Source organism: Vulpes lagopus, chromosome 9 (assembly GCF_018345385.1).
Source record: "Vulpes lagopus strain Blue_001 chromosome 9, ASM1834538v1, whole genome shotgun sequence".
NCBI classification, from domain to species: Eukaryota; Metazoa; Chordata; class Mammalia; order Carnivora; family Canidae; genus Vulpes; species Vulpes lagopus.
Window position 1 is genome coordinate 38,553,810 of NC_054832.1, and position 144,179 is coordinate 38,697,988.

General features: G+C 41.7%; 1 protein-coding gene across 6 annotated transcripts; it reads right to left on the minus strand.

Annotated features, from left to right (window-relative positions):
- Positions 1-12,945: 12,945 nt before the first annotated feature.
- MTDH (metadherin) lies at positions 12,946-69,399 on the minus strand. Of its 6 annotated transcripts, XM_041768631.1 has the most exons (13): positions 68,740-69,398; positions 57,346-57,447; positions 43,104-43,188; positions 42,204-42,380; positions 40,740-40,805; positions 39,122-39,358; positions 36,544-36,633; positions 34,251-34,349; positions 28,614-28,738; positions 22,652-22,759; positions 19,480-19,620; positions 16,685-16,841; positions 12,946-15,996 (listed from the first exon to the last, which is right to left on the minus strand). In XM_041768631.1, the coding sequence occupies exons 1-13, from the start codon at positions 69,136-69,138 to the stop codon at positions 15,926-15,928; spliced, it is 1,857 nt and encodes a 618-aa protein (XP_041624565.1). In that variant the 5' UTR covers positions 69,139-69,398; the 3' UTR covers positions 12,946-15,925. The 6 variants fall into 6 exon arrangements, with proteins under 6 accessions (XP_041624565.1, XP_041624567.1, XP_041624568.1 ...); XM_041768633.1 differs by lacking the exon at positions 40,740-40,805 and having other exon boundaries at positions 68,740-69,399; XM_041768634.1 differs by lacking the exon at positions 36,544-36,633 and having other exon boundaries at positions 68,740-69,396.
- Between the last annotated feature and the right edge of the window lie 74,780 nt (positions 69,400-144,179).

Sequence of the window (144,179 nt, forward strand, 5' to 3'; positions counted from 1 at the left end):
AAAGTCCAAAGGGTCCAGTTTAATACTCACATTATCCACATCATCTGTTTTTTAAAAATATGCAGAGAAAAAACACTAGAGGACAGCATGGACAGGGAAATTAGGCAATACCACTGAAACTCAAGTGGTTCTAGGAATAAAGATGCCACCGAATTAGCAGAAGTCTTAAAAGTCTTTTTTTGAGAAAAGATTGTAAGACTTAGAGACCACTTTTTCAGCCCCCATTACATTAGAGATAAAGAGGCTGTGGCGCATGGATCCCTGAACCTGCAGCACTGGCCCTTAAGTCTCAGGCTATGAAATGTATTCCCAGATTTTGTTGGAAATGGCCCCTGCATCACCCGGGAAGAGAAGGAAGAGGGAGAGGAACTCAGGAAGAAGCGCGGTCTCTGTGGCACCACCATGACGCTCTTACTTGTCAGGGGGTCTCCAGCTATGGCTGTGGAGGGACTGCAAAGGCGCTGCTGGGGGGATGGACAGGAAACGCTTCCCTTCCTCCACCTTCCGCCCGGGCCCTAGACCCCTCCGACTGCAGTTCACAGTTGGCCGGGTGCTCTTCTGACGTCTGCAAACACTTGGGGGTAAGCTGCTCTCAGGATGGGCTCCGTGTTTCTGCCTCCACTCCTCGAATCAACTTCATTAAACTCAAGGAAGGGGTCTGATGTGCAAAGGAAAACACCGAGATGCCTATCACGCCTCCTGGAGAATGTACAGTCGGTCACTAATGTACCGTATTATTGGTGTTTTTTAAGTGCCCTTGATTATTTTCATTCTATGATCAGTTAAAATAAAAGCACTCCTACGTCATCCCCATACCTGAGGGGTGCGAAGCCTACTCTTCAGGAGCCTGAAGCACCTGGACCATCACACACGCAGCAGGCACAAATGGGGGAGCAGCTCCTGGGCACACGCACACAAACACGCACTCACACAGGCCCCCGCTTGGGTGCTCCTGGCTCCACCAGCAGCCACCGAAGAGCGGGGTACACCCTGCCAGGCGGTGTCCCTAACCACCGAGTAGCTGGGGTACACCCTGCCGGGAGTGTCCCTAACCACCGAGCGGGGTACACCCTGCCGGGAGGTGTCCCTAACCACCGAGGAGCTGGGGTACACCCTGCTGCGAGTGTCCCTAACCACCAAGGAGCGGGGTACACCCTGCCAGGAGTGTCCCTAACCACCGAGGAGTGGGGTACACCCTGCCGGGTGGTGTCCCTAACCCGCAGAGCCCGGGAGACCCGCAGACCCCGCAGAACCCGGCCGGCGTCCACAGGCTTCAGAGCGCTTCCCCAGGGACGCAGAGACCCGGAGCAGCCTCCAGGAGCACAGGTTCCTTCCCAGCACCTGGAGGCAGGTTTGTGAGAAATTTCCAAAGCCTCTAGAAGTACCGATCCTAATTCTGTGTAAAGTGCCGCGATCAAGGCCATGTACAAAACGGCAAATGGCCCATGACACCATGTGTGAAATGTCCAGAATAGCTAATCCAGAAAATAGATGGGTAGTTGCAAGGGAGTGGGAGAGGGGAGGCGACTGCTACCCGGTGAAGAGTTTCCCTGGCCTGATGGAAAAGTTCTGGAACCGGATAGCGGTGATGGTTATACAGCATCCAGAGTGTACTTAATGCCACTGAATGGTTAAAATGGTAACATTTATGGTGTGTGTATTTTACCACAAATATATATATCATAAAACTTCCTGGTAGGGGCATAGGTATCCCAGAACCAGCTCATCAGAAGTTATTTTTCCAGGGCACGGAAACCAGTCATCACTGGTTAATTAAAAAAGATGTTTAAAATGGGGCGAGAGGTCCCTAAGAGTGTTACATATACTGAAAATTGTATTTCTTTTTTTTCAAGAGTAAAAAACATCAGCATATACCAATTTGCCCATTTTGTTCTGCTGATTCAAATCCAGGTGTTGGTGGCATCATCCTGCCCTACAAACCTCCTCAGGGCTCTGTTTCAAAGCAGTTTGTGAAGATTTAACAAACGAATCTACCCAAAGTCCTTTGAACTTAGTTACGTCCTCCAGTGCCCTAATTTTTTTAAATGTAAAATGAAATCGTCCACATTTCCACATAATACAGTGATGGGACACACAAACTAACATCGTGTAACACGAGGATGGCACAGGTTCTGCACCATGGCATCTGTGTTGTCATTCATCCCCAGGCAACCTAAGAGGTGGAGACTTCTGTTATCCTCCGGGTTCGGGCCAAGTCACCAAAGCTGGGTGGTGAGGGGGCTGCCCAACAGAGACCCGGCCCCTCTCTGTGGCTTGTTCAAAGGGGCTGGGATCCGGCTGGAGAAGACCGGGGCAGACCTCGTGGGACAGGGTCCCCCGGTTAGCAGGCTCCAAGGAGCCTTATGGGGTGGGGGTGGGGGCTGAGCTATTGAGCCCCTCCTCACCTGCTTGGCTGGCTTGTCCCACTTGGGGCCATTATGAATAAAGTGCTATAAATAGTCCCCTGCAGACACATGTTTTCTTTTTTTTTTAATTAATTTTTATTGGTGTTCAATTTACCAACATACAGAAAAACACCCAGTGCTCATCCCGTCAAGCAGACACATGTTTTCATTTCACTCCAGGGGGTAGACAGGAATGGAATTACTAGGTCATGTTTAACATTTTAAGAAACTGAAAGTTAAAAAAAAAAAAAAAGAAACAAAGTTTTCCACTAATGGCAATTCCAGTTACTCTAAATCCCCTTCAACACTTGGGTGTCAATCTTCTGAATTTTGGCCATTTTAATATATGTGTACAAGTAATTTACTTTAATTTGCATTTTTCTGATGAATTATGATGGTACCTATGATCTTACATGCTTTTTGGTCATTAGCATGTTTTCTTTTTCTTTTAAAGATTTATTTATTTATTTATTTATGATAGACACAGAGAGAGAGAGAGAGAGAGAGAGAGAGAGAGAGGCAGAGACACAGGAGGAGGGAGAAGCAGGCTCCATGCCGAGAGCCCAACGCGGGACTCAATCTCGGGACTCCAGGATCGCGCCCTGGACCAAAGGCAGGCGCTAAACCGCTGAGCCACCCAGGGATCCCCGCATATTTTCTTTTTTTTGTTTTTCTAATTTAATTTTATTTATTTATGATAGGCACACAGTGAGAGTGAGAGAGAGAGAGAGAGAGACATAGGCAGAGGGAGAAGCAGGCTCCATGCACCGGGAGCCTAACGGGGGATTCGATCCCGAGTCTCCAGGATCGTGCCCTGGGCCAAAGGCAGGCGCCAAACCGCTGCGCCACCCAGGGATCCCCCCGCATATTTTCTTTAACGAGGTATCTATTCAAATTATTTGCCCATTTCTAATTGGTTAGTGAAAGTCCTTCATGTATTCTGGATACAATTCCTTTCTCAGCTACATGTACTGCAGGTATTGTTTCCCATTCTGTGGCTTGCCTTTTCAGTTTTTTAATTTTGGTGAAGTCCAGTTCATCAATCTTTTTCTGCTACGGTTAGTGATTTTGGTGTCCCATCTAAGGCATCTTTGCATAATGCAGGGTCAAAGATTTTCTCCTCTCAATGTCTGTAGGATCTAGAACTATCTCCCTTTTTTCCTTGCTGTTGGTAATGTGCATTTTCTTTTTGGCGGGAACAGATTACTCTAGCTGGATGATTAACAATTTCGTTGATATTTTCAGTTTTTGGTTCATTTAGCTCCTCCATTTTCTGTTTTATTGTTCTGCTTTAACTTGATTATTTCCTTTCCTTCTACATGCTTTGGGCTTAGTTTACTCTTGTGTTTCTAGCTTCTTAAGGAGGCAACTTAGATCATTGACTGTAAAACTTCCTCCTTTACATATATAAGATTATAATCTTCCTTCTACACAATCCTTTAACTGTACCCCACAAATTTTGGCATGTTGTCTTTCATAACCACTTAGAAATGTTTTTATTTTCCCTGTGATTTCTTCTTTGGCCCATGAGTTATTTTAAAATGTATTGATTTTCATATATTTGAGGATTTTTCAGATATGTTTTAATTATTGATTCATAAATATCATTGTGGTCTGAGAATATACTCTGTGATAAATGATTAAATGATTTGAATCTATTTAAATGAACTAAGACTTGTTTTATGGTCTCCCGTGGTGAATTTTTGCATGTGCATGAAAAGAATCTATACTCTGCAGTCGTTGGGTACACTGTTTTATAAATGTCAATCATACCAAGTTAGAGGATAGCGCTCATGTCTTGTATGTCCTTGATTTTCTAGCAATCTGTCCTATTAGTTACTGAGAGAATAGCGCAGAAGTCCCCAACTCCAGTTAATGGATTCGCCTGTCTCTCCTGGCAGTTATGTCAGTTCTTGCTTCACATATTTGAAACTCTGTTATTAAATGCATATATGATTGGTATGACCTTTTTAATATTATGAAAATATCTTTCTCTTTGGTGAGTCTTCTTTGTCAGCACCTCCAGATTTCCTATGTCTAATGTGTACATAGTACGTCTTTTTTCAATCTTTTCACTTTAATCTGTGTCTTTACCTTTTAACTGGGTTTCTTCCAGACACCATATATCAGGTCAGTCTGATATCCTCTGTTTACATTTTTGTCACTATCAATAGGGTTAAGTCTGCCATCTTGCTGTTTTCTCTTTGTTCCATCTGTTCTTTATTTTTCCTCTTTTCCTTACTTCCTTTGGATTTCATTCTTCTTTAGTATCTCATGTTTCTCCTCTAATAAGTACAGATTAGCTGTACTTCTGTTTTATTTTTTCAGTGGTTGCCATAAGGCATAAAGTGCACATCTTAACTTATTACTGTCTACTTTCAAATAATATTGTACTACTTCATGGACGACATAAGCACCTCACAACAATGTAATTCCACTTCCCATCCTTTGTGCTATTGTTTTCACAAATTCTACTTCTACATATGTTGCAAACCCCATGATGCAATACTGTTTTTATTTACACAATTACCATTTAAATAAAATCATTAAATTTTTTATTGTCTACAACATTGTTCATTCATTCGTGGAGACCCACATTTCTACCTAGTGCCATTTTTCTTCAGCTTGAAGAAATTTCTTTAATATTTTTGTAGCTCAAATCTTCTGGAGATACAATCTTTGAATTTTTGTCTGAAAATTTCTTTAATTTGCCCTCATTTTGAAGGATCATTTCTATAGATACGAGATTCTGGGTTAACAGCTTCCTTCTTTTGGAACATCAAAGATATCACCCTGTTGTGTTTTGGTTTGCATTTTTTCTGACAAGAAGTCATTCATTCTGTCTTTATTCGTCTGTATGAAATGGGTCTTTTTTCCTTCGGCTCTCCCCATCCCTGGTTTTTAACAATGTAATTATGATGTACATTGGTCTGGGGTGTGCATGGGTGTGTGCATGCAGAGAAAGAAAGAGAGTATACATGTAGATGTATGTTAATGTGTGTGTGTGTTTGTGTGTGTGTGTAGACTCAATTCTTAAACTATAATTTCTTAAATGGAGCTTCAGCCTTTTTGGTGTTAATTGTGGTACGGAGATTTACTCATTTAAAATTTATGTATGGATGTTGGGGCCCCTGGGTGGCTCAGCAGTTGGGCACTTGCCTTCGGCCCAGGGCGTGACCCCGGGGTCCTGGGATCGAGTCCCACGTTGGGCTCCCTGCAGGGAGCCTGCTTCTCCCTCTCCCTGTGTCTCTGCCTTTGTGTCTCTCATGAATAAGTAAATAAAATCTTTTTAAAAAATGGTTGCAAACATGTCAGGCTACCAGAAAGTTGGGAGGGGATGGCCAGTCCCGGGCCCCTAGTGCCTTGAGGGCCACCAGGTCTTGCATGTGCACAGTATGAGTAGGGCCCGCCGGCCAGGAGGGCAGTGAGGACAGAACCCGAACCCGAAGGACAAGGGTCCCTGCCTCCAAGCACCAGGACCTGGGGCCAGATGGCATCCGGCATGGCCTGGGGGCCCTGCAGGTGACTCGGGTGAAGGTACAGAGGGAGGTAGAGAATGATTGCTGCTCTCTCCCCGCCAAGTCCTGAGCCACAGCCTCCAGAGGGAGCCAAATGAAACCCTTCAAAGCAGCACCGGGACCGTCGGAATCCAGAGCTGAGCAAACTGACCACCTTGCTGCCCTTCCCCGAGGACGTGCAGCCCGGCTTGACAAGCTCTGCATCCTCAGGCTGGTCGTGGGCTACCTGAAGGTGAAGAGCTGCTTTGCAGGTAAGCGGCCGTGTGGCTCCAGATCAAGTTACGAGAGGAGCTTGCCCACAAGCTCTAAGCGTTGACCTTCTGTAAGGCAGAAGCGGCACCGCAGTGTTTGGGTCCCGGACACAGGAAGAAGGCCCCACGCTCAGCTCAGGTACAATAGGTGACCCAGACTGCAGGTGTGTCTCTCTGCCCAGCCTGTCATATGGACCCTGGGCTCTGCTCTCTGTGGATGGAGACAGGCACAGGCTTCCCACCAGGCTCACAGAATGGCAGGTGCAGAGGAGAGATCCTAGAAGATGGTCTAACTTCTTTCCTTCCTTTGCTTTACCATTTCTTGTGATAAATTAAATGTTCCTTCACCTTCCAGAGCTTTGGCTCAGAACAAAGGGCTCATTTTTCTGAAGCTATAAACTGGGCTATTTCTTATCATCTCCCAGAGCACTTGTTCTCCTAAACTTCCTTACCATGTAACAGGCACAGTCTACTCTTCCGTGTCCTACCTGCTAATCCACTGTGTCATTGCTGAGAGCTAGTCCTAACCCATTCCTGTGCTTGGGACTTGTACGCAGTAAACTGGGTGATGCAGCTGAGCACATCCCCTCCATAGCTAGTAAGCAGCCGCACAGGAAGACGGCCCAAGGAAGACTCTGGGCCTGAACAACACGGGACAGACGGTTACAGCTGCTGGAAAAGAAACTCAAAGATGAAATGGATCTAGTCAACCTTGAAAATACACTGAGAACTATGAAATTACCCAGCTGCAGAGGTAACTGCAAAGCAGCAGCATCTGTGGAGTCTCGTACAGCAGTCCGGTGGACTGTCCATGCAGGGGTCCACTGTGACCCCAGGGGCTGGGGTCAGGGCATCGGGGAGGGCCGCTAAATGGGCACCAGCTTTCCTTTTGGGGGTGTGGACAGTATCTAGGATGGAGAGAGAGGTGGTGGTTTCTCAGTTTAAAATGGTTAATTTTAGGCTACATGAATCCCACAGGGACTGGGATCCTTTGCGGGGAGGGAGGCAGGGGTCCTTTGCAGGCCTGTCAGCCCTCGAAGACCCTGAATGGGTCCTCTGCTTGCTTGCCTCTCCCATTGTGTCCAGGCAGCCTGCCCACAAGTCGCTACTTCGGGCCTGTCCCCACCCACTGGGCTGTGCTGCAGGCCACTGACAGTGGTGGAGACCTCAGACCCTTGCCCTCGCTCTGACCCCCTGCCTAGGATGGCCAGGGAAGGGGCACACATGGGCCCTGGGCTGCCCTGGAGAGCAGCCGTCTACCAGTCATGTGTTGTGAACTGCTTTCGTGGGGAACACCTTGATCCTCAGCTGGTCCCGGCCCGGGTCTGGGCAGAGCTGGGGGCCTGAGTCCTCTCGCAGTACATTAAGAAGATAATTCACCATGACCAAGTGGGATTTATCCCCAGGATGCAACGTTGGCTCAACACTCGTAAAACAATCAACGTGATAGATCATATCAACAAGAGAAAAAACAAGAGCCATGTGATCCTCTCAATAGATGCAGAGAAAGCATTTGACAAAATATAGCATCCATTCCTGATCGAAACTCTTCAGAGTGTAGGAATAGAGGGAACATTCCTAAGCATCTTAAAAGACATCTATGGGGAACCCTGGGTGGCGCAGCGGTTTAGCGCCTGCATTTCGCCCAGGGCATGATCCTGGAGACCCAGGATCAAATCCCACGTCGGGCTCCCGGTGCATGGAGCCTGCTTCTCCCTCTGCCTATGTCTCTGCCTCTCTCTCTCTCTCTGATGACTATCATAAATAAATAAAAATTTTTTTAAAAAAGCCATCTATGAAAAGCCCACAGCAAATATCATTCTCAATGGGGAAACACTGGGAGCCTTTCCCCTAAGATCAGGAACATGACACGGATGTCCACTCTCACCACTGCTATTCGACATAGTACTAGAAGTCCTAGCCTCAGCAATCAGGCAACAAAAAGAAATAAAAGGCATTCAAATTGGCAAAGAAGTCATCAAACTCTCCCTCTTTGCAGATGACATGATACTGTACATAGAAAACCCAAAAGACTCCACCCCAAGATTGCTAGAACTCATACAGCAATTTGGCAGTGTGGCAGGATACAAAATAAATGCCCGGAAATCAGTGGCATTTCTATACACTAACAATGAGACGAAGAAACAGAAATTAAGGAGTCAACCCCATTTACAATTGCACCCAAAAGCGTAAGATACCTAGGAATAAACCTAACCAAAGAGGGAAAGGATCTATACCCTAAAAACTACAGAACACTTAAAGAAATTGAGGAAGACACAAAGATATGGAAAAATATTCCATGTTCATGGATTGGAAAAATTAATATGGTGAAAATGTCTATGCTATCCAGGGCAATTTTCACATTCAATGCAATCCCTATCAAAATGCCACGGACTTTCTTCAAAGAATTAGAACAAGTAATCTTAAGATTTGTGTGGAATCAGAAAAGACCCCGAAGAGCCAGGGGAATATTGGAAAAGAAAACCAGAGTCGGGTGCATCACAATGCCATATTTCAAGTTGTAGTACAAAGCTGTGGTCATCAAGACAGTGTGGTACTGGCACAAAAACAGACACACAGATCAATGGAACAGAATAGAGAACTCAGAAATGGGCCCTCAACTCTATGGTCAACTAATATTCGAAAAAACAGGAAAGACCATCCACTGGAAGAAGGACAGTCTCTTCAATAAATGGTGCTGGGAAAACTGGACATCCACACACAGAATAATGAAACTAGACAATTCTCTTACGCCAGACACAAAGATAAACTCAAAATGGATGAAAGATCTAAATGTGAGACACGATTCCATCAAAATCCTAGAGGAGAACACAGGCAACACACTTTTTGAACTTGGCCACAGCAACTTCTTGCAAGATACATCTATGAAGGCAAAGGAAACAAAAGCAAAAATGAATTATTGGAACTTAATCAATGTAAAAAGCTTCTGCACAGCAAAAGAAACAGTCAACAAAACCAAAAGACAATCTACAGAATGGGAGAAGATATTTGCAAATGACATAATCAGACAAAGGGCTCATATCCAAGATCTATAAAGAACTTACTAAACTCAACACCCAAGAAACAAACAATCCAATCATGAAATGGGCAGGAGACATGAACAGAAATTTCACCAAAGACACACACATGGCCAACAAGCACATGAGAAAATGCTCCGCATCACTTGCCATCAGGGAAATACAAATCAAAACCACAATGAGATCCCACCTCACACCCGTGAGAATGGGGAAAATTAACAAGGCAGGAAACAACAAATGTTGGAGAGGATGTGGAGAAAGGGGAACCCTCTTGCACTGTTGGTGGGAATGTGAACTGGTACAGCCACTCTGGAGAACTGTGTGGCGGTTCCTCAAAGAGTTAAAAATAGACCTGCCCTACGACCCAGCAATTGCACTGCTGGGGATTTACCCCAAAGATACAGATGCAGTGAAACGCCGGGACACCTGCACCCCGATGTTTATAGCAGCAATGTCCACAACAGCCAAATTGTGGAAGGAGCCTCGGTGTCCGTCGACAGATGAATGGATAAAGGAGATGTGGTCTGTGTATACAATGGGATATTCCTCAGCCATTAGAAGGATGAATACCCACCATCTGCTTCAACGTGGACGGAACTGGAGGGTATTATGCTGAGTGAAGTAAGTCAATCGGAGGATAATCATCATATGGTTCCACTCATACGGGGAATATAAAAAATAGTGAAAGGGATTATAGGGGAAAGGGGAGAAAATGAGTGGGAAATATCAGATAGGGTGATGGAACATGAGAGACTCCTAACTCTGGGAAGCGGACAGGGGTAGTGGAAGGGGAGGTGGGCGGGGGGACGGGGTGACTGAGTGATGGGCGCTGAGGAGGGGCACTTGATGGGATGAGCACTGGATGTTATATGTTAGCAAATCAAACTCCAATAAAAAAATAGACCAAAAAAAGAGCTAAGCCAAACAGGAACATTAAACATTTGCTTTCAATGACATTTTCTCTTCCTCAGCCACCCTAAAGGACAGCATTGCAGGCTGCCCAGCTGACCGACCCATGAATCCAGGAGGAAGTGAGCATGCCTCTCCACAGGTCAATCTAGAACTGTTTTCTGAAGGAGACTTGCTTCTTTGGGTACCGTATGACATTTTCCAAATCTATCTCCTGTCAGTGGTTACGATAATAGCAGAATCGGGGCCTCAGAGGTTTTCAAAAAACATTTCATTTCAAATCTTGTTGAATTTATCTTTAATTGTCAAGTCAATTTTCTGGTTGGATAAAGTATTCTATATCTATTCCTTCCATTTTTCAGACAATTCTATAACCAAAGTGCCATGTGGGTGAGAGTCACACAGGGCAGAGTCAGAAACCCTTGATGTCCATCCCTAACAGCCACCTGCTAGTCAAAGAGCAGCCACCTCTCCCCACAAGGGTGATGCTGCATGTGTCCTGTTTCAGGAGGTGTGAGACTCGGGGGGGTGGGGGGTGTATGTGTAAATCATACCGTAAGCCATCAAACACAAGAAAGGAAACAAACGTACAAAAGAAAAATATCTTTTGTGTATATGGAAATGTTAGCAATATTAGCATACCATATTTCATTTTTACTACCTTTGGGCACTTGAACATTTTCTTTCTCTGAAATTTTCTATCTAAATATGATATATTGGGCAGCCTGGGTGGCTCAGCGGTTGAGCGCCGCCTTCAGCCCAGGGCGTGATCCTGGAGACCCGGGATCGAGTCCCACGTCAGGCTCCCTGCATGGAGCCTGCTTCTCCCTCTGCCTGTGTCTCTGCCTCTCTCTTTCTCATGAATAAATAAATTAAATATTTAAATAAGTAAGTAAGTAAGATATATTGCTGGTACCTTAGCAAGGAATCCAGGTTCTGGGTGGCTCAAATGTGACAGATCTTCACCTCCCAAACCAGAAGTACAAAACTTCCAGACAGTTCAGGAGGAACATGCATCACCATATCTTTATTTGTATGGTAAGGGCTTATTTATCTATTGAGACAAATCATCACTTTTCTCAGAGTAACTTAAAAGTCAATCTGTGATCTCTCCCCACTCTCAAGCTGAAATAACTACATTTTTAATGATTCAGATCTTAAAAAAAAAAAAAAAAAAAAAAGGAAGGAAGGAAGAAAGGAAAGAAAGGAAAGAAAGAAAGAAAGAAAGAAAGAAAGAAAGAAAGAAAGAAAGAAAGAAAGAAAAGAAAGAAAAGAAAAGAAAAGAAAACAACTCCCGGGACTCCCTTCCGAGACTGGCTAAGTTACCTGGGACCTGCAGCTAGTTTGGGGCAGGGAAAACGACCCGTGCAAGCCTGGGACGCCTGAGAGCAGCGGTCTTCATCCACGCCTTTCCCCCTTGATCCTGTTAGTGAACAACAGCGGAAGTCAGGCTCACCCCCAACATCCCCTCGGCTGATAATGTTCTATTTCTTAAGCAGAATGGTGGTTTCAGAGGCATTCATTTTATTATGCTTTATAGTTTATGTACATGTTACATATATTCATTCTGAATGCTTCGATACAATAAATAAATAAAGGAAAGCACACATATACAAATAAGAATATCATTCTCATGGGGAAGATTTTGAATCTGCTGAAATTTTTCTCCCATTAGCCTTGTCACCAATCTCAGTAATGTAACTATTATGAGTTAGCATGTCACAATGCACCCCATCTTGATGCTAGAGTTAGAAATCATTCTTCCGTTAAAGCATTTAGAAAAAACAGTGATGTATTTTATTTTTAATTACTTTATACACCAGGGTAATTTTTCTATTGACACTTGTTATAGTTGCAACATAGGCATGATAGCAGGCTGCTCAGTCTCTCTCAGCCTGTCTCTGCAATTTAAAGCAGTCGAGTGGCAGGAATTTCTTACAGAAAGCTATTACATAGAAGTTTGAATACTTCTATTACATAGAAGTTTGAACATTACTAGCTGCTACTCTTGAGTGGTACCCAAGAGATTTCAAAATTTTAGTTGGAAAAACTAAAACCCAACCTTAAGTGATGCTTGGGTGCAGGACAAACGCAGTGCATGTCCAGCCCCATGACGGCGACTGCTAGCTGTGCTTCCTCAGTCATGAATCCTGAAATGTTAATTGGCCTGTGACAGCCGGAATAAAGACGATTATTTCCTGTTCTCTTTGTAGCTAGTAGGATCAAGTTTGAGTTGATGAGCCTATGTGGTGCTAACTTGTAAGAAGTGTTCCTAAAGGAAGAGGACAGAAATGCTGACAGGTTTCTAGCTGTGCAGCTGCCTGCAACTTTGATGTGGAAGCTACATACTGAGTAGCAGGGGGGACCAATGTCGAGGGAACCTGGGTTCCTGACCCCGCAGCGCTACAGCAGCCGTGGACTGCCTTCCGGACTTTTACACGCACAAGAAACAAAGTTCTATCTTGTTTAAGTCACTATTGTTTGGGGACATAGCCAAAAGTAATAAATAGTGCCAAATTTGAGTCTCAGTTCCTTAACTTAAAAACCCGATGCAAATCATATACTGAACCTGGTGGCAGTTACAGCTACTGCTAAGACAACGTCAGATGGAAGCAGTTTCCCACAGAGAACATCATGTGTCCCAACAGCTATTTTACAGGGTGCTTAACTCCAAACATTTGACTTCCCACTAGTAAAGCCTCAAAGTGCACCCAGGCTTTTCGAAAGAAGCATCAAGAACATCAAAAAGTAACTGCCCTTAGGCTAGCTGCTTTGGATGCAAAATGACTGAAATCCCTTCCCATAAGAGAACTGTAACGAGCAATTACACAAAAAAACGGTTTATTTACAAAACTCAATGCATTTTACAAATAACATATTTGCATTCCCTAAACCTTTTGGAAAGTAATTCCAGTTTGTGCAATGAGTTCACAGAAGAAAGTCGTAAGACATCTCTTAGACATCTTAAACCTAATTAATTCTCAATTTTGAAAAATATTTCACACTCTGTTAATAGAGGACTGTTTTTAAATTCTGTAGTTAAATGTTGCCCTTCCATTATCTTTAACCCAAATACAAACTGGATTAGCCTGTGAAATAATTCCATTAGATCTGGATAAATTATTTCCACTGCCCCCCCCATCCCATGCATGCACAAAGTAAACATGGTAAATTACATTAACGACATTTTATTTCAACATCTTTTTTTTTTTTTTTTTTTTTTTTTTAACTCTCTCAACTATTGTTTTACTCAATCTGGGGTACGGATAGGTAGGATTCCAGTCTGGGGAAATCCCAAGCCCCTCTACAGAATAGGGAAGGATGGGTCAGGGTCAGGGGGATCTCTACATAGGAGGCCTCGTTTGCTAATCAGAACAAGGTTTCCCTTCAGGTCTCAGGACACCTAAAGGGATCAGCTACCACCCTCCTAACAGTCTGGGAAGCATCTAATCCAAGCCTCCAAAGGACAACAGGCTCCTCTCTTTCTCCTCCCTGAATCACTACCTTCATTTTAGTTCCTTCTGAGGTTGATGATGGAGAACAGTTCCTGTGTTCACATTCCAGAAACTGGCAGTGCCATACAAAAATCTTCTGGAACAGGTAAAGAGCAACAAACAATGATACTTTAATTGTGCAAGAGTTTTCATCTCATGCGTATGAAAGAAAATACTTTTATCACTCGTAGCTGCCATCTCTCAAAAACATAAAATCCACGTCCTGGCTCTTGAGCTAGAGAGGAGAGACAGAGGCATCTCCACTCCAGGTCCACCCATTTAGCAATGCACTTCTTCATCTCCACACTAGATCTCTCCTCGAAAGACAGTGTCTCTCACGCCCGCTGTCGGTGGCTGTATGGGAGACGCTAAGCTGGAGAAATAAAGTCCAACACCTGACACGGCCAACAAAATCCTAAGCTAAAGAAATGGTGAGGTAGAGTTGAGAGAGTTCAATTTTCTGAGCATAGATCTTTTGGCACATTCTAAAGACTTACACAGACTCCTCAAATCCTCCTCTGGGACACCTTTACAAAGTGCTGGCAACTTAGGAACCCTCGGATCTATTTAAGAAACATCTATGCAAAGCTAACAGAAGAAAGTCATCTGAAGAAATGAATTCCTGGCAGTTGAGCTTATTTTACCCCAATATTGAAGCAAATAAAAACAATGCTATCCATTTGCTGAATTTATTTAAAGAAATCAATTTAGAAATATCATAGAATGAAACGAGACTTCTGACATGCCGTATTCCTGAAACAGATGTTAACACCTGATAAAAGCTAATAATCCTCGGCTGGAAAGCTGTCCGTTAGTAAGGCTGGTCTTCAGCAGTCACTAAAACCATTTTGCTTCTTCAGCTTTCCTGGTGTGACAATGCAATACTATCAAACCACAATCAGATATAATAAAGGACAAGATTGGATGGACAGGTCAGTACCATTGGTTACAGCTGTTAAACAGTTTCATTCTTGGCGCCACGTAAAAACAAGCCAATCACATCAAATAAATCATGGCTTTTTTTTTTTTTATCACAATTCACTAAGTGATGTTAATTATGGTCCTTGTCAAACACGTTTGGTAAAGGCTATTTACAGTGTACATGGCTGAGCATGCACTATTTATAGTTACAAAGATACCTGCCAGTTTATTACAATAGAATTACACAGTGCCTGAAAATGGTGAAACATCTCACACGTCATTTAAATCAATAGTCTCAAGCAGAAAATGTTCCTTATTTGACCACGATTGCAATAATTACATGAAAATTTTTATAAAAACACGAATCCCCCTCAAGAAATTGATGCATATTCTACGCACTATAGGTTAAGGCAGTAAAAAAATGTATTCCTGATAACTGGAGGTCTTGACAATGTCAATTAAAGCTGTCTGACTCTAGTTTTTCATTCTCCATCACATACTCAAAGTTCTGTCTGTATAACTAATTTGTGAGATTTCATTTTTAAAGTTGAAGTATTAGCAATGCAGAAGAGTTGATGCTGGAAAAAAGAAACTGCTAGGGAAAAGGAAAAATGTTAACGTGGATTTTGCCCGAAAGTTTTCAAATTCTAAACAAGAGCATTATTTGTGAGTCTGAACCTTACAAGTATAAAACAAACACATATAGTTTACCTTTCTTAATTTAAAATATACTGAACTTTGAACAATTCAAGTAATGTAAGACTATCAAAAATAACTTCGTAAGCCATACAAGCCATCAACTGCATGTTCAATGTTTTAATTAAGAACTTTTTAAAAACTGTAATCTAAACCAGGAGTTTAGTTAACAAATGATAAGTGACCTTTATTTGCACTTGTGATTCCTTTAATACAAACGGCTGCCAACATAGATGTAGGAGACAGCAGATTATGCATTTGATCAAAGCACTTGGATTTAAGCATAAACAGCCTCAGATGGTCTAAGCTCCGTGCAGAAGACCGCCCACTTGCAGACAGCCCCCTCTCCTCAGAACCCTGGATTCCTCAGCTGCAGAGGCGACAGGGACAAGCTGTTGTAAACAGGGCACTGCTGTAAAACCAGGATATATTCTTAAATTAAGATCATTCTTGTTCAGTTGAAAAGACTCTCCCCACGTGTCTTCCAGCACTGGAGTATATTCTGCTGACCTCTTAATTTCATAAATTAACTTTCCTTTGATTCCATTTTTACGGTAGTTGTGTTCACAGTTTTGGTTTAAAAATTGGTTTAAATTTATATAAAACTCTGTACATGTTCACAAATTATTGCATAAACAGCATAATCTTCCAGACAGTGTTTGCAAACACATGTCCAATTCAGGAAAAATATATTCACGTTTCCCGTCTGGCTTTTTTCTTCTTTTTTATTTGTTTGGGAGATTCCCAGTTAGTTTCAGACTTGGCTAAAGGGGGGGAAAAAAAGAAAAAGAAAAAGAAAAAGAAAAAGAAAAAGAAAAAAACAGGAGTAAATACTCCAAAGTCTCAAAAATACTAAAGTAGCATTAATGAAAACATGTTTTGAAATCCACTAATAATGCTTCAACCTTTAAGTTTTCAAGTTTCAGTGACAAGTGTTTAGATTCTTCTATGGCTGCCTTCCTCTTTTCCTTTGAATCCCAATGTATTACTTAGTTTAATCACATGGAAGATATTTCACTGATTCTGATCTAGAAAACCCATCATTTGATATGGCTCAATCTAAGTAATAAAAGTGATAATGGGCAAAACTGACCCTGAAGGTAGCTGAAGGGACAAAAGGAGGGAAAAGGGGGCAAAGAACAATTCATAGTCCCAAGAACATGTGCACGGAAAACAAGCGGGACCAGATAGATGGAGAGACAAGCATCGAGTCCTCCGCTGTCTGTCACCGGCCACCCCTCTTGCTTGGAGTGGTGTCAGTCAGCCCACTGGCCCTCAGAGCTGAGGTCCACAAGGTTCCAAGGAGTCTAGCCTTTGCAAAGGAAGGGAGGGTTGCCCTACTAATCCATCAGACTTCTAAGATCAGAAGTCTACTATTTCAGACTTCTAAGATATTAACACTTATAAAGTGTATGAGAATATAGAAAAAAATAAAAAATGAGGATTACTTACTCTGTGAAGGAGGCACACTATTTTGCTTAGTATTGGACTTGGATTTATCTGTCTCTTGTAATATCGGTGGCACTTGGGAAGAGCTCTTGTCAGAATCACTTTTTGATAAAATAACGGATGGCTCGGTAGAAATAGCAGGTGGAAGAGTCTTGATAGGCTATTTTGGAATAAAATTATTTTAGGTTCTTTTATAAAAAGTTTCAGATAAAATTAAGTATCACGGTAATACCAAGAGGCTGTTTAGGAATAAGTAAATACACCAAGACAGTTTCCAAATAATTACTGGCAGAAACACCACAACTCATGCCTGCCCTCTAGCAGCATAACCAAGTAAATCTTTACCTACAATATCCATCAATAAAGGTCAAGAAAAAAAATGGATGAAAAGTATTAAAATTACAAGATGTTTACTGAATCTCAAATAAGAGTGAAGAATTCCATTTCCATGAGCTTTTATGTTCTTCTTTTGCATTACAAATATATTTTATATGTTCTAGTGATTCAATGTTCTGTCCACTTTTCACCATCTCTCAATTCCTCAAAACTTTTTCATATGAAAGACAAGAAGAAAATGGCTAATTTCTGAACTTCCAGTGGGTGACATTCCCTCCTCTGTTTCTTGAGAGGTAACTCAAACAGGGCAGCAATCACTTCCGTTTCCTACCCATGGAAAAAGATGGCATCAGATAAAAGCAGACTGAAGCTACTAGTCCTTTCCATTAAAGGAAGCAATAATCCAAATTTTCCAGTTCTATCCAGTCTGGTAGTGAAATCGTAAGGATGAGGGCCTAGACTCAGTCCTTGCCTCTCCTCTCCAACCTGGGAGCAGAAAGGGGGCAAGTCAACTGATTTGCCTAAGTGAGGCCTAACTGTGAGTGGGTGGTTAGGAGAGGTAAGGATGGAAGCTCCAGTATTTGGAGTGCCTTGAGGCTGTAACAGAGGAGGAGATCCATTCATCCTTTGGTGTTACTTATCAACATGATGTGAATACGGGAACAGGGCAGGTGACATTTCTCCTGCCCCTAGTTCTTCCAGGCTCTGTGGATGTTAAGAAAGCTCAACTGAGGGGCGCCTGGGAGGGGCACCTGGGCTACGGAGTTGGTTAAGCATCCGACTCTTGGCTTCAGCTCAGGTCATGGATTTGTGATTGTGGAATTGAGCCCCACATCAGGCTCTGTGCTCAGTGCACAGTCTGCTTCAGAGTCTCTTTCCCTCTCACTCACTCACTCACTCAAATAATTAATTAATTAAAATTTTAAAAAAGCTCAAAGGAAAAGGAAACTGGAGGAAGCTCTGTACATGCAGGTAATTACTTGGATTCCCTCCTATTTCACATATGCATTTGTCTTGCTCAGTTCAGCTTTCTTAATGTTCTCTATATTTACTTCATACTCAAAAGTTTTAGCATTTATTTCCAGTATTCTCCTATTGTCTCACTTAATCTGTTAAATCCCAGAAGAACTGAAATAGTTTACCAGATGGCTTCTGAAAATGACTTCCTAATAAGTAAAACATCAAAATGTCAAATGACCCTTTGCAGCCCTACTATTAAATCTATGCTTGTACTGAGATCACATCCTTTCATCTCAAAAGGGAATTTTTCTCTTAGGGAATGAAAAGCATCAAATCCCAATAGGAAGTATGGTTAAGATTTTATTTTAGCACAAGACCATTACCAATTACTTCTTTTAGTGGTAACTCAGATTCTTTTCTTTTTCTTTTTTTTTATTTTTATTTTAAAATACTTTATTTTTAAGTGAGCTCTAACTCCAGTACGGGACTTGAAGTCACAACCCCCAAGATCAAGAGCATATGCTTCACTGATTGGGCCAGCCAGGTGCCCCAGTAACTCAGGCTCCTATCTGAAGCTGTTTCATTCAATATGTATGCTCCACAAAGGCAGAGATGTTTTTTATCTGCTTTGCTCTTGGATATATTCTTAGAACCTCAAATAGTGGGTGGCGTGTAGTAGGTTCTCAATACATTTTTTTGAATGAGCACATAAACGAGCCATGCAACTCTAGTAGGATTTCATATATTTCTATATAATTTGCCTTTCTAGAAATCAGATTTTTAAAAACTATGTGTCACTGGCCTAGACTTTTAATATGGTCCCTTCTGACATGTTAAAATTTTCTACTGAATGGCACATATTTCAAGAACCTGTCACAAGGGGGCCTGGGTGGCTCGGCTCAATGGCTGGGAGTCTTGCCTCTGGCTTGGGTCATGATCCTGGGTGCTGGGATCAAGCTCCACACATTGGGCTCCCTGCTCAGTGAGGAGCCTGCTTTTTCCTTTGCCTGCTGTTCCCCATGCTTGTGCTCTTTCTCAAATAAATAAATTGTTAAAAAGAAAAAAAAAAAACAACAAAAAAAAAAACGAACCGGTCACCAAATTTTAAACAAATGTTGTTACATTTTGAGAAGTTGGACCGGAGTCCTATTATGTACTATGTGCCTGCTTTTAGCAAGATGCAACCAGTTACATTTCCTCTAAGCAATCTATCCTCTGTATGTTTAGATATTTAATAGGAGAAAATACATTCTTGTGATCCTGGTTTCACCAGAGATAGTTATGCAGCTTGGGACAAGGTATTCAACTTCCCCAACTTCATTTATATAATAGATCTTACGTCTCTTATGGGGCTGTGATGAGGGCTAAATTATTTAGTGTATTTAAAGTGCTTAGCATTTTAGTGATTAGCGATGCTCAGCACTTAGTGCTTCAATAAAATAAGAGTTATGGCACAATTCTTAAGTCATCAAAATTTTATTCCTTAAATATCAAAAAGTTACCTGGCTATTTTTGATGAGTGCTTCAGCTGGATCACTAGTGCTTATGGTCTTCAAAGAAAAAGCTTTTTCCTGCTTTGGACGGACTTTAGAGGTATTCACTGGATGCTCTTCTCTAATCTCTTTTTCTAATTCTTCTGTGTCCTACAGAGAAAAGTAGTCTATTAGATGATACAAATCACTCTTTTTTTACTAATTAAAAATCTATTTAGCTTGTAATATTAATATCCAAAAGATAGTCCAAGAAAGTAATTTAACTTCAATAATTGTCCAAATAGCTTAGCAGAGCATACAAAAACAAGCATTCAGATTGAAAATACACAGGTTCATCTGGAACAACAGTGATCACTCCTGCTATCCCCAGGGACTTCAATAAATTGGGAATTAAAAACCAATACACTCCCATCCCCAAATGCAAACCATTCTAATTTACTAAACCAACTCAAACAAAATAAACTGTTTTTTTTTTTCTTTTAAACAAAGTACACAGTGAATTAGGTGATACTCAAACCAAGACTTTAGAAATAACATTTCACTTAATGAATTCTTCAAGGAACAAAATATTTGTACATATGCACATTCTGTAGATAATTGAGGCTGACATAGCAGAAAGGACATTGCGGTTTTGGCCTCCTGCAGTCTAGCTGCATATGGTCAAGGACAAATCATTTCATTCCCTGAACCTCAGTTTTCTTAACTATAAAATATAATGTGCCTAGATAATTTCTAAGGTCCTATCCAAGCTGTAACATTTCCATTCTTAGGCCTGCAGACTTTAAAAAGGAGTTCCAACAAAGTAATTCTAAAGCACATTACATGCTTGGGTGTGTGAAATAAATATGAACGAGAATATATCGAACAGGACTATCACTGTTAATTGTATTGTTTTTTAGCGAACACATACATACAAACAACTGGCTAGGATTATCTTGAAAATTTTCTGCCAATACTGGTAATTTATAAAACTTGTTCAGGATGGTAGTGGGTTTAGACAGCAAAACAAATTTTGTTGTGATTTTAAGTTAAATGAATAGGTTTGGAAGTATGTATGTAAGATTTGCAATCTGTACAAAATTAATGTGAACACATCAGTTAGTTCTATCCTAAGCTATACTCTTTTCTTTTTAAAAAAAGATTTTATTTTGACAGAGAGAGAGAGAACTTGCAGGGAAAGCAGCAGGCAGAAGGACAGGGAGTAGCAGGCTCCCCACAGGGCAAGGAGCCCAACATGGGGCTCAATCCCAGGACCCTGGGATCGTGACCTGAGCTGAAGGCAGACATTTAACCAACTGGGCCACGCAGGTGCCCCTCTAAGCTGTACTCTAACAGTAAAGACGCCCACCAACCACGTACACACAAGTAAAATGAACAAATTCCCAAATGTATTATGGGTAGATTACTATGTTCTATATACTTGGCACAGAATTTCATGATGTCTCATTTAATTTTCAAAGCAACCTATACAGTTAAGTCACTTTTGCAAAGTAAAACAAAAACTACTAGTTTACTAAATGGCAAAACTGAAATTTGAATACAGATCTGACTCTAAATCCTGTATACTTACTCCTTGTTATTTATTTAAAAGATTTATTGACTTTGGGGGGGGGGGAGGGAGGGGAAGAGGGAGACAGTCTCAAGCAGACTCAGCGCTCAGTGCGGAACCCCATGTGGGGCTCCATCTCACGACCCTGAGGTCATGACTCAAGCTGAAACCATGAATCAGACACCTAACCGACTATGACACCTAGGTGTCCCATACTCACTATTATTTTTAAAAACAGATCAAAGGAGTATCAGAATACCAAAAGAACTTTCACAAGTTAATGACCTTTGCCAGTAAGTTGAACTTTACAGATTACATCTATTGCACAAAATTTCTTCTAAAAGGATCTCATCTAATTCACAAACCAGAAAATCACAAAAGTCCAGGAAAGTCTGGCTTAAAAGAGTTCAGACAGTATTATCAAGCTGTCAATAACATTTTTCATTAGCTCACTCAGCTAACCTCTATTCCATAGTTTTAGTTTTTCATATCCATTGATCTCAGTTGTGTTAACCTTAATACCCAACCACTACTTGTGAGAAAAAACTAATACTGAAAATGGATTGGTATCATTTATGATGGGCTGTGCTTCCCTTAACAAAAATGAATGCAATGCATATTTCCTTTAAAAAAGCCTTATGCAGCAACTTTTCCCAAAGAAAACAATAAACAGGAAAATTATGTGGGCTATCCTCTATAGAAACTCTGACTATGTCCTACATTTATTGACTAACTTATTTTTTAAAAGATTTTATTTATTTGACAGAGAGGGGAGAGCACAAGCAGGGAGGGGGCGGGGGGAGCAGCAGGTACAGGGAGAGGGAGATGCAGGCTCCCTGCTGAGCAAGGAGCCGCACATGGGCCAATTGCAGAACCATGAAATCATGACCTGAGCTGAAGGCAGACACTCAAAGGATTGAGACACCAAGGTGCCCCTATCTCCTAACATTTAGAGGAATAAAAAGAACTAGCTGCATGTTGTAAGTAAGGAGTAAGATTTCCATAATTTGTAATGTAATGGTGATAGTGTTTCAAAGAGAAACCCATGCATACTTCTAGTGATCTAGTATATTTCAAATTAAAATAGCTTTGCTTTCACCCATATTATAATATAAAAATTTTCCTAATAGGTGAGACCATGAAAAAAGAAGGAAAATGTAGGAGTGACATAAATAAAGCTCCTGTCAGAAGCCAAACAAGCAGAAGATACTAAGCGAAACAGAGCAAACTCAGAGTGGATGACACTTCACTCGTGATGCACACGATTGTTCTAATTGAACTAAACTTCTAACTTGCTAATAAATTCCAGTTATTCAAAAAGACATTCTGTGAGAAACACTGTTATCTCCTTTTCCATTTCGCCTTAATATAAACCAAAATGTATCTTATTTTATTTTTAGTAACTTTTGGTTTTACATCTTTGGTTATGATTCTTTTAAAGCAACAGTTTTTATTACAGTAGGATACAGAAGATCTTTAAAACATTCTCTGACTTTTCCAATGCTTTGCAAGTAAACCTGCTATCTCCTATTATGTCTTTTATTTCTACATATTCTTAGTATCTGCATATTAGCCTTTCACATTTCAGCAGTAGGTGCTTAATGAATGACGTCTGTTGTTCTGATACCCTACCTGTGCAGGAAAGTTATCTTCACTTTGCTTCTTCTTTTTCTTTTTTTTCTTTTTAGATTTTCCAGTTGGAAGAGCTCCCTCTCCCTTTTCTTTATCATCATCTGAAACCTGATGTTAAAAGCAAAATATTAAAGTGAACCAATTGGTTAATTTTTCATTATTCAGGAATTATGGAATAATTTCATTCATTAGGTTCGGTCTTTATCTCCTAAATGCTAAGAATTAGTAATGAGTAATGAAATGTATCTAAAATTACACATTAAAAAAGAACAAGTACATGGAACTTCCTTCTCCTATGTCTATGACAGACCACTTCTTCTTCTTCTTTTTTTTTTTTAAAGATTTTATTTATTTACTCATGAGAGACATAGAGAGAGAGGCAGAGGCAGAGGCAGAGGCAGAAGCAGGCTACACGCAGGGAGCCCAACGCCGTCAATCCTGGGACTCTGGGATCACGCCCCGAGCCCAAGGCAGACGCCTAACCACTGAGCTACCCAGGCGTCTCTCTCTTTTTTTTTTATATCTTTTATTGCCTCCACGATAAATTACTAGAGCTGTGCAAACCTTGGTTTTTAAAAACTCACTGGTTAGGTCATTCTGTTTTATTTCATAGTTTAAATGCAGAACTATTTGCAGTAAAACGGAATCCTACCCTGTTAAGAGAATGACAAGCTACTGAGTGGGAGAAAATATTTGCAAACCATATATTCAACAAAGGACTTATATATCTAAGACTATATAAAGAACACTCAAAATTCAATAGTAAACAATCCAATTAGAAAATGTGCAAAAGATATGAACAGACATTTCACGAAAGAGGACAGACAGATGGCAAAGCACATGCAGAGATAGATGTTCAGTATCATTCATCATTAGAGAAATGCAAATTAAAATCACAATGAGTTCACTAGACACTTATCCGCAGCTAAAATAAAAAATAGTGACAAGCAAGAGCTGGCCAGGATTCAGAGAAATACGATCATTCATTTATTGTAAGTGGGAATGGAAGTGATACAGCCACTCTGAAAAATAGTTTGACAGTTTCTTAATATGCTAAATATGTAACTATTTACAACCCAAGGATTATACTCCTAGGCATTTGGGATCCCTGGGTGGCGCAGCGGTTCGGCGCGTGCCTTTGGCCCAGGGCGCGATCCTGGAGACCCGGGATCGAATCCCACATCGGGCTCCCGGTGCATGGAGCCTGCTTCTCCCTCTGCCTGTGTCTCTGCCTCTCTCTCTCTCTCTCTCTCTCTGTGACTATCATAAATAAATAATAATAATAATAAATTAAAAAAAATTATACTCCTAGGCATTTATCCCACAAAAATACTTATGTTTGCACAAAAACTTGTACATAAATGTATATGGCAGCTTTTTTCATGGCAGCCCCAAGCTAAAAACAATCCTGATGTCCTTCACCAGGAGAATGGTTTAACAATCTGAAGCAGATCCACACTGTGACTACTCAAAAGTAAAAAAGAGCCAACTAATGAATGCATACAACGACCTGGATGAATCTCTAGAGAATTATGCTGAGTGAAAAACAAAACAAAACAAAACAGTATGAAAAGGTTACATGCTGTATTATTCGATTCATAGAAAATTCTTGAAATGACAGAATTATAGAGACGGAAACAGACTACTGGTTGCCAGGCATTACCATGGGGGTGGTAACAGGAGGAAGAGTGGCCGTAACAAAGGGCAACATGAGGGATTCTTGCAGGACGGGAATGTCGTCTATATCTTGATGCAGTAATGGCAACTCCCTAGTTGTGATACTGTACTGCAGTTTTTCAAGATGTTACCACTGGGGGACCACTGGGTGAAGAGTCCAGGGATCTCTCTGTATCATTTCTCACAAATGCTTTTCACTCTACAGTTATCTCAAGATAAAAGGCTTAATTTAAAAAACAGAGTGAGATGGAATGTCACTGAAAATAACATCCCATATGACAAAAATAGGGACTTAGGACTTAAATTAATATTCATAGTATCCCTTCACACAAAGCATATAGTTGACTTTTCTATGAAAAAGTGCTTTTTGTTTCTCCATGACAGGCAAGATTCCTACTCTACCCTTATAGGAAGAGATGATGGGGTAACTACTACTTCTCTGCTCAGCAGAACAGTCATTAGGATGATTTTGGAGGTCTCACGAACCACCAACTAGTTCACAGAAATTACCAGTAGATGGAAAAAACAAAATCCTACACAAACTTAGCTAAGAGATGTCTGGTACAAATTGGATGCCAGTTGTGGAGAAACTTCAACAGAAGTTTTTTTTTAAATATTTAAAGATTTTTAAAGATTTCATTTCTTTATTCATGAGAGACACGGAGAGACATAGGCAGAGAGAGAAGCAGGCTCCATACAGGGAACCCGATGTGGGACTCGATCCCAGGACCCCGGGGTCATAAGCTGAGCTGAAGGCAGATGCTCAACCACTGAGCCAAACAGGTGCCCCTCCACCGAAGTTTTCACCATGAGCTCATAATGACTGAAATACGTGAAAAAAAAAAAAAAAAAAAATGCATCCTATGGGGGATATTCAGGTCACAAGGACTCTGGTCATTCTGCTTCTCAGCCAATTATAATCCAATCATAAGAGAAATTTCCTCATGGCAAAACACTATTTTTTGTTCATGGGGAAAAGGCTGAAATCAACTCCATATCATCTTTTAACTCATATGAAACTGACATTTTGCCAAATTTATTTTAGATCATTAAATGTAAAAGACATTACTCATAAAATTCCTTTACACCCCCCCTTCCCAGTCCACACCACCTTCCCTAGGGGTAAACCACTAATTACCAAGAACTTTTTTGTCTATCCAACTAAGTTTTTTAAATAAATTCTGGTGTGTCCACACATATAAAATTTACATAAAAGGTATCATACTGTATCTTTCTGCAAACCTGTCCATCATTCAGCATGTTTCTGAGTCTATCATGTTGATATCAATGTAACTTATTTCATAAATTTCTAACTTCTAACATGTGATTGTACAAACCCATCACATTTTATTTCTCCATTCCTCCAAGGTGTCCCATTTTTGCTAAGAAAAGTGAAAGACAATCTTGGAGTATACTCAGAACACGAACTGCTGTACGTGACAGTCTTTACTCCATTCAGTGGTTCTACTGTCTAATTCTGATCATCAAGCACCAAGAAATTTCAGGTAGAGAAACAGATTTTTGGTTGCACATTCATTAAACATTCAACAAATACCAGAATGATTACTGTGTGTTACGGGACTGTACCAGGAAGCTTTTCTATCCTAACAGGCTTTATTTTTAGAGCAATTTTAGGTTCACCGCAAAGCTGAGCAGGAGGCAGAGATGTCCATGTGCTCCCCACCCCCCCCTCCATGCTCCCTCCCCAGAGTGGTACAGGTGTTACAACTGATGAGCCTACACGGACACAAGATTATCACCCAAAGCCCCTAGAGTTTACCTTAGGGTCGTACATTCCACAGCTTTAGAACAAAATGCATAATGACATCCATTCACCATGCTACGGTGTCTATATAGTTTTACTGCTCTTTAAAATGCCCTACGGTCTGCCCATTTATCCCTCTCTCTTCCTAACCCCTCAACTTTCGTATCACCTATTAACTGTCCCCCTCTACATTTATTTACACCGTTAGTATAAGTCCCATGGCCACCTCTTCCTTTCTCTAGTCTCTATAGATCGGAGGTAATACCATCCTAACTGGATCAAAGGCCAGCCGACAATCCACTCACGCCTAAGGCTCCCCCACCTCTACTGTCAGGATCTTACTCTATGAGCCAAATCTCTCATTTATGTCTAACTTTTACTTGATTCTAGATCCCTTTTCTCTGTGTCTACAGATACATTAAATCACGGGTTGACGAACTCCAAACCTGCCCTGATGCCAGTTTTTGTAAAGAAGGTTCACTTCCTTACTGCTGATGGTTGCTTTTGCACTACTTATGGAACTTTAAAGTTTACCCCGGACTAAAGTCTCTATAGCAAAACTCAAACAACCCTCAACAAAACCCTTCCTGATACTACCACCTCACCTTCATTTCCATCCAAACTTAATTAAAAGAAAAAAAACAAAACTTCTCAACCTACAGCAACATGGTTTTGAGTCCAGGATCTCTAACAAAGCTGCTCTTAATCAGCAGAGCGCAAGCGGCTCACTTCTGTCACCCAGCGCTCTCTTCCTTCAGGCTTTCGTTTCCTCCTTAAAAGCTGGTAGTTTCCCAGATTCCATGTTCATTCCACTGCTCTTTTCAACTCTAGATTTTTCCTGCATATTTCACCTACTCTCAAGGTGCTGAACCACTGTATACTAGGAACTTCCAAAAACATCTTTCTCCCTAAGCTTTAACCTGGCACAAAACCAACTTCTCTCAGGCATTTAACATATTCCAGATGGAGCCAATCATCCTTCCCCCAATTAACTAGCCTTTGGTCCTAGATTTTCTCTGTTGGGAGCACCACTTCCAACTTCCCCAGTAACCCAAGCAAAAATCCTGGAAGTCATTTTGATGACTCTTCCATTCAACTCTAACCACATGCTCTGTTGATTTTATTTCAACGTATTTTTCAAGTCTATTCAGTATTCCACCTACCATTCTTAGTAGTGACTGTCCTGGACTACTAAGCAACCTCTAAACTGGTCTTCCCGCCCCTATTCACATGTGCCTCTGCTCCTTTTCCTACCTGCTGGGCTGCCAGTGTAGCCCACGTAGAAAAAAACACTTTAGCTTAAAATCCTTCCATTACTTATTGGATAAAATCCAGGTTTTAAATACGCCATTCAAGAACCGCTAGCATCTGATCTTTGCCTCCTTCTCTAGTTTAATTTCTAACTGCTCTTTGCTCTACGTGCCACCTCTATCTCTAGGATGCCTTTGCTAAAACTCCTAAGTGCTTCCCTAATACCTAATACATACTGTAACCTTACTTTTATCTGCGGACATGCTGGTCCCCTTCCTCTCCTAACCAGACTGTAAGCTCCTTGAAGGCAGTAACTGTGTCTTATTTATCTTCTCCACTAATACCTGATTCATGGCAGATGTTCAATTAGTATTTGTCAAATACCAACGGCTCTATTACCTTCAGAGCCTCTTTGGCTTTTCACCCTTATTCCTACAACTAGTCAAGTTTTGATCAGTAGCTTTAGGTCTCTGGTAAACACCACTTCCATTTATTTTTCGAAGCTATCAATTTAGTTCATTATCTCCTACCTGATTCATGTAATTGCCTCTTTACCACTTATCCCAAAATAGCTTCCGAAGCTTCTTGTTTTTCCACTGTATCCAGCCCAAATGTTCCTAATCCTATGAGGATTAGGTTATCCTTTGTTTAAAAGCTGTCATCAGGTTATCACTTACAGAATTTCATGAAAATGTGGCAAGGTACGAATCATTCCTTTATTTACTGCATGCCAAGCATGCTGTTAGAGCTACAGACATAAACTCTTCACAGTCCCTTTCTTTAAGGAATACAGCCTAATAGGGTGAGATCCTATCATCAACGGACTCCACACATGTGTACTATTTACCTCTCCACTAAACATTACCTATTTTCCTGCACTGATGTCTTTTTCATGATGTTCTCAGTCTTGTCTGTGCTATGAAGCCTTGCTTAATCTATCATTGGCAACTGATCTATTCTTTGCTAAACACACTAAGAGTTGATATATCACAACTATTATAATAATTCTCTTAAGAGGAAAGGAACTGTATTTTCTGATCAGTGCCTAATAATGCTTTCGACATATCTGAAACCTCAATAACTTTTGGAAAGAATAAACAGTGATATAGAGAAGGCATGCAGGCATAAGGACTGAAGCAAACAGGGTCAGAGTGGCTCAGAAGCAATTCTACCACGGGATGCATTTATAATAGAGAACGTAACCCCTAATAATTCTAATGTAGTTGGGTGCACAGAGAAACAGACATACCCGCCAATGCCTTTACTCACTTTTTGATCATCAGGAATTGGTTCCTGGGACTTTAGCAGTGAAGCTCTTTCTTCATCTACCCAATTTCCCCACTCTTCTGCTGGTGCATTCCAATCAGAGCTGGGATCAGCAGAAGACAGACCATCTAAAATTTAACAGTGTGAATTAGGTATCTATCATTTCTGCCAAAAGCTAAGATGCAAAAACTACAATTCCTTCTGTTGAACTAAGCTACAATTTTAAACTATTGCTCTTCCTTCTTTTTCCCAAGCACATTTTAAGAGCTAGAAGAAAACCCAAAAACGTGATGGTAAAAAAACCAGCTGCTCCACTTCTGCTAGGCACCTCATATGGCTGAGTAAATGGAATTTCTAAAAAAACTCCCGGAAACTTAAGAATTACCCATTTAATTCCACTCTCCCTAATTCCTTGGTGACCAACCTCCTGACTCAGCTCTTTGTACTGTTTATATGTCTAACTTGGTCCGGGACCTGCTCCTTTTATTCCCTTGGCTGTAATATTATATGTATATTAGATACATATAAACTTGGTCCGGGACCTGCTCCTTTTTTTCCCTTGGTCATTCCATTTTTGTACTTGACTTTAGTTCCTAGAATTAGTCGAGCTTATTATACTCCCCCCGCCTGTCCCTTTACCCTCCTTAGGAGCTCCTCAAGGTTAGGGTCTTCCAATCCAAGTCATGACAGAGTATTTAATGTTTTCTTTCCTATTTTTTTTTAATAATTACTTTAAGACATTTAATGGCTGTAACTTCCTCTTTAATACTTAACCTGTACTTTCTTACATTCTCCAGATTATTCAATGCTACTTTTATAATTCCAAAATAGTCAAGTCACTTTCAGGGTTTCTATCTTCTATTCTTGAGAATCTAAGATTCCTTTCTTTCACTCTAGAAGGCCCTGAACTTTACCTCCTTCGCTCATTCTAAAAAGGAAGAAACAATCTTTGGCTTTATCCTGGTTAAGTAGCTCTCAAAGTCAATTCTCTCCTTTCCCTGGATTTCATAAATGCTTCCACATCTACTTCTGCAGCAACTACTTACAGCCAGGTTTCATTTCCAGTGGTTTAAGATGAGAAGGGTTAAGCTCTATTTCTAAATAGTTAACAAGTCATTCTACACTGCTTTGTTGAAAAATGCAACCTTTTCCCATTAATGTCAAATGCTACTTTTATTAACTCGTAAGTTCTTTCACATACACTTCAGCCTATTTCTAGAATCTCTATCCTATTTCACAGATACATTCCTGGGATGGTGCCATATATAACTATAACTCATTTTAGTAACTAGAATGATGAATCTGCCTGCATTCTTATTTTCTTTGCTGTTCTTTTCTTGTGAACTCTATTTTTGTTTAAAGGGGGGGGTATTATTATATACTTCATGAAGGCTCTAAAACCCATGTTTTGGAAGAAAATAATAATCTGGGAAAAGGCTCACAGAAAAAAAAAGAGACAAAATTGTCTGTAAAACATGATCCCAAATTTATATAAGGAAGAGGTTGGAGAAAATAATACAGTAACAAGATATATCTTAAGAGTGGAATTACAGGAATTTCACCTTATTAAGCACTTACTATATACCAGAACTGGAGTGGGGTAGGTGCTAGACATACAAAACTGAGTATAATGTACTCCCCCCGCCAACGTGGAGCTCCTGGTCTTATCTATTCAGAGATGAAGACAGGTAAGTACAAGAGACAAGTACAGAGTGAGACAATCTGTCACAGGGGTATGTAAAGGGAGAAGAGGGGCTAAAACAGTAGAGGATGGCGAGACTGAAAACATAAGAATTTATGGTCTAGTGGGAGAAAAACATGGAACAAGTGATCACAAGTGTGAAGTCTGTTACAATAAGGGAAGTCCACTCCTAAATTTACTACCACGAGCAAGCATCCAGAGGCAGTATTAACACAGGGGTTAAGAGCATGGACCTTAGAGTCAAAACAGATCTACATCTGAATACTGATCACCTCATAACTACATGATATGGGTCAAATTTCATAATCTTAATGGGTTATACACTAACTTCACAGGACTGCTGAGAAGATATTAGATACATATAAAGCAGTGCACAGCAATGCAGTAAGTATTCAATGAGTGGCAGGGATTGTGTTTATGTATCACTGATGATATTAACAATAGAAAGCCCGTTTCTAAGCTATCAGGCATATACATAGCTAAGAATTTGTTTCTTACAAACCTGATAAATCTCTCAATAAGATACACTGAGAACCAACTGCTCATCTTATATTAAGCTTTCATTAACAACACTGTTGGAAGATCTGAATGCAGATTTGGAAAACTCTCCATATGCCAGGTCTGTAAGGTCTTTTCTTATTAGAATAAAAAAGGTTAGACAAGTGGGTGGGCAATATACTGACATATAAACTATTTTCTTAATAAATATGGTGGTGTGGAGGAATAATGGGTAAAAATCTAGTATTTTAGTAACATTACTTTTTTAAAGGCTTAGATAACCAGAAAGTCTGAGGTATGACCACAGCCTATGGTTTAACTTCTGTAAGAACATTAACAGAAGCACAAATCTCTACTGGCTCTATAAAGCTTTATGGTGATTTTTCCAGGTTTATTGATTGGAGGTTTGTTTTGTGTTAACTGAGATCAAACAGAACCACTTTATAAAACAGCAGATCACCTAAACATAAAAGTTGTCACTAGGAGACTTCTCAACAATAATTCTTAAGATTCGTGGGCCTAATATGCTAACAAAACACTTTCCTTTAAGAAACTATGCAGTATAATGTAATTCATTATATCATTTTCTCCATTTATAAACGGAGTAACTTCTCATTTCTCACAATTCTCCCATTACTTTGCCAATATCTTTTCAAAGAGCCCTATTAGTGTCTTTTCAAAATGGTAAGGAATTTATTTAATTTGCTTAAATAATATTTTAGGTTTAAGCATCTCACAGCTAATCTCTTGTTTTACATCAGTAAAAAATTTGCTCAAATGTTTCTGGTCAGAACTTACTTTAATATTAACTTTAATACAACAAAACAATTATGTCAGAAAGAATCTCCAGTGTTCAAACAGACAATACTAAAGAACTCCACTGAGAAGGTGAATGTCGCCCCAGAAGATTATCAACAGCTCCACTGCATGTACTGGGTATTTACTGAATATATTCTTAGTGTTCTATATGGACTTTATCATTGAATTCTCAACAACTGTGGAAGAAGAACTATTATTTTTACAGATGATGAAACTGAAGCAAACCTGTCCAAGGGCTAAGGCTAAGTAAGATTCAAACCCAAGTAGTCTGTCCTCAAAGCTCATGCTCTCAACCCCTTTAACTATGCTGCAGCAAATTCACTCACTCTGGTGTGCCAACAAGAACAGAGTTCTATTCAAAATCTGACTTTTACAGGGGTTATGATGATGTTCTTTTATGATCAAGACAATCAATAAGAGTAACATCTGTCTTAAAAAACGTTACCTTCTGTACTTTAGCATCTTAACTTTACATTCAAGTGTTTGGCTAAATCCAAGGACTTTTTGTCAGATAATGATGTTTATGCCTCAAACCAGAGGGTCAATATATTAATCATATCACACTATTAAATGTAAAGCTAGTGTGTATGTATGTATCTACGTATACATACATACACACATATGTACATACTCTGTGGATTAGTAGTTTCAAATACTAAATTATTCATTTTGTAAATGTAGAAGGAATGATTAAGTTCATGGAGTACTAAAATAAGCCACATTAAAGATGGTAACACAAAAAATAAAAAATCACAGAAAAAAGAGGTTAAAGAGAAACTGGATTTAACAAGACTATCAACAGCCTAACCAATGAATGATGGTGTTTCTGATACTTTAGCTTTCAGTAGAGTCCTGTGGATACATCCTTTTCCTTTAGTCTTTTATTTTAGCAGCCAATCATGTTTTCCACGTTATAAGAATTCTAAAATAGACAAAAGTGGAGTTATTCTATGCAAGCAGGGAAGCCTAGAGCCCTGATGGCTCAGGTGTCTTCCACTTCAGCCCACCGCTGCCTCACTGCTCTTCTCTTACTGTCATTCCTACAACCACCCTTCAATTCTATTCTGCGCAGAGCTGATCATTCTTCCCAAAGTACCAAGACTATATTTTCCAGCACTGTTATTTTCACATCTTGTAATACCTTGGATTTACAGGATGCTTTATAATTTGCAAAAAGCTTTCATGTTCATTTATTATCGCATTAATATCTCACAACAATCTAGAGAAGTAGATATGAGAGATTATTTGCTCCATCTTATAGCTCAATTAATCTAGATTCCAAGATAAGTGAAGTACAAGCCATACGAGGTACGTTTTAAAGTGATGGCTAGAAGTAGGAAATACCTTTTCAAGTAGTACACCAACCCCACCACCCTAATCTTTAGCCAGCAATTCAAGACTTCTTATAGCCTAATCTACCTTTTCATCTCACTTCCCTTAATCTTTAAGAACTGTGCTTCAGCTAATCTACAGAGACTAAGTAGTCGACAGACTAATGTTTGTATTGCACTGCAAGTTTACCTTCATGATTACAATCGTCACTAGGGTAGGACCACGTGGTGGATAAGAGCATGAACTCTGGAGCCAGACTACCATAGTTTGATACCACCACCTCCATTTAACTAGCTGTGTGATCTGAGTGAGATAACTTTCTTTGCCTCAGTTTCTTCATCTGGGAAGTGTGGGGAAAAAAAATCACCTACCTTTTAGAATTGTTATAGGCATTAAAATAAGTTAATAAAATGCACAAGACTTAGACTAGTGCCTGGCACATAGCCAACTGTTCGCTTTTCTTATCACTATTCCTATTGAACACCTGTATATAGTAGTGTAGTGTATAAAGCACTACACTAGGTACCCAGGATGTAAGTTACTGAGAGTTCCTATTTTTAGAGGGTTTAATTTCAACTCTACTTGAAGAAACAAAAGAAGTTTATTTTCTTTTTTGCACTGGCCAAATGGTAGAGAAGTCCACAAGGTAACATATAATTGCTAAATAAATATTAGAAAAGGATTTCCTATAAAAATTCTGAGAAAGTAGTATAGAGGTTTGATGTTGTGGTGGGGGAAAAAAAAAAAACCCTCAGGTTTTTGGATTTTTTTTTTTTCCAAGTGAAGTATAAGTTTTCTGAACATAAAAACTGAATTCTTTTTCCCTTCCTCTTTTTTTTGCCTCCTTAAATAACTCTTGTCTTTAATTTTCCCAAGCAGATTCTACTGGGAATCAGGCTAAGAAAATGGTTTTATAATACAAAACTGGCATACCTCATAAACTGAAAGCCATTTCTATTATATTCATTCTATTATACTAAAACTAAGAAGAAAAACAGAACATTCATGTAAAACAAAAAAATTTAAAAATAAAAAACTATAGAGCAACTGTAAGAAAACATCATGTTTAAATACTGCCTGAATCATGAAAAGTGTAAATTTAGTTAAATTCTACAGTTATTTAATAATCAGTTTACAAGTACTACACATTTGGTATTAAATTATATTATGGCCTAAGAGGTGAAAATTAGGGTTAAAATTAAAACATAAATCATGAATTTAGGGTGTTAGAAAGAAAATTCTGAAACAAAACAAAACAAAACAAAAGCATAATTTTTAAAAGGACATACTTAACCCAGACCATTCATCATCGATATAGGGTTGATTACGGCTAACATCCCACTGATAATCAGAAGTGGTAGAATGAGAAACTGGCTCAGCAGTAGACCCTTAAATGAAAACGAATGCAATAAAATTAAAAATGGAATTTTCTAATGATGTTTCATAACAATAGTTCTATACTTTGCACACGGAGTCTAAATTATTTTTTATTTCCCCTAAAAGGAAAAATGCAGACATTAGAAGAGTTAAGGAAAAGTAGAGTTGAGGGTAATTTCAGATTAAGCGTGATAATCACTTGACTGAATTCACTGATCAGAACTATATATTGTCCTTAGTACCAATCCATTAGTGTTTGTCATTTATAATACAGATTTGAAACTGATTATCTACAAATTTCAAGAAGTTGGAAAAAAGTCGTTTTATTTTTGTTCTTAATGAAATATAGTAAAGCACAAAAGAAATCCTGAAGGTTTCAGGATATGCCTATAACCTGAGAACCTTGAAAGAGAGCTAGAAAATGTCTGAGTTTTCTGGAACCTTCTGCCTAAGAAAAAGTTAAGAAAACATGATTATCTAGAGAGGTGAGACAGAGGGAAGCTCGTGGTTTAGAGGACAAGTTAAGCTCAGGTGCACTTAGAGAGAAGAGACTATTATCTTCTAAGTTTCTTCTGTTTTCATTTTTGGGGAGGAGGCGGGGGGTGAGAATGGGGTCACACAGTCTTTAGAATCTGATGAAAACTGTGATGGACTATATCATCTAGAACTTACATAAAATTTTGCATATAATTTTGGTGGCACAGAAATTCATGGGTGCCAGGTCTAAAACCTCTGTTCTTTAGCTATTAATTCATTTTAGAATGTGAACATAAAGCAGGGATTCTCCATGAGGGATACATACACCCCAGACCTTCTGAATCAGAATTTCCACATGTACTGGAATCCTTGGGAGACTCTGATACTCACTCTGGACTCAGGGCCACTGATATAAAGAAATGGTTAAAAAAATCTGTTAGTAAAACACTTACATGCAATCGAGTTCTCTTATAAAAGTCCTTCCTAGCTTACACATTTTCACCTGGTTGTAGATGATCTTAACAGCCATCCACTAATATAATGGCTTGATACATACTCAAAATAGTTATGTATTTTTAATATAAATTTTAACAAGCAGAATAACCCTATAAATTCACATATAATCAGCATATTAGCTGCTTATAAGCACCACAACAACACTACTGCTATTTCTTTAGCAGCCCATGTTGCTTTCTCTTTCTCTGAATATAAGAAGAGAACAGCATCTGTGTTGTACCAAGTCACCAAATAAAAGAGGCAATTAATTTCTATCTCTGGAACTGAAATGTAGTCTATGAGAGCAGGGGTTGGCAACCTATGACCCATAGGCCAAATGCAAACACTCTTTTTTGTATGACCTATGAGTCAAGATCACTTTTTATATTTACAAATGATTAAAAAAAATCCAAAGAATAGGATTTCAAAACCAGATACAGTTATCTATGTATCCTCTCTGGCTGCCTTCTGGCTACAATGTCAGAATTACATAGTTCCACAGAGACAGTATGACCCACAAAGCCTAAAATATTTATTACTGTGCCCTTTACAGAAAAAGTCTGCTGACCTATAATTCTAGGGACTCCAGACACTGTGGAACTACATAATTAGTACAGTGGGTCCATGAATTCTAACGTGAAAAAAATGTTGCCAACACCTCCCACGTTTATGTAATATTTGTTAAGTAGATATGACTTCTACGTGATTAATAAAAGGCATATCCATTTTTAATGCTGAATTCATAATAGTTTATTAGTAATACTGTATTTTCTAAATCAACAGATACTCTTAAGTTATTATGTGACGGTCTACATAACCGAAAAGTATTAGTTGTAAACTCATGATAATGGGGGCAAATAGAAAGGAAAGAGCAAACTGCAAGTAGAAGTATGGTAGAAATATGTGAGTAACAGAAAAGTATCATGAGCCTGAAGGGAAGGCCTTCTATTTGCATTTGTCTGCCTGCCAAGGAACTTTCAGTTATGTTAGGCCACAGAATCTTCTATCTTCACTACAGAAAGGAACCAAGCTACTGACAGATAAGAATTTAGGTCTTCCTTTCTTCCCTTTTATTAATGCTAATATATAAAGTAATGCTACTTTATGCATCTATTATTTATGTCGATAGCACGATAGCAGTACTTGACTCAATTATTTTTCAAATAGCGAGAGCTAAAAAGAATTGAAACAGAAATTCTTTTGTTAACTAAATGAAAGACTGTTTTCACATACCAGAAACAGCAGAGTTAAGTGTGAGAGATGCAAAAGAAGCAGAATTCTGTTCAGAGGTATTCATTCCCCTATCCACACTAGACCAAGCAGCTGTTAAAATAAAGAACGTCACTTGGAACCTTCAATTTGCAAAAGAAAAGTTGAAAGATATGTACAGGCTTAAACTATGATAATAATATTTAAAGATAACCTTAGAAATTAGGACAATACAGCAATAGCTACTATTTATTGAATGTCTATTATAGGCCAAACTTTTCATACCAGTGCCTCTAATCCGTAGGGTAACCCTGCTAAGGCTCAATTTCAGAGTACTTAAGTGACTTGCTGACAGCCAGAAAACAGCTGGGCCTTGACTGGAACTTAAGTTTATCTTCAAAGCCTTTCTCCACTTTAACAAGCTACCTTATTATTTACCATCATTATGCTACTACTTTGGGACAAGCACTGAACTTGGTTCTTGACCTTCATTACAGCCAATCCTCATAACTACTGAAACTAGGAAATTCACACAGGTTAAAGAACTAGCCTGATTTCCACAGAAGTTAGTATGTGGGAAAATAGGGACTCATGCCAAATAGGTCTGTTTCAACTAGTCCACACTCATTCTACTATACTTACTATTTCCTCAACATTTTCAAGATATTTCTTACTTGCAAATGAGTATTTTAAAGAACATATACCTCCATGAGACCAGTCACACCAGTCTCTTCTTAGTGATTTACTACAAATCCAGTTTAATATAGTTCTTTCAATTTCAACAAAGGTCCTAATCCACCTAGACAGGAACTCTAACCTGCTGCTTAATTTTATCTGCAGCAAATATTAAGCAAGTACCATCTAATTTATGACCTAACTATAAAAATGCTACATAGCTTTTATGAGTAAACTGCAAATATCTGAAAAGGCCATAGTTTCTAACATTACTCCATAAAATGTGACTATCTTTTGTTAAATATGAAAAGATGCTTTACAGCATTTATGTTTTCTTCATTATTGAAAATGAGGCTGGGCATTTAGGGACTGTCTTCTTCTTCAAGCCAATTTTGATATTTCTACACAATTTCTGGACATTGTATGGAAGAATGAGCTTAAAAATAATTATCAGTAAATGCTACTAACTGCATTCTTGGGGACAATAGTCAACAAGAGTTTCTAGGCTTAAAAATGATGGGAAAAGCAAATAACATTGGAAGAAAGTTTTTTCTACTTAAACACTAAACACTCTGTAGTGTCTATTGCTCTTTCAAATAAAAGAAATAAAACAAAAGTATCTGCAACAAGCACAACAGAAAAAAGTGTATGTTTAATGTACGGAGTTACAACTTGATTTAAAAAAAAAAAACAACAAACAATAAGAGGCCATTAGACAAATGGGCAAAGAACATAGACAATTCATAACATAGCAATGATCAAGAAAGTCGTGAAAAATACTCAACCTCATTAGTGATTTAAAAAGTTAACCAGAACACTTTATGTATTTTTTTGTTTATCAAGTTAGAAAAGATGTATAAATACCAATCTTGGGTCAGCACATGATAATTGGCCCTCATACTGATGCTGATTGTATAAATTAGAACTACTCTCTTAGAAAATATCTTGACAATGTTGTCACAGAGCACTGTATGTTTATACTCCCTTTAACCCAATAACCTCACTCCAAATAAGCCAAAAACAAATACATTCAATGCAATGTTATTTACAATGTTTTTTTAAAAAAATTATCTTTATAATATAGGAATAGTTGAATAATTTATATGCTATGTTTATACAATATATCATAGGGTCTTCAAATAAAAATACTTACAAAGAGGAAAATGTTTATGTTACAAGTGGGGACATAAAAATGCATATCCAAATTGTATTATGTAAAAAAAAAAAAAAAAAACCAAAAACAAAAAACAACTGTACACAGGAAAAAAATAAAAGGTCATTAAAGATTTATAAAAAACAGTGGAAAAAAAAAAAACAGTGGTTGTCATTGGGTGATGTGATAACAGTGGCTTTTTCTTTCTCTTTTTGTAGTTTTCCATATTAAACATGGATTTCTTTTCCATCACACACACACACACACACACACACACCCCGGAATTAAGTTGCTTTTAATTTGATTGCTTTCAACAAGAATAAGCTTTCTCAACTACTGGTCTGTATTTTTAAAATTGAGGGGGAAAATTAATTATAAATAGTCATTTTGCGGACTGAAAAACAGCATCAAAGTGGATGCTGTAAACTGCTTTCATTATTTTTAATTAAACTCAACAGAACTGTTGAAATTAATCAAAAAATCTACTCACATGTTACATTTATAACATCACTAAAAATACACAATTATACCCCTTAACTACACTGATAATCAGAAGTGATAAATGTGAGAGCACTAAGAGGAAGTATTACATGCTATTATTGACTTTTTTAGTTTCCCCTTTGCTCTACGTGAAGGTTGAAGATGAATTAATTATTACTATTATTTCTGTATAGCTTCACTCATTTTTCTTTTTTTTTTGCATTCCTTGAAAATTCAAAAGGTACCAGAAATAAACAACTGTAAGTGAACTTAAAATTTTCTAACACTTCTTACCAATGCCAGAAAATATTGAACGGTCACTCCAACTCCTTCCCCAGTCTTTTCCATTTGCATTAGCATCTCCAGTGTCTTGACCCCAGGCAGATGGCTCACTTTTCCTCTTGCCTGCGGAAGCAGGGGACACGGAGTTCCACTTCTCCTCACCTGCACTGATCTGTGAGGAGAGTTTGACAGACTTTTCATTCCAGCCTCCTCCGTTTACAGTGAGGTTTTCGTTCAATCCTGAAGAAACTTAAAGAAAAGAAAAGAAGATTAAAAACTGATACATGACTCCTTATTCTAAAACTGGGATATTTTCAAATTTCTATGACTGCTTGGTTTATACTTATCACTCATTTTCCCCCCTACTGTCCTGTCCTCTAAACAGCCTGAGCTTTAAAGATAAAAATGAAAACTCTTCAAAGTGACATGACCATCATGGATGACTTTTAATTTAAAAACTAAGGGTAGGCTTGAACTTTATATGTTAATGATGTTTTCAACAGCAGAATGATTTGCTCAAAGAAAGTACAACAGAGCAAACAGGAAAACAACACATATTCTGCTATACTCAGAATACTCACCCACTAAAAATATGAACACTTCTCTTTAGTTATATGTTCTTTTTTACACACACACACGCACACACACAATGTATAATAAGGCAGTGATTCTAAAACCTGGCTGCACATTAAAATCAACTGAAAAATTTCTTGAAAATAGACACTGGAGCCTCAGCCCAGACTAATTAGAATCAGAATCTCTAAGAATGCCTCACTGGCTTGTCAGTAGATCATGTGACTCTTAAATCTTGGGGTTGTGAGTTCAAGACCCACATTGGGCATAGCGATTACTTAAGAAAACAAAAATCAAATCAGATCAGAATATTTGTATGCAGGTATATGTACATATGTGTGTATGTTGTTTTTCTAAGCTTCCTAGACAACTGTAAAGTGTAGCCAGGATTAAGAACCATGGGAATGAAGGAAGCTGACAAGGTGAAAACAAGCCTGAAACAAGAAAGTGCTTTTTCATTTCTCGATTTATATTTTTCAAAAACACTTTTAGTTTCTAGGTAAGGTATACCACTCTACTTAATTCAATCTTTACCATAAATGAGTAAATAAAGTATATTTTTCTAATTGTGAAGCACAGTACACCTTTAGATTGCAGTCCATTTATTGTAAAATATTTGATTTTGCTAAGGAATCAATTTAAATGATCATAGGTATTAGGGCTTTTTCCTCTAATAAACAGGGGTAAAGTCTTTTATCCCATATATGCCTATATTAAAACCAAGTCCTCCCCAACCCCAAATCTTTCTTTTCTGTATTGGCTTACACAATGCAAGCTGGAATAAAAATTGCATATAAACTATTACTAAAAAAATGTTTTTACGTATGGGGAGAGGGAGAAACAACTAGAACATACCAAAGACTGTTAGAAGTGGGAATGATTTTTCTTTTTATCCATTTTCCAAAATCTCTGGATTGTGATTATGTTACTTTAGTAATTAAAACTCATTTCTAAGTCTTTTTTTTTCCTTCTGTATCATTCATGTGAGGAAAGAGACATGTATATAAGTTTCTATTTTGATGGGCCTTCAATTTAAGTTACATGTAATTTCTCTCACCCTGAAGTGTAGAATCTCCTTTTCCAGACTTAAAGTTGCTAACTTGAACATTTAGATGAGAATCACCTGGTTGAAATAGAAATAAAATTTATTTAATACTAAATAGGCCACACTATGCACATTAAATTAGGAGTTAACAAATTAATTTTTACTTGTTAATTTTAATAACTTGCTTCTTCAAGTACTAAATTCTTATACTGGAAAAGAGTCAGTTTTACAACATATCTAACATGTCCTTAAGGAATTGAATTCTATAGTTAGCCTATTCTTAGTCAACTAAAATGGCAACATAGGACCTGGAAAATTGTTCAAGTATACGTAGAGTCTGCTGTTCTGTAAGGCTTATCAAGATTCTTTTAAGTAGGAACTGGAGAACTGGGGCTCTGTAATTGGATTCAACTTTGCCACCTCTCAATAATACCAGCTGCCTTTTCAATAATCCTGGAAGCAAACACATCCAACTTAAGAACACTGCCAGTATTTGGGACCAGGACTTAGGAAATACAGCAAGAGGTACGATGTTACAACAAAGATACCATTTCTCTGACACTAAAAAGCATAATGATTACAATGTATCAAAAAACCAGCATGACAAAGGATTGTGCTAGCAAGGAAGGCATGCACCAAGACAGTGAAAAAGGGCCACCAACGGAAAGAAGCACTAAAGCATGGCTAATATGTAACGGTGAAAATGCATAAATAGAAGCCACTGCTATACCAAAGCAATAAATTCTGGCAAGTCATCAAGCAAAAAAAGTAAAAGATAACAAGGCTAAGAAAGTGGTCTGGAGACAAATGCAGGGTAGGCAATTAATAAAAAGGAGGAAGAAAAGTCAATGTGCAAGTTGAAGAGTACCCTGACTGATGTCTCCAGGGTAAAAGTGACGGCAATGTAGAGCTACTAAGAAGCCATCAGTATTGGATAGTGTGAGCACTTTAAATACATGGGAAGAACATTAGCTCAACAACCTCTGAAGTTCCAGTCTAGTTTATCAAACACCTATGGCATTCTCAAAAAGTCAGGGTGATAAGAAGTCCAGACAGAGCCTGCACTATCCAGAACATGCTTGTTTCATCTTGGAATGAAAGCACTCAACATGCAGAATGGTGACAAATAATTTTATTTAGTAAATGTCCCATCCACTATAAGAAATGGAGATGTAAGAGAGTTGGGGCAAAGCAATGCACACAAGAAAAAAAGGCAACATCATTTTCTCATGTGACTCAAGGCAGAAAGGCAATTTTAACTTAGCAGGCCATTCATTAGGCAGTAGTAAGTAACAAGTAACACTGCTGGTTTTCAGTTAAACCAATACATGGTCCACAGTGCTCTCACGAAGAAGGGTATATCAGCACAATCATGTAAGCAGTTCAAAATAGCCAAATTTTGACGTAATGATATTTTGTACATCTGATTAAAAGGAGCTGGATTTGATGTATGACTCTTATGTTCCACTAATATACCTTTATTCTTCTTGGAACCAACAGGAAATGATGCAGTTGTAAGTTGCTCGGTGGTAACTGTGATGGTATTTTCTATCCCAGGGATAGTTGAATCCAATGAACCAGAATCAGTCTGCACCTTATCACGTTTACGCTGCTGTCGTTTCTCTCTGTGACTAATTTTAGTTTCCCAGGCTCCTGACATAGCCCCAGAAAAAAAAGTGTTATTCAGTAAAGGGGAAGACAAAAAAAGCTGTAGTTTTGAGGAGGGAAATGGGGCGGGGCACATAAAATATCATGATAAATTTAGAGAGTAAACTAAAAGCCAAGACTACTGATTATATTAACGTATCCTAAGAATTTATTCTAATCCCAGTATGTTGTTTTAGGCAGCTAACTGCTATTTTTATTTATTCTGGTCATTTTTATCAACTCTGTCATCTATGAATTAGGAGAAATAATAGGTAGGTCATCTTGTATATCTTTTTATCCTGCTGGAGAGAATTGAAAGTGTTATAAATAGTTACTAATAAATGGGTTTACTTGGTGATTGACAATAAGGGGCTTCCTCAAGAATTTTGTACACAGCCTTCTAGGGATAGTATATTTATAAACAAGAGGGATAAAGTCCAAACCATATTTCTGAGAAACAAAGACAAAAAACAATTGCTCAAGATACTGAGCTAGACCTTAAATTTCAAGGTGGTTCCCTTCAGGAAAAACACTATTAGATCCTCAAATAATTTAGATTTTTTAAAAAAGTGTTTTCTAACAAGGTCACAGATCTACACAGTAAAATCTGTAATTATTAAAATAAAAGCTAGATACAAGATCAAGCGACACAAATGCAGCTTTTATATAATGCACCATGGTAAAAAAGGATTTAAAATTTCTCTATAGTCCTTTCACTTGCTCAAGTACCTTCATCAACTTCCTTTCCATCATGGCGTGAACTGTTTTGCACTGCTTTAGCATCTGATTTTGATTTCTTCTTATTTTTCTTTGACTGAAAGTAAAATAGAATGTTACTTAATATTTCATTATGTTTTTGAAAAGGTAGGAGTCAGTAAAATACATAATGAAATGTATGATGCTGACAACCGAAAAATTTAATGTTTGATTAAAAACCTTAACATTAAATGGCAATAATAATAATAGGTCACCATGTATTGAGTGGGTTACTCTGTGCTAAGTACTTTACACTCATTTTCTTCTTTATTCCCTAAAAAAAACCAAAAAAACAAAACAAAAAAAACCCCTCACTAGAGAAGGTATTATTTCCATTTTAGAGATGAGGAAACGGAGACTTAGAGCTGTTAAATATTAAACAGGCTGTCTGGGATCACATTAAGAGTTAGTAAATGGTAGAGTCAAATTAGGAAATAGGTCTATCTGGCTCCAAAGTCTGTGCCCTTAGAAACATGCTACCCTAACATATCATAAACAAGGTACTATAATATAATGGGTTCAGAACAATAAAATAAAAATCTACTGCTAATGTTCAAAAATAAAATGATGCACTGATTATTGGTGTTTGGATTTTATAAAACACTTGTTGGAATCCCTATGGTATAACAAATTAGCGAGTCAACTATACAAAGCAGGTAATATTTTGTCAGTTTCAGAGCAATGTGAAAATACCTCGGATTTGCATATGGTAGATGTTTAGTAATTCATTAAAGAAAAAAATACCTACACGCACGCAAGATATGGATATTCTGAAATAGCCTTCCAATTCCCTTCTGCCAAAATTTTCTCCTTTCAAAAGTTCATTAAAACTTTATAAAGCCATGATTTCTATACTTAGATTAGTGCTTCCTGAAGAGTATTAACATTCAAGAAATAGTGATTTTATTTATTTATGTATTCATTCAACTATTTATTGAGATTGGCTACATATGTATTCTTGTACACTATCTCTAAGTTTACCACCAAAAAAAAATTTTATCTTGATAATTAAGTCTTTTTTATGAGTAAAGCAGTAAATGCTAGTTTGAATAAGCAATAAACGACAACTCTGAAGAGTGATTAAAAATTCTTTGACAACAGGAGTATGTAAGAAACAATTCAAAAACAATTTTTTTTTATATTCCCCACAGTTGACTTGTACTTGTTTCTTTGCATGTTCTCATCAACACATACCATGTTTCATGTACTGCTTTATTACATCTACCAAGCCAGGCTCACATTCACTTTACAAAAATTGAGATATCATCTACATACCATAGTATTTACCCTCTTTAAATTCAGTGGTTTTTGTATTCACGGTTATTCAATAGTTGTACAACTATCACCGTTATCTAATTCCAGATTGCTTTCATCATCACCAAAGAGAAATGTGGTTCCTATTATCAGTCATTCCTCACCACCTTTCTCCCAGTGGCGTCCACCACCAATCTACTTTCTGTATGTCTGTCTCTCATATCCACTCTCAAGTAAAGATAATACACTGAGCACTTTTCAATTACAGCCTAGCGTAGGAGTCAGCAAACTTTTTCAATAAAGGACCAAATAGTAAATATTTTAGGCTATGCAAAGCATATATAGTTCTACACGTAGCAATTAATTGTACAACTCTGCTGCTATAGCATAGAAGTAGCTATGTGCAATATATAATTAAATGGGTATGACTTGTGTACCCACAAAATTTTATTTACAAAAACAGGCACCTGGCTGGATTTCCGGAGCCAGAGTTTGCCAACCCCTGGTCTAGAGCAGCACTGTCCAAAACAGAAATATAATACAAGCCATGTTTGTAACTCAAAACTTCCTAGCACACAGGTTAGAAAGTTAAAAGAAATAAGTAACATTAATTTTAATAATATATGTAAAACCAACAAGTCCAAAATACTATCTCAAAATGTAATTAATATAAAAAACTATTAAGAAGATAGTATGAGAAAGAGTGCTAAGTAGCCATGCAAGCAGCTGCTACATTGGATAGTACAGACCTATAGAAACTAACTAAAGTACACCCTTTTTACAGATAAGAGAATTGAGACCATAAAAAGATTATATAAATTGCCTGATTAAGGTTATTAAGTGGTAAAACTGGAACTAAAATTCAGTTCTGACTCTAGATCCTGCCTTCACAAATACTCTGCTATGCTGTCTCTCTATATTGAACTCTAAATACAAACTTAATCATGTATTAGCTATGTGAGATTTTGGGCCAAGTAGTTCTAAACCCTCTTTCCCAACTGCCTTATGCGACAAAAATTCCTAACCTCACATAAGGTTCTTTTAAGGATTACATAAGATATGAAAGCAGGGATCCCTGGGTGGCGCAGCGGTTTGGCGCCTGCCTTTGGCCCAGGGCGCGATCCTGGGGACCTGGGATCGAATCCCACATCGGGCTCCCGGTGCATGGAGCCTGCTTCTCCCTCTGCCTGTGTCTCTGCCTGTTTCTCTCTCTCTGTATGACTATCATAAATAAGTAAAAATTAAAAAAAAAAAAAAAAGATATGAAAGCAGACTGCTAACTATGAAGCAGTATACATAAATAAGACTTTTTCAAGGAGAGAGCGACTATGATAAAAGGATAGAAATTATATTCACATTGAAATACTGTCATTTGTCACTAAAGTGAAATCTGGAGAAAAATAAAGACAACTATCTTGGTTTTAGGCTAGGTATTGTTTGATTTTTAGTTACCTTTAAAAGTCACTAATCAAAAAATCACGCTTACTCAGATGAGACTTAAGAACGTATTATAAAAAGCGTTAAAATAAATATGCATACATGCTACTATTTGCCCAAGCCATCCTACTGAGATAAAACACCTTACTACAGTTAACACTTTTGAAGGAAACTGCAAATACAAAGTTCTGGCTCCCTTGTTAACCACAGTTCTTTCCCCCCATTTTTTGTCAGACTACCATGGAGCTGGCCTTAGCCTTTCTTGATTGGGCAGCATGCAAGAAAAATTTATTAAATACCTACAATATGCAAAGACATACACTCCAAAATGTTTATTTGTATATTTTGGAAGGCTATTACACATATCCTACTACAATAATGTATATATGTATAAAACCTATTTTTTTTAAGATTTTATTTATTTACTCATGAGAGACAAAGGCAGAGGGAGAAGCAGGCTTCACACCAAGGGTCCAATGCAGGACTTGATCTCCAACTCCAGGATCATGCCCTGAGCTGAAGGCAGATGCACAACCACTTAGCTACCCAAGTGCCCAAAACCTATTTTTAGTGGAAGCAGTATAATTGAATATGCTTCATTACTTTTTAATAATCTTCTAAATTCATGCATTTTAATACTTTAATATTTTTAATATTAAAAACTATCATACCTGACAAAGGTACTGAGATCCATTTAAATTAAGGCCATGTTTACTAAAACATGACAGTAATTTTTCCACCTTACCTTCTAATTCTAAGTATGCAAAGGTTTTTGTGGATATGCAGTCAACATACAGTTGTTGTGTATGGAGTACATACATCAGTGGATATGTACTCGACACCAATATTTCCTGCAATTGAATCTGATGGTTTTACTTTATTTTGGCATTTTTAACAAATGGATTCACTAAAAAGACTTAAAAAAATTTTTTTTAAAACTGGTTGTATTGGGGCGCCTGAGTGGCTCAGTCTGGTTAAGCAAGTGCCATTGGCTCAGGTCACGATCCTAGAGTCCTGGGATTGAGACTGGCTTCCTACTCAGTGAGGAGTCTGCTTCTCCCTCTGCCACTCACCCTGCTTGTGCGCGCTCTCTCTCTCTCTCTCTCTCTCGCTCTCTCAAATAAATAAAATCTTAAAAATCTCCTCCATTAAAAAAATAAAAAACTGGTTGTATTGCTATCACTTATATGGATCTTTCTAATTAACCCAGTCAAATCTCAAAATTTAACTCTATGAGGCAGATGCTATTATTTCCACCTTACAGATGAGAAAAGGGAGGCACTGAGTGATCAACTAACCAACCCCAAGATCACATAATTATTACATGCCAGAGCTGGGATTTGATAAGCATGCTCCAGAACCTTTCTGTTAGAAAACTACTCCCAAGCTATTAAATTATGCAGATATGAGAATTTTCACAAATAAATAATTTTTAATAACAAAACACACAATGATGTAAACTTCTCAGAATATACTTTTTTTTTTCTCAGAATATACTCTTGATTGCATGAGTTTCTTAAAAGAAAAAAAAAATCAGCCACCTTGTGACACATCTGTTAAAGTTTCCTTAACACCGAAGGGACAGATTAGTAAGCACAAATTTTTCCCAAAAAGATCTGCTAAGTAGACAATCACTTGTTATTATAAAAAAGATCAACACATTTAAAATGCTTGAATTTTAGTAAAAGAAATATGTGTGGTTCATTTTTTAAGTTGGTCAGCTTTACAAAAGTGTTTTGAGAAATATAGTCAACGAATCTCTTCTTTGTACAATAAAAGATGATGACTTCCACTTTGCCCTTACTATAACTTAAAGGCCTTGTTTTCCAGTTTGTAGTCTGGCTTTATACCTTTTTTTGCCACCATTGATTTATAGAAATAATGTAGTGAATGAATTTCATGCATGGTACTATCTCTATAATTGTATTTCCCTACTCCCCAAATTTTATTTTTTTTTAATTTCATTCCAGTTCACACAGGCCTTTCATCAGTGGTTTTAATTTACTTTTTCCACACTAAAAAAATTTAAATTAAGTGATCTATTCTTGAGAATCTACCTTTGTAGGTATTTTTTTAATCTTTAGTAGTTCACAAAAATAGTTCTTTATGCGTTTCATTACTGAAATAGAATATACCAAGTTCTCCAATGTCAGAATCATCTGTACATTTTTCCAATTTGAAATTTGCTCTGCTACTGATTTACTCAATTCATCAGCAATGTTTTTATGCTGTACCCAACAGTAAATACTGATAAAGAATGTGTTCTGGTTGATTGTCATATTGTTTTTTGCAAATTTTATTCATGGCAGAAAAGAAAAAGTGTTTTTCCCCCACATACGTTTTTCCTCCTGTAAGTAACAAACCTAAAGAATGCCTTCTAAGCATTCATAATTATATTTATTTAAATTCTGTCTTATTGGGTACTGCATAAATAATCACCTTTAAAAATGCAGAGGCCAATCTTCACATTCTGAAGGCTTAGATATCCTGCTTATTTAGACAGTTTCAGAATATTATTAGCTAAAATCTCAAGGCACAGTATAAATGGGCAAGGTTTCCTACCAGAAGTAGAAATATATTTCTATTTCAAAAATCTTCCTTGATGAATTTTTTGTGACCAACTTCTCACCAGGTATGATTAAATGATCTTAACCTTATGATATGGTTGACAAAGGTCTCGGTAGGCATAGCAATCCCCACTCAATTTTTCTAATTGTTTATTTGCATTCTTATCATCCACAATTTGCAGCTTCTTAGCAGCCTGTTCTCTAAAGGTTAGTCTAGTTTAAACTGGGTAACACAATCAAGTAACCCACGGAGTTGAGCACACATCAAATGCAATCTGTCAAAATATGTTAAGAGAAAAGAACAAATGAGAGTAGCCTTTTCATTACCACTTCCCATTCTTCTCAGGATCTGGCCCATGTAGTGTCTTACTACCCTCTAATATTCCAAATGAGGATGCCAATGACTAGCCATACACTAATATGGATAAAGCTTAATTTGTTTTAATAAAAAATGAAGTATAAATACAAAGCCTAATATTTTCCTCCTTCACATCCCAATGGATCTTCTTGTGTACTCCAGTGTGAAGACAACAGTCTTAAAAAAGTACATGCTGAAGTAGTTCTAGGGCTACAAGTAATATGCATTCAAATTCACAGAACTTAAAATATCATAAAATTATAAACTGGTTATTTAAAAAAGACACAAAAATGACTTCCACAGATTAGCTCATCTTTTACCTTTGACTTTTTTTTTTTTTTAAGATTTTATTTATTTATTCATGAGAGACACACAGAGAGAGAGTCAGAGACACAGGCAGAGGGAGAAGTAGGCTCCATGCAGGGAGCCCGACGTGGGACTCGATCCCGGGTCTCCAGGATCACGCCCTGGGCCGAAGGCGGCGCTAAACCGCTGAGCCACCCACCTTTGACTTCTTAACATGAATGAATATTTCTAATATTAGACAACACCCAGAAATAAGTGATATCACTTATTAGAGCAACAAAGGTATATAGTAGCAGCAAAAGTAGATCTACTGAAATGGCTAACTGCTTTTTTGGGCAGATTTTGCTATTTTAAGGAATTGCAAAGTATATATATATATATATATATATATATATATATATATACATAAAGCAGAGCATAGCTAAATTCATGCTGAAAAGATCAACTTAGGGAGTATAACTTAATATTTGTATACAGTCATAAACTAACATTAAGAGAGACACTGTACAAATTTTAAGGGAAAGAATACTTTATTTTGCAATTAGTTATGTATACCAGGGTAAGCAGTCAGATTCTAAATGTAATCCTTACTCAATTTCTTAATTCTCTATTCTGGGAAATACTGGTCCTTAAAATTTTGGCAAACTGACATATCTAATATTTAAAGCCCTATAATTATCTAAAGCCGCTGTTGGTAATGTCAGGATTGGTAAAGGAAATAAAGCCTGGAAAAGAGGAATGCTGAGTATTTCCTAAAGGTTAGAAGCAGATACTGTGATGCTTTTGTGTGCAGACAAGTGGCTAGTATGTAAGATTTTCCACTAACTCATGGCAAAAACTCTTGTTTTCTGAGATTTTTGTTCTTTCTCTTTCCATTATGTCAAAATTCCTTTTTTTCTTTTTGGTAATGATGACAGTGGTGGTTTTAAAAATGTATGTACCTAACAAAATTAAAAGCAGTTAGTCAAATTTGTTTTGAAAACTTGAAACAACCGTGACTTGAAAAATCTAAAACTACTGCATTAGGATCAATTTCATCCACTTTGTGCCTAAACAAATACGGCTAGTCCCTATACTGCTGCACATTTAGTACTATTTATTTTTCTCACCTGTCTCAAACATGTAAACAAGCTCGGCGTGGTTAAATGGCAAAGGATAGATGGTCCAAAGAGCATATTACTTAAATTTATGTATACCATCAGTTCCTAATCTTAGTAACTTGGTGACACAGTGTAAGGATGAGATTTAATTATAAAAAATGTCACAAATCTGTTTAAAAGGAAAGTTACAATTGATGTTCCCCCTTTTCTGGGGCGGGTGGTGGTGGTGGTGATGGCTAGTGTTCATGTAATTTAAACTAGAGCCAAGACTAGTCAATTCACTACCATTCTGATGCATTTTCCTGAATGCAAGGAAGGAGCAGGATTGCAGGTGCAGGAAAGTGCCCACGACTTGCACTTGACCTCTTTCTCCTTACCCTGTTGAGGTATATTTTTGTTTACAGCTCTTAGCACAACCTGATATGAGAGAATATATTTGCTTGTTTTTAGTTGTCCACCCGCCCCCGTTTTATCTACTATATTCCTAGTGCCTAGAATAGTGCACCCTGCAGACAGAAGATATTCAATTAATAGTTGGTTAATCAATGAAAGAGCCTAAAAGTAGACTACATTACATATGGCTTTGTCTGTCCAACTCTCACTGTCCCCAAAATAAAACCCCTGGGCTATTATATTTGTATACTCAATCCATCATCCAAACCATCCATATTTAAAGTATTTAAATATGTTTAGCGTGAGCACATGAATTATGGTACACCATGTAAGTAGCATGGCTATCAACCCAGAATCTTAAAAATTTACAAGAAACCTTTCTTAAGAACTTCTAAATCTAGTCCTGAACTCTTTTCCCAGATATGGTTCTCGTATTTCCAATAGCCTAATAAATTAATTCCACTTGGAGACCCCATTTTTACCTCAATCTTAGTGTTTTAAAAACCAAATTCATTATTTCACTGTATTTCCATCCCCTCTTGCCTCATACAACTACAGCATCATGGAAAAATGATGGGCTAATGTAGAAGTTTTGGTTCTGGTCTCACTCCTGCTGTTTGTCAGGAGTTTAGACAGAAAATTCTAGGCGCAGAAATGAGGTTTCTCTGGTAAGATACTCCCTCCTTTATAGAAAATACTGTATTTACCTTAAAGAAATTGAAAACTAATTCCTTAGATAGGAACCCAAGATAACGAAGCTACAGATTTTGGGGCATAAGGAGCCCAAAAGGTCAAGAGTCCAAGACCTACACAATTAGACTCAAAGCATTCCAGATAATGAAACGCTTGAAGGAATCCAAAAACACTACATTAGGAGTTTAAAACAGAGTTTCAGCAAAAAATAAGTCAGGCAGTAAATATTTTAAGCCTCTGTTGCAACCATTCAACTTTGCTGTTTTGGTACAAAAGCAGCCAAAGACAGTAAGTATGTAAGTAAGTGTGGCTGCATTACAATACATTTTCAAAAATAGGCAGAGAGCTAGACATGGTAAAAAGGGTCATGGTTTGCCAATCCCTGGTTTTAAATTAGTTTCTAAGATGTATTTTAGAAGGTAAACCATAAATGTATGTAAGCTCACTGGGCGTGCAGGTATTCTCTGTTTTCCTAAGAGCTGCTATACCTTACACTTGCTTAAAACCTATGCGGTCTTGGAATAAGTTTGTGTTTGGTCTTCTAAAAGACAGCTCAGTTTGCATACCTGCTTTTGTATTTAATTTTATTGCGTGATACATTATTTGAAGCATATGAAGGAAATCTGGCTACATACACATACATACGTAACAGGAAAAAGGAGGATTGTCTTAATAATTTTCCAGATAACTGCATCATTCTTTAATATTACACCAAAGATTAGTGATTAACAGGGACTGGGGCTAGGGGGAAAGAGGGGAATATGGAGCATGACTGGTAATGGGCACAAGATTTCTTTTTGGAAAGAGGAAACGTTCAAACACACTGTGGTAAGAGCCGTACAACTCTGCAGGTACACTAAAATCATACACTTCAACAAAGTAAAATTTTATAGTAGATCTTAAAATAAAGCTGTTTAACAAAACAAAAGACAGAAAACCAATGTGTGTGTCCTCAGGGAGGGTAGGGGTAGGAAAAGAGACCTGAATCACAGGCAGGGCCTTTAGGTTATGGTTAAGATTGTGGAAGAAGAGGGGCACCTGAGTGGCTCTGGTAGTTAAGTGTCTGCCTTCAGCTCAGGTCATCATCCCAGAGTCCTGGGATCAAGGGTCTTGGGATCCAGGCTCGTGTTAGGTTCCCTGCTCAGCAGCGAGTATGCTTCTCTCTCTGCTCCTCCCTCCTACTTGTGCTCCCTTTCTCAAATAAATAAATAAATAAAATCCTAAAACACACACATACACACACATACACACACACACACACACACACACACACAGATTGTGGAGTAAGAGCAATGAGAAGTCTTGAAGGGTTTTAAGAGAAGAAGGAAAAAAATATTACACCAAAATTTGTCAAGTGGGAGTTTCTTAAAAACTGTTGCAATGTGGAATCTGTATTGGTGAAGTTTCCCATACTCTATTGGTCTATCTTGCACCTTGAATGAATCTTTTACCCTTGCCTGATTTTGTAACATGCAAGCATTGCTCATTTGGAAAGTACTGGTTCAGTGAGTTACACACATCTTCTACAATGTTAAAATATTCCACTGTATAAAGTATTTTTAAAAATCATGTTTCGTTGGCGCTCCTCCCTTCGGCCCAGGGCGTGACCCTGGAGACCCGGGATCGAGTCCCAGGTCGGGCTCCCTGCATGGAGCCTGCTTCTCCCTCTGCCTGTGTCTCTGCCTCTCTCTCTCTCTCTGTGTCTCTCATGAATAAATAAATAAAATCTTTTTAAAAAATAAAAATGTTTTTAATATCCTAACTGATCTCATCAGAAATTCTTTAAGCACTGGGATGCTGTCAAACTCATGGTGGCAGATACAAATTTTCCAAATTTCTAATGTTCACTTGGAAATATATCATTGTATCATTTGCAACAAATACTGTTATTCTCCTTGAAGTGACAGGATCATCTTGTTTTTGAGAAAACAAATACCCAAAGTCTAAATAACCACAGCCTATCAGCTCTTCTTTCAAGTTAAGATGGAGCAACATGAAATAAATGGCTAGTCCAGACTGTAACTCAATTGTACAGGTGTTTTTCCTCAAGACAACCACTCTTCTTCAGTACACAGCATGCTGTATGCATACTTCCCATTTCATCATACGAAATTATTAAAAAGCATGTGTTTAAAGGTCATGATTTAATTAAACCAATAATGATCATTTTTGCAACCTTATTAAGGACACTCTTAAGTGAAATTGGCTTTTTTAACTGTGAGTGGATTGCAATAAAGATTACAGCTAATAGTAATTTGTAGTAGTTACTATAGTAAACTGTCATGATTTGTGCTAGAAGTCAGCAGTTTTACCTGCTATTGCTCTTGTACCATTCACGCATATATCAACACAGTGAAAAAGGCAAATAATGTCTCAATTATTATGAAAACAGTTTTGTCTTCCAGGACTCAACAAAAGGTCCCCTGGACTCCTTCTCAGGGGTCCACAAACCACACTTTAAGAGAAATGCTGCCCCAGCAAAATTGAGGGATCATTATTTACTAGCTATGTGATCTTGGGCAATCCACTAAACTCTTTTTAATGAGATTGGTTTAAAAAAATGATAATATTCCCCTCCTTCCCCAACCAAGAGTTATTATCAGTGCTAAGAGATGTGAAAATATTTGTATTATATAGCATCAAAAAAACGTAGGAGCGTATTAGTACTTACAATGAGTGATATTAGCATTTCAGCGGGACACCACTGCATCCTGAAAACCTGATGGTGGCCAAATTTCATATATTTTTGTTTCTGTTGTTTCTCTTACTTACAACCTTTGCACTTCATCTTAATTCAGACTCTCATAAATCACTGATACAAGCCTGATTTGTTTTCATAAGTGTTGTTGCTAGCTGTATCTATTTTTATCATCCCCCCACCCAACCCTGACCGGTCAAACTCGTTTAGGGCTGGCTTTCCATTGATTATGTCTGAATACGTTTTTTTGTTTTAGCTGAATAATGTCTGATTGTGTTCATTTGTTTCTTTCACCTGCCAGAACTGGCCTCCTCACTACTAGTTACTGAAATACCATCCTCATCCTTACAAGTCCAATTAGGTCAATCTTTTGTGGCCACCCAAAGAGGACAATCTTACTTCTCTGAATAATTGGCACTCAATTGTTACCAGTTATCTTCTCTTGTGCTTGCATTTCCTTAACTAGACTGCAACCTCTCTGAGGGTTAGGTACATCTTCTATTCTCCTCTGCATCTACTAGCACAATGCATTAAGCCTAGCTAATGGTCCTATGTATACTCCACCAGAGACCAGTACCAATGAAGCACTGACCTTCAGAGCCAAATAAAGACCTAGAAACTATGGTAAGTTTAACTTGCTTTACAGGCCCAAGATCTATAATTCCTGTCATATATGGTTCTTAGACAATGTTTGTCTTCATAAGGTTTATTCAAGTGAGAGCAAGGATTCAACATTACAGCTTAGAGTGTAATTATTCCATAGGCAAAGTGTACTTCTCAAAGTGCCCAAGATATAGCTCTGAGAGGAAAAAAAATGTACAATAATGTATATGAAAGTTCTGAAGAAGATCTATGGTAAGCATCTTTACAAAAAAAGCACTAAAAAGTCTTTAAAAACACTATTTAAAACACACAAAAACACACACAGTTGCAAGAGCATAAAAAATTAACTGAAATGAGGTCTCTTGGATGGAACCAAGTTAAAAAAGCATAAATCCAAGATGCAGATGGCAAAAAGAAACACTAGCTGTGAGTTGCAGCATTTACTATTTTGCCAAAAGTCGAATCAAATAGGCAGCAAACCAAAGGCAGAAGCTCCGTCCTGAAAAAGCAACAGCAACTGAAAGGAGGAGGTACCATCAAGTTAACAAGTACATGGGCTTTGGCATCAGAATGAGCTGGATTCAAATCCTACTTCAGAAACTATGAAATGAATGAAATCACAAAATCCCTCTATGTCTCAGAGCCCTTATCTGTACAATGGGGTTCTTACTGTCTGTCTGTCTGGTAGAGTTTATAAAAGGATCAGAGATCATTCAGAGTAGTAAAAAGCACAGACCTTGAAGTCAGATGGGTCTGGGTTACAAGTGACTACTTTCAATAGGTTTGATTAACTTTTGCCTCAGATTTCTTTTTTTTTTTTTTTTAAGACTTTTTATTTCTATTTATTAAAGACACAGAGAGAGAGAGAAAGAGAGAGAGAGAGAGAGAGAGAGAGAGGCAGAGACACAGGCAGAGGGAGAAGCAGGCGACGTGGGACTCCATCCCAGGCCTCCAGGATCACGCCCTGGGCTGAAGGCGGTGCCTAACCGCTGAGCCACCATGGCTGCCCCAGATTTCTTATTTGTAAGATAGGTATAATACCACCTCCTCAGTGCTCTGGTAGAGCATACATAGAGTAATGTATAGATATTCTGTGAAGTCTTAAAAGTACATCCAGTAAGTACCTAATAACTTGTCTCTACTAGACATACATAAATATATTCATACATATACACATACCTCACCTTGCAAAGTGCCTGCCATGTTACAGATACTTAACAAATTGTCAATTATTATCATTATTTCCTATCAAAAATTTCAGAATGATTATAAACTCAACTGGTTTTATAGCCTAATATACCCAATCTACATATGATTCATCAATCAGAGATGAATGGTAGTTCATCGGTTATTCCAGCTATGAATTCTTCAAGACAATTCAGCAAGTGGAAGCAAGAATAAACATAAAATGCTCACTACTACACAGAAAGCCCAGAAACAAGGAAACTTTAGATGGAAGAAGTATAAATCCATATTAGACATATAAGATATGTAATCTGTAAATTCGCAATCCTGAAATCGTATGCTTATTTGCTGATACAAATCATTTATTATTTTATTTTTCTGCTAAAGGCAAAACAAAGGCATAAATTTAACTCTTTTCTATAATGACCCTTCATTTTAAGCCACCCTACCTGGAGCTGTCTTGGCCCTAGACCAATTTTACTGGGCTACAGAGGGAGAATTATCTTGCCAATTCTTCAAAGACATTTTGAAATCATAAGCTTGGGACGCCTGGGTGGCTCAGTGGTTTAGTGTCTGCCTTTGACCCAGGGCATGATCCTGGAGTCCCAGGATCGGGTCCCATATCAGGTTCCCCACAAGGAGCATGCTTCTCCCTCTGCCTGTGTCTCTCTCTGTGTCTCTCATAAATAAATAAATACAATCTTTAAAAAAAAAATGAAATTGTAAGCATTAAGAAACTGCAGCAACCATTTCTTACTAGTATTCTGTAGGACTGCAACTGTTGTATTCCAGTTACTGGAAAACACTTACCTATCTCTGGTTATCTTTTGTTTTGTCTGTCTTTCTTGAAAAGGAGTTATGCATGCGTAGGGTTTTAAAAAGGGGGGGGGCACAAGTATTTAATGTACCAAAAAGACTTAAATGAAAAGCCTTTCTCCTATAGCAGGACAACCCACTGTTAACAGTTTTTTACATTTTCCCTACTTACAAACTAAATTAAGAAAAAAAAAAAAAAAGGTCAATTCTAACACTGAAAACTGAATAAAATCCCAGGAATGTATCATTTATGAGGTATGATAGACTGTCTTATTTGAAAACTTAAAGAGTGCACATCCAAACATTTTAATAATGACCTGAGTACAGAATATTCCCTTTTGTTAAATAAAGTCAAACTGTCTACAGTAAATAGACAATTATGTCTCCATGAGAACAGCAATCTGTTTCAACACTGAATATTACAGAACAATTGTGGTAAGCTTTTTATGTCAGAAGTGCACTATTAACAAAGATAACACAATTCTGTTTTCAAGTAAGAGGCATGTCACATACCTGGAACCTTACTCATACAAAAGATGTTCAAGTCATGAATAAACTTTTGGCAAAATGAATAGTAATGTCACATGATATTTAAAATACTTAGTGACAGCCTTCCTTTTAAAAGTTAAAAGACAAAACAACTTACTTAAACCTTCACCACCTATATGCTATGAAAAATCCAGATTTTCAGTTATCCTTAAATGGGCTCTATAGGTACACTTTTGTGAAACAGAAAAGCATCATTTTTATATGTTACTCTCTTATTAAGAGCCTTGCATATAATTTCATATGTTCCCAAACTTACCTTTTCATTTTTCTTATCTGTCTCTAAGGGCTGCTTTGCTGTAATACTTCGAGGAGTTCGGACAAGTTCCTCATCAGCCACTTCAACAGTCCGTCCATTTGGCTGCATGAGCAATATACAAGAATCTTGTTATCAAACTGCTTGATAGATCAAACAAAAGATTTATACTCAGGAAACAGAATATACTACAACCAAATTCCACCGCCCAACCCAAATTAAAAAGGTTTCTGTATAGCCATGTTATCTAACACCTGGACTACTGTTCATGGTTAACTGTGTTTCATAATATAATTAATAATGAACCTATAAATAAAATACTGTACCACAAATATATTTTCCGATCTTACCCATATATCAGTTCCTCCTGAACAAAAGCAGGAAAAAAGGGAACCAAACTGTATTTGCGCTCTAACCACCAATTAGTTGTATAATCTCAGAATGTTTCACTCATTATCTTTGAATCTTATTTCCATATAGATAAAATGATAGGTCTGATCTACTCAAAAGCTGGCATACTTTGTCAGTAAAGGGACAGGAAATATTTACACTCTGTAGGCCACATCATCTCTGTTGCACTACAAAACTCTGCTATTATAGTACAATGGCAGCCATAGATCTAAATTAATGAGTGTGGCTGTGTTCCAATAAAGCTTTATTTATAAAACAGTGGTAGGGGGCCAGATCTGGTCCATGTACTTGCCAGTTGGTTATATTATCTTTAATGTCTCTTGTAATTCTATTGCCTAAATCTCTACTGTTGTGGGATTAAGAAATTTACCAATCTGCTGCTACAACTTAAAAAGTCCACCTCAGCTTTAATACTTCTAAAATAAAATTATAGCTCTTAGAGGTGCTCATGAATAAATTAAGTCTGTGAATTCTTCTAAATCTGACTTTTAATCAGAATCACTAGGTTTTGGGGGTTAACCTCCCCCCTCCCCAGTAACATTTCTGAGCCCTATCACCAGAGATGTATTGTGAATTAGGAGTTTGAAGAATGAGGTCCAGGTATCTGTATTCTCACCTCTTCTTTCTGGATCCTACTACTACTACTTTTTTTTTTTTTTTTAAGATTTTTATTTATTTGAGAGAACGAGTGCATGTGTGTGCACACATGCGTATACACACACACACACACACACACACACACACGGGTGAGGGCAGAGGGAGAGAGAGAAACAGACCCCCAACTGAGCAGGGAGCCAGACACAGGCTGGATCCCAGGACCCTGGGATCATGACCAGAGCTGAAAGCAGCCACTTAACTGACTGAGCCACCCAGGCGTCCCTGGATCCTACTTCTGCTCACTTGCCTATCCTCATATTCCAACAGTGAGTCAGTAAATCAATATACGAGTTTCAGTTGCCTTATCTTCCAGTTCTTGCAGGATAGACTTCCACCAGATTACTCGTTATAGTAGAGCCATACTCAAGAGAACAATATGAATGTTCAAGTTTCTATAATGTAACTTTTGTTTGTTCAAAATTATCAGGTATATACAATTAGAGAGACTATTAATATTCTAAATCCCAATTGGTAGGCTTCCTCAGATTAATGGCAGAAAAACCAAAACAAAAGCAGTCTTCTAGCTGATGGATTTCGTACTTAATCCCAATGCAATCTGCTGGCTCTTAACCAACTTGTGGAAGTCAGATGCCAAACGCAGGTCTCCTTACTCTTCATCTGGTTTTCTCTCTCCCGTGCTGTTCTGTCACTTTCATGCTGCTTCCTCTAGCTGACCTTCCTGTACAGGTATATGCCTGTGTGGCAGGGGTTACTACACAGAAAAAGGTAAGAAAACCCTTAGCGGAATCTGGACTTAGAGCCATAACCACAGCAGGAATATAAAACTGCTTAATACTACTTTCTAACATCACCATCTTACCTGTCAATTCTCATATGCTAGTTCTTAGTTCATACTGTCCTCTTTAGCCAAACTTGTCCCGATTTCCTATGGTTGGCTTTACCTTTCTATACAAGCCTTATGCCACCCGAGTAATCCTGCAGCTCTAATTCCAGTTTCCCATCCCGAACTGGCAGCTCACAGGCTTACCTTTCTAAAATTTAACTTAAACCCTTCAGGAAACTTTCCATCATAGTCACTTATACAGCACTTCCATTCTATTCATGTAAATGACTACATTGAGCCATTTTAATTTATTTATTAAGTGCTAAAAGGTGAGAAATTAAGTGGTTAAAAGTGCATAAAAAGTTCAATGCAATTCCTTTGAGACCAACTGCAAACACTGTTGATATAGCCTCCCAGATGAAAGATGAAATAATCTTTCCTCTTGAACAAACAGGAAATCTGGAGTCCTCTAATCAGTGACCCCGTTTCCATTTCATAGACTCTGAAATGACCACCAAGCCAGAGGTGGTCCCACACCAACCTGTGACCATTTTACTTCCTTCTTTGCAACAAAAACAAGCAATTGCCGTAACTGCAGCTGTTCCTTTGGTCCGTGCAGATTTCCCACTGTTCCGCTAACTCTTGGGCTTTTTATAGCTCTTACTACTACTGGGAGTCCGTAAGTCAGCAACAACTCCCCCAAAATGCCTGATAACATGAAACAATAAGCATCCTATCCCAATAATAAAGTCAACAGAGCTCTTGGCAGCAGGAGAAAAGGACACATTTTGGTGGCTGTGCCCTATTCTACCCAGCAACACCAATCTGTCCTCTTACTCTGCCACTAGCTGGTCAAGAAGGCCTGGTCCCGGAAAATTGTTAACCATGCTTAAATCAGCAAATCCAGAAATGGAAGCATATTATGTAGATCTGCTCACATGAAAACTAACTGCAAACCAACACTTTAAATACAACCTGACTGCCAATCTGGGTTTTACACAAAGGTATTATCTTCTCTCATCATGAAGCCTTAATATATATGGTGTGTTTCTACAGATTAACCATTACATGGGCCTCTAACTGTATCCTAGTATAAAATTTTCTAGAAAACTCCAAGGGTCCCTTCCAGGACTAACCAAAGTTAATTTCATATACGGCATACAATCTAATCTGTATTTTAAATTAGACAAGAACATCCTCCAACTCTGATGAAAATCAACCAGTAACAGAAAAGTAATATAATCATTTCTTATATGGATAAACTCCTTGTAGGCAATTCTCTATCTGCCTTATTATTATACATTTCCCAACTCTGACGCCACGTTCTTTTAAAATCTCATTCATGAAAGAACACTGTGTGTGTTTGGAGGGGTGGTGATATATCAGAATGAAACAATCAAGAAAATAAAATGCAGGAGGGGGACACATAGCAGTGGAGTAGGGCCTCTTATTTAATAATGCTTGATTTAAAGATACTAAAATTCTTCATGTTAGTCAACCTTCAAATTATTAATTCTATACAATTCCATAAACATTTATTAAGTACTCCAATACCAGGCACTGGGCTAAGGACCTCAGTAACAAGGATAAATGAAAAGACTTTACCCTCCAGGAGTTTTTTTTTTTTAAGATTTTATTTATTTATTCACAAGAGACACAGAGAGAGGCAGAGACAAAGGCAGAGGGAGAAGCAGGGTCCCTGCGGGGAGCCCAATGTGGGACTCGATCCCAGGACCCGAGGATCACGACCCCAGCCAAAGGCAGACGCTCAACCACTGAGCCACCCAGATGCCCCCTCTTCCAGCAGAAGTTTTGAGGTTCAGAATAAGATGATGTGCTTAATAACAAACATCTACTCCATTTGAGCAGCCTATACATATTTGTTAAACTGATTATAAACTGCAAAAAAATCTACATCTAAGATAAGCATATATAAAGTTTAACATTTGACTTCTAAAATGAAACCAATTAGAACACTATTTTCATTTACCTATGTAAATTTTATTTCTATATATAAAATATATAAAAACCCTAACATCAAATTACTTGGAAACATCTTAAGTTTAGAAACTAGAGGGGCAGTCTACCAACTACCAAAAAAAAAAAGGAGTATGAAAAGACCATGGGCTTTGGAATTGCACAAAGCTGGCATTAATACTTAACTTCTAATATAAATAAATAAGACTTGACTTCTAGGGGTGTCTGGGTGGCTCAGTGGTTGAGTGTCTGCCTTTGGCTCAGGTCATAATCCCAGGGTCCTGGGATCGAGTCCCACATCAGGCTCCCCTGCACGGAGCCTGCTTCCCCCTATACCGGTGTCTCTGCTTCTCTGTGTGCCTCTCATGAATAAATAAAATCTTAAAAAAAAACTTCTATACTGTGATTATAATAAGCATTTTCCTTGACTTAACCTTTGATTTCATTATCTATAATATAAATGAAATAGGTTGTCTTTTTTTAAAAAAAAAAAACCTGCTTATAGTTGAAAATTACATCATATTCACTTATGTTCATTCACTCGACATACAGTAAGTGAACATAATAGAGTAATATGTAGAACCCTTAAAATCTTGAAACAAAGACAAGTGAGGCATAATCTTTGCCTTCAAAAAGCCTAGAACCTAGCAAAAGGAGGAGGCAACATTAAAATACAAGACAAAGGTATACTCTTACCTCTTCTCCCTACCCCTCCAACCTTAACCCTTAAAGGAAAACAGTATGGGATATGAAGGCAAGCTGAAATCAGGGCTGAATTCCCAAATGTGTGCCACCCTGGACAAGTTACTACTTCACTGGAGTTTCAACCTTCCTAGCTCAAAGTTGTACTGAACACATAGGAGGCATATATATATATATATATATAACTCCATACACAAGATTAAAAAAGGCAAGATGTTACAGAAATTCAAGGAATATCACTGATAGCTGATAGATCAGTCTATAACAATTTCCAAGTATCTGCCAAGTGCCAAGTACCTTGCCAGATGATTTACATGATCAACACTTAATCTAATGAACTGAGAACTTGTCTCAGTTTATTTTAGGTTTGAAGAGTTCTGATACAAATTCACGATAGAACAATTCCTTGTTATTTATTAGAAAGCATAAAACTGTGTCTTTTTCCGTCAAATGTCAATATATCAATTATGTAAACTAAACATACAATAAATTACAGTTTCAGTGACAGTAGTTTACCAAATTATTTTTAAATTCAACTCCAATTTTAAACTCTGAATAACTGAGAACAATCTTACAAATATGGCCTATAATTCAAATTTGCGAAATCCTGGTTGTATACCCTAAGATATTTCCTTTAGTGGTAAAGATCTCTCTTGCCTAGCCAAAGACTCAACTCTTCAGGGATTCCAAACTACCTACTTGTTGACTGCATCACTGACGTTCAGAGCTACTCTCACAGGATAGACCTGACACTCCACATCTGTCACCTGGCCAAATTATGCTAAGAGGATTTCTGAAGAACTCAATACAGTATTGATTTTACCATCAAGATTTTACCTCTGATGGGTACTGAGATAAGGGCTACACATGATACAGCGGATACACAGCCATGTACTTTCTTGGATCCTGTTGGATGATCTCTGGTATAATAGCAAGCAAACTTTAAAAGTGGTCAAATAACCCCAATTCCTCACTTAGAGCTCTTGATTTTGCCTGAATAATAATATTAATTTAAAAATATTTTCAAAGCTTTCATGACCTTGAGAAGTAGTACATGAACCAGGAATGCGCAAGTGTAAAAGAAACCCAGAGGTTCAGAGGGCTTACTGCTTGATGCTCTCGGTATCTAAGATAAGCAGAACTATTAAAGGTCTTCTCTACTAGGCCCCTGGCTGGATAAAATGACAAGATGAAAAAGTCCTGTCATATAACCAAACAAGCCAAAATGCTGGAGCTTTGGTAAAAGTCTTCACAATTTTCAGCACAAATTTCTGATTCTAAAAGTAAATTTTAAAAGAAATACAGAGAGCTTTAAATCACTGGGAAAACTGGACTTGTTCTATGAATGAAACATCCTTGAACATGCTATGGAAACCAGAGTGGAAATAACAGCCGAGTCAGTAGACTAAAAAATAGGATGCTGTTTATTTTGCCTTTGAAACTTTTTTGCTCTGTAACTTTGAGTAAGTTATTTAATCTTTATGAATCTCAGGATTCCTTTTCTGTAAAATCGGGAATATTTGTTTTAACTATGACTTACGATTTTTTAACCTAATGATTATTCTTTTATTACTTAAAACTAAGAGGGCTAAGTCCAAACTCCAAACATTAGGAACTGTCAAATTCCTAATCATAAAGATATGAAACTACAATAAACCTTGTACTTAAATTTAAAAAAATAATTGTCAAATTTTCCCTTGAATAATCCTGCAAGTCACCATAAAAAAGAATGTTGATCACTTTAAAGTGTATTATGACTTATTTCAGGAAGTTCAACACACTCAAAACAGCCAGCTTGTCCTGACATTGGAGTAAGTGGCTGTTTTTCAGCTGGGAAACATAGGGGATACTTGGCTTATTTTCAGAAGCCATGCTACATGAAAAATATATTTCCACTCAAAAAAAAAAAAAAAAAAAACAACTGAGAGGGCTAGTGATTTAAAGGTAAAAAGAAAATCCTGTATGTAGGTGGCAAGTGATATAATTTACACCTTTATAATACCTGAAATAATACAGCAAAACTACTACCTAAGAAAAAAAGATATAATTCTTTAGGAATATCTTAAAAGATAAATTTATTTAATGAAATAAATTATCCAATTAAGCTGTGAGATATCATTATAGTACTTCATTCAGAATTTAGTCCAACAGAAAGTTATCAAAGGCTCTTACATGCCAGGCACTGTTTTGCAACTGCATAGCAAGGTGAGCAAGGCTTTTTCCCTAGTGGAAGCAAAAGACCTCAAAAAAATTAATGGGCAAGTATACAGTTTACAAACTGTGATAATTACCAAAAAACAAAAAAACCAAAAAACAAAAAACCCACATATAAAAGGTTGAGACAAAATAAAAGAGGATGCCTATTTCAAATAGGGTGATCAGAAAATGATTTCCTAGGATGGTGAGAGTTTTAAGGTGCGATCTATAGGCTGATGAGAACAACGGTGGGGGGGGGGGGAATTATTCCAGAAGTGTTAATAATAGTTCATGTAAAGGCACTGGGTTGTGAAAGAGTCTGCAGAACTGAAAAAAAGATCACCATTGCTGGAGGTTATAATGAGAGGAAATTAACTTAAAATCAGCTTAGAAAGAAAACCAGGTGCTGAGCCACTTAGGAAAGAAGTTTAGATTTTAAATGCAAAAGCTACTGAAGTGTTGATTTTAGATCAGTGTTGGCTTTAGGACTGGAGGCAGCCTTGCAGAAGCTACTGCTATATAAGTGAGCTAAGGTGCCAGACAAAAGAATGAGAGTTGTCAGACTGAATATACACATCTTGGAAATAAAATGGATGGTATTTGCTCATAGATTAGACATGAGGTAGGGAAGATATAAAGAGGTGAGGAAAAGGGAAGAATCAAGAATGATTCTTAGATTCCTGGCTTGAATAACTGAATGGGCGGCAGTCTTTTACCATTTACAGAAATGAGGAAGACAAGGAGAGAAAGCAGGGAATCGTATCGTGAATTGTTTTGCAGATATTAAAATTTGAGGCAAATGTCAGATTTCCAAGTGGAGAAGTTAAGTATACACACCTACCATACGAGGAGATGAGAGAAATGGTCCAATTATAGATAAATACAAAGTTGATGCCCATTATTCAGAGATTCCCCATTGGCAAGTTCACCTACTAAGATTAATTTCTAATCTCAAAATCAATACTCGAGGTGCTTTCTTGATCACTCAGGGGCATGCACAGAGCTAGGAAAAAAAAAAAGTGGAATTGTCCTACAGGTACATTCCTAGACAATGCTGTCTTCTTGTTTTAGATATCATAAAAGAACATAAAATAAACATACAAAACACAGAGACTAACTCTAGCTAGGGAAGGCTTTATGGTAGAGATAGTTAGGCCTTGAAGGATAAGTAGAACTTGTAGAAAAATACAGAAAGACACTTTCTAATGGAACAAAATAGTGTGAATAAAGAGATACTGTAGTCTAGCTAATGAGAATGCATTTGGGATAATGGTTAGGAGATAAATCTAAGATGGGGTTCCATCGTGGCCATGTCATAGACTGGATTTTACTCAACATATGATGGGGAAACTACTGACAAGATATGAACATGAAAGTCATGATCAGAACTGGGCTTTAAAAGATTTAACTGGCAGGAGCCGGTAGAAAGGAATGGCAACAAAGAGCCTAGAAGCAGGAAAACCAGTCAGGATGCTGTTAGTATAGTCTAAACAAAAGACAAAAAAGTCCAAAAGTAGGGTAGTAGCAATGAAACTGGAATAGAAGTAATAACTACAAAAGACACCACCCACTATCAGAATGATTTATTGGCTGTAGAATGACGGGACTTCACAGGATTTTAGCCAGAAGAGGCAAAGATAGCCACCGTCCACCGTAAAAATAAAACGGTGGCTCATATGGCTACTTACCAGGCATGAAGAATGGGAACGGTAGGACATGTGACTACTTTACACATTCAGTAATTATTTACTGAATGCCAGTTACGACGCAAGGTTACACAGAACAAACGGAGACAAAACACTATTCAGCAAGCTTATAGCTATCGACAACTGCACTACGGCTAATTCTGATGAGAAGTCTTACGCTAATATAAAAATAACTTTTTCACTAAGATGAATTTTCGTCAAAGTTGATCCTGAGTTAAAGGCTTCCAGCTAAAATTCAGAGCAGTTGTTCAAGACCAGTTACCTGAGATTTTACATATACCTAAATTAAGATTAAGTCAAGTTAAAAATACTTACTGAGTGCCCATTTAATATTCACATTGTACTAGGTGTCACTGGAAATAATTATCAGTAATTTCCAAAAATGCCAAGAAATAAGCCCAGCAAAAAGTGCCACCTCTGTCACTTTCAATAGGGAAACAACCTGCAAAAAGACCTAAAAGACCTATGTCAGGATACTCTTAGGGGATAAAAACCAAAATGATAAAAAAAAAAAAAAAAAAAAAAAGTGCTTATGGGTAGATTTTAAAGAACTAAGTACCAGCCACTCTACAGATAAAAATAAGTCACTAGAAACAAATTTTAAAAACTTGAGTTGCAAAATTTGGAATGACTTGAGAGAACTAAAAATAATGGGATAAAAAGATGAAAATAAAATATTTAAGTAAATATGTAACATCCTTTCACAAAACTAGTAGTTTAGCTGGCTCAGAGTAAGGTAGATCCTAAGATGTGTATCAGAATGATGTGGTAATGAGGAGATGGAGTCTAAGATTAAACATGACTCAACTTAGAAAGCTCTCCTATACTAAGGATATTATGGTCCGACACCAGTGAGTGATTTTTAAACTAATAGCAAGGATTTACCAAGGGAGTTCATTCAAAATGCAGGTTCCCTGGACTCAGTCCCAGAGCTTCTGAATTTTAAAGATCTATTCTGGTGCTCAGGAATCTGTAAGTTTTAATAAACATTCAAAGTAACTCTATCCCAAGTAGTTGGAGGTAACATTTTGAGGAATTCTGCAGTATTTTAACGCAATTAAGATCCCCAATTTATAAAGCTAACCACCAGAGCAAGATTAAATGCCTTACTTAACTCTGGTTCTCTATTCCTGCCAGGCTGACAGAATTAAGTCTTCCTCTACTTCCTTTTCTGCTACTTGAGCCTCTTTCAGGACCTTGCTCCCACCCACTTTCAAAGCCAGATTGTGTGATAAGGTCATACACAGCCCCCTGGGCCCACACTGGGTTTGCACTGTCAACTTTTTGTTTTTTAGTGTTATCTTTTTCCACAACTGGAATAAAAAGCTCCCTGGGGAGCAAATGAGCTTTTACTTTTGTAGCCCCTTCACAATGAGACATACAAATACTGTATTCCTTTTTACTGCCTTTAGTTCTCAAGCAGTGTGCTTTTCTCCAAGTAAATCCTTAGCACTCGCAGTACAAAGCATCTGAGCAGGACACAAACGGGTGCTTTTGCTTCTCAGTCCCATAGGCAGGACTGTTCTGTGGGTCACGCCTCGCTAATCCGACGGGTCACAAATATGATTAAAGAAAAACAGAATGGTCTGATATGTGGGGTGGAGGGCAGGTACTGTAGTGTAAAATGTGTTTCTTACTTCAAGTTGCCGTCAAAAAAGTCTGAAAGCTAGAATTTTGTTAATGTCGGCAAACTTCAACACCTCTGCAGCTTGGGAGAGGCAGAGTATTTTCTCACTCAGCACGCAACCATTTGCTTAGTGGTCTCACTCTCCATTCCCTGAAGCTCAATGTTAGATTTATTTATTCATTCACTGCCCCACTCCTTAACTAAAGTGAAAAAGAGAAGGAGCGAGTCCTAGGTCTGATGAGTATTCTTCACAGTGCAAGTTTTCACAGGCGTCTGTTCCTTCTGCAGAGGGTCGTCTGAGTGTTACGAGGCGCTCCGGCTGGGCTCCTGGAGCACCTGTCTCTCCGCTCAAGTCTATCTGAAATTCTAGACCTCCCAAACAGGGCTTGGAAATTTTCACAACCTGCTTCATCCACGCAGCGTCTGGCCTTACTAATGCACGTAGTTTTTCCAAGATCACCTTCTTTGCTTACTTGGAGCCAAGTTCTCTTCGTCGACCATAGCGTTACTTTCCGGTAACCTCAACGAATTTAATCATACCATGTTCCACATCGTTCTATTTCCTCTCCTAACCAAGGTAGAATTCATGTTGATAAAGCTGTACTGTCTTCTAGCTTTTGTAAGCATCTTACATCCTCGTAATCAGCAGGCAGAGCGTCACCACTTATGTGGGCCTCACGGCGCACTGCCCGTGACCTGTCCCTTCCTCAGCACCGACTTCAGTCTTGGTCGTAGCATCGACAACATACTCACTGCTTTCGCGTGAACTCAAATCGCACTTTTCCCAGCGCCTTTCCTCAACCCCTTCAACGCAATCAGTCCGCCCGGGTCCAGGCCTCATCGCCACCCGTCGCGGTCCGGTCCGTGCACTGTGCACTGCGAGCGGAGCGCTGAGCGTCGTTCCCGGGGTCTCCAGGGCTGGCTCCACCTCCCACGCGCGTGCCTCTCGCCGCGGACACACACCAGCGCGTCCCACGCAGCACGGCCGGGGTCACACTTACTTTACCGGGCTGCGGGGTACAGAGCTTACCGCGGTGCGTGTAAAACTAGGCCAGGGGCGGCTCGTCGCTGTGCGCGGCCTCCGAGCTCCGCTCAGCGGTAAGGGCGTCCGGCACGCACCGCCACGGGCGACACCGCGGGAAGGCGGCGGGCGCGGCAGGGCGGCGCGGCCCGGCCCGGCTGCGCCCGACCCCAGGCAGCACCGTTCTGCTCCGTCATCCCCGCCGCACCCGCCTCCCGCTGCGGGCCGGGCGGCGATCGCGAGGGCGGGCCCCCGGGGGCGGGGGCGGGAGCCGCGGGCGCTCCGGGCAGCCCCCCGCCGCCCCACCGCGGCTCACCTTGGGCTTGTCGGGCGCTTTCTTGCGGCTCCGCTTCCTCGGCTCGTCGCCCCGCAGGCTACTCGGCAGGCCCGCGTCGTCGGGGCCCGGGCCCGGGCCGGGGGCCGGGGCCGGGGCCGGGGCCGCCTCCTCCCGCCGGCGGGGCGGGCTCCTCCGCTTCCTGCGGGCGCCAGCGCACGCCGCGGCCCAGCCGTAGCAGAGCAGCAGCGGCAGCAGCAGCCCGAGCGCGGCGGTGCCCACCAGGATCACCCAGCCCGGGTACCGCCGCGGCTCCAGCCCCAGGTCGAGGCCCAGCTCGCTGCGCAGGAAGCCCAGGCCGAGCGACAGCACCTCGCGCAGCCGGGCCGAGCCCTCCTCGGCGCGCCGCGCCAGCTCGTCCTGCCAGCCCTGCGCAGCCATGTTCCCCTGCTCGCGGGCGCGCGGACGCCGGGCCGGGGCCTCAGGCCCAGCGCATCGCGGCCGCCCCTCGCGCCGGGGCCCGGCAGCCGCCGCCGGGACAGGGGCTCGCAGCCGCGCCGCGTCCGCCTCGCTCGGCCGCCGGGGGCACGGGGCGGCGGGACGGCGTGTCTCCAGCGGCGGCCGCTAAGCGGCGTCTCGGCGCCAGGGCCGGGCCCCGCTGCCGGCGCTCGCGGAACAATGGCGGCTCGGGCCGCGATCCACGCCGCGCGCGGGGACGGCCGCGGGTCACGTGGGCGGCCTGGGCGGGGCGCGCGGGTCACGTGGGCCCCGGGCGGGTCACGTGGGCGGGGCTCCTGCGGGGGGCGGAGTCCGAGCGCGGGGAGCTCGGAGCGGGGCGGGGCCTGGCAGCGGGAGACGTGGCGCTCTGCGGGGGCGGGGGAGGGGCTTAGGCGGGGGCGGAGTCCGGGGCGCGGGGGTCGCAGAGAGGGGCGGGTCCTGGGAGGGGCTTCGCGCCGGAAGTCTCCGCGGGCCGCTGGGGCCGGGGCGCTCGGAGACGTGGCGCTCGGCGGGGGCGGGGCCTCGGCCGCGGGGACGGGGCTGCGCCCTCCGCTCTCCCTGGGGAGCGGTGCCGGGCGGGCTCCGCCGCCGCCCTGGGTCCCGGGGTGCCGGGGTCCCGGGGTCGCAGCACCGGTGCGTCGCTGGCCGGCCTCTGCCGGGACCCGGAGGCTGGGAAGCCCGGGGCGGCGCCGTCCTGCGGCTGCGGAGCCTCGGGGGACCCGGGGCGGCGGCTGCTCCCGGGTCGGGCCGCTGCGTCCCCGCCGGTCGGGTTAAGCTTTCGTGCAGCTCTGCACGAGGAGTTTGCAAAAGCCTGTTGTTATGACCGGTGTTGACCATCTCTGGGTGCTTAGGAAGAAGTGAAGCGCCTCTTTTTTTCATTGTTTTTTTAGCGGCATGTGAGTCCATTTATTTATGTTGGAGGCCAGTTGGCCCCAGCCTGCACAGCCCCAGCGCTCTCCCCAGTGCCCCCTGCGACGGGGTACAGAGGCGGCCTTGGCCGCGGCTGGCCGGGCTTGGTCAACAAGCACGTGTAAGCTCGGGCCGAGAGTGGCCTGAGCACTGATGACCCTCCAACAACTCAAGGGCCGGGCACCGCCGCCTGGACAGCGGGTGGAGTAGCCTGCTGATGCCTGGAGGCCTTCCCAGGAACAGGGGCCGTCACCTGACGCACGCTGCGTGTTACATGCTGCAGGAAAAATACGATTGAGGAGACCATTAGGAAGACGCGCCTGCAGCACTGTACTTACTGACAGCGATCCCTGTGTAAGTGGGCCCAGGCATCCCAGGCATTTCAAACTTATGTTCTTCAAGCGTCAAGTGTACAGGCCCTCTCAACAGAAAAGGGGGGTAGGATATAGTAAGCACCCAAGGCCAAAAAATGTATTGAAGAGTATTTTGACCTACTTTGCAACAGTGCTGTAATGCATGTTGTGATCAATAGGTGGAAGGGAGTTTTGTAAGTGATGAATAATAAAAGTGAACCACTACTCTTGCTGAGCTTTATAGAGACTTATAATTAAAGACAGTGTAAATTACAAGGCCAAAAACTTAGCAGATGACATTGGGATCTACTTTAACTCTAAAAGGTTCCCGATTCCATTCCATTTGTATGTATGAAAATAAACAGTTTGTCTCCAGAGACAGGAAAGATGATGACTGTCCTAAGAAGTTCAGCTGCCCATTCCAGGTTTACACCTGTGGATCTGTGAACTAAGCTGTTATACAAATGGTAGTAGCAGGGCTTGCCTGTTCCTTTGACAGCCTAGCAAGTATCTGTTAATGTAAAATAATGTCACCTTTCCTTTTTTGCTGTGACTGTCCCTAAAAATACCTTTTTAAAAAAGGTAAAAATATATTTAAAAATATATTTAGTAATACAAATATGTATTTGTTAAATACAGTTAAATTATATTTAACTGTATTTGTTAAATACAGTTAAATTTATTTGTTAAATTTATTTGTTAAATAAAGTTAAATACTTTATTGTTGGATACTAAATACAAATTTAGAAAGACATTTTTCATATATGATTTTGTAGTCATTCCTCCAAGTATTTATATTTTATTTTATTATCATTATTTTTTTTAGATTATATTTATTTATTCATGAGAGACACAGAGAGAGAGAGAGGCAGAGACACAGGCAGAGGGAGAAGCAGGCTCCACGCAGGGAGCCCGACGTGGGACTCCATCCCGGGTCTCCAGGATCAGGCCCTGGGCTGAAGGTGGCACTAAACCGCTGAGCCACCCGGGCTGCCCGTATATTTATATTTTAAAAACAGAAATAAGGTCATACACTATTTACTGTTTTGCACTTACTGTAGTCATGAACATTCATGTCACTTGATAAAGCCCATCTATTCAGAATCCTACTTCCTCAGAAAATGAAGATAAATGTGGAATTTTTCTGAAACCTTTTACCTGAAACGTGGGTTGGAATTAAAGACTGCTTTTTCTAAGTGTCAAAGTGACTCATACAATGGAATGTCACTCAGAAATAAAAAGGAACGACTTATAAATACATGCAACAACACAGATGAATCTCAATGTAATTATACCAGGCAAAAAAAAAAAAAGTATATATAATATGATTCCATTTATATAAAACCAGAAAATGCAAACTGCAGTGACAGCAAATCAAGGGTTACTCAGGGGAAGGGGTGAGAGCGAGAAGTGGGAGGGAAGGATGACAAAGGGGGTACCAGGAAACCTCAGGGAGTCGGTGATGGTTTGACGGTTATATATGTATGTGAAAACTTATAAAATTGTATACTTTAAATATTATAGTTTATGTTGCTGTACCTCAATAAAGCAGTTCAAAGAACTTTATAAAAAGTGACCTGCATGGCTCAGATCCTTATAACAGTGGGATGTTCTATTTTTATTGAGAAGACTTCTAACTAAATTTTTGCCAATCTATGATTTTATATTATTTTAAAGATCTTATTTATTTATTTGGGATAGCAAGAGAGCACCAGTGTGGACCCTGAGCGAGGAGCGCGAGGGGGAGCAGAGGGAGAAGCAGGCTCCCTGCTCAGCAGGGAGCATTATGTGCTACTCAATCTAAGGACCCTGGGATCATGACCTGAGCTGAAGGCAGACACTTAACCGACTGAGCCACCCAGGCACCCTCAATATATAATTCTGAAAAACAAGTTTTCTCAATACTATATCCTTGATACTTCTTTGTTAACTAGGCTCCACACTGAGCATGGAGCCCAATACAGGCCTTGAACTCAAGACCCTGAGATGAAGACCTGCGCTGAGATTAAGAGCCACCCAGGCACCCCTATCCTTGATGTTTATAAACAAAAGCACAATAAGTATTCACTTATTCTATCATCTGGCTCTACTGTAATTTAACATACTTTATTGTTGGATAGTTAGATTACAGGGTCTAGTGTATGTTTTTGTTTTATGCTATTGATGGCAACTCTGGTATGAACATACTTATAACTAAATCTTTGTGACTATCCATAATTACTTCTTAAGCATAGCATCCTGGCAGTGTAATTGCCTGAGTCATAGCCCACAATATGTAATCTAACCCTTTTAATTAGGAAGTTTCAAGGGACTTGAAGAGGTTCTACTTAGAGTCTCTCATTTCATAGAAAAAGAAAAAGAAGGCTTTAAAAGGTTGTCATACCTTAGAGTTGCAGTGGCCAAGCTCAGATTTGAGCCCAGTCTTCCCATTGCCTTTGACCCTTTGGCTTCTCCTCTTTTTCAGTATACTGTGTGATGGGTTCTTGGGATTAGAATGTGTATTTGTCTGCTCAGGCTGCTATAATAAAAGTCCATAAACTAGGGATGTAAAACAAAAGATTTATCTTCTTACGGTTCTGGAGGCTGGAAATCCAGGATCAAGATTCCGTCGTGGTCTGTTTCTGGTAAGGACTCTCTTCCTGGCTTGCGGATGGTCACTTTCCTGCTATGTCCCAAGAGGTGAATAAAAGGCCGGTGAACTCTCTTGTGTCTCACAAAGATACTAATCCTATCAGATCAGAGCCCTACCCTATAACTTCATTTAACCTTAATTATTTCTTAAAAGGCCTTATCTCCAATTACAGTCACATTGGGGGTTAGGGCTTCAACATATGAATTTGAAGCAGGGACACAAACATTCAGTCTATAACAGGGCATGAAGCTTCCATTCAAGTAACTTACCTTTGAGGGCTGATGAAAGGATGATGTAGACTTGGGTCTTCAAAATGTAGATGGTTGCCATTATAAACTCCTGGCCCACAGGATTATATACCTAGGAGGGTGATTTTATGGTAAATCAGGAAACTACAGTTGAGTGTGCCAAGACTGTGGAACTATAGTTAGGAAAGGGTTATCCTTTCAGGATAAATTGGTCATAATTAGTAAATAGTGAAATTATCTGCAGAAGGGTCTTAAACTGAGGGGCTGCCTGGATGGCTCAGTCAGTTGGGCATCTGCCTTCGACTCTGCTTGTGATCCCTGGGTCCTGGAATCGAGCCCCATATCAGGCCCCCTGCTCAGCAAGGAGTCTGCTTCTTCCTCTCCTGTCACTCCCCCTGATTGTGCTCTTTCTCTCTGTCAAATGAATAAATAAAATCTTAAGGGAAAAAATTGTCCTAAGCTGAAAGATGATTTATAAATGCATTGTTCAAAGGGCCAGGATACATCAAAGTCTCTTTAAAAGATCAGAAGATATGCTAAGAACCTGTATGAAAGTAAAAACTGATTGAGGCATGGATGTAGTGGCCAGGGGAAGCAGAGAAGACTGAACAAGATAACAAATGCCAAAGGTTCACCCAGTGAGATGCCATACCACCATAAACGTAGCAAAGGAAATTTACATTCTGATAACATGTATCATGTAAAGTTTAAAAAACAGGTTTATAGATAAAAATGTAAAACCATGCATGGGAATAATGAACAACAAATTCAGGATAGTGGTTATTTCTAGGAAGAGTGAGAGAGACATGGGACTGGATTGAGGTATACAGGGTGTGGGGGGGCACTCCAAATGTATCTATAATGTTTTATCTCAAACTAGGTTATGGGTACAAGAGTCTCCTTATATTATCCCTACTTTTTATTTGCCAGAAATACTTTATAATTAAATATAAGTGACAAAAATTAAATGACTAAAGCAATAATTTGCACAGAAGCTTGACAAAATAATGGGGGCTCCCTTGACTACTCAACTGTTGGGTCACTATCATCTTACAGTGAGGGAACAGGGTATCAGACCATCTTAGCTCCACAAGTAACTGCTAAGGTCACGTAACTTCCTTTGCACTGATTTCATGCCTGCACAGCACACCCGTGTGGCCTCTCATATAGACTCTGCTACATAACAGAGAATGGATTGAAGAGCTGATGTGCATACTCTCTGATCCTCTTAAGTTACATTTATTGGTATAAATCGTGCATTCTTAAAGGACCAATGTTGCTCCCATGGGGGTGAAAATGACTGGTTCTTAGGGCAAAAAAATACTTTTAAAAATGTATAACACAGAGATAAAATATACTAGATGCATAGATATGCAATGTATCTATAGCATTAAAATTTCATAGGTGGTAATTAGGGAAAAATATCTAAAAAGGCATTTGGAGGAATGATAATTAAGAAGTTTAAAAATCCTGGTGTATAGGAAGAAATTGGCATTTGGTTTCATCAATCAGGCTCACATGTTTTTGGTCATTTCTTTAATCGTATCTTCACTGTACTTTCATGAAATCACAACTTTGATTTAAATGTGTATTGTCCTCAGAAATCTCAGAACCTAGTGAGTATGATGGTCCCTTTATTAAATAGTCTTAATGCAAGAGAATATTGGGGCACCTGGGTGGCTCCATTGGTTAAGTCTATGCCTTCAGCTCAGATCGTGATCCTGGAGTCCTGGACCCCCTGCTCAAAGGGGAGTCTGTTTCCCCCTCTCCCTCTGCCATTCTCCCCACTTGTGTTCTCTGGCTCTATTTATCTCAAATTGATTTGAAATAAATTTAAACATAAATAAAATCTTTAAAAAAATACAAGAGAGTATTGCTGTAGTCAGTCGATTTGAGCATTGGGATTATACTGGATGTTGTGATGCCCTCCCAGATGCCCCTTCAATAATGAGGGAGCCTCAACTCTGGGAGCATTAACAGAAGACATCTGTTAGGTGTCAGACTTTTGGGAAGATTACTAAGGAAAACCTGCTGCGGGATGCCTGGGTGGCTCAGTGGTTGAGCATCTACCTTTGGCCCAGGTTGTGGTCCTGAGGTCCTGGGGCTGAGTCCCATATTAGGCTCCCCACGGGGAGCCTGCTTCTACCTCTGCCTGTGTCTCTGCCTCTTTCTGTGTCCCTCATGAATAGAAAAATAAAATCAGAAAGAAAGAAAGAAAGAAAGAAAGAAAGAAAGAAAGAAAGAAAGAAAGAAAGAAAGAAAGAAAGAAAGATCCTCAGCCAAGGTCATGTCTCCTTCCAGGGATGGCCCATATCCAGTCACTCAGCAGCCTAGGGGGTATCAAGTCCTGGCCTTCTTGCTCTGACTTGGAACAATTTTAAAGATTATCCCAGCCCCAGAGCACTCCATGGCTCGACTGAGAATTGTTAGCACTGCATCGCAGCTCAGTTTTTCCTCTGCCCAGTCCTACTTCCTTCTCTCCCTTCCACAGGCATTGTTCCCAAGAGCACCTCCTTATATGCTGATCTATCTCAGAGTCTGCTTCCCAGAGATCCTAACCTGTAACAGGGGTGATGAGGTACACAAAGTGTTTGGTATCACCAAGGAGAGGGAGATTATTTCTGCACAGAAGTGGTGGAAGGTGGAACGTCCACGGCAGTTATGTTTAGGGCAAGTCTTGGAGGATGAGTAGGATGTTGCTAAGAAGAGAAGGGAGGGGGTGGAGATGAATTTCTAAGCATGGACACCAGCAAAAGTAAAGGCTTGGGACATAAGAGAATATGGTATATCTGGATTGTGGTGAGCGCTGCTGTGATTAGTGATAAAGTCCTTCAGATTTTGGTGAGGGGCTGAGGAAGATGGAATGGTCAGGAGTGACTCCTAGGTTCCCCACTTCCCGCAGGACATGTGGTGATGTCATTCACTGAACTAGAGAATATTGGGAAAGAGCTAAGTTTGGCAAGCCAAAATCAGTAGCATGGTTTTATATGCATTGATTTTGAGGAGTGCAAAATATCCAGATAAAGATATCAAATAATCAGGTGAATATATAGGTGTAAATTCCAAAGGACAGATGAGAATTTGGAGGTGACTCTTGGTTTCTTTGCTCTAATCACACTTTTCGTTGCTTAATCACTTGATGCTTTCCGCTCTTATAAGCCCCTTTTATCTGCTCTTCATTGGGCTTTCCCTGGTTAATTCCTGCTCATTCTTCGTATCTCGAAACGTCCTCCTACAGGCTGTGCCCAACCACCAGATCGAGTCACTTCCTCATGTTACATATTTTCATAGCACCACAAATTCTCATAGCATTTGTCAAAATTGTAATTTCACATTTATTCATAGAATTATTTTCTCTCTTCCTCTGACTATGATTTTCGTGAGAACAGGAAACTTTGCTCATTATTGAACTTCACCTTATAACTAGTATAATGCCTAGCACATGGTAAATGTCAGGACTTATTTATTTATTTATTTATTTATTTATTTAGAAATATTTATTTTTTTATTTGGGGGGGAGAGAGAGAGAGAGTGAGCACAAATGAAGAGAGGGGCAGAGGGAGAGAACCTTCAGGCCAGCTCCCTGCTGAGAGCAGAGCCTACACAGAGTTTGATCTCAGGACCCATGGGATCATGACCTGAGCTGAAATCAGGAGTCAGATGTTTAACCAACTAAATCACACAGGTGCCCTCAGGACATGTTTAAAAGAATAGTTGATAGTTTTGTTTGTTTGCTTGTTTCTGTGGGATTTGTTTATTTATTTATTTATTTATTTATTTATTTATTTATTTATTTATTTTGAGAGGGAGAGAATGTGTGTGTGCATGTGCGCAGGCAGGAGGTGGGGTGGGGAGAGGGGAAGAGACAAAGAGAGACAGACTCTTAAGCAGGTTCCATGCACAGCATGGAGCCTGGTGAGGACTGGATCTCATGGCCCTGAGGTCAGATCAAGAGTCAGATGCTTAACCAACTGAGCCATCCAGGTGCCCCAATACTCAGGTTAAGGTGAATAAAAACACAATAGACATTTATTCAGGATGCAAATGTTTCCCTAATTGAAGGCATAAGTATTTGGTGGATGAAAGACTCTAAGATGCCCCCCACTTATCCTGACTCCTGGTATGCATATCCTTGTGTAAGTGTAATCCCCTGCCCTTGAGCTTGGGAGAAACCCGTGACCTACTTTTAACAAATGGAATATGGTAAAGGATGATCGTATTACACAAGCTATAGCTGCCATCTTGCTAGAAGATACTCTTTTCTCTTTGCTTGCTGGTTTGGTAAAGTGAATTTCCCTGAGAAAGCTCTTCCTATGGGGCAAAAAACTGAGGGTGGCCTTCTACCAGCAGTCAGCAAGAAAACAAGACCCTCAGTTTTAAGAACCAGAAAGAACTAAGTCTTGCCAAGAACCACATGAATTTGGAAACAGAGGGATCCCTGGGTGGCTCAGTGGTTGAGCACCTGTCTTCGGCTCAGGGCGTGACCCCCCGGGTCCTGGGATCGAGTCCCACATCGGGCTCCCTGCAGGGAGCCTGCTTCTCCCTCTGCCTATGTCTCTGCCTCTCTCTGTGTCTCTCATGAATAAATAAATAAAATCTTAAACAAAACAACAACAACAACAGACCCTCAGAAAGATCAAGGGATCAGACAATTCAGTCACATAAAGGAGATTTGGGAGAGATTAAAGGTAAGCTTCAAGAAACCTCTCAACCCGTAGGTCCTCTAGGAAGTTTATGGGCATTTTTTCTTCAGCAACATCAACAGGGGCCCAAAGTAGAGAAGGTCTTACCCTGAAGAGATTTTGGATTGACTTTTGTCCAGTGGAATCAACTCCACAGAAATTCACAGCTGACCCACACAGCTTTTGAGAAAATTACATCACCCAAAACACTGCCATTTTGGACCGAATGGGACAGAGAGAAGATGGACAAGATGAAGAGAAGGTGTTAGGGTTCCGAAACTCTACTGGCAGGAGGCAGGCTGGCAAAATTATGTACATGGCAAACTTGTACTACCTTTCATGAAAAGGAACAGAGAAATTCAGAATATGGAACCAAGAGTCTAGAGGGTGGAGCCGAGAACCACAGAGAATTATACCTAGACCTTGAAGCCTAATCAGAGAACATCTAGCATTCGCAGAGATGTATTTCTGAATTGCTCTGCACCACTGTGGCCCTCATACCTACATTTCCCCCACATTGATTGGGAATGCCAAGAGCTGTTTTCCTTTGCCTGTCACACCATTGTATGATAGGTGTTGAGGAGGAAGAAAAATCATCTCTTTCAGAGTTTCCCCAAATTAAAAAGAGTCATGCTCCAGGAGGTATAATTAACAAAACTACGCCTTCATCTGTAGCTGTACCTAATTTAGATAAAAAGATTCTGGACTTTGAGCAGATGCTGTAATGGGATGAAGCTCGTGAGGACCTTAGGAGAGGATGATGTGTTTTGCACGTGGAAGTGATGTGAATCATTGGGGAGCAGAGGGTGGACCATGGTAGACATTTTCCAAGATGGCCCCTAATGATCTCTGCCTTCTGGTGTTTATGGCTTTGTATAATTCCATCCTCTTAAATAACTTGGTTCTAAGAACAAACAGACGATCTCAACATTGAGGTAATGTTCTTTCTTTTTTTTCTTTCTCTTTCTTTCTTTCTTTCTTTCTTTCTTTCTTTCTTTCTTTCTTTCTTTCTTTCTTTCTTTCTTTCTTTCCTTCCTCTTTCTCTCTCTTTTTTGAGCCAGAGAGGAGGGAGAGAGGGGCAGAATGAGAGGGAGAGAGGAATCTCAAGCAGTCTCCCCTCCCAGCATGTAGCCTCACTCAGGGCTTGATCTCACAATCCTGAGATCATCACCTGAGCCAAAAATCAAGGGTCAGAAGCTTAAGCCACTGAGCCACCCAGGTGCCCCAAGGGAATGTCATTTCTATGATCATACTACAAAAGATTCTGAATTCCACCTGTCTAGTTGACTTACTCCCTTGATGGTTTTGATGAAGTGAGTTGCCATGTAGGAGTGGCACATGGGGCAAGGAACTGAGGACAGCCTCTGGCCGATAGCTGCAAACTGCAGCTCTCAATCCAACAACCCAAAAGGATTTGAATCTTGCCAACAACCATGTAAGTGAGCTTAAAAACAAACCTTTCCTTACTTAAACCTTCAGACGAGACCCCAGCCCTGGCTCATGCCTTGATTGCAGTGAAAATTGTGAGGGAACTTAGGGGGCCCAGTGAAACTGTGCCTGAACCCCCAATTCACAGACCCCAGACTTAAAATGTATGTGTTTTAAGTTGCTATGTTTATGGTAATTTGTTAGACAGAAATAGAACTAATAGACTTATTACACTGCCAGAGTTGGAAAAGATGGACAAAACTTAGTGTTTGCAAGGCCGTGGGGGAACACACATTCTCACAAAGTGTTGGTGAGAGTGCAAACTTTTTTTTTTTTGAGAGTGCATACTTCTTGAAGGCAATTTGGCAATATGGATTTAAGAAAAATCAAAAGCTTGAAGGGTGGATATGTTTGATCCAGCAAAGTTTATTGCTAGGAAATTGTCCAAAGGAAATAATTGGACAGATACACAAAAGTGAAATCACATAGTCATTACCTTGTAGTTTATTCTCTCAAAAAATTAGAAGCAACCCAAAGAAGGATTATTTGAATACATTGTGACATATACGAGGGTAGGAATGCTATGCAGCCATTAAAGAAAATAACATATCTATGCATATCAATTATCCACTGACACGGAAAGTCACACTGCTAAGTGAAAAAAACCAGGTTACAAACTAATATGCTTAATATTAGCTCATCAATATTTTAGAATGTGTATATGTGTATACATGAATAGAAAGACATCTGGAAAGATAGTCCCCAAAAGCTTTTCAAGAATTTACAACAGTCACATTTAGGAACTAGAGTTTTTAGATGGTTCCTACATTTTTCTATATAATCTTCAGAATTGTTTGAATATTTTATATGAACATATATTACCCTTTCAATCATAATAAAATAAGTTCTTTTTTTCTTTGTTGAAGCTTAACCTACAGAATGATTGTGCACCACATCAGATATATAATCTCAAAAATCATAGAAACAGAATAGCATAGCTGTGTCAATATGCTCAGAGAAGCCATTGAGTTTTGGTGACATTTAAAATCTGAACAGTGACTAAGAATGGAAACAAACTCTGAATCACACAAAATCATTCATTGTCTCTCTACCCAATAGGGCTGAAGCAGTGGGAACTCTTTTATATGGCACATGTTTGGGCTTCACACATGAGCAGGATCACAGGAGGAATCTGTCCAGAGAGGCCAACCTCTGAAATATTCTTTTCTTCTTTCTTCCTAAAAGAAGTTTTCATTTACCTTTTAAAAATTGGAAAGAAGTTTATCATTAACCCCTAGAAAATTTTCCCCAAGAGGATAATCTTTTCTGGGTAATATATATTAGTTAGTATAGTTGACATTTAAAAAGCCTTCTTAGGAAATGCTTCATAAAAGCTAGAATATTTATTCAAGTATTATGTTTCATTGAGGCCCACTTTGCTGAATAATGCCAGTACTAAATTTGAAGATATGCCAGCCCATGTCATTTGTTAATATAACCAGTGGCTACTAAAGTTCCAGTTAAATTTTAAGATTTATTTCTGAACCTGTGAAATGTTTCTTACTTAAAGGAAAACTTTAGAAGGTGATAAGTAGCCTCTGCCGGAAGAGAGGAAAAAGATATAATACCTCAAACCTCATTTGAGACCTCATGTCCATAAAAATGAGTAGCTATTCTGGTGGCTGAGCAGAAAGGAAAGACACAGGTGTGCTTGCTAGGAAAGGCCAAAGTGTTTATGTAAATTAGGAACCTCAAATACTCAAAAGCTCACAAAGGAACCGATACTGTAATCTAAAAAAACAATACAAAACTTTGTCAGTTAGTAAGTTTACTACTCCAATGTGGCCTTACTAACATCTAATAAGTCCTAAAGTTGATGACTTATTTGAAGTCAGTGTGCGTGTGTGTGGGAGTGTGTGAGCACGCATGTGCTTTGTTAAAGATTAGAATATGGGGATCCCTGGGGGGCTCAGCGGTGGAGCATCTGCCTTCAGCTCAGATGGTGATCCCTGGGGTCCCAGGATTGAGTCCCACATCGGGCTCCCCGCAGGGAGCCTACTTCCCCCTCTGCCTGTGTCTCTGCCTCTCTCTCTCTCTCTCTCTGTCTCTCATGAATAAATAAATAAAATCTTAAAAAAAAAGATTAGAATATAGTGCAAGTGAATTGCAAATGTGAAGTATGGTTGCTATTTGGAGAAATTCCTTTTGTCCATGTTGTGACCCTTAATCCTCATCACCCTGATGCATCACATTGTGAATATATGACAGTGTCAACCACTTCAGTACAAATCTATGGTCTTCACCAAAGAAGAATACTTTTTGATAAATAACATATCTTTTTCAGATAAATTTTTTATGGCATTCTTTTCCTGGAAAATAAAAACAACAAGTTGTAAAATGGAATACCTAATCACTTTAAAATACTATTTCATAGTTGTATCTAGTTTGGCCAAAATAATGATCAGCTTCTTGCTCTTGTGTTGGCATCGAATGAACCTATATTTGTGAAAGGGATGGACATCTGCCAATTTACCAAGCAGGCAATCACCTTCGGATTCCTGCCCTTAAGAGGTTCTCCAGTTGCCTTTGTGCGCTCTGTCTGCCTCGAGAGTGGGAAAACCCCCACTAGTGCTTTAGTTACAGCTTCCTCTTCTGAAGACACTTCAGTCACTGGCCGGAAGCGCTAAGGGAGAGATTAACGAACTTTGCCCACAACTGCGCCTTAAGAAATGATGAAATTCTTTATTAAAACAGTCGAGTAGAGTGATGAGGAGGACTTACATGAACAAAGGCTTAATATAGAGAAATGGGGTGTCTTTGGAGGCTTTTCCTTAACTGGAGCGGAGACCTGGCGTTTAAGAACAATGCCTGTGCAGTGGGGAAAAGAGTAACAGGATGTCTTTAGTCAGCTTGGGCCGCCATAAAAAATTACCACAGATGAGTGGCTTAAACAACAGAAATTAATTTCCTTATAGTTCTGGCGACTGGAAGTCTATGACCAAGGTGGCGGCAGGATTGGTCTGTCTTGGCGCCTGGCTCCTTGGCTCCTAGATGGCTGCCTTCTCCTGATGTCTTCACATGACCTTTCTGTCTGTGTGTACGTGGAGGGAGAGACAGCTCTGGCGCCTCTTCCTCCTTTTATTAATACTCTGTTCTATTTACTTATTTATACTTTCATTTATTCATTTAATGTAAGCACTATGTCCAATGTGGGTCTTGAACTCACACCCTGAGATCAAGAGGTGCATGCTTTACCACTGAGCCAGCTAGGACCCCCCTTCTTTATAAGGCCATCAGTTCTACAGGATCGTGGCCACCCTTATGACCTCATTTAACCTCAGTTACCCCTTAAAGGCCCAATCTCCAAATGTACGGATTCAACATATGAATTTAGAGTGGTGCAGGGGTGTGTGTGGGTGTCTGTGGTGAATTCAGTTCAAAACACAAAAGATGGCGTAAGAGTAGGGTCCCCAAGGCACCTGTCCCCACCAAATTACCTAGATCACCTTCAAATCATCCTGAAAATCTACGAATTTGGCCTGAGATTTAAAGAGACCAGCTGGAACGCTACAGTGAGAAGAGTTCGCGCTTCTATCAAGGTAGGAAGACGGGGAAAAAAGAAAAAAAGACACAAAAGGCCTCCAAGGGGGAGGGGCCCCGCGAGGAGCCGGGCTGAGGCCGGGGCGAGTGTCCCCAGGACAGGAGAGCCCCGTCCCGGAGGAGCAGGAGCTGCACCGACCTTCACCGCGGAAAGGCCTCCCGGGGAATTGGAGCAGGATCCCCAGAAAGGCGGGGATGCCCTCGGGCTCCCTGGGACAGTAACAGAGGAACTGCGCCCCGGAGATGCGCCGAGCTCCCTAAGGGCTGCAGCGCTCGGCGGGACCCAGAGCAGCTCAGAGGGGCTCGGGCTGCGGCTCCGCGGAGGGGGCTGCGGGGCGGGAGCGCGAATCCAACAGCGCAGGCCCCGCAGCACAGGGCGCCGGACACAGCCCAGGATCCGGCCTCCCCCGGGACAGGCAGAGGCCAGGAGGGCCCAGGACAGCGAGGACGCTCCTGCCCCGAGCTGAGCAGATCAGCGGCCCCGCCCCGGAGCCTCTAGGGCCTGCAGACGGAGAGCCCCGGAATTACTGCGGGAGCTGACTCCAGGGTCCCAGAGCTGCCCCCGCCACTGTGGCTTCCTCCCGGGGCCTCACGGGGTGAACAACCCCCACTGAGCCCTGCACCAGGCAGGGGCAGAGCAGCTCCCCCAAGTGCTCACACCTGAGAATCAGCACAGCAGGCCCCTCCCCCAGAAGACCAGCTAGAGGGACCAGTTCCAAGGGAAGTCAAGGGACTTAAAGTATACAGAATCAGAAGATACTCCCCTGTGTTATTTGTTTTTTTGTTTTGTGTTTTTTCTTTCTTTCTTTCTTTCTTTCTTTCTTTCTTTCTTTCTTTCTTTCTTTCTTTCTTTCTTTCTTTTTGATTTCTGATTGCTTCTCCTACCCCCCCTTTTTTTCTCCTTTCTTTCTTTTTCTTCTCTTTTTTCCCTTTTTTTTCTTCTTTCTCTTTTTTCTTTTTCTCTTTCCTTTCCTTCTCTCTCTTTTTCTCCTTTTCCCAATACAACTTGTTTTTGGCCACTCTGCACTGAGCAAAATGACTAGAAGGAAAACCTCACCTCAAAAAAAAGAATCAGAAACAGCCCTCTCTCCCACAGAGTTACAAAATATGGATTACAATTCAATGTCAGAAAGCCAATTCAGAAGCACTATTATACAGCTACTGGTGGCTCTAGAAAGAACCATAAAGGACTCAAGAGACTTCATGACTGCAGAATTCAGATCCAATCAGGCAGAAATTAAAAATCAATTAAATGAGATGCAATCCAAGCTAGAAGTCCTAACGACGAGGCTTAACGAGGTGGAAGAACGAGTGAGTGACATAGAAGACAAGTTGATGGCAAAGAAGGAAACTGAGGAAAAAAGAGACAGACAATTAAAGACCATGAGGATAGATTAAGGGAAATAAATGACAGCCTGAGGAAGAAAACCCTACCTCTAATTGGGGTTCCCGAGGGCGCCAAAAGGGCCAGAGGGCCAGAATATGTATTTGAACAAATCCTAGCTGAAAACTTTCCTAATCTGGGAAGGGAAACAGGCATTCAGATCCAGGGAATAGAGAGATCCCCCCCTAAAATCAATAAAAACCGTTCAACACCTCGACATTTAATAGTGAAGCTTGCAAATTCCAAAGATAAGGAGAAGATCCTTAAAGCAGCAAGAGAAAAAAAGTCCCTGACTTTTATGAGGAGGAATATTAGGGTAACAGCAGACCTCTCCACAGAGACCTGGCAGGCCAGAAAGGGCTGGCAGGATATATTCAGGGTCCTAAATGAGAAGAACATGCAACCAAGAATACTTTATCCAGCAAGGCTCTCATTCAAAATGGAAGGAGAGATAAAGAGCTTCCAAGACAGGCAGGAACTGAAAGAATATGTGACCTCCAAACCAGCTCTGCAAGAAATTTTAAGGGGAACTCTTAAAATTCCCCTTTAAGAAGAAGTTCAGTGGAACAATCCACAAAAACAAGGACTGAATAGAGATCATGATGACACTAAACTCATATCTGTCAATAGTAACTCTGAACGTGAACGGGCTTAATGACCCCATCAAAAGGCGCAGGGTTTCAGACTGGATAAAAAAGCAGGACCCATCTATTTGCTGTCTACAAGAGACTCATTTTAGACAGAAGGACACCTACAACCTGAAAATAAAAGGTTGGAGAACCATTTACCATTCAAATGGTCCTCAAAAGAAAGCAGGGGTAGCCATCCTCATATCAGATAAATTAAAATTTACCCCGAAGACTATAGTGAGAGATGAAGAGGGACACTATCGCATACTCAAAGGATCTATCCAACAAGAGGACTTAACAATCCTCAATATATAGGCTCCGAATGTGGGAGCTGCCAAATATTTAAACCAATTAATAACCAAACTGAAGAAATACTTTGAAAATAATACCCTTATACTTGGTGACTTCAATCTAGCTCTCTCTATACTAGATAGGTCTTCTAAGCACAACATATCCAAAGAAACGAGAGCTTTAAATGATACACTGGACCAGATGGATTTCACAGATATCTACAGAACTTTACATCCAAACTCAACTGAATACACATTCTTCTCAAGTGCACATGGAACTTTCTCCAGAATAGACCACATACTGGGTCACAAATTGGGTCTGAACCGATACCAAAAGATCAGGATAGTGCCCTGTATATTCTCAGACCATAATGCCTTGAAATTAGAACTTAATCACAACAAGAAGTTTGGAAGGACCACAAACACGTGGAGGTTAAAGACCATCCTGCTAAAAATGAAAGGGTCAACCAGGAAATTAAGGAAGAATTAAAAAGATTCATGGAAACTAATGAGAATGAAGATACAACCGTTTAAAATCTTTGGGATGCAGCAAAAGCAGTCCTCAGGGGGAGATACATTGCAATACAAGCATCCATTCAAAAACTGGAAAGAACTCAAATACAAAAGCTCACCTTACACATAAAGGAACTAGAGAAAAAGCAGCAAATGGACCCCACGCCCAGCAGAAGAAGACAGTTAATTAAAATTCGAGCAGAGCTAAATGAAATCGAGACCAAAAGAACTGTGGAACAGATCAACAGAACCAGGAGTTGGTTCTTTGAAAGAATTAATAAGATAGATAAACCATTAGCCAACCTTATTAAAAAGAAGAGAGAGAAGACTCAAATTAATAAAATCATGAATGAGAAAGGAGAGATCACTACCAACACCAAGGAAATACAAACGATTTTAAAAACATATTATGAACAGCTGTACGCCAATAAATTAGGCAATCTAGAAAAAATGGACGCATTCCTGGAAAGCCACAAACTACCAAAACTGGAGCAGGAAGAAATAGAAAACCTGAACAGGCCAATAACCAGAGAGGAAATTGAAGCAGTCATCAAAACCTCCCAAGACACAAGAGTCCAGGGCCACATGGCTTCCCAGGGGAATTCTATCAAACGTTTAAAGAAGAAATCATACCTATTCTACTAAAGCTGTTTGGAAAGATAGAAAGAGATGGAGTACTTGCAAATTCGTTCTATGAGGCCAGCAGCATCTTAATTCCGAAACCAGACAAAGACCCCACCAAAAAGGAGAATTACAGACCAATATCCCTGATGAACATGGATGCAAAAATTCTCAACAAGATACTAGCCAATACTAGCCAATAGGATCCAATAGGATCCAACACATTAAGAAAATTATTCACCATGACCAAGTAGGATTTATCCCTGGGACACAAGGCGGGTTCAACACTCATAAAACAATCAATGTGATTCGTCATATCAGCAAGAGAAAAACCAAGAACCATATGATCCTCTCATTAGATGCAGAGAAAGCATTTGACAAAATACAGCCTCCATTCCTGATCAAAACACTTCAGAGTGTTGGAATAGAGGGAACTTTCCTTGACATCTTAAAAGCCATCTACGAAAAGCCCACAGCAAATATCATTCTCAATGGGGAAGCCCTGGGAGCCTTTCCCTAAGATCAGGAACAAGACAGGGATGTCCACTCTCACCACTGCTATTCAACATAGTACTGGAAGTCCTCGCCTCAGCAATCAGACAACAAAAAGACATTAAAGGCATTCAAATTGGCAAAGAAGAAGTCAAACTCTCCCTCTTCGCCGATGACATGATACTCTACATAGAAAACCCAAAAGCCTCCACCCCAAGATTGCTAGAACTCATACAGCAATTTGGTAGCATGGCAGGATACAAAATCAATGCCCAGAAATCAGTGGCATTTCTATACACTAACAATGAGACTGAAGAAAGAGAAATTAAGGAGTCAATCCCATTTACAATTGCACGCCAAATCATAAGATACCTAGGAATAAACCTAACCAAAGAGGTAAAGGATCTATACCCTAAAAACTATAGAACACTTCTGAAAGAAATTGAGGAAGACACAAAGAGATGGAAAAATATTCCATGCTCATGGATTGGCAGAATTAATATTGTAAAAATGTCAATGTTACCCAGGGCAATTTACACGTTTAATGCAATCTCTATCAAAATACCATGGACTTTCTTCAGAGAGTTACAACCAATTATTTTCAGATTTGTGTGGAATCAGAAAAGACCCCGAATAGCCAGGGGAATTTTAAAAAAGAAAACCATAGCGGGGGGCATCACAATACCAGATTTCAGGTTGTACTACAAAGCTGTGGTCATCAAGACAGTGTGGTACTGGCACAAAAATAGACACATAGATCAATGGAACAGAATAGAGAACCCAGAAGTGGACCCTGAACTGTATGGTCAACTAATATTCGATAAAGGAGGAAAGACTATCCATTGGAAGAAAGACAGTCTCTTCAATAAATGGTGTTGGGAAAATTGGACATCCACATGCAAAAGAATGAAACTGGACCACTCTCTTTCACCATACACAAAGATAAACTCAAAATGGATGAGAGATCTAAATGTGAGACAAGAGTCCATCAAAATCTTAGAGAAGAACACAGGCAACACCCTTTTTGAACTTGGCCACAGTAACTTCTTGCAAGACACATCCACAAAGGCAAAAGAAACAAAATGAACTATTGGGACTTCATCAAGATAAGAAGCTTTTGCACAGCAAAGGATACAGTCAACAAAACTAAAAGACAACCTACAGAATGGGAGAAGATATTTGCAAATGACATATCAGATAAAGGGCTAGTTTCCAAAATCTATAAAGAACTTATTAAACTCAACACCAAAGAAACAAACAATCCAATCATGAAATGGGCCAAAGACATGAAGAGAAATCTCACAGAGGAAGACATGGACATGGCCAACATGCACATGAGAAAATGCTCTGCATCACTTGCCATCAGGGAAATACAAATCAAAACCACAATGAGATACCACCTCACACCAGTGAGAATGGGGAAAATTAACAAGGCAGGAAACCACAAATGTTGGAGAGGATGCAGAGAAAAGGGAACCCTCTTACACTGTTGGTGGGAATGTGAACTGGTGCAGCCACTCTGGAAAACTGTGTGGAGGTTCCTCAAAGAGTTAAAAATAGACCTGCCCTACGACCCAGCAATTGCACTGTTGGGGATTTACCCCAAAGATTCAGATGCAATGAAACGTCGGGACACCTGCACCCCGATGTTTCTATCAGCAATGTCCACAATAGCCAAACTGTGGAAGGAGCCTCAGTGTCCATCGAAAGATGAATGGATAAAGAAGATATGGTTTATGTATACACTGGAATATTCCTCAGCCATTAGAAACGACAAATACCCACCATTTGCTTCAACGTGGATGGAACTGGAGGGTATTATGCTGAGTGAAGTAAGTCAATCGGAGAAGGACAAACAGTGAATGTTCTCATTCATTTGGGGAATATAAATAATAGTGAAAGGGAATATAAAGGAAGGGAAAAGTAATGTGTGGGAAATATCAGAAAGGGAGACAGAACATGAAGACTCCTAACTCTGGGAAACGAACTAGGGGTGGTGGAGGGGGAGGAGGGCAGGGGGTGGGGGGGAATGGGTGACGGGCACTGAGGGGGACACTCGACGGGATGAGCACTGGGTGTTTTTCTGTATGTTGGCAAATTGAACATCAATAAAAATTAATTTATAAAAAAAAAGCAAAAAAAAAAAAAAAACCCCACAAAAGATCTGGGATTGTTCTGTAGAGTCTTGGAGGACAAGATACCATAAGTTGATCTACTCTCTCCCCTTGCTGGAACATAAGCCCGATGGGGTCAGAACGAATGTCTGACTTGTGTCCTGTGATACCCGAGCACGTACTGCAGTGCCTATTAGTATAAATACTTGTTCCATTAATGAATTAATGACCATAGTGATTGGAGAAAAGAGTGGAAGGGACGCTGTTTCAATGGTCTGTTACATGAAGTACCAAATGCCTGATCTTAGTGGTGGTAGAAATAAAGGGAAAGGGCAACAATGAGTGTGACAATAAGAAGATGGGATAAAGGGTAGGCAGGAATCATAGAGGACTGTGATCCAGTGATTAAGTGACATGGAGATCACTATCCCATTGGCGAAAATAGAGAAATTGAGAGACTTTATTACTATGAATCCTCATTTTGAAATGAGATGCCTCTTAGGATTTGCTCACAGTTTGTGAAACTGAAAGCTATTGTAGCTTCTCCCAGGTGTCCCCTAAGGTTTCCCTGGAGGCCATGTGATTCCTTTCTCTTCCAGCAACATTCATGGCTTTTATTTTCTGACTTAGCACTCTCACCCCATTTTTGGTAGCCCAAAGTGAATTGGAAAGACTGGAGACACACATTTCTTCTCCTTTTTAAATAATCCTACTTCTCCCTTTACTGCTTTTATTTGTGGTAGCTACAATAGAAAATAGAAATTATAGTCATAGTGGGCATCACAGTGAATAAAATTTCTAGTCCTGAGTGCTCTTTGCTTTAAGATGATTCCTCTTTTCCTGACTGCTTTCTTATCTTCATAATTCTAATAGAAATGACTCATAATGTCCTTTCACACCTAGTTCTCTCTCTAGCTGAGTTATTGGGAGTGGAAATTTGCATCAAAAAGCAATCTACCTTCTGAAATTGCTGGTAGTTACAGTAGCTCAGTTTAGGTCTGAGACTTTTTGAACATATTCATTACCTCTTCTGAACCAACTGCTCTTAGCCAACTTCACAACTGAAACTCAACAGGTTGTTAAATATAGAATTGTTTACATCTACTAAGAGGATTTAGCAAAAGGAAATTATCTCAGATAATGGAAACACAGTCTTTTAGCTTTTACCCTAATTCCACCAAAAGTAAAATGTTTCAGTGCATTCCCCCCCCATAACCTATGTTCATTTTCTTCATGAATAAACAGCATTGTGCATAACTTTTAGCATAGGATTTGTTCACTGGATGTGGACTTTTATAATCAGCCAAAAAATATCCTTTTGAATTATTAGATGATATCAATGTCCATCAATTTTAGCAGTTATCACCTTTCTTCATACAGAAATTTGTATAATTCTTTGAATGTTTTGTTGCTCCTTAACTTAAATACTCTCAACAACTAGTGAACATGAAATAGCAATGAGTCACCAAAAGCAAAAATTCTAAATGTAATCTAATTGAAATTGAAATTGTAGGGTGTTTCAATTAAAGATACACATTGATCTGTTTTAAAAGGTTTAAACAATATAGAATTTTATTTTCATTTAATAGTCTGATTAAATAAATCATGTAATATTGATGTGTTGGCTCCTTCCATCCTGTGGTACCACAAGTATCCGTCAAGTATTAGCCCCATCTGCTTGTTCTAGACGGCTTGCCGCCATGTCCAGGCACCAGGATGACAGAAGAGGAGACAGAACGAAAAGACATATTTTCCATTTAAGGAGAACAACTCAGAAGTTGTCGCTTCCGCTCACATTCCATTGGTCAGAAATTAGTCATGTGGCCACACTTAGCTACAAAAGAGGGTGGGAATACCGAGCTAAAACTTGGGATTCCATCGCCTGAGGGAATATGGGAAGACAGATATGACATGCCAAAGGTTGTGACTCTTCAGTCTCAGATGAACCCTCATTGGATTAAGCTGGTTGGTTGTGGATTCAATGGTGAGGGGAAAAAAAAAGAAACAGAGGCAGAAGTAAGCATCCTTAGCAAAATGTTGAAAATACGTTGTCAAATACCAAGTCTCTAAGATGTACTATAAATATTTTATAAAATTTATGGGTCTCGGTAATGGAAGCTCTGCTTATAACTCGCAAGTTTATTGTTTGACTTTCAAAGATTGGCTTTTGGCTTTATTTAGAGTAACACCCTTTGAGAACAATGAGCAACATATCTGAGTGAAAATTTCTGGCTTATCCTTTGTTTGTAAATTTATGGTTGAATTAGTGTTACTGTAAAAACTAGAAGCTTTGAGTATCCAAGTTTTCAGTAAAGAGTGTAATGTGGTGTCAAGACTTTCTAGATGAAGCTTCTCTATTGAACCTTAGAAAGTGCTTTTGAATTTGTGTACAAGGAAGACTTGGTCATCGGGCATCATCAGCATCCATCTTAGCCACAGCTGCTCTAAAGGGAAGCAGTGTTCTCTAGTATCCTGGCAGGTGCTTTGGTGTGGGACGGTTCACCTGTCTGGGAAAGGGGAGAAGAGCACAGCATGAGGACAAGTGAAGTGTCAGGAAGTGTGGAGGGCCCATGCACCAGCCTGGGTTCTGGTGGCCTGAAGAGAAAGACTATGGGAAAGGTCAAGAAGAGATTGTGCCAACTTAGTAGGGAGAAGAATCACATGATGCTCTTCTGCTCTGATCCATTTGAGAGCCTCAGAACCTCTCAGCCTGTGGTAAGGAATCAGTGGCCACTGGGATGGCCATCTTGTTCGACTCCAGAGCCACTATGGCTTCAGGGGTTCAATATACCAGACCAGGTTTAAATAGCTATCTGCTTGGGGTCCTTTGAGGGGTCTTCCACGTGTCCCCCAGCCATTTCATATTTCATTTGGTAGTCTGCTACAGTCCTTAGGGATGCTAACAAATGTGAGATACCAAAGCTTCCTTCTGGCTCTAGGGACATGAATTCTCTACTACTGAAAGCAATCCTTCATGTTGAGCAAAAGAAGTGAAGACGCTGTCTCCAGAAGCCACAGTCTGTTATATTTTCTGGGAGGACAAAGGAGTGGGATGTTGTAGCTCTTGTTTTCTTTAGTTCATAGTCATGTATAACTGACCTGTTTATCCAGTTAACCGCTTGCCACACTGGAAGTAAGAGAAGTGTAAACAAGTCTGTCTGCAACTATCCAGTCTGACCGGCCAGGAGCTGTTTGGCGGGGGGTAAGCTAAGGAGGGCAGGGCCTGGGAATTGCCTTGTACAGAGTGGTACCTTGTGGCTGTGGACCAGAAAAGTAGGAGTGACACACAAGTGTCATCCAGGGAGACATCCTTCAAGGCTGTTCCTGCTCAGACTTCTTCTAGGCTTAGAATGTCTGGATTGGGAGCAGCATACATTATTATGGTTGTCCAATTCACTGTGGTTTATAAAGCGGGATATTTTTTCCTCTAAGGATTTATAATTTTTTAGCTAGTCATACCGCTGCATTTTAATACTGTGATCTTTAAATAGATATATTATGGTGAATCACGAATTTGGATTAAAGCTTTTTACTATAGTCTTCAATGAGCTTAATGTATCTCTATGTGATCTGTATCTTATGAATAGTACAGATCTTTTTTTTTCTTAAAAGATTTTATTTATTTATTCATGACAGACACACAGAGAGGGAGAGAGAGAGGCAGAGACACAGGCAGAGGGAGAAGCAGGCCCCATGCAGGGAGCCCGATGTGGGACTCAACCCTGGGTCTCCAGGATCACGCCCTGGGCTGAAGGCGGCGCTAAACCGTTGAGCCTCCCGGGGCTGCCCAATAGTACAGATCTTTAATGATATTATGTCTCTTTATCTAAGTTAAACAAGTTTTAAAAAACTACATTTCTTTAAGTATAAATATTCTTATAAGCCTTTATGGGACTGAAGATAGTTCCTTTAATAATGGAAGAGAGACTGTCAACAGGGAAAGAGCCCCGCACCTGCACCCAGAGGTCCTAGGTTGTTGTCACAGGTCCTGCTGAAATGACCTGTTGTATTTTTAATCAACTGGATACCTAGTTATTAACTTACAATGAGAGATACACCTTCCCCATGATCAGAACAATCATATCAGGGTCTATGACCAATGACCGAGGGTCTAAGTATTAAGGGCATTGGGAAATTGGTATAATATTTCTGATGTAATTGGTCTTGATCTTAATTTATCTTTTGTAGTGTTAGAGGTTTGGATAAGACAACTTTTTAAGTTCCTTTTAATTTTGAAAATTCCTATTGCGTGGTCTGCATCGGGGCGAAGGGAAGCCTTTGGAAGGTAGATGAGTTCAGTGGCAGGCACAGTGATAAACACTTACTGTGCATTATTTCATTTACTCCTCGCAATCCATGAGGTAGGTATTGTTATCATCCCCTTTTTACAAGATGAAGAAACTGAGACCTATAGGCGTTAGGGAACTTGCTCAATGTCCTACAACTGGTGAGTGGTGGAGTTGAGATTCTGAACACGGCACGTGAGGCTCCAGGGTTTGGAGGCTGAAGACTGCTTCTTAACTGTCACGCAGTAGTGGTTTTGAGGAATGAACCCAAGAGCAATAAACAGTCCAATCAACAATGTTTCCTTTTTTTTTTTTTTAAGATTTTATTTACTTATTCATGAGAGACACACAGAGAGAGGCAGAGACACAGGCAGAGGGAGAAGCAGGCTCCATGCAGGAAGCCTGATGTGGGACTCGATCCCGGGATCCAGGATCACACCCTGGGCCCAAGGCAGACGCTCAACCCCTGAGCCGCCCAGGCGCCCCCAACAATGTTTACTTTTTAACAAATTGTGTAGTGGCAATATTTCTCCAGATATTTTCTGTATGCCTATTATTATAAGTTTATAAGGTTTGAAAACAGAAGGGCACAGTGACCTCTGAATACAAATGGCAAAACAAAGCCAGATTAAATGATCTTAAAAAAAGGCGACAATGCATGAATGAACAAAGGACAACTTTAGGGCCTAAACTTCTAAGGTGATGGCTAAGGACGGTGCGAGGGGTTGTGCTGTAGCCCCTTTCTTCGCACTCGCTCAGCAGGAGCGGCACTGAGCACTCTGAGGATGGGGACTGGTGTCACTAGTCGGGTAGCAGCAGGCGGAGGGGGCGTGTGGGCAGCCCTGGAAAAGTACAGGAGACCCTCGGGTGTCGCTGGCTCTGCTCCCTGCGGGGTCTGGCCCCAGGCAGGCAGGGCTTCCAGGGCCCTGGCCTTCCGGGTCCCTGGGCAGGGGCGGGTGGGGTGACCGGAGGGATGTCCCCACGGCTGGCGGGCGGGCACAGGTGCAAGGTGTTCACGGGACTTCAAGGGAGAAGTCAGAGGCCCCCTCAGTAGGACGGCCGGCCCTCCCTCACGCGCCTCCCACGTGCCCTCGGTGGGCAAGTTGATCTTACCCACTAAAGTCAGTGGCTCGAAAGCAACTCCAACACGTTGGAGCTCCAAAAGGGGTAGACAGACTGGCCCTAAACAAGGTGGAAACATTATATGAGATCAGATTGGAAGTCTGGAAGGAGCTATCTGATGAAACATCTAAAGGAATGGCATGGCAGTATGCAAACCCCTTGGAACCAGGAGAAGAAAGGGGAGAAGGAAAAGAAAAATGAGAAGAAAATGATAGAAAGAACACGGTACAAAAAGGCAGATGTTTTAAGGGGGGAGAATGGGTTTTAAAATAATAAAAACATAGCTTCTCCAAACAAACAGGACTCCCTGAGGGAGCTTTAAGGTACAGAATCGTTTTATGATACTATTATTCTATAAAACCCAGGCCTTAAAATGAGATAATAAAACAACTGAATAAAACGAACGAGGCCATGGCAGAGCTAAGAAAACTCGTTGAAACTCCAAAGGGCGCCATCATAGAGCTAGTAAATTATTTAGGAAGAGCAGGGAACAAGAGGGGCAGTGGTTGAAAATAAAATTAGTGGAATGGAGGAAATGCTTGAACTAATCAGCTAATGCAGAGAAAAGGGACAAAGAAATTAAAGTATGTAGAAGGCAGTCAGGACGGAGGACAGAGTCCAGCCAACATAGACAACAAATGGAATAGGCAAAGTAGTTAGATATGTTAAAAGAAACTTCCCTGAAATTAAGAAACTAAGTCTTTAGCCACAAGGGCACTCAGTACCCTAGAAAAATTGATACAGCACAATACACATGCAGATATACTTTGGTTGAAGTATTGAAATTAAAGAAGAACAATCCTTAGCTGTACAGGAAGAAAAAGCAAGTTACCCGTAAGGAGGAAAATTAGGGTTGCCTTAGATTTCTCAGCAATATTCAAAGCCAGAACATGATAGCACAATGTTTACAAACTTCTGGGGATGAGAAAGTGTCATTTTGACCCAGTCAGAAATTATTTAGTCATAAAGTCAGCAGGCAGGGTTTTTCAAACCTGAAAAAAAAAAACACAGGAAAAGTCATATTTAGAATCTGGTGTATAAGTGATACAAAACCTGAGAGTCTTTCTGAAAAACAAGAACAAACCCCAAAAAACAAAAATACATTTAACAGTGAAATTCTGCCAAAGAAACGAATGAAGATCAAGAATTTAGGAGTGGTGAGGGAAAAATGAGCACTGAATCCATTTTTAAAAAGAACAAAGATTAAATAACTCTGAGAATCCCAATTACGGAACACAGCGTGATGCTTTATAACCTGGCAAAGTGAAAATATGAGCAATGAAAAATGGAACCGGGCAAAGCGTAGGTGGGAGGAATAACAAAATTGTGTCCCTTCATCTTGGGAGCAGAGAGTCAGTTCATGCTACCTAAAATTAAGCTATGTAGTTAGGGAAAAACAAAAACAAAAACAAAAACAAAAAACAAACAAACCAGCAGCAGGATTTCCAAGGCTTTGATGATCTTTATAATCTCTGCTTAACTGAAGAGCGGGCGGGGAGGGCAGCGTGCGTGCCAGATTGGCCTGCAGCTGTGTTTGGGTTTTGTAGGGCCAGTTCAGGGTTTTATGATCTTTTACAATATGAATGCTTTGAGGTGGGGGTGAACTTGGCAGTCACCCCCTCCCGCGCGTGGCCCGGCCTTCGGAGGGCTCCTTGGGGTCTAAGGTCTGTTGTGTGAAGGGTCCCGTGTCCCAAGCTCCGGATCCCTAGCATCAGATGAAGTAATAATCCATCACTGGGGACATCCCTCTCCCTGTTTTATAAAGCGACGCGTTTTTCTCCGGCCTAACGAATGGCATTTTCCTGCGTGCTGTAATGCCAGGGGCGCGGCCTGGGCGGGGGGAGGCCCCGCTGCCCACCGTTGGCTTAACTCTGCTGCCACCTGCCACGGGGCCCGGAGTCTGGTGCAGCCCAAGTGGTGACAGAGGGACTTTCCTGAAAGATCCTTCCCTCCGCATGGGAACACTCCCCGGCGGCTCCTTGGGCGGTCGGTGTCTTATTCTATTTAAAGCCTCAAGGGCTTAGCTGCTGTCACCTGCTATTTCTCTGGGTCAGCTTTAACCTTCAGCCCCTTAACTAGAGTACAGGTGGGGACCCAAACGGAGCCCAAAGAATGCCCTGTGGGCGGTTCCGACACAGGCCTTGAGGCTGAGCTGGTCATGCTAAGAAAGACTGCATGGGCCACCCCGGGGCCTACCCTGCTGCCTTCAGGAGGGGCACCCGGGGCACCGGCAGGAGCCCAGTGGCGGGGCACTGCAACCAGAACTGCAGGACTCTTAAATTAGCACTTCTGCATACCCCACTGCATTCATCCTTCAACGATTTATGATGACAAAGGACCTACCTTGGGCCAAACCAGCCTTTTGTTTCAATTAAATCCCGCAATAATCGAGAGAGAGATGCCTCTCGCACTTAGGGTTTGAATTTGTAAGTATTTCCCCAGTTAAAAGACGTGCCATAGAGAGAGCGAAGGCTGGACTGTGTGGTGGTGGCAGTGAGAGTAGAGGGTGGCCGGCGGGAGGGCCCGCTCCCACCCTCCCCGTCCCACGTCATTGCCAGCATCCTGCAGACAGACCGCAGGAAAGCAAGAGCAGTGTTTGATCCTGATTGGATATGGGAACAGGGAAGGGGTTAGTTAGGCTCTAGAACTTGAATGGCAGGTAACATGAACGACGGACAAGTGGAGGCCTTTACACACTTTACACAAGGCACTGTCACTCGCACACTTACTGCTTTGGTAGATACTATCATTACAGTCAGAGCTTCGCCTCTAGTGAGATGACGTCCCTCCGTCTTAGCGGTGCTCACAGTGACAACGCTCTTGGGGTAACCTCTGAAAGCACCACGACTTAGTGCACATGGACTCCCTGCACAGAATATTTTTGTTATGGAGAAAAGTTCCTGAGTTTGTGTAAAGCTGATCACATTAACCTATTGGTTGACTTCAAACATTTTTTTTCAAGGATTTTATTTATTCATTTGAGAGAGAGAGAGTGAGAGAAAGAGAACGAGTGAGGGGAGGAGGAGGGAGAAGCAGACTCCCCACCAAGCAGGGAGCCTGACGTGGGGCTTGATCCCAGGACCCTGGGATCATGACCTGAGCCGAAGGCAGATGCCCAACCGACTGAGCCACCCAGGTGCCCCCCCGTTGATTGACTTCAAAGTCCAGCACTGAGAAAGGTAATTGGTCGCTACTAAGATATTTCAGGTATATACAGCCAACGATATATATATATTTTAACCCTTTGGATGGAGATTGTTATTCTCATTCTGCATGCCTTTTCTGATGTCCTTTGAGTTTGGTTGCATTTTATTGAGTGTGATTGTCCCGGGCGGTGGTTGTATTAGAAAAAAAACAAAAAACAAAAAACAAAAAACAACCAGTTCCTTTTCCTCTGTGTTCCATTTACTACTTACACAGAACTCTTGGCTTCCGACACTTCTGGTCACCAACGTGTGGAGGCTTTCTCCCACCAAGCAATTCTCTGTGACATCAGCTAGGTGTCCCACAAATGAATTTAATTCTGGCACTATCTTCCTGGAAATAGCATCAGCTCCCACAGGTTAGGGGCCTCAGATGCCAATCAGAGGTAGAAGGTCCCCAGGTCACGCATAACTTCTATCAGATATGGCTACAAGTTGGAGGTTTCCATGAAGTCCTCCTCCTTGGGTTTGGCTATTTGCTAGAGCGGCTTTCAGAGTTCAGGGAAACACTTCACTTACCATTTACCAGTTTATTAACAAATGTGATCAAGGATAGAGAAGAACAGCCAGATGCAGAGATACGCCAGGTGAAGTCTGGGAGGATCCTGAGGACAGGAGCTTCTGTCCTCATGGAATTAGTGTCACCCTCATGGAATAGTGTACATGGATTTGTCCACCAATCTAGAAGCTCACTGAATCTCATATTTTGGGGGATTTATAGAGACTTCATCACTTAAGCATGGTCAATCATTAATCCCATTTCCAGCCCTTCTCCCCTCTAGACAAGTGTGTGTAGGGGAGTAGAATTAAACATTTCAAGCTTCTTTTTTTTTTAAGATTTATTTATTTATTCATGATACACACACACACACACACACACACAGAGGCAGAGACACAGGCAGAGGGAAAAGCAGGCTCCATGCTGGGAGCCCGATGCGGGACTTGATCTTGGGACCCCAGGATCACGCCCTGGGCCAAAGGCAGGCGCCAAACTGCTGAGCCACCCAGGGATCCCCGAACATTTCAAGCTTCTAATCATGGCTTGGTCTGTCTGGTGACCAGCCCCTATCAGGAGCCCCAGAGTCACCTCATTAGAACAAAAGATGCTCCTAGTGCTCTTACGGCTTAGGAATTTACAAGGCTTTCAGGAGCCCTTTGCCAGGAACTGGGGCAGAGGCCACTATATGTATTTTTTATTATCTAACGTGGTATTGTGCATGGGAAGGACTGCCCAGATTTGTTGCATCGAATTAATGTCTAATTTATTAGGATTATAAACTGGATGGGGCACCTGGATGGCTCAGTGGGTTAAGTGTCCACCTTCGGCTCAAGTCACGATCTCAGATCCTGGGATGGAGCTTGGAGCCAGGCTCTCTGCTCAGCAAGGAGTCTGCTTCTCCTTCTCTGCTGCCCCTTCTTCCTGCTCATGGTCTTTCTCTCTGTGTCTCAAATAAATAAATAAATAAATAAATAAATAAATAAATAAGCAAATAAATGAATAAATATCTTTAAAAAACTGGAAGTATTTTTTTTTATTTTTTATTTTTAATTAATTTTTATTGGTGTTCAATTTACCAACATACAGAAAAACACCCAGTGCTCATCCCGTCAAGTGTCCACCTCAGTGTCCGTCACCCATTCCCCTCCAACACCCGCCCTCCTCCCCTTCCACCACCCCTAGTTCGTTTCCCAGAGTTAGGAGTCTTTATGTTCTGTCTCCCTTCCTGATATTTCCCAACATTTCTTTTCCCTTCCTTTATATTCCCTTTCACTATTATTCATATTCCCCAAATGAATGAGAACATACACTGTTTGTCCTTCTCCGATTGACTTATTTCACTCAGCATAATACCCTCCAGTTCCATCCACGTTGAAGCAAATGGTGGGTATTTGTCGTTTCTAATTGCTGAGTAATATTCCATTGTATACATAAACCACATCTTCTTTATCCATTCATCTTTCGATGGACACCGAGGCTCCTTCCACAGTTTGGCTATTGTGGTCATTGCTGATAGAAACATCGGGGTGCAGGTGTCCCGACGTTTCATTGCATCTGAATCTTTGGGATAAATCCCCAACAGTGCAATTGCTGGGTCGTAGGGCAGGTCTATTTTTAACTCTTTGAGGAACCTCCACACAGTTTTCCAGAGTGGCTGCACCAGTTCACATTCCCACCAACAGTGTAAGAGGGTTCCCTTTTCTCTGCATCCTCTCCAACATTTGTGGTTTCCTGCCTTGTTAATTTTCCCCATTCTCACTGGTGTGAGGTGGTTTCTCATTGTGGTTTTGATTTGTATTTCCCTGATGGCAAGTGATGCAGAGCATTTTCTCATGTGCATGTTGGCCATGTCCATGTCTTCCTCTGTGAGATTTCTCTTCATGTCTTTGGCCCATTTCATGATTGGATTGTTTGTTTCTTTGGTGTTGAGTTTAATAAGTTCTTTATAGATTTTGGAAACTAGCCCTTTATCTGATATGTCATTTGCAAATATCTTCTCCCATTCTGTAGGTTGTCTTTTAGTTTTGTTGACTGTATCCTTTGCTGTGCAAAAGCTTCTTATCTTGATGAAGTCCCAATAGTTCATTTTTGCTTTTGTTTCTTTTGCCTTTGTGGATGTGTCTTGCAAGAAGTTACTGTGGCTGAGTTCAAAGAGGGTGTTGCCTGTGTTCTCTTCTATGATTTTGATGGACTCTTGCCTCACATTTAGATCTCTCATCCATTTTGAGTTTATCTTTGTGTATGGTGAAAGAGAGTGGTCCAGTTTCATTCTTCTGCATGTGGATGTCCAATTTTCCCAGCACCATTTATTGAAGAGACTGTCTTTCTTCCAATGGATAGTATCGAATATTAGATGACCATACATTTCAGGGTCCACTTCTGGGTTCTCTATTCTGTTCCATTGATCTATGTGTCTGTTTTTGTGCCAGTACCACACTGTCTTGATGACCACAGCTTTGTAGTACAACCTGAAATCTGGCATTGTGATGCCCCCAGCTATGGTTTTCTTTTTTAAAATTCCCCTGGCTAGGGGATCCCTGGGTGGTGCAGCGGTTTAGCGCCTGCCTTTGGCCCAGGGGACGATCCTGGAGACCCGGGATCGAATCCCACATCGGGCTCCCGGTGCATGGAGCCTGCTTCTCCCTCTGCCTGTGTCTCTGCCTCTCTCTCTCTGTGTGTGTTACTATCATAAATGAATAAAAATTTAAAAAAAAAATCTTAAAATTCCCCTGGCTATTCGGGGTCTTTTTTGATTCCACACAAATCTTAAAATAATTTGTTCTAACTCTCTGAAGAAAGTCCATGGTATTTTGATAGGGATTGCATTAAACGTGTAAATTGCCCTGGGTAACATTGACATTTTTACAATATTAATTCTGCCAATCCATGAGCATGGAATATTTTTCCATCTCTTTGTGTCTTCCTCAATTTCTTTCAGAAGTGTTCTATAGTTTTTAGGGTATAGATCTTTTACCTCTTTGGTTAGGTTTATTCCTAGGTATCTTATGCTTTTGGGTGCAATTGTAAATGGGATTGACTCCTTAATTTCTCTTTCTTCAGTCTCATTGTTAGTGTATAGAAATGCCACTGATTTCTGGGCATTGATTTTGTATCCTGCCATGCTACCAAATTGCTGTATGAGTTCTAGCAATCTTGGGGTGGAGGCTTTTGGGTTTTCTATGTAGAGTATCATGTCATCAGCGAAGGGGGAGAGTTTGACTTCTTCTTTGCCAATTTGAATGCCTTTAATGTCTTTTTGTTGTCTGATTGCTGAGGCGAGGACTTCCAGAACTATGTTGAACGGCAGTGGTGAGAGTGGACATCCCTGTCTTGTTCCTGATTAGGGGAAAGGCTCCCAGTGCTTCCCCATTGAGAATGATATTTGCTGTGGGCTTTTCGTAGATGGCTTTTAAGATGTCAAGGAAAGTTCCCTCTATCCCAACACTCTGAAGGGTTTTGATCAGGAATGGAAGCTGTATTTTGTCAAATGCTTTCTCTGCATCTAATGAGAGGATCATATGGTTCTTGGTTTTTCTCTTGCTGATATGACGAATCACATTGATTGTTTTACGAGTGTTGAACCTGCCTTGTGTCCCGGGGATAAATCCTACTTGGTCATGGTGAATAATTTTCTTAATGTGTTGTTGGATCCTATTGGCTAGTATCTTGTTGAGAATTTTTGCATCCATGTTCATCAGGGATATTGGTCTGTAATTCTCCTTTTTGGTGGGGTCTTTGTCTGGTTTCGGAATTAAGGTGATGCTGGCCTCATAGAACGAATTTGGAAGTACTCCATCTCTTTCTATCTTTCCAAATAGCTTTAGTAGAATAGGTATGATTTCTTCTTTAAACGTTTGATAGAATTCCCCTGGGAAGCCATCTGGCCCTGGAGTTTGTGTCTTGGGAGGTTTTTGATGACTGCTTCAATTTCCTCCCTGGTTATTGGCCTGTTCAGGTTTTCTATTTCTTCCTGCTCCAGTTTTGGTAGTTTGTGGCTTTCCAGGAATGCGTCCATTTTTTCTAGATTGCCTAATTTATTGGCGTACAGCTGTTCATAATATGTTTTTAAAATCGTTTGTATTTCCTTGGTGTTGGTAGTGATCTCTCCTTTCTCATTCATGATTTTATTAATTTGAGTCTTCTCTCTCTTCTTTTTAATAAGGTTGGCTAATGGTTTATCTATCTTATTAATTCTTTCAAAGAACCAACTCCTGGTTCTGTTGATCTGTTCCACAGTTCTTTTGGTCTCGATTTCATTTAGCTCTGCTCGAATTTTAATTAACTGTCTTCTTCTGCTGGGCGTGGGGTCCATTTGCTGCTTTTTCTCTAGTTCCTTTATGTGTAAGGTGAGCTTTTGAATTTGAGATCTTTCCAGTTTTTGAATGGATGCTTGTATTGCGATGTATTTCCCCCTCAGGACTGCTTTTGCTGCATCCCAAAGATTTTGAATGGTTGTATCTTCATTCTCATTAGTTTCCATGAATCTTTTTAATTCTTCCTTAATTTCCTGGTTGACCTTTTCATCTTTTAGCAGGATGGTCCTTAACCTCCACGTGTTTGTGGTCCTTCCAAACTTCTTGTTGTGATTAAGTTCTAATTTCAAGGCATTATGGTCTGAGAATATACAGGGGACTATCCTGATCTTTTGGTATCGGTTCAGACCCGATTTGTGACCCAGTATGTGGTCTATTCTGGAGAAAGTTCCATGTGCACTTGAGAAGAATGTGTATTCAGTTGAGTTTGGATGTAAAGTTCTGTAGATATCTGTGAAATCCATCTGGTCCAGTGTATCATTTAAAGCTCTCGTTTCTTTGGAGATGTTGTGCTTAGAAGACCTATCTAGTATAGAGAGAGCTAGATTGAAGTCACCAAGTATAAGTGTATTATTATCAAAGTATTTCTTCAGTTTGGTTATTAATTGGTTTAAATATTTGGCAGCTCCCACATTCGGGGCATATATATTGAGGATTGTTAAGTCCTCTTGTTGGATAGATCCTTTGAGTATGAGATAGTGTCCCTCTTCATCTCTCACTATAGTCTTCGGGGTAAATTTTAATTTATCTGATATAAGGATGGCAACCCCTGCTTTCTTTTGAAGACGATTTGAATGGTAAATGGTTCTCCAACCTTTTATTTTCAGGTTGTAGGTGTCCTTCTGTCTAAAATGAGTCTCTTGTAGACAGCAAATAGATGGGTCCTGCTTTTTTATCCAGTCTGAAACCCTGCGCCTTTTGATGGGGTCATTAAGCCTGATCACGTTCAGAGTTACTATTGATAGATATGAGTTTAGTGACATCATATCTATTCAGTCCTTGTTTTTGTGGATTGTTCCACTGAACTTCTTCTTAAAGGGGAATTTTAAGAGTCCCCCTTAAAATTTCTTGCAGAGCTGGTTTGGAGGTTACATATTCTTTCAGTTCCTGCCTGTCTTGGAAGCTCTTTATCTCTCCTTCCATTTTGAATGAGAGCCTTGCTGGATAAAGTATTCTTGGTTGCATGTTCTTTTCATTTAGGACCCTGAATATATCCTGCCAGCCCTTTCTGGCCTGCCAGGTCTCTGTGGAGAGGTCTGCTGTTACCCTAATATTCCTCCCCATAAAAGTCAGGGACTTTTTTTCTCTTGCTGCTTTAAGGATCTTCTCCTTATCTTTGGAATTTGCAAGCTTCACTATTAAATGTCCAGGTGTTGAACGGTTTTTGTTGATTTTAGGGGGGATCTCTCTATTTCCTGGATCTGAATGTCTGTTTCCCTTCCCAGATTAGGAAAGTTTTCAGCTAGGATTTGTTCAAATACATATTCTGGCCCTCTGTCCCTTTCCGCGCCCTCAGGAACCCCAATTAAACGTAGGTTTTTCTTCCTCAGGCTGTCATTTATTTCCCTTAATCTATCCTCATGATCTTTTAATTGCTTGTCTCCTTTTTCCTCAGTTTCCCTCTTTGCCATCAACTTGTCTTCTATGTCACTCACTCGTTCTTCCACCTCGTTAAGCCTCGTCGTTAGGACTTCTAGCTTGGATTGCATCTCATTTAATTGATTTCTAATTTCTGCCTGATTGGATCTAAATTCTGCAGTCATGAAGTCTCTTGAGTCCTTTATGGTTCTTTCTAGAGCCACCAGTTGCTGTAAAATAGTGCTTCTGAATTGGCTTTCTGACATTGAATTGTAATCCATATTTTGTAACTCTGTGGGAGAGAGGGCTGTTTCTGATTCATTTTTTTGAGGTGAGGTTTTCCTTCTAGTCATTTTGCTCAGTGCAGAGTGGCCAAAAACAAGTTGTATTGGGAAAAGGAGAAAAAGAGAGAGAAGGAAAGGAAAGAGAAAAAGAAAAAAGAGAAATAAGAAAAAAAGGGGAAAAAGAGAAGAAAAAGAAAGAAAAAGAAAGAAAGGAGAAAAAAGAAAAAAAAGGGGGGGGGTGGGGGAAGCAATCAGAAATCAAGAAGAAAGAAAGAAAAAAAAGCACAAAACAAAAATAAAAAACAAAAAACAAGAAAACAAACAAACAAAAAAAACACGGGGGAGTATCTTCCAATTCTGTATACTTTAAGTCCCTTGACTTCCCTTGGAACTGGTCCGTCCAGCTGGTCTTCTGGGGGAGGGGCCTGCTGTGCTGATTCTCAGGTGTTAGCACTTGGGGGAGCTGCTCTGCCCCTGCCTGGTGCAGGGCTCAGTGGGGGTTGTTCACCCCGTGAGGCCCCGGGAGGAAGCCACAGTGGCGGGGGCAGCTCTGGGACCCTGGAGTCAGCCCCCGCAGTAGCTCCGGGGCTCTCCGTCTGCAGGGCCTGGGGGCTCCCGGGCGGGGTCGCTGATCTGCTCAGTTCCAGGCAGGAGCGTCCTTGCTGTCCTGGGTCCTCCCGGCCTCTGCCTGTCCCGGGGGGAGGCCGGATCCTGGGCTGTGTCCCGGCGCCCTGTGCTCCGGGGCCTGCGCTGTTGGATTCGCGCTCCCGCTCCGCAGCCCCCTCCGCGGAGCCGCCGCCCGAGCCCCTCGGAGCTGTTCCCGGAGCCGCGCCGCCCCCTCCGCGGAGCCGCAGCCCGAGCCCCTCCGAGCTGCTCCGGGCCCCGCCGAGCGCTGCAGCCCTTAGGGAGCTCGGCGCATCTCCGGGGCGCAGTTCCTCTGTTACTGTCCCAGGGAGCCCGAGGGCGTCCCCGCCTTTCTGGGGATCCTGCTCCAATTCCCCGGGAGGCCTTTCCCCCGGGAAGGTCGGTGCAGCTCCTGCTCCTCCGGGACGGGGCTCTCCTGTCCTGGGGACACTCGCCCCGGCCTCAGCCCGGCTCCTCGCGGGGCCCCTCCCCCTTGGAGGCCTTTTGTTTCTTTATTTCTTTTTCCCCGTCTTCCTACCTTGATAGAAGCGGGAACTCTTCTCACTGGAGCGTTCCAGCTGGTCTCTCTTTAAATCTCAGGCCGAATTCGTCGATTTTCAGGATGATTGGATGGTTTTCTAGGTAATTTGTTGAGGACAGGTGACTTGGAGACCCTACTCTTCCGCAATCTTGCCCCTCCCCCCCTATTTGTTTTTTTAAAGCCTTGTTATTTTTAAATATATCTTGTGAATTTTTGTAAAAATGGAGGAAAATTGGTTTCACTTGCTTTTAAAATCAATGTTCCATTGATTTGTAAATTCAACAGATTAAACTCTTCTAAATAAAACTAGTTTACTGTGTTTCCTTAAACATTTTAAACCAATATTACAAGTGTGATGTCATAGTGTCCAATCTAAGATGCCAGCAGTTGTAAGAGGCACCACTAATTTCTGTACTGCCAAGGAAGGGAAAACACTGCCAACGCTATCTTATCGCATTGATTGTAAGACTCTCGGGTTGTAGGTTTGTTAAAATGAGAAAAAAGTGTGCATCTTGGTGTTGATAAACTACTGTATATACATGTGAATATCTCAAGCAATGCAAATGCAGGGCATTTTGCTTTGTTAGGTTTGAATCAAACAAAATCTAAGCATTTAAGCAACTCTTATAAATCCAAATACATTTAAATTAATACACATGCTATGGAATGATTATACATGTTCCCCCATAATTCACCATGTTGAAATCCTCAATCCCAAGGTGATGATATCAGGTGGGACTCTGGTAGCTGATGAGGCGAATGGGATTGAATGAATGGGATTGGCGCTTTTATAAAAGAGGCTAGAGAGAAAGACTCCTACCCCCTCCACCGTGCGAGGACACAGCAAATGATAGCTTTCTGTGAACCAGGAAGCCGGCTCTCACTAGATGCTGAGTTCGTTAGTGACTCGATTCTGGACTTCTCAGCCTCTAGAACTGCAAGAAATAAATTTCTGCTGTTTATAAGCTATCCAGTGTATGGTATTTTTGTCTTAGCAGGCTGAATGAACTAAGACAATACAGATTTCTAAAAGTAGTATATCTTAAGTGTTTCAATACTATTTATAAATGTAATCAAATTCAGTTACACATTCTAAAATCAGGGGAAAAAAAGAAAGTTTCAATAAATCACAGGGTTAATGTGTCAATTTCCGTAATATGTCAGATCCTCTTAAGCATTTCACTTTAAATTCAAACACACAAAGATTTTCTCGATGTTTATAAAACTTATTCCCAAACTTAACATAAAAGAATTAATAATATATTTGGTCACTTTATCATCCTCGTTCTTATTTCAGTGACTTCTAAGTATTACAAGAGTCACTTATCCCATGAGCAGATTTACCATCTCAGCTGGGCTGGGGTTACTGGTCCTCAACCCTCCCCCCGCCTGCAATTGGGTTATGAATTAGAGCAGTGGTTCTCAAACGTTTTGGTGTCAGAATCCTTTAATACGTGTAGAAATTATGGAGAACTGCAGAAAGCTTTTGTTTATGTGGTTATAACTACTGATATTTACTGTAATAGAAGTTAAATCTGAGAAATCTAAAAAAAAATTTCATTGATTCCTTTAAACCCATTCCATTAAATCCATTCCATTTTAACATAAATAATATGATTTTATGGGAGGAAAAACCCTATTTTTTCTAATGCCAAAGGAATTAAAACAAAATAAAGTGCCATTATTTTACAATTTTGCAAATCTCTTCCTGGCAAATTCTACAGTATACTAGTAACAGAATGGGAGAGGAAAAAGACCAATAACTTGTTAGTATTATTATGAAAATAGGTTGACCTAATGGAGCCCCTTGAAAGTGTCTGAGATGCCCCCAGGAGTCCCTGGAACACACTTTGACTGGGTGGGAACCTTTATATTGCATGATTGGGACTCGCTGAACATTGCACTGCCTCCCCTGGACTGTAGAACTCCCCTTCATTGTCTTGTTGGACTGCGCATTGTTTCTTCTATTTTTCTTTTCTGGCTCTTGACCACAGTTCTCTAGGCAATTTGTTGCTAGGGCGCTTAGCCTAGTTTTTGTGCATGTCACAGTTAAGCATCTGGACGCTGCTTACGTTGTTTGTTTTCACAGAAGCTGGATGACCATTTGTTAGAGAATCTGTGGAAGGGGTTCCTTCGTTAGGCAGGAAATCAGACTAGATCAATGATCTCGAAGTTCTTTCCACTTGACGATTCTGTGCTATTTGTGTTCTTCTTGCAATCCTGAAAAAACTATGGGCCACTCTGAGGATCTCTGGAGGACCTCTGCTGGCTTATTTCATGTTCAGTCTCTCCTTTCTCCTTCATTGCGGAAACTCAGTGGCGTTAGAGCATTACTGCTCCCAGTTGAAAGGTCATAATTCTGTGGATTCTTTGCAACGAGGGATGGCCTCATGACCTAGTTCCGGCGACCCCTAGTTGCAAACGATCCAGAGAATCCAGAATGAAATGTAAGCAGAAGTCCACAGGATGATGGTTCTGGGACAATGATTATTTCTCTTATCAGAAAGGAGCACACTTGGAAGATAAGCGTCTTCTTACTTCTATCTCTCTGGAACATAGATGCAACACCTGGAGGTGGGGTGGCCCTCGTATGCCTGTCAAGAAGAAAGTCATGTGCTGAAGACTGAGGAGCAGAAGGCTGAAGGAGGCTGAGACCTTGAGAACTTCCTCAGGTGTGGTGCCCTGTCTGATTGGTCTCCTTCTGGATTTCTTGATACACGAGCAAAAAAGAATCTTTCTGTTAGACACCGTAATTGGGTTTCCATTACAGCAGGCTAAATTTGATTGTGGTTATCCAATGCATTCATTCCTGGTTAGTTGTGGCAGCCAGTGCCTTAGCCGGTCATCTTACCACCTGGGCCTGCTTGCCGAGGTTAACATTTCGGTGAGTGCAAACAACCCTGGCCTTGTACCACGAGCTATATGGCCTCGGGCAAGTTCCTTAATCCCTTTGAGCTTTAGTTTTCTTTTTTTTATTTATTTATTTATTTATTTATTTATTTTTTTTTGAGCTTTAGTTTTCTTATCCATTGAACTGAGACTAATATTTAATGTGTCCAGGTTATTGCAAGGATTAAAAGAGGTAACAGACAAAACAACCAACACAATATGCCACGTGAGTCAAAGTAAATACTCAACAAATGCAGGTTCCTTTCCTCTTTTCCTGTTACAGAAGAAAATTAGTTCTGTTCCTTCTCAATGGCAAATATTCCAAATCTATCTCCCGCTAGTCTGAAGTTGAATAACAAAGATATACCAGGATTGTTGTATGTAATTCTTGGGCAGATAAGCATACAATAAGCCAGGTAAGGTAAGGTTGCCTGCAGCAGGCTGTGCAGGTGGGAAAGGCGGTGGCTGATCATCTATCAAAGCACTGAATGGTGACCCCTGAAGTGATTAACAAAGATGATGGTGATGATGATAGTGCCTAATATTTCTTTCTTTCTTTTTCTTTTTTTTAGGAAGAAAGAGAGTGGGCGTGAGTGTGCAACAGAGAGGCAGGGGGAGAGAGGGAGAGTGGCAGGCAGGCTCCACGTCCAGCGCAGAGCCCGATGTGAGGCTGACCTCATGACCCTGAAATCATGACCTAGGCCAAAATCAAGAGTCTGATGCGTAACTGACTGAGCCACCCAAGAGCCCCAGGGGCTAATATGCTATCTATGATATACAAGCCCTACCTATGTGCTAGTCACTATGATGAGCGCTTTATACGCATGATCTTCTTTCCAACACTCAAGAACCAGGAAGTAGCTACTGTTATTACTTCCAGCTTACGGATAAAGAATGGGAGCTTAGAGAGGTTAAATATGCTGCCCAAAGTCACCCAGCGCTAGAGTTAGGAGACATTCCAGCTCTGTCCAACTCCAAGATCATGCTGATGACTGGCCTATTGATGAGATGTAAACCAAAGGTGAGCTAGAGTTGGTTGTGAGAGCCGATTATGTGCATCTCTCCTCAATCCTGAGCTCAGCGGGGTTGCATCGGCAGCTTGGAATCAGCTGCACTGAGAGTATTTACACCACAGAAATTGGCAAGTGCTACACAGCAGGTCTCCCTCCCTGCTTTCCTGCCCTGATAACTGGTTGTCAAACATTTACCGGCACACCCCTGGATGGAAGAGAGCCGCCTTAGAAAAGCTACGGGTCAGGTGCATGGCAGATATTAAAAGGTATTGAGGAAATGACGGCGGGGAAAACCCTTGGACGTTCATCTTGCGTTGTTTGCCAGGCACGATAGAAGGACCGACCCCTGGGGCTCTCGAAAGGGGGGTCAAGCTGCAGTGAGGGTCTGAGGACCTCACAAAAAGGAAATAATGTACATTTTCCCATTATTTTCTTAAGTCCCTTTTCTGTGTGGCTACTTCTATCACATAGAGACACGGAAATAAAATAGAATCTTTTCTGTTGGTGAAGCACACATACACAATCAACAATGGAATGCGGGGAAAAAGTAATAAAAATCTGAGCATATACATTCGTAGTGAGGTGGCAATTTGCTGTAACTATGGCAAATAACCCTTTTGGCGCTTCCTGGATCTTCTGAGGGGAAAACTCTTTTATTATGATGGATTAAGTTAATAAAGAAAGTCTCAGGGTGCACACCATCATCGTCGTTACAGAAGCCGTGGGGTAAACGTGTGCCACTACAGGGGGGAAAGGCACCCTCATAGCATCTGTTGTCCAGGTCGGTTGGTACGGGGGGCCAACTTTAGCTCTTGGAGGTTGACTGTCTGCCCCTTTTCAGTAGCCTTCGTGTGTCCCAGGGTTCTCTTTGGGTGGTCAGAGAGGAAAGATCTGGGGCTTTAAGTCCCTCTGTCACTTCCTGTTTATTGGTGCCCCACGTGCTTATACAGGCGGACTGTGCCCAACGCTGTGTCACTTGAACGCATTTTTCATCTTTTCTTTCATGAGATATAATTGCCGTGACGTGGTATTAGTCCCAGGTGACAATACAGCGATTCTGTGTTTATGCGTGTTGCAACATGATCACCACGGTAAGTTTTTATTTATTTTATTTATTTATTTTATTTTTTATTTTTTTTGATCACCATGGTAAGTTAACATCTGACACAACACCCTTACAATTCTTTCTCTTGTGACGAGAACTTTCAAGGTTTGGTCTCTTAGAAACTTCCACACCTGCCAGCCAGTATCATGAACTGCAGTCACTCCGCTGTGTATTATCACATCCCCATGACTGACGTATTTTATACCCAGAAATTTGTACGTTTTGACCTTCTTCACCCATTTTGCCCATCGCCACCGCCCACCTCTGACAACCTCCAAGCCCTTCTCTGCCTCTGTGAGGTTGGTTTTCTCCTTTGGGCGTTTCAACAGCTCTTGTTCCTCAGACCGCGTACAAGGTATTGGCACCTTCTCTTTAGTGGAAGAAAATGATTAAAACAGAAAATCTAGGACAATAATTTCAGATTTCCTAATTTACCTACATTTATATTACTACGTATTTTCTCAAATTTTATTGTTCTCTCTTTTTAAAACCCCTTTGGGTATTAGAAGAGAATCTATGTGGGTTTTTTTCGTCCCCCTAAGGTTTTCATTTTTTTACCAGAGCATTTGCATTAAACAGCAATTGATTCTGAATTTTCTGTACTCTCTCTCTCTCTTTTAACCTCTTATTACCATGTGACAGGCTTGAAATACCATTGTGATAAGACAACTCTGGTTGTATATCTTTCAAGATGGGGAAAGGGCTATTGAAAATCCATTCCACACTCACTTCCCCCATGAATCTAGTAAGATTTAAAACTCTCCTTTTTTTATGATCACGTATTTTATCTCTGGAGTCTGAAGGATCCTTGTAAATACTGGATCATTGTTTCTGAGAAAAGAGGAAAGCATTAGGCTGGTCTCTTGCTGTATTAAAAGCGATTTCCTCCCAGAACAGAATGTTTAGAGGAGATAACGGTTTTCACCCTCAAAGCTGTATATCCACGTCGGAGCCATCACGTCTGGGTTCTCAGATACCAGCGGAGCGGTAGGGATGGCTGTCCTGGTTGCGTCCGGGGGCATGTAACACTGCCCTTAAATTAGACCCGGGATGCTCTCCAGGCGAATTTTTAAAAACTTGGTAATAAGTCATTCTAAGTCTGACTCATTCTGTTGCTGAAAAGTCCCCTTTACGGTCTCATGGAGACATTTAATCTCTTTGCAGCTGTGGATGGTTGGAGGTGGTGCCGCTCCTCTTCAGCTCCCCTCCTGGTCGCCCAGGTCCCCTAAGGGCCAGCAAAGCCGCCAGGTGGCCCCGCAGGTGGCCCCGCAGGTGGCCGCAGCTCTGCTCGCTCCTGGAAACAGACCCGACCTCACAGTCGGAGGATCTAAGAAGCAGACTGCTCGCCATTGTTCAGATTTTTATATTCGAATTCGTACCCCCCTAAGGACCAGTTGTCCTCTTGCCTGTGTCTAAGTATCACGATTGCTTTTTCATTCCTTGGAAGCTCAGTAAATACTTTTGGGGGATAATGTGTTGGTTTACTTATTTTTTTATTTTTATTTATCTTTAAAGATTTTATTTATTCATGAGAGACACAGCAAGAGAGACAGAGACCCAGGCAGAGGGAGAAGCGGACTCCATGCAGGGACTCGATCCCAGGACCCCGGGATCACGCCCTGAGCCAAAGGCAGATGCTCAACCCGCTGAGCCATCCAGCGTCCCAATGTGCTGGTTTAAATGGCCTTTTATTATGAATAGAAGTCGAGATCCACTTTTTCCTTGACGTGGCTTAGACTAGCTGCTTTTATCCCTAATGACTTTTGTTATGTATTTTGGAGATTTAACAGTTTTTATTTTTATTTATTTTTATTTTTTTAAAAAGATTTTATTTATTTATTCATGATATATATATATATATAGAGAGAGAGAGAGAGGCAGAGACACAGGCAGAGGGAGAAGCAGGCTCCATGCACCGGGAGCCCGACGTGGGATTCGATCCCGGGTCTCCAGGATCGCGCCCTGGGCCAAAGGCAGGCGCCAAACCGCTGCGCCACCCAGGGATCCCCGATTTAACAGTTTTTAAATGACTGAAACCCAGATACCAACTGTCCCCAAGGACAGCTTCTGTTTTCGGTGAAAATCTAGACCCGGAACTCAGCACCGTTATGAAGTCTCCAGAAAACCCACTTACAGGATGGTGGTTAGTATGGTGAATTTGAATCTTTTTGTCTCAGCTGTGGAATCTTCAATACCTTCGTTAACCTCTCTGCCTCAGTTTCTTTAGCTCTAAAATGGATATGATAGTAATAGTGCCTACTCCACACATTTGTTGTCTGGGTCAAATAAAAAAATTCATATTAAGTGTTCAATACATTGCAGCTGTTTATTAGTGGGCAATATAGATTTCAAAAACTCTTTATTAAAGAAAATTTCAAACATGTATAAATGTAGAGAGGAAAGTACAATGACCCCCTTGCCCCCGTGTACTCATTTCCCAGCTTCAATGATGATCACTTTATGGTCATTCTGTTTTCATCTTATTTCTTACACCTCTCCCCCATATTCATTTGAAACAAGTCTCAGATTTTGTATTTTCTTCCTTCTTTCCATACCAAGAATCCCATTTCTCAGTAACATTGGGAATGAGGGAATTGGAACATCACATTGTTACTCATTTGTTTTATCCCAAGTGATAATGTCAGATATGAACAGTAGAAACTCAAAATTTCCAAGACTTCCTTATTAGTTTTTTTTTTTTCAATAGCTTCTCACATCTGTAGGCTGTATCTCACAGAGGACGCCACTGAAATTACTGCTTTTAAGTCACTTAGAATGGTTTCTCTTTGGTGGTTTGGCCACCAACTGGATACACATTTACACTCATTTGTTTCCTTTCATTTTTTTTTATTTTGAGTATTGCTTTTCCTTATGAATTATTTAAACATTCACATGATCCTGAAGTCAAATCTACCAAACAAGACCTATCTTAAGAAGTCTAGTTACTGTTTCTTCTCTACCTTATTTCTTCCCCCACTTCCCCAGGTAGGTATTACTATTCTTACTTTGTGGTTGTCCTTCTGTTGTTTAAAAAACATACATATTTATTAAATAGAAGCAAATATATTTGTGTCCTCTGTTTTCATGTAAGCTGTAGCATAGTCTACAACATTCCCAGATCTTGTTTTCTTCACTTAACCATATATTCTGGAGCTTATAATAGATTTTTAGAAATGAGCAGATAGGTACAGGAAATACAGATTTTTTAAAAAGATTTTATTTTATTTATTCATAGAGACAGAGAGAGAGAGAGAGAGAGGCAGAGACACAGGCAGAGGGAGAAGCAGGCTCCATGCAGGGAGCTGGATGTGGGACTCGATCCCAGGACCCCGGGGTCACGCCCTGAGCCAAAGGCAGATAGATGCTCAACCACTGAGCCACCCAGGTGTCCCTATAAAGCTTATTTTTAAGTTATTTTATTTTATTTTATTTTTTTAAAAATTTTTCTTTATTTATGATAGTCACACAGAGAGAGAGGGAGAGAGGCGGAGACACAGGCAGAGGGAGAAGCAGGCTCCATGCACCGGGAACCCGACGTGGGATTCGATCCTGGGTCTCCAGGATCGCGCCCTGGGCCAAAGGCAGGCGCCAAACCGCTGCGCCACCCAGGGATCCCTTTAAGTTATTTTATAAACCAACCTTAATCACTAAGGCTGATTAGAGTACAATCAGAAGTTATTATTGTATTTTCTCCTTACAAAATTGTTCCATTATCTTAGCTGCAATATACATTTTTATTAATTAAATTTTGTGGCTGCTTCTTACTTCACTTAGAAAAAAATTATGGGACACCCAGGTGGCTCAGCAGTGGAGCATCTGCCTCTGGCCCAGGGCGTGACCCCGGGGTCCTGGGATCAAGTACCACGTCAGGCTCCCTGCACGGAGCCTGCTTCTCCCTCTGCCTGCGTCTCTGCCTCTCTCTGTGTCTTTCATGAATGAATGAATAAATAAATAAATATTTTTTTAAAGAAAAGAAGTGTAGCAGTAGTTGCTTCCAATGGCTCTAACGTGGAAGCCACCGCAGGTGCCGCAGCCTGCGGGCAGAACTTGGGCCTTTGCACGGGCAGAGGGGACCCGCTGTGGGGCTTCTGCTGCAGCTGCGAGTCGCTGCCTCCGAGGCCCAAGTGCTGAGGCTGCTCCTGGGGCGCTTACTGGGCCCCGGTGTTGGGGCGCGGGCTGCAGCTACAGGCCAGGAGCTCAGTAACCGGGTCAGGTTTTGTGTTGAGAGCGGGCGGGGTGCAGTTGCCTTGGTCCTGAGGTTGCGGTCATAAATGCACAATTTGCTGCTAATTCTCCAAACAAAATGCTCTGCTCTATGTCAGGGTTTTGACATTTACACTGTGGGTTTCAAAGGAATCGGTAAGGTTGCAAAGAGAAGACGTAAGGAGTGGGGGGAGGGGTGGGGGTCCCTGTGACAAGGACACAGGCTGATGAAAAAGTAAGAGGAAGGCGCTTGAAGAGGCTGTTCCTTGGTCCAGAAGGAGCCGGAGGGAAGTGGGGTGGGAAGCGGGAGAGGTGCTGGGCCGGGGAGCCTCGCGGGGGCCTTCAGAACCGGGAGGACTTTGGGGAGGGCTTTAGGGCCGTGCAAGGAGTGGGGCTGGGCTGGGGTGGCTGGGGCCCACGGGGGACCCGCTGGCCTACGGGGCACAGACATGCTGCCCGGAGCAGCTCTGGCAAGGGGAGCGATGGAATCGAGAAGAGGGAACAAGGGAAATTATTAGGGTTACAGTGTAGAATCTATTTTAAAACAATGATTTACTTGTTCCTTCATAAAAAATTCTAAAAATCTTTCAGTTTGTCTTAGAAATACGGTTTGGGAGGCTCTCACTAGAGATCTCTTACATTGGGGCCTATAGGGCCGCCAACAGAATTGTCTCCTCAAACTATTAAGCGCTTTAACGAAAATACCAGCTGTGATCTCACCACCCAGATATCAGAGCTTTGTAACACTCTGATCTTTGGCCTCTGGCAAGTGCAAGTGTCCGCTATGGAACTAAGGGACACGTAGAGGCAGTGGGGTCAACTGTACGTGATAAGGGTTGCCAACACCTGCTAGGAGCTTAATATATGCCGGGCCCTGTTCTCAGGGCTTTCCCCGTAACACCTGACAGAAACTCAGTGAGGCCGTACTATCATCCCCACCTTATGCACGAAGCCCAGAGAGGTTAAGACGCTTGCTCAAGATCCCACAGCTAATAGGGACTTGACCCCAGACCACCTGACTCCGGATGTGTTTTTATAACAAATTATCGTTGATATTAGTGCTCTTTCTTTCCACATAAAGTAACATATAATGGACATCTTTCCATGTCAATGTAGATCCTCACCTTAAATACCAAATGTTTGCCCTCAACCCTCTCCCGATGGGCATTGGGGTTGTCTCATGTGTTTTGCTACGGTGTGCATTCACCTTTGTTCATTTACGTTTTAAAATCATTTATTTCTAAAAGTGAGATGTGTTTTGGCGGGGCTGGGGAGGGGTAACGTGGTGAATTGAGCAGGGTCGGCGCGGAGCAGGACTCACCAGTCGGGGATTCCCTAGTGCCACCTGGTGGTGCAATCTCTAAATCCCAGTAGCAGCATCTAGGAAGGATGTTGAGCAAAATGCTGTCCATTCTTCACTATGATAATACTGTAATTCTCAAATTTATTCATAGTTAAGGTCATTTCTTTAGGGAATAGGAATAGGGAATTTTCATAAAAATTCTATACATTGTCAAAAGGTATAAACACTAACTATTTTGTCTCACTAGCCTACAATTTCACTTATATGTGGAGCCTAAAAAAAAACAAAACAAATAGAACAAAACCCAGGCTCATCAATACAGGAAATAGAATGGTGGTTGCCAGAAACGGGAGGTTTTGGGAGCGGTGGGCAAAATGGGTGAAGGGAATCAAGAAATACAAACTTTCAGTTTTAAAATAAGTCACAGGGAGGTAATGTAGAGTCAATAATATTGTCTTAGCTTTGCATGGGGGTGGATTGCAACGAGACTCACTGGGGTGATCATTTTGCAATGCGTACAGCGGTTGAGTCACTAGGGTGTACACCTGAAAATAATAATGTCTGTGGATTACATAAATAATAAATAAAGGTGTGTCAAAAAATTAGAAAACACAGCTTGTTAGTGATGAAAATAAACAGTTTAAAACAAAAATTTTTTGGTCTCATAAATGTATGTATGCATTACAAGTGTAATAAAGAATGAAAATTACATTAAAAGATAAGAAACATAAAATGACCTGCTATTTCATGAGCCAGCGAAGTCACTTTTTAGGGCTGACTTAGGTAAATTTCATTGCACTATTTTTAGAGACAAAATTAAGGTTACAGGTATACACAATTTAATAGCCTGCCTTTTTTAAAAAAACGCTTTTTTGTTATACTTTATACTCTAAGGCCCCTCAAGGGGCCCTTAAGATTAGAAACTTCGCCTTACTTACTGTTGTATCATTAATATCCGCAACGGTGTCTGGCAGATACCGGTTTAGCAAGCAAAATTTCGCAAGAGTAAAATCTGCATGTTTTTTTTTCTTACCATCGTTCTCCCTCCATTTCTACAAGGCAGTGTCCCCTGGGCTGTGCAACTCCTGGCCCTACCTTACAGGGAAACAAGATTCAATATCGCAATTGGCTTATTTAAGACTATTTCTATCTCTGGGCTTTGTCTTCTTTTCCCTTAGTGTTTTCTGCAGTCAGGTGGAGTGGGAGACCGAAGGAACCCCTCCTCGGATGGGTTTAATTAGCAAAGTTGCGGAATTGAGGAGGGAACAGGCGGTGATTCCATGTGGGGGGGCCGCGGGCCAGTGGGAAGGAAGACAAGGAGCCATCCGTGTGCCCCTGTGGTCCTCCCTTCGCCAAGCGTGGAGAGCAGAGTGGCTGGCCTCAGGGTTTTCCGTAGCTCTGATCATCCTGGGTTCTGGAATCCGAATGTCTGCATGGGGGGGGGGGTGGGGACGGGGGGGTTGTTGGGGGGATGTCATCTGGAGGAGAGAGTCGGATGCCTGGAAATGGGGCGCCAGGGGAGGCGGGCGGGCAGGGCCTGCTGCAGGGATGCGGACCCACGCAGTGGCCCTGGCCCCACTTGCTGTTCTGCTTTGGCCATCTTGACAATTTTTGGTGACCTCTGAACAAGGGATCTCCCGTCTTCACTCTGCTCTGCGTCCCACACATTATTAGGTGGTCCGTCCTGGGGTGGAGAACAGAAGGGAGGTGTGAGGGGGGGGAGTGCTGCAGGTGCAAGAAAGAGCGGGGTGTGAAGGGGGCTCTGTCCCCCTCCCAGCCAGTGCTGCTGGGGCGCCCCAAGCCCACTGCCTGCATCCTGGGGATCCCCTCTGCCTCCTTCACCATAGCCCATGGGCCCGAAGTAGACACACTTCCCGGATCTATTGCTCTCCTTCTTCACAGGTAATTACCGTGTTGGGAAACTTTTTGAGGCTTAGTTGGGTTTGTCTTTTTCTTCTGTGAATTCAGCCGAAGTTTCCCCTTAACACCCTGAGGATTTCCAAGTCTGGCTCACGTCTCACTTGCCTTCGCTGACGCATAGGCCTGCAGAGCAAGAGAGGATGGGGGGCTCCTCCGGTGGGCGTGCGCCTTGGGCGACGGTGGTGAGTGGCCCCCCCTGCCCAACCTGGGTGTTCCTGTGTCTTCCCAGACGCAAAAAAGCGTGAGAATCCAAAGGCGTTCTTTTTTTTTTTCTTTTAAAGATTTATTTATTTTGGAGAGAGAGAGAGCATGCACATGAGTGAGGGAGGGAGAGAGGGCAGTAGACTGCTCAGTGGGGAGCTGGATGTGGGGCTCAGTCCCACCCCGGAGATCATGACCCCAGCTGACATCAAGGGCCCAGGGCTGGGGTGCCTGGTGGCTCCGCGGGATCCTGGGGCTCCCAGGTCGGGTCCCCGCAGGGAGCCTGCTTCTCCCTCTGCCTGTGTCTCTCGTGACTAAATAAATAACATCTTTACAAAGAAATAGAAAGAGCCCAACACTGTCCCGGCGGAGCCACCCGGAACCCGTCTTTTACGGGTCTGTGGTGCCTCGGCCTTTGCCCAGGGGGTGAGGCCGCGCAAGTGTCACCAAGTGTTAAAAACATCTTGATGGCTGCATTTGATGTAATCAGTTTCCCCGTGATTGTGCTTGTTTAGATTATACGTTTGGAAGCATTAGTCTCAGGAGAGGTTCCATGCTTCATCGGACTTGTCGAGGGCTCCGGGACACATAAAGATTAAGATGCCTTCACTTATAAGGTCTTTCTCCTTTAACATTCTATGATTATATGATTCTAAGCCAACCCAACTTTTTTTTTTTTTTTTTTTTTTAGGCGACCTGCTTCCCATGCAGTGCTCTCCAGGTGGACCCCATTACCTGGAGGGTACATCTCACCCACCAAGACATTTGAGGCTAGAGATGCCAGGCAAAGGGACCCGTGCAAAGGTCCTGAGGCAGGAGCACACACGGCACATTTAAGAAACACCAAGGTCACTGTGGCTGGAGCCGAGGTGTGCGGTGGAGAGGATACCCTGGTTATAGGATCCTGGAGGCTCCTCCAGGGCGCTGGGCTTTTACTTTGAGAAAGGTAGGGAGCTATTGGAGCGTTCTCAGTAGCTGACAAACCATCTGCTTTACGTTTTTACAAGATCAATGGGAGGACAAGGTCTGAAAGTGCAGAGGCCGGTAGAGGCTGTTGCAACAATTCAGGAGCATGGATGGTGGCTCAGATCAGGATGCGGATGGCAGATGCGGCATGAAGTGGTCAGATCCTGCGTATGTTTAAAGGTGGGATTTGCTGATGTTAGATGGGATGTGATAGGGAGAGCGGAACAAAGGACGATTCCAAGGTTTTGGCCTAAGCAACGTGAAAGACGGACTTATTTGGTGGGTGTCCAGCATATGGCAGGCGAGGGTTAAACCTCAAGGGACAACAGTGAGGGGAACACAGCCCCTGCCTTTGAGTGGCTTAGAGTCCAGGGGACAAGGTGGGGAGGGGCAGGTGAAGGCAGAAATGCAGCGGCCATCGGACACCACCGGAGCCTGGGGGGGGGGACTCCCTGTACCGTCTCCCTAAGTTACTGGATACCCCGCGACTCTTGTCCTCATCTAGGTCATAGTAGCACGTTTCGTGGGTTTCGATGCTGAATAAATGAAATGAACCCATGGCCCCTCCCCACCCACAGCACCTGTCAGGCCCCAGCACCCCCAGTGCCCGACTCTATGTAAAGCCCCGCAGTACTCAAAGTGTCGCCCGCCACTGCATCCCATTGTCAACCTTCATGAACCCACCCAGTGGTGGGCTCGACAGGCAGGGCCTGGGAACAGTGGGCTGCCTGGAAATGACAGTCGTTACTGCACCACGCAGAGCCTGTCTTCATTTTTTTTTAAATTTTTATTTATTTATGATAGTCACACAGAGAGAGAGAGAGAGAGGCAGAGACACAGGCAGAGGGAGAAGCAGGCTCCATGCACCGGGAGCCCGATGTGGGATTCGATCCCGGGTCTCCAGGAACGCGCCCTGGGCCAAAGGCAGGTGCCAAACCACTACACCACCCAGGGATCCCGAGCCTGTCTTCATTTAAAAATGTTGCTATTTTGCCCCCTGTGGATTTTTTGACATTCATTTTGATTTTTGAAAATTTGCAATACAATTTTATTTTTGGATAATGAGGGTTTTTGGGCACCCCCTAAAATTGTGTGCTCCAGGCAAGTGCCTCGGTTGCTCTGTGCAGCCCCCAGCCCTGCCCGTCCCTTGCAGCCAGGCCTCCCTTCTCGGTGGTCCTTTATAACCATAACAGTCAACCCACCTCCTCCCGTGCTACGTACCTCCTCTCGTGATTTCTCAGTCTCTGTCCTCCCTCCTTGTTCTGTAGCTACTCAGCCCCGGGTTGTCCGCATCCATCCTCCTTCCCGGCACGCTCTTCATCGTGTTCGGGCCTTGTCTGCAAATTCCTCAACATCTCCCATGTTTCCAGACTTGCTTTTCCAAGTCCTGGTCCTCATGAAACTGGCTCAAGGCCCACAGATGCCACTTCTGCAGTAGTACCCCTGTCTCCTGCCCGAGGACCGCTGGTGGAGGAGGGGCGGGAGGACGACTGGCTTCCTCCTGACTCCCCTCGGCGGGTCCTTGGTTGCCAGGTCCCTCTTGTCACGTAAAAGGACATTTTCCTTTGAGACTCAGGTATCCAGATGGACGCCCCCCTCCGCCCCAGAGAGACCCACTGGTACGGGAGCCCACCGGCCTTCCTCGCTAAAGACCGAAATGGAGCTTAGTCATCGTGCTAAAGACGAAGCCCACCACAACCCGGGATGTTTGAGGTCCTGTAGCTTTCCTGTCCCAAATTTGGCCTTGCTCCTGAACTTCCCCAGACTTTCACTTCTAGTTCTCTAAAGCTGCCCACTTTACAGGCCTCTTTACATCTGGGTCACATCTTCCATTGTCTGTCGCTGGAAACAGTTCCCACATTTAGCTTTAATTTTCTACCCTTTTACCGCAAACATCTGTTGTTTTTTCTTTCCCGTGGCCTCCCTCCTGCTTGGCCTCCTTCTCTATGTCCTCTGCTCTTTTCTGACCCTGGTCACCCTCTCTCAGCCTTTCAACCCTTTCTACTTCCGCCCCGTATTGGCCACGTCGTGCATCTTCACCTGAACTGCTCCACCCATTCCTCTGCCCACTGACCCACTCCATCGTTTACCCATAGAATTCAAACCCTAAGCTCATTGGTCTCCTCTCTTCCTATAGACGTTGGGTTGGGAATTGTTGGAGAAAGCCACACGGTGTTGCAGCCTCTTGCTCCGACGTGAGCTTTCTCCTCAGCTGGAACCCCCTCCCCAGAGCAGACTCATGGCCCCAGTCACAGGGGTGGGGGTGGGGGACGAGGAGCGTCCAAGTAGACTCAGAGAGTTTGTAACTTGTACCTGTGCCACTATTTGCAAGGCCTCGTCCTCGGTGGTCTGGGGGTGGCCTTCTTTTCTTCGGAGTTCTCTATATTCTGTGGGATTTAACATGGACAAAATTCCTCAGATGGATCTTGGGATCATGGATCACTTTGAACCTTATAAATCTTTAAGTTCAATAAATCCAAAAATCCATAAATCTTAAACCTCTCACATGGGAATATACCCAAGTGTATGCCAATTAAAAGGACTCTAGGACATGTTTTGGGCTAAAGAGAATGTTAGACACCATTAAGGCGTGAATTACTACCACAAAACTGACATCTAAAGGAAAAACAGGCCAAGCTGGAAAGAACTACCAACAGATCTGTGCCCCGGAAGCCACGGGGCTGGTGTAAGGCCTCCCTGTGTCTCCTGCGGTGGCCCCCACCTTCACACCGTGCACTGAGCTGAGAGCCGGGGGGTGGCCCCGGGCCCACCATTGCAAAGGCAAGGGGCCCCCGAGTCCAGTGGAAAATCACTTGGAAGGTACGGTGGAGAGTCGGGGCATGTCCAGGTGTTAGCCGGCCACCTGCGTCAGACCAGCGCCTGGGACGCAGAGCGAGAGCAAGGAACGAGGCCTGCCACACCAGGTAGGTGAGAGGACGGACCAACTGGCCTGTCCTGGGCGCATAGATGAGAGGGTCTCTGCCTCGGCCGCCGGGGTCTCAACAATTCGCACAGAGGCCCTCAAGGCCACCCCATCTACTGTCCGGGCGGCCCTAGCAACACACCCTCACCTCCAGGCTCTGCCCCCCAGGGCCTGGATCCTGGGTAGAAGGGGGGGGCACCCCTCTCCAAGGCCTCCCCCAACCTCAGGTGCCAGGGAGGAGTCTCACATGGCCCTCACGGAAGGAGGGGCCAGCCTAGAGACCAGCCTACTTGCAGGAATAGGAAGCAGTGACCAGCTGGTAAAAAAAAAAGGCCAATCCATAGTATTTGCTGATTACTGAGCTATAAATACGTCTGCTAGGACTGATTGCAAGTTATCTACATGCTCTTACTGAACACAGAGTGATGAAAGGGGTGTCTGCTCAGTTCCTGGCAGCCCCTAAGAGCTGGCTCCAGCACACCCTTCCCTTTAGCACAGGCAGTGACCCGAGGGACGAGGGCCCCCTCCAGAGCCTGTGCCTGCACCCTCTTACCTGCTCGTGAGGCTGCCTTAGCTGTAGTTCCAAAGCCCACATTGTCTCTGCATGTCTGACTGAGTTGAACTAAGTAGACTTGGAGCCATCCTACATGTGGGGTAAAATCTAAGCTCATTTATGCGGCATTTGGGGCTAAATGATCTGCTCCTGCCTATGTCCAGATTCATTTCATTTCCTTTTTTTAAATTTTTTTTAACTTACATTTTAGTTACTGAACATACAGTGCAATACTAGTTTCTGGAGTAGAATTCAGTGATTCATCACTTGTCTACCACACCCAGTGCTCGGCACAAGTGCCCTCCTCAGTATCCATCACCCAGCTAGGCGCCCCCACGCCCCCTTCATCAACCTTCAGTTTGTTCTCTATCCTTAGGAATCTCTTATGGTTTGTTTCCTCTCTCCTTTTTTTTTCTTTTCCCTCTTCCCATATGCTCATTTATTCTTTCTTACATTTCACATAAGCGAGATTATATGGTATTTGTCTTCAACAGACTTATTTTGCCTGGTGTTAATACACTCTAGCTCCATTCATGACATGACAAATGGCAAGATTTCATTCTTTAGGAATGCTGCTACGAACCTCAGGGTGCACCCATTCCTTTGAATCTGCATCCTTAATTTTTGTATCCTTTGGGTAAATCCCCAGTAGTGCAATTGCTGGGTCGTAGGGTAGCTCTATTTTGAACTTTTTGAGGAACCTCCACACTGTTTCCCAGAGTGGCTGCACCAGCCTGCGTTCCCACCAGCAGTGCAAAAGGATTTTCCTTTCTCAGCATCCTCACCAACAGGTGTTGTTAATTTTAGCCACAGATTGATTTCTTATTTTTTGCTCTGTGCATTTTTTTTTTTGCCTACCTGACTTCTATGCATTTTTAAAGACTTAACTTAGACATCAAAAAACCTCTGAATTCTTTAGGATTTAGTGCTGTCCAGGAGAACATTCTGCCACTGTGGCAATATTCTATATTTACACTGTCTCATATGGTAGCCATTGGCCACATGTGGCTTTTGAGCATTTGAAATGTGGCTAGTGTGACCAAGGAACTGAATTTTCAATTTTAGTTAATTTTAATTAATTTAAATTTAAGTAGCCACATGTGGTTAGTGGCTAACATATGGGGGAGTGCAGCTCTGTATAGACGTGGGTGCCTCTTCATGTTCATGAAATACATTTTGAGTTGCTCTAGTTTTTTTTTATTTTATTTTTTGAGTTGCTCTAGTTTTGCATGTACCTTAGTGTGTCGCTTTTGTTGTTTTTCTTTGCCTGCCTCTCTCCGACAGATGCTGCCCTTGTTGAGAGAAAGGAATGTGCTTGCACCGTGGCAGATGCTCCATAAAAGTCATAAACCGTGTGAATAGTGCTGGATCTTTCCAACGCCAGGGCCTGCCTCTGGGACCTCTCCCTGCAGGCTCAGCTGACTGAACGGGCCTTTACCTGCAGGCTACCAGCTAGATTTGGTGTTTTCCTAGCCTCACTTCATTGCTGTTGAATTCCTACTGATGCGGTTGGCTCTCCTGGCACAGTAACTCACTTTCCACTCCCCTGCCTCTACCTACATTAGCCTCTAAGGCTTCACTTGGACTGTTACGAAGGTAGCATCTCTCCATCTCTGGGCTGATGTGATGGCTTATCCTCTGATTCATGCTTCTACGCTGGCCCTTAGGGTTCTAGCCCCTGACTGGACGCACATGGCACTACTCTAACCTACATCAAAAGTATACCTACATTTGGCCTGAGTCTTGCCTCCTCTCAATCTTTTCCAACCTGCCATTTTTTGAAGACTTGGTTTTGCCTCACTTGTTTATGAGATAAATACATTTTCTTTTATGACCGTCGTTGTTACTTTTGGTATAGATATGCCCATTCAAGAGGTTCCTCCAGGCCCTTTAAAGATTTTATTTATTTATTCATAAGAGACACAGAGAGAGGGAGAGACACAGGCAGAGGGAGAAGCAGGCTCCTTGCAGGGAGCCCGACGCGGGACTTGATCCTCGGACCCGGGGTCACGCCCCGGGCCAAAGGCAGGTGCCCAATCACTGAGCCCCCCAGATGCCCCAAGGCCCCTTAAAACTTGATCTTATAATTACTGTAAGTCTCTCTTCTACCCTGGTCACTTCACCTAATTATAAGATTTAAAATGAGCCACATAATTAGCTGAGTGGAAATTAACATGTATTTGTTTGCTCTTTGCTCCTTTAAAAAATAAAAATATGGTTAATTAATATCCAAACTGAATATTAAATAACATTTTTAATGAATGGTCATATCTTCTCCTTTATTCTGTTCGTGGGATGAATTACACTGATTGATTTTCATATGGAAACCAGTCTTATCTGCTTGGAATAAGCTCAACTTGGATGTGATATATTATCCTCTTATAGTTAGATTTGGGTGATAATATTTTGTTTTGGATTTTGGTAGCTATGTTCACAAGAGAGATCGGTCTACAATTTTTCTTTCTTGTAATATCATTGTCGATTTTTGGTATTATGGGGTCATGAAGGTCTAATAAAGTATAGTTGGAGTGTCTATACTCCAGCTGTCTCACTGTTTGGGAGGGAGCTCAGAGACGTAAGGTATTCCACATTTCCCTTATGGACTCAAGCTTTAGATAATCACTGCGTGACAACCGCTCATTCTGGGGCTGCCTTCACTTCCTTGTCTCAGTTCCCCACTACCCTACTAATGTTTCCTCTAATCACTTCCTTAGACTCAAATAATTCTCTTGGCAGCTGCTTCTGGAAGGAACATAAACTAAGGATTATGGCTCTCAATTCCTGACCCTTTTGCTAGCTTTTGAATGCCTTCAAACAGATGCACGGTGAATTCTATCCCACTTTTCTAGTTGTTCTTGGCGAGATAGTTGGTTGAGTATAACCTAATCCATCATGGCTGAAGGCAGAAATGTTTACTGATATCGTGTTCACACATCGTATATCTATCATAAAAAAGAAGGTGCCTATGTACAATTTGGTAACTTTCCTAATAGTTGGATCCAGTATTTAATATCTGTGAGTTCTGATTTAAAGTAACCCCGAAACTAATAATATACTATATGTTAATTAATTGAATTTAAATAAAATGAAACGCAAAAATAAATAAAATGAAATGCAATATCCCCTTGGAGGGGCATCCCTCCTCCCCAAAAATAACCCTGGTGACATAGCCAGTCTTTATCTTTATTATTCACTCTGAAGGCTTATCCTGGAGTCAGGACCTCCTGAGAAAGGTTCTGGGATTCAGGCCAGTTTGGGGCTCCTCTGCTTCCTCCAGTCCCCTGGGCTCTCATCTGTAGGTGACATTACCCAGGTTCTGAAAGGTAAGCCCAGGTCATCCTTCTAGCTTCCTTATTGCCTTGAAGGTTGCTGGGCCCCTGATTCCCCTACATCTCTTCAAGGCAGAAAAAGAGACAGTAGACAGTCCTAAGCTCATGCTCACTAGGAGGACGACAAAAGCTTGTTTCCCTGAGCAACAAGAACTCAATTTCCACTTTATCTAAAAAGAGGGAAACATTTCTGTTCTCAGCCATTCTTGCATCTCCAGCTTCTCACAGGTTGCTAAATTTTAAGAGGAGAGCATTCCACTTGTTGGAGAGCGGTCCCCTCTCATCTACAACGTTTATAAATAGCACTTCTTAAAAGAGACACCTACCTTTTCACGGGATATTTTTAAAAACAGCTTTGAAACAATATTTAGCATTTTCAGAAGCAGAACAATAGCCATTAGGTGGGGTCAAGCAGGTCAGTGACCTTGTGGGAGGAGGGGTCAGTGACCCGAAGTGGGCGTCAGAGCTTGAATGAGTAAGGCAGATGCACATGCAGGGAGGCAGGCCAGCTTGATTTGCCTTTTTTTCCCCTCACAATTCAGTCAACCCACCAGTATTCTCATCTTTGCCTCTAAAAATAGATCCTAAATCTGATCACCTTTCGTGCTCCCCAATGTTGCAGCCCTGGTTCAAGACTCCTAGACTATAGCAATAGCCTCTCAGCTAGTCTCCAGGCCTTCACTCTTTGTCTACATGGCTATGGGAACAGAAGCTAGAAATTATCGCTCCTCTATTTACCACTCCCATGGCTTCCCATAGCAACCAGAATAAAACCCAAGCTCTGCTATGACCTATAGGGGCCCACAGAATTGGGCCCTTACCACGCTCTTGGGCCTCACCTCCTCACCCCCTCTTGTTTCCTATTAGTTTCCTATCGCTGCTGGAGCAACTGACCACGAGCTTTAGCACCTGAACACCACATCTATTCTCCTATGGTTTTGGAGGTCAGAGGCCCTGAAGTCAAGGTGTCGGCAGGGCTGTGTTCTTGCTGGAAGCTCCAAGAATTTGCGTCTGTGTCTCTTCTAGCTCTCAGAGGCCACTGTATTCCTTGGCTCGTGATTCCATCTCCAAAGTGAGCAGTGGAGCATCTCATTCTCTGTCTCTCTGACACTCCTACCTCCTCTTATAGGAATTCCTGTGATTACAGTGGGCCCCGCTGGATCATTCAGGATACTCTCCCCATTTTAAGAGCCTTCGATTAATCACACTTGCAAAGTCCCTTTTGTCATTAAGGTGATGTGTTCAAAGGTCCCAGGGATTAGGATATGGACATCTGCGTTGGGGGGCATTATTCATTATTCAGCTAACCTCACTGCCCTAGTCTTCCCTTCCCTTCCCTTCCCTTCCCTTCCCTTCCCTTCCCTTCCCTTCCCTTCCCTCCCCTCCCCTCCCCTCCCCTCCCCTCCTCTCCTCTCCTCTCCTCCGCTCCCCTCTCTTTCCCTGTCCCTTTCCTTTTTCTTTCCTAATGTGACCAGGTGGAGGCACAGAGGGGGAGAGAGGGAATCTCAAGCTGACTCTGAGCTGTGTGCAAAGCTCGATGTGGGGCTCAATCCCAGGACCCTGAGATCATGACCTGAGCTGAAACCAAGAGTCAGGTGCTCAACGGACTGAACCACCCAGGTGCCCCTCCCTGGCCTTCCTTTGGTCCCTGATCCCACCCAATTCATTCCCATCTCAGAGCCTTGCTTAGATTGTCCTCCCAGTGGGCTGAGTTCGACTCAACTGCCACTCCTTGGAGAGGCCTTCATCGAACATCCCGGACGGGGAAGGTCCTTCCCCTCCTACCCTTTCTGATATGCCTGATGTGATGTTCTCCACACTTTGACTTTTCCCGAAAGCATCTGCTTCGTTGTTAAGGGGAACATTTTTCTCTGCTCTTCTGATGTTCAGTAGAGGGCATTATCCCCAACACTTTTGGCCTTTGGCTTCACTCCTTTCTCTACCCTACAAATGGGAAGTGGGCTGAGGAGTGAGTCCAAGGAACAACTGGGCAGGCAGCAGAGACCTCCTACTGTCTTCTCTGTTGACGTCTGCCTCACGGCAGCAGGTCCCTAGTCATTCTCAGTCCCGTAGAAACCGTGGGGCCTGTGGTGTGGGGGGTACTGCTGTGGTGAGTCTGCGCTCCTGTCTTCCACGGATACGTCTCCAGGGCCACTGCGCGTGAAAAGCTCACTTGGCTCCTATATCTGATGCCAGGTGCTCTGTGTCAGCTGGGTCTGTACTAAAAGTGATATTTTGGTCTCCACATGCAGATTCTTTTATCTTTCTTTCCTTTTTTTTTAATTTTAAAGATTTATTTATTCATGAGAGACGCAGAGAGAGGCAGAGACACAGGTAGAGGGAGAAGCAGGTTCCCCATGGGAAGCCTGATGGGGACTCGGTCCTGGGACCCCAGGATCATGACCTGAGCCGAAGGCAGATACTCAGCCACTGAGCCACCGAGGTCCCCCTCTTTTATCTTATTTCTTTATTTATTTTATTTATTTTTATTATTTTATTTTATTTTTATTTTTTTAAATCTTATTTCTTAATCGGTTTAGAATGCTATGTATTGGGATCTCCTCAACTCTTTCAACATTTCCGCATTTGAGTTTTTGGTGCTTTCCTTCCCTCCTGAATGTGAGTCCTCCAGGATCAGAAGAGTGTTGGCTCTCTCCTCTGCATATGCTATTCCGACCACGCAGGGTAGGGCGCTGCACAGGGAATATACTCAGTAAATCTTTATTTACTAGATAAGCTTCATGTTAAAATACAATAGCCACTGAACTTTGGGTGTTCGGACTTATTGGAGATTTACTGAGCTGTAGGTCAAACTAATTATAAGGGCGAAGGCTTTTGTGTGTGTATGTGTGTGTGTGTGTGTGTCTAAAGTTGCCCCTGTTAACCTAATACTTATTTAAAGGAATAACAGTGCTTTCCATGGAACATAAAACAAGCCTTTAGACATTATTAAATTCGTTCTAAAGAGAAGCATATTAGGTGATATTTTTCTACACAACTCAGGTTAACTTGACAGCTTCCACAATTAGCATTAACACCATGATTTACTTGTTAAGCCTAAGATGAGTCAGTATTTAAGATTTCCACCATCGTAGTATTTCGTCTATCTTGAAATGTAAAATAGTACATGTGATATTGCAAGATCTTCAGATATTTGACAACCAATATTAGCAGACATCCTGAAACTACTGCATGAGGCACACCGTGCTTGGTACAGGCTTACAGAGGTGAATGATACACCCTCAACCACTTACCTACTGGAGAATAGGGCCATGAAACAATGTTAGTGCTTATTCTGTGCCTAAGAGATACTAGATACTAAGAGCTTTAGTATTTTTATTTTTTATTTATTTTTTTGGCTTTTTTTTTGGCTTTAGTATTTTTAAAACATATTTAATATCCATGACAACTGGTGGGTCAGCTATTATAACATTTTCCATTTTATTGAACATATAAGCAAACAACCTTGGGAGATACACCATCTCCCTTTGGAGCAGAAAGCAGTTTCCCTAAACTCAGAGCTGCTTTCCTGTAATGACACTGCATGTGCAGATATAATCTGGCCCTTTTTGCATCTCCCTGTGGGGAATGGGATTCCAGGAACCGGAGCAATATATGCTGATACCCTGGCTACTGTGACTGTTGTCAGTCACGAGCTCTCCTTCATCTCTGACCCAAGGGTTTCATATCTTCTACCAACGTCTGTGGAACTATGGCAGACAAACTTGCTTATTTGCAAGTTAGTAGGTAACGTCTCAGACTTTTTACAGTTTTCAAGTAAACTGAAGGACAAAATGGTTCAATAACTTGCCCAGAGTCACTTGGGCAGGAAGTGGTGGAAGTGAGACCCAAACTCTTGTAGTGTGGCCTAGTTGATGGGTTCAATTCCAGGCATACGAGGTTTAAGGTACCTTGGGCCATCCATCTGGTGATATATCCAGTAGGGCTTTGCTCATATATGGAGGAACCTAGGGCATAGAGTCATATTTGGTAACCAATTATGTTAATGCTGATGAGATGACAAAGTAGAAATAGAATGTGGAGATTCCTCTTTCTAGAAGTGGCTACAGAGAGACCAGCAAGGATGAGAATAAAGATAAGAGAGAGGGGAAAGTTGATGAAGTAAGACCCCTACGGAAATAGAAATTAATGGAACCATGTTATACTTTTTCTACTGAGGTGGGAAGAAGGAAGGAAAGCTAGATAAGGGGCTGATGTGCATATAGATGTCAGGATGGCAGGGAAAGCTAAAGGAATCCTTCTCTAAAACTGTCTACATCACTGCCAATAGGAGTGAGAGAGGTGTTGGGGCTGGAGGCTCCAGGGGAACAGTGTAGGTTCGGAATAGCCGTAGGAGGAACAGAAGATGGAGCTGTCAGTAGACATTGAGTCTCTCGTGTGTGGACCAAGGCTTTGTACATAGTAGGTGCTCAGTAAAATAAATTGAATTAATGAAAGGACACACTAGAAATATTCTTGGGTAGCACTGAAGTGTCAGTTGAGGTTGAGATGTTGAGTTAGATGGTATTATGGGCAGAGAGGAGTATCCTATTTGGTGACTGCTCATGGCCACTAGATGGGTGGGTTCAGCCCACCTGTTAAGAGATGGTTTATCCTAAGACACAGGCAGGACCAAAGCTTGAATCAGCTGGGATGAAGAAGGAATAGTACAACTTGAGTGCTCCTCCTTGACCACTAGGAATGCCAGGAAGCTAAAGCTTGGCCACACATGAATTCTAATCATAATCAAAGTAAACACGAATTGTTTACTCTGCAATCTGAGAATAAATTCCATAATATGACCTCATTCCAAAGGGGATCTGTTTTTATTCTTTTTTTTTTCGGTTTTTATTCTTAATGTATTTACAGAACTGGGGTTCAGACTTCCAATAGAATGAGAGAAAGGGATAGAGGTCTATAAAGGGGATGAGAAAAATAGCTCAAAATGAGCCACGGGACAAAAAAAAAGAAAAATGAGCCATGGGACATTCCATTTAAAAAGAAATGTGTTTGTGGGCAGCCATAAAATGATCATAATGGTTGTATAAACAGGCAACAGTCATAAGAGAGGATTCAAGTAACTTTCCATTACTTGGCAATGTTTTAAATTTGGCTTATCTGACGCTAACAAGCGAGGGAGAAAGCCAGCCCACAACTCTAAAACCAAATTAAAACTGCTCTTGAGGCATCTGAAGATTTTGATCTTGGAGAGTAATTGGTTTCTGTTTCAGTTCATGCAAGTCAGCAGGCAGGGTGAGAAAAGCGCTGACCTGCAGCAAAGCGTCTGCCTTCCCAGCAGCGGGCCTCGGCTTCCCTAGTGCGGTTCAGAAAACAACTCTACAAACCTTCGGCATCTAAAGTGAACGGTGGAGAAAAAAAAAAAAAACACAAAACAACTGAACAGTGTCGTACAATTTAAACGTGTAGGAAACTCCCCCCGTATGCGTCCGGCAGGTGTCCACGGATGCCGTGGCTCACAGTCGTGACTCACGGCGAAGGCTGGCGTGATGCTGCACCCCAGGAGAGCCATTTACAGGACATGGGCACATGTCGCTTTAACTATCATCTGATTGGTCTTGACGTTTTGGGGCTCTGCCGTTTATTTCAATATTAAATTACAGGTTTTTAAAACCAGACCATTTTGCCTGGCCATCCAGCAGCTTCCTATTACTCACCTGCCACAGCTTGAGAAAGTCATCTGAGGAAATGTAATGAGATCACTGGGGCAACCCCTTTCCAAGGCTAATTATTCCAGCACACTCTGTATTGCATTGTTATTTTTAACTCACTAACATTAGCTTTTTTCCTTCCTAAGGAGACTTGAGTCCACTCGATTTCTCTGTCAAAAAATGCAGATTGCAATTTTATTTTTTCCTTGTTTCCTGAGAAACTATAACCCTCGTGTCCAGCTTCATTTTCCCATCTCTCCTTTTTGATGTTCTCACAGAACAGGTATTAAAACTGGTCACTACAAGGTGACATCATAAAGCAGGTTGGACACGTTTTCAAGTGGCCCGACCTTTGGAGGTGATGGAGGTTGGGAAGAGCGGTTTCCAGCCACGGGGATGGAACTCATCTTCGTGTTTTGCCCCGACCCCTCTCAACCTGTTGATCCAGCGGCCAGGTGATCCTGGGAAGACCCCCAGGGGTCAGATCAGCCCTCGACCCCAAACTGAACCCCATCTACTTGCCCCCTCTATCCCAGTCCTCACAACTTTTCCCTCACTCATACCATTGATTGGCTCCAGGGACTTTCTTACTATCCCCTCACACACACCAGCTGCACTGCTGCCTCTGGGTGCCTGCTGTCCTTGCTATTTTCCTAGAATGTGCTCTCCCCAGATACCTTATCATTGACTCTCTCATATCCTTAAAAGCCTGTACTTGGTGAGGCCATCCTCGACCATCCTATTTGCAATCCCAAGCTCCTTCCCAATCCCTGCCTGGGATTCCCTCTTCCCCGCTCCTTCTCCACAGCATGCATCACCCTCTATCTTACTGTGTGCATTGCTGTTTTATTTTTCTGTCTTGTTTTTCCCTAGTAGCACCTGAACTCCAAGATGGCAAGACACGTCGTGCATTTTGTTTACTGCTGTATCCCCACTACTCAGAAGAATGCCTCGAAAAAGTAAGTATGTTCCTCATTCGTGCCTCATTTCGGGAAACCTATCGATATTGTATCACGCGGACCCTTAAAACTGCCTCGGGGTGCCTTACCCAATGGTGTGCTCATGGAATCCTTTCACAAATAGAAACCGTAAATGCTCATGACGACCCAGAAAAGAAACACAGAAAAATGCAATGGGTTTTTAATGTGTTTCCATTTTGAACACTTGAAAAATAGGTCATTCATGGTCTTTCTTGTATAATTAAGAACTCCATTGACACCATTAGCAAGTTATTAGCAGTGACTTGGAGCTAAGTATGTGTGTCATAATCCTTCCCCAAATAAAGAAAATAACTTTAATAGCTTTGAAAGATGTTCAGTGGAATTGGTTCGGCTTGGTTTTATTTTTCGCAGAAGTGATTTCTCTGCATCGGGGGCAAGTTTTTGACTTGTTAAATATTTACTAAGCAGCTTCTATATTGCAAGTGACAATGCATTCCAATGATGCGCCGTGTCGTAGTTATTTCATTTATGAATTTCTCTTAGTAGACTTGAGTTGGGGTACTTGGTGTGTAGTACCAGGCTATTGGTACAATGGTGAACCAGGCTATTGGTACAATGGTTCTATTGCCCTTCGCAGAATCCCCAGGAGGTCACACCCTTTGAGAGACACACAGATCAGTCTCCTGGGAGTGGCTGGCTCTTTGGTAAGGCCCAATCTTCGTCTCAAATCTTCGTAAGGTCTGTCTCACTTTCACCAAGTTCCCAAAGCAACCAACAGCCAGGATTCCCGAGCAGCCTCTGTCCTAGCTAGACTCAGTTTTTGTGGGGAATTAGCACATGGAGAACAGTAGGCCGGCAATACTCCTTTGTACAACACTACTCTTTTTAAAAAAAAAAAAAAAAAAAAGATTTATTTATTTATTTATTTATTTATTTATTTATTTATTTATGATAGGCACAGAGAGAGAGAGAGAGAGAGAGAGAGGCAGAGACACAGGCCGAGGGAGAAGCAGGCTCCATGCCGAGAGCCTGATGTGGGACTCAATCCCGGGCCTCCAGGATGGGGCCCTGGGCCAAAGGCAGGCACTAAACCCCTGGGCCACCCAGAGATCCCCAACAATACGCTTTTGTAGCAGTTTATTCACTGCTCTTTCAGGGACTAGTGGGCTCTGATTGTGGTTTGTACCCCCTTACTAAACATAATCACCATATATCTTCTTTTCTCTTAAACCATTTTTTTTATTATTTTATCATTCGTTTTTTAATTTTTTTAGGTTCAACATGTATCTTCTGATTTAACGTTCATTCATTCATTCATTCTAGTGTAGTGGGTAAGCCTGGGGGCTTTGGTGTGCCAGGTAAAAATTTCAGTGTATTATAAACACAACTCTTATATAAGTATAGAATGAACATGTGTCACAGATTTAATTAACTCATTAATGAGGGAACTAGCAGGGTGGTAAACCTGCTTCAAAGGGTTTCAAACAGCTGAGATGGAAGGATTTATAGGCACTGAAAGAGAGGATGCTGGAATAGACTGCAGCAGTAGTTGGAAACGGGCTAGTCTCCTAGGGGATGCTAGAGCTGTCCCCTTTGGAGTTAACTTTTCCAACTGGAGAGAAGCTCTCTTGCGTTGCTGCGGGTCAGGGATGGTTTAAGTCATTCTCAGCTTTGTACAAGTTAACATCTACCAGCACAAAGTCGTAGTAGACCCTAATCAGTGGTAAATAGTGAGTCACTAGTAAACCCCTGGAGGACAGGATAATTGTGGAGCAGGTCTGTACCATGTTCAGGATGGCACTGAGAAGGCAGCCAGCCACCTTTTTGTCCACTGCCAAGTTTTGGATGTTTTTGCCATTAGGTTGCCTGGAGTCAAATTTTGGCTCCACGCTCACCAGCTGTGACTGTGGCCAAGATATTCAACTTCTCTAAGCCTCAGTTTCCTCATCTGTAGAGTTGACAATAAATAGTTCCTACCACATTGGGTTACTGTGAGTTATCAGTGAGCCGACCCAGGTGAGGAGAGTGGAACAGAATGTGATCGCCTGGCCTCCAGCAAGTGCTCATAGAGCTTAGAACTATTACTTATGTGGTTGTTAGGCTGAACTGTTGGTAATCAGGGGAGGAGCCGTGCCCTCCATGTCCTGGCCTGGTGAGGGAGGGTGCTGGGACTCTAAGGCCATCACAGTCTTGGTTGTAGTGGTCAGAAGAAGTTCATGTCTTTTAGGAATCACGGAGAGCTTTTACCTCCAGTCTGTGGTCAGAGTAGCCATTGGCAGTCCAGGGCAGAGCCTGGATGGAGGCAAAGTAGGGCGGCACTGGGACAAACAGAAGGTGGAACAGAGAAGGGGAGGGTGAAGCTGAGGGCCTGGTGTCACTTGGAGGTGGGGGCTGCTGAGCCAGTGGACATTTGAATCTTGTTTTCCTTCTTTCTTCCTTTCTTTCCTCAACTGCTGAAGCTTCCATGCAGGTACTAGGTACTCTTCTGGTTGGTACTTTTCTACTCTTCAGAGTTGAACCTGATACAGTCCCAACACTTAGGGAGTTCGTAAACTAGCAGAGGAGCCAAATGTGACCAATCATTGTAGAGAGTGTACAAAGTGCAGGGTATCAAATAGGAGATATGCCTGCAGGAGGAAAGCGTTTGCTCCTTCAAGATTGTTCTGGCAGCTAACTGGCCTGGGATGGACCACAGAAGGAAGGCAGTGGAGCTTATGAACACATCAGGAGAGCAACAGTGATTTGTTACAGGTTGGATTGTGCAACCCAAGATAATATACTGAAGTTCCAATCCTCAGAACCTCAGAATGACCATATTTGGAAATAAGGTCATTGCAGATGAAATTAGTTAAGATGAGGTCATAGTGGAGGAGGGCAAGCCCTATTGCGATGTGACTGGTGTCCTTAGGAGAAGGGGGGATTTTGGACATACACACACATAGAAAAGGAAGTTGATTTGAAGACACACAGGAAGTCGGCCACGTGAAGACCCAGGCAAGACAGGAGTCATGCTGTCACAAGCCAAGGAAAGCCTGGGGCCACCAGAACCTGGAAGTGAGGAAAGATCATCCCCTAGAGTCTTTGGAAGGAACATGGCCCTGCCGATGCCTTGCTTTCTGACTTCTAGCCTCCAGAACTAGGAGAGAGTAGGTTTCTGTTATTCTAGGCCAACCAGATGGTGCTACTTTGTCACATCAGCCCTAGGAAGCTAAACAGCTTTCTGGGCAGGTGGTACTATTTACAGTTTGCATTAAAAAAATCATAGAGTAGAGAAACATTGGTATATGACTTATAAAACACAACTGGCACAGCTCATTTCTGGAATGATCTGTCCAAAGAAGAAGGTCCATGAGTCCAAAAGGCTAAAGAACATTGGGTGATGTTCACTGCGAGCTTGTAGTGGCCCATGCTCTTTGAAGAGCTCTACGTGGATGAACTCATTGACCATTTTAACCCTTCCTGTGAGTTAGGGGTCACTGTCTCCACCTTACAGAGGAGGAAACTGAGATACGGCCCAGGTCACGGTGCATATGTATCAGGAGTGGGGTTAAAACCAGGTAGTCTGTTCGCAGAGCTTGTGTTAACTGTGGCCGTGCTGGGGTCCCCTCCTTGGATCTCAGGGGAGGGAAGGGCCGCAGGTGCCCACAGTGCTCCCCCACGTGTTCCTTCCTCAGCCACCGCCCCCGACGCCCTCCCTGTGAGTGCTCCCGTAGTGCTACCTCCTCTTTTTTAGAAAACTGATTTTTAAAAAAGGGAAGTGAAATTCACAAAACATAAAATGAACCACTTTAAAGGGAACAACTCCGTGGCATCTAATGACCTCATGATAGTGGAGCCATGACATCTGGTCCCCCAACATTTCGTCCTTCCAAGAGAAAACCCTGACCTGTGACGCAGTCGCTCCCCATCCTCCTCCCCCCGCGCCTGGCAACCACCCATCCACCTGCTTCCGTATCTGTGATTCACCCACTCTGGCATCTTACATCAGTGACATCGCACACTATGTGGCCTTTTATGTTTGGTTTCTTCCAATGCCCATGCTGTTTTCGAGGTTCATCCAGCACGATCAGTACTTTGCTCCTTTGGATGGCTGAATGACGTTCTGCTATATGTATATACCGCAATTTGTTTATCCCTTTATCTGTTGATGGACATTTTTTTTTTAACCTTTGGCTAATGTGACTAGTGCTGGTGTGAACATGAAGGTACAAGTGCACATCTGAGTATCTTTTTAAAATTCTTTTGGGTATAATCCTAGGTATGGAATTGCTGAATATGAATATTATTTCTTTTTTCCTTCTTTCTTTCTTTTTTTTTGGGAGGGGGAGTCATATATTATTTCTCTGTTTAACTTTGTGACCCGGCGTCTCTTGTTTCTCATTCTTCCATGTTGGTTCCTCATCACAAAGCCCTGCTTAGAGCTTGGGGAAGCTGGAAAGCTGGAAATGGGCCAAGGAGTAAGGGCAGGGTCAAGGAAAGGCTGGGACCATGTCCACCTTAATTACTGTTTACTTCATCTGTCACATTTATTATGTGGGATTATTCCCAAGTTTTAGGAAAATGGACTAAAAGTTTGCCCCTTAAAATGGAATCATAGAACATTCAAGATGGAAGATTCTGTAGAGATTTTACAATTTGGTGAATCTTCAAGCTTTCCCTGACTGACTTCTCTCAGGCCTAACGAGGAAGGCCTTGAGGTCCTCCCATATCCCATCCACCCCTTAATCATATTGGCTCTAATTTTTACCTGTTTTACATTTTGGGTTTAAGGGTAAGATTTCCCAAGAAGCGCAGAGGAATGATTTTTTAAAACTTAAATTGTTTTTGCGTCTGGTATTTCCTTGTACCCTTGGGTCCTTGACCCATTCAGTGAGCATGGCTTTCTGTGTCCATTGCCTTAGGAGAAAGACGACTCAGAGAAGTCAGAGGGACAAAATGGGAAGGCATTCTTGGGTTGTAAATTTTAAAAATTTGGGTTTCCGAAAAGGCAGATTTCTGTGTGTAGGATAGGGATTTGGGAAGCGAAGAAAGGCAAAGATTCCTGCCTTGGGAAAGACTCTCAGAGATGGGAGCGAGGAAAAGGTAGCAAGGGAATGAAGAGGAAGGGAGGTCATTGGGCCTGGGTGAGTCCTAAGCCATCGATGAATGGCTCACCTATGCTGGATGTCAAAGGAAGCCAAGTCTCCATTGGTGTGAGCACTATGTCCCCTTCAAGAAGGAGTCTGGAAATGGATTTCTTGATGTCTGGTGAGGACTTCCTCTTAGACAACTATCTGCATATCATCTAATGAATAGCGTGAGGACCTCCATCTGTGTCCCAATACTGTCTCATTCCTGTGGCACCTATAGCTAGTGGCCTACTCAATTTCCATTCACCTCTTTCCTCTTGCTTTTATATATCCAGCTTGGTTCAGGGTCGTGATGTGTTTATCAAAAAAAATTCTTAGGCTTCCTTCAAGGTCACGTGGACAGTTTCTTAGTCAATGAGATATGAATGAAAGGCTTCCATGTTCCACTGGATGAGGCTTCCAGGAAAGCCATTGCTTTACTAATAAAAACAGAGAAAATCAGCTGGCATGAACCCTTTGCCCTCTCCTTTCTTTTACTTTTCTGCCTAAAATGGAGACATGTTGCCTGCAAATGTCCAGATACTCTGTGACCATTTGCTAAGGACGGCAGGGCAGGGATGTAGAAGGAGCCCAGTCCTTGGCCACACTAGAGCTGGCTTGCCTGGTACTCAGTTTCCTTGTTAAATGAAAGAAATAAATCCCTCACTTAATCCACTATTTACCTTCCGAAACATGTAAATGAGCATATTTGGGACAGGTCCCATGACTCTTAGTCCATGTGCACAACTTGAATGGGAACATGTGTCCCACATGCATGACTCGCATTCTGAAAACTGATGAGGGGACATATTTCTGGAGACCTGCAGAGGTGGTGCAGTAAGGAAGGAAGAACCTTCAGCGCTTGGGTGAAATCAAATGGGACCCACCTGCCATCTTTCTAGAGCCAGGATATTGATAGAATATTCTCTTTCCATTACAGAAGAATGGGTTCACTTAAAAGTAAAATCCCCTGCTGCGATCCACGCTCTCTCCCTTTACAAAGAAAGGGGATGAAACTGAGGGACAGGAAGCGACTTGCCCCCGGGTCCTGCAGGTAGTAGGCGGCTAACGTGGATTGAGAGGTAGGTCTCTCCCATTCTCCATGCTTTCTTCACCACTAGAGTGGTTCCAGTGCTAAATTCCTTCATATTTTGTTTTGTTTTCTACTAAGGCGATTAGCTGAGTATCAGGTGTGCAAAATTAGGGAAATTTGAGGGCTTCTAAATGAAAGTAAACAAGGATTAAACAAATCAGATAATTTAAAAGAAATCCAGATGGTAATTAAAAGGATTAATCCTGGTGTCTCTAAATGACAAACAGTTCTCTTAATCTTAATTATTAATTGCTAAATTAAATGTTACAGCCTCATATATTCTCATATTGTTCTGATTTATTCATCATCAGTGTACTTGAGAGAAGTGGGAAACATTAATTAACCATATATAAATTTCTGTATTCCTGAGCAGATGCAAGAACAGGACAGGTTTCACTACTGCAGGGGATTATAGTTGACATAGAACTCCAGGATGAGGCAACAGCAGTCCCAAGTGGCTGGAAGAAATGGTCTCCCAATCTGGAAATATGGGGCTGAAGACACAGTGCTTTTCCACGGAGCAGCTCACGGAGAATTGGTCGGGAAAGCAACCGCGATAGCTTTGAGACTGGCCCATGGTAGTCCCCAAAATCTGAGTGCTCTATAGGGAGCTCATGGATGCATTTCCTCTAGATTTTGGTGGAGCACCCTCTGGTGGCTCCAGGTTTTTTTCTTTTTTTTCTTTCTCTTCTTTGATTTCTCTCTCTCTCTCTTATAAAATTTGTTTATTTATTTACCCATGAGAGACACAGAGAGAAGCAGAGACACAGGCAGAGGGAGAAGCAGGCTCCATGCAGGGAGCCTGATGCGGGACTCGATCCCAAGACCCCAGGATCACGACCCGAGCCAAAGGCAGAGGCTCAACCATTGAGCCACCCAGGCGTCCCCCAGCAGGTTTTCTGCAGGAGTATAGACCCATACTCCGTGAGTGGAGTTATTTTGGAGGGACTGTTTCTGTGGTGTTGCACCTCTTTTAGGAAAGCATTCTACTGCTTCACATATTTTACAAGTTGCAACTTGTGTTGCCTTTGATGCTCTTTAAACTCTTCACTTGGTTTTTCTTCAGTTGAAGCAGGTAGTGATGCTTCATCTCCCACCTGAAATACACACTTTCAAACCCTGCATTTAAGGACTAATATTTAGTGGACTTGTTAGAAGGGAGGAGATGACTTCTCCTAATTTCATTCAGTGTAAAAGGGAAATTCACTACACACCAAGGTGTGTTTTTTTTTGGATTAATCTAACTTTAAAATTATTTTTTAATGTATGTGACAGACTTAAAAATTGTAAAACCCTGCACATATCTAAGTATTACCTGCATCTCTATCATCTGTCTCAAGGGAACAGGGAACAGTCACCAAGCTCAGTTATAAAGGCAGAGAATCCTCAGCCAGAAGATTGGAAGATCATTCTTTTATTCCTCCATTAAACATCTATTAAGCACCTGCAGTCAGCAAATACGAAGAAGTTCTTAAAGAGTAGATAGTCTGGTGGGGGAGAGAGAAACATAAACAGATAGTTATAGTGTGTGAGCACCTTTATAAGCCTTAAATTCGGGCAGCCTGGGTGGCTCAGTGGTTGAGCACCTGCCTTCAGCCCAGGGTGTGACCTCGGGGTCTCGGGATCGAGTCCTACATCGGGCTCCCTGCAAGGAGCCTGCTTCTCCCTCTGCCTGTGTCTCTGCCTCTCTCTCTCTCTGTCTCTCATGAATAAGTAAATAAAATCTTTTTAAAAAACCCCTTAAATTCCCTTTATGTTCACAATAACACAAAGCCACTTTAGCCCAAATGATTTGGACAAACTATCTAAAGACATAAACCATTTGGTAGCAGTTACACACTTATATATAAAGGAAAATAAACTCACCTCTATTAATCATGGAATAATTCACTGTTTTAGATGATAACCTTAAAAGTTTCCTTCTGTTCCACTGTTTTCTGAAATTAAAAAAAAAAAAAAAAGCTGACATATATAAAAAAAAAAAAAAAAAAAGAAAGAAAGAAAGAAAAGAAAGCCAGAAGGCTTCAGGGGCAAGCATGGTGTCCAGGACACAGCAGAGGCCCCACAATATTTGAGAAATGAACAAGTACATTAACAGCAAGAAGAGGGAAGGGATTTTCCCATTTCATACGTGAGCACTGTTCAGAATGTCCATTTGGAAATTCAGTACAAGGCCCGGCGTCCCAGCCGGGAGCATGTTAGCTTCTAACCACCTTTCTGTGGATGATTCAGTGGGAAAAACGCGAAGGGTTCAGAGAAGGGTGCCGTGGGAGACCACATTGCCATCGTCCTCGTAGCGACGGGCAGCTAGTGGGTTGGAAGCGGCAGCGTAGATGGGGGGTTCCAACATTTTCCCGAAGGGGGTTGAATTGCTGCAGGTTGCTTGGCCTCCCCTCTCTCCGTCTGGGTCACGGGCGTGTGACGGAGTGCCACGAGCCACACTGGACAGGGGCCACTTGGAGGAGGATGCTCTGCTGCTGAGGATGGCGGGGAGCAGAGAGGGAAGGGGACGAGGCCCCCGATGGTCATGAGCCACCACACCAACCTCAGGCTGTCCCAGCTCTTGCTGTCTTTTATGTGGGACAAATGAAACCTTTATTCTGTTTAAGCCTAAAATTGGACTTTTTCTGAGAGGCCGCTGGACCAGGTGCCTACTAAATGTAGCACTTTGCTGCTCTTCTCGGGGGCTCAAGCCGGTGACTGCCTTTATCTCCTCTCACAGCTCACCTGTCCGCAGCTCCAGGCATCGAGAAGCCTGTTCCTTGGGGGCCATATGGCGAGTGTCACGGGCTGTGTGAGTCGCCGGGCTCTGCCCTGAGGGCAAACCCCGCGGCTGCCGCAGAAAGCAGAATGGGCCGCGAGCAGAGGGGCGCACAGGTGCAGCAGCCCGGGTCATCACACGCCTGTGCAGCTGGCCCGAGGGCCCCCCCTCGCTGACCACAAACTTTTAGTCCACAAACTTAGGGGAAATGAAAGATCACTTTTGGTCACAAAGTGCTTGGGGTCGCCTGTTGTCCACCATGTCTCCTCTCTTGGTCCATGACTTTTCTGTATATTCTCATCACCCGGAAGGGCATTTAACACATAATATTGATTCAACATATATTTTCTTTTTCTTTTTTTTAAGAATTTATTTATGTATTTGACAGAGAGCGAGCGAGCACAAGCAGGCACAGCAGGAAGACTGACATGGAGCTCCATCCCAGGACCCTGAGATCATGACCTGAGCTGAAGGTCGATGCGTCACCAACTGAGCCACCCAGGCGCCCCCGACAGGTATTATTTTCAAATAAAGAACTGAGAGTAAAGCACCACGTCAAAGAGGCAATGAGTCCTTTGAAGGCTGAGAGATTGAAGTTGGTGGTAGTGAGACAGCGAGCTCCGGTTTCAACTAAAATTTTTTAAAGCAGAAACCCCTTTGGGGGTTGCAAAACTTGAATTTACCATAAATTTCTCATTTTCTGGGCAGATTAATCCGTGTCTTGATATAATCTCTTGCACATTGGACACAGATGAAAGCATCCCCTTCAATTCCTACAGACACTTAGAGGAGAGCCTAGGTCCCAAGGACAGAGGAGCTGTTTATCTTGGTCCAGGTTGCTGGGCTGGACGAGCATGAATGCACTGTGGACCAGGGCTGTCCACCTCGGTGAGCTGAAGCGGGTCCCTACTGCACGGAACCAGAGGCAGACACCATTTCCAGCAGGGGCTGCCTCAAGGGGCTGGTGGCTGCAGAGGGAGACTGGGTCACATCTGCGACCAGGAGCCCGTGGGAAGGAAGGCATTGTCTGCTCCTCTCCGGGCAATGAATGAACATAGTGAGCAGGGTCTCTGGACAGGCAACTTCTGCTGATCAAAGGACAAAACTCACACCTTCATGCCCTCTCACATATCCGTCCTGCCCCACAGAGCTCATGCTCTCGGTCTGCCTGGCATGCTTCAAGACACCACTGAGAATTAATGCTTCTGAGGAGAAGCGTTAGCTTCTGTCTTGCTTGTTTCCCTGCAAGTTTCCATGTGCAAGGTCCACGGTCCCTTATCCAGACCCTTGGCTTTCAGATTGTTCTGGGATATAGAGAGGTAAAGGGTGTTGTATATAACCTAATGCCCCCAGCACAGTCTGGGGAAGCACCCCTTGACCAAACCCATTGAAATTTGTGCAGAAAAATGTGAATATTCACAGTCAGTAGGATCAATGAAGATTATAAGTAACCTCATTCAGGTCAGGGCAGGTTTTGCCACCATATAGATTTTGATGCCAAATGCATTACAAGGGAAGAAAGGAAGAAAGAAAGAAAGAAAGAAAGAAAGAAAGAAAGAAAGAAAGAAAGAAATAGGAAGGAAGGAAGGAAGGAAGGAAGGAAGGAAGGAAGGAAGGAAGGAAGGAAGGAAGGGAAGGGAAGGGAAGGGAAGGGAAGGGAAGGGAAGGGAAGGGAAGGGAAGGAAAAGGAAGGGAAGGGAAGGGAAGGGAAGGGAAGGGAAGGGAAGGGAAGGGAAGGGAAGGAAAAAACATTTTCAGAGTTTTTTGAATCTCAGAAATGTGAATCGAGTTGTCGGCCTCTATTTGGTCTTTCCTAAAGTGCCATCTTCCAAAGAGTCATCATTTATTTGGTCACAGAAGCACATCTGAATGGTGCTTTATGCTCGGATCAGTAATGTCACGTTCTGACCTGTCCACCTGCTGGTCTTACCACAGGCCACCAGCCTAAATTGGTGAGTTTTTGTTAACAAAACAAAAAGCAGTCTTGCAAATTAAAAGTCATGATAACAGTGTATTACATTGATAGAACCAAGTCCAAGGAGGTCAGGGGCTTGGCCCAGGGTGATGCAGAGCCTTGAGCTCCCGGCGCTCTGTCCTCACCAACCTTGCTGTTTGTGCACAATATGAGTGATGGTTTTTTTTTTTTAATTTACTGATATTTTTATTGGTTTCTTTCTTGCCTGAATTAAATTCCTTTTTACATTTTTGGCTACTTTGCTTGGCTCTCATATTTATTTATTTTTCTTTCTTTTTTTCTTCTAATTCATAAATTTATTTTATTTTATTTTATTTTATTTTTTGTTTGGTCACACTTTTGCTGGCTTAAGTTTTTAATTTTGATGAAGTCCAGTTCATTGCTTTTTCACTTTGGTGTTGTGCTTGTGGAATCTAAGAGGAACCTTCGGTCTGCCCCAAGCTCGCAGGAACACTCACTGGCAGGCCATCCACCACCATCACCCCAAGCATCAGGTCAGCAGTTCCCCGCAGCCTCCTGGGCCCCCTTGTGCTCTGCAGAAAGCTCTGATTGTCCGTGACCTTCCACAGTGTGGGTCGGCATCATCCCAAGGTCTTGTGGAGACCATACTTGGCATGCCTTCCAACAGGGCACCTGGGTGGCTAGGCAGTTGAGCTTCTGCATTCAGCTCAGGTCGTGATCCAGGGG

Coding starts and splice junctions, on each gene's coding strand:
- MTDH (XM_041768631.1), bottom strand. CDS start 69,138: ATGGCTGCGCAGGGCTGGCAGGACGAGCTGGCGCGGCGCGCCGAGGAG. Junction 43,189..57,345: donor CAGATAAGAAAAATGAAAAG/GTAAGTTTGGGA, acceptor TTTTACTTTCAG/TCAAAGAAAAATAAGAAGAA. Junction 34,350..36,543: donor ACTTAACTCTGCTGTTTCTG/GTATGTGAAAAC, acceptor TTTTCATTTAAG/GGTCTACTGCTGAGCCAGTT.